Below are 144,179 nucleotides of genomic sequence, written 5' to 3'. Positions count from 1 at the left end.
AGAGACCTCAAAAGTGTGGTTCTGAACTCAATATCCTCCCTTGATAGTTTTGTCCTGTTTCTTTGTCTCCGCATATTTTACGCTTTCTTGGTACACCCCCTAGTGGTCTTTGTGCGCAGTCTTGTTGTAGTTAAGCCTTGATTGTTATAGTTAATACTAGAGGGATTTGACCTCCAGGCCGACTGGCTGTGCTAATCTAGCCTTTGCCTGAGGCTATCCGGCAAATGCCTCTGTGCAGGGCTTGGGCGGGGCGGGTCCCACGGGATCAATAGGGCGGAGGAGGGAGCAGTTATGGCTGCTCTCAGTCCGTCCCCAGGGGCTCTGCCTCTCTGTCCCAGCAACAGCTGCAAACCTCGGAGGGACCGTAGCCAGACAGTCCTGCTTCTCCCGTTTGAGTCTGGGTCCCTAGAGACTCGCCCGGATCTGGAGCTCTGAGTCTGAGGCTCCCTCCGGATTGAAAACGACAACCACGCCCTCAGCCACCAGCCCTCGCCGCGCGCACTCCGCACCTTAGTATTTTACTTCAGCACTGCGCCTCCTCTGATTCTCGGTTCCTCCTAGTTGTAAAACTTCCATTCAGCCAGCCTTCCTGTGGTTCTGGATGATGTCCGTTCCGTCTTTTAGTTGTATTTTTGAAGTGGTTGTTAGAGGCAGCAAACTCCGGCGTTAACCTATGCCGCCATCTTGGTTTCCTCCCGTTGCCCATTTTTGATTGGATTGTTTATCTTCCTTTTGTTAAGTTGTATGAGTTTCCTGTAAATGTTGGAGATTAAACCCTTATTGGAGATAACATTGGCAAATATGTTCTCCCACGCAGTGGGCTTTCTTATTGTTTTGTTGATGGTTTCTTTTGCTGCGCAGAAGCTTTTTATTTTGATGTTGTCCCATTTGTTTGTTTTCTAAAGAGAACAAGTTTCCATTGCCCTAGGAGCTGTATCGGTGAAGATATTGTTCGGCATATGTCTGAGATTTTGCTGCCTGTGGATTCCTCTAGTATTTTTATGGTTTCCCGTCTTATGTTTAAGTCCTTTATCCATTTTGAGTTTATTTTTGTGTATTGTGTATGTTGGTGGTCTAGTTTCATTTTTTTGCATGTATCTGTCCAATTTTCTCAATACCATTTATTGAAGAGACTGTCTTGCATAGCCTCCAGTTTTAGTGGTTCTGTCTCCTTGGGCTGCATCCCCACTTGGTGATGTGGAACCACAAGCCAAGGCTGGCGGATGTATCAGCCATCCAACACCTGGGCCACAGAAACTGGAATACACCACAGCAGGGCAGAAACTTCTACCTCCTCCCCAGCTGCCGAGGCCGCTGACCCAGTTGGGAGAAGGCCAGAACTGGCCTCCAGCTCTGTCTCCAGCCAAGTTTCTTCCCATGCACGTGTGGACTTTCTGTTGGCTGTCAGACTCAAGAGGCAAACTGAATGCCATGCAGATCCGGGCTTTCTCATTTGGCCACTCTTTCTTCTGAGACTTATTCTACTCAGAATCTAAGGATACAGCTGCAGGAAATGCTTCTCCTTGTGGTCCCCAGATGTCCCCATAATGCTCTGGGGCAGCACCCCATCTCCTCATTCCAGAAAAGCTCATAGCAGAAAAGCTCTCTCTGAAGATAGCTCTTTATAGATATTCTCATCAAAGCACCTCCCAACAGTTGGTTGGAGCGTTGTTCCATATACCAAAGGTTGCAGGTTTGATCCCCAGTCAGGCACTTATGGGAGGCAACTGATTTATGTTTTTTTCTCTCTCTCCCTTCTTCTCTTTCTAATTCTGATAATCGATTCCTTGAGGACTGAATGAGATGTTGTAAGTAAAAACCAAATATAAAGAGATTTCTATCAACAACAAAATTCTGTGCAAATGTCACTTATTAGCATCACCGTTCTCTGCTAATCTGATAACAGAGTCGTATGACAACCACTACCAGGAAATATTGAAAGAACCTTTCCAGATTAAAAAGATACTGTTGGGAAACAATGTTTAGATTCTAGGATTATTGGTGAATGATGATCTTTGACAGGGGAGCAGTTAACTCCAATCCTGTATCAGAGGCGGTGGACAAGTCGTGGGTAAACTGTGTGCTACAGTTGTGTAGTGAAAACCATCATTACTGAGGATACATCCCCAATTCAGGTTGTGCAGCACAAACAAAGGCAGGCCAAGGAAACAAGGCCCTTTCCAAAGCTAAAGAGAAATTCTGTCAGCACTTAATAAAAAAGGAATGAGAGGGATGGAGGGAAGTGGGCATTCCAGGCAGAGAGCCTGGTGAGCAAAAGGAAAGGAGAAGGGACTCCATGAGGTGTGTGTGTGTGTGTGTGCGCGCGCACATGTGGCTTTGCATGTGCATGCTGGAGCACATGTGTGCCTGTGTACCTCTAGATGGGGGAAAGGTGTCTTCAGAGCATTCATTGGACCCTGAGCTGGCTTGACAGAAGGTTGATGGAGGGAAGGTCTTAAGAGCCAATGTTGAGTTTAGATTTGATAAATAGTGAATGTTGAGTCATATTGGGTTCTTCTAAAACATGTTTTTTCATCACAAAAGTAGTACACGCGTGTAGCAAAAACCAAAAACATTATAAAACATGCATATAACCAGGGTGCTGTGTTTCCATTGCTGTCTGGCACGGTGAGTTCACACTGTTCCATTTTGATCCAGAGCAAGGCTTTCTCTCCACCTGTAACCACTCGCCAGCGCTCACATCTCACCTGATTTGGGGCAAGACTGCAGCTCATGAACATCTAGTGTTGTTGGTCTAGATACTGGGGGTTTTCCACTGGCAGTGGTACAGGGGCAGGCGTGGGCTATGCTGAGTGGACATCCTGGGTGACACACCACCCTGGGCCCTGGCTGGTCCTCACTGTGGAGCAAAGAGAAGAGAACTCAGCTGCTCGTAGCTTCTGGCAGCTCCCTGGAGTTGGCCAGACCTTCTCTCCTGTGGGGCTTACGGCGTCTCCTGTCCCCTCTCCTGTTCCTGGCAGTGTCCCCTCCATGTCCCCTCTCATCTCCATGGGGTCTTTTCGCCCAGCCTTGCTCAGTCTTAGACCCTCACTTCCTTTGTTTGTTGCAGAATCTTCCTGCCCTAGATTTGAGGTGGAAAACAGAAACATTTTATTTTATTTTTTTCTTAAAAGTCAAGTATTGACTTGTTCCTTTTCCTTGTTCTGTTGTGTTAGACTCATGTCAGGGTACCAGTAAAGGATTTTGGTGAGTCCAGTTAGGGGGAGAGTCATACTGATTAATATTCCCATATGTACAGTGTAAGAATGAAAGCTCTCCACGGCACCATCCCATAGGGAAAAATCATTGCTTACGCCTGCTGCATGTCTTTCCATATTATTCTAGGCATTTAATGACATGGAAATATGACATATCATTATGGCTGTGTCTCTCACAGAAGTGGGATCTTACTCTTCTGCACCTTGCCTTTTCCACTTAACACATTTAGGACATCCTTCCGAATTGTTAGTGTAGATCAACCTCAGAGTCTCTAGGGGGAGGAGGAAAATGGTGTTTTGGGAAAGCTGCTCAGGCAGTTCTGAGAGCTAACCCTCCTCCACCTCCCAGTGCTGCCCAGTGACCCCTCTACAATTAATTCCCTCACCCTCCGTGCAGAGCTCACGGGTGGGCGCTGTGCTCGATGCCATGTCAGCATGCTCCTTGCCACTTTGTTTTATTTTAAAAGTGCCCTCTAACATTTCTCCCTCCTCCTTCCTTTCTCTTTACCTTTTTAAAAGCAACCCCCCCCCCCACTACTGAATGTAAAGAATACCATTAATGAGGAAGAGAACCACAGAAAGGTTTTTCTGTACTTTTCCCTTCCTGTAGTTAGAACCATAACTGAACTTTGGTCACCCTGGTCGGGGGTTGGGGGGTGGGGAGAGCCCTTAAAAATGTCCATGAGTCCACAAGTGAGGCCCTACCCTGTGCTGGGGTAGAGCAGGGACCCTCAGGACTGAGCTGAGGCTCCTCTGATTCCTTGGAAGAGCGTATCCCTCTTCTGCCTCTGTGCTAAGTTCCTCATGAGATGTGGTTGTGCTTCTGCCTGAGAGCGCAGGGGAGAATTCGGCCGAGCCATAGCTTGGCTCTCCCGATACTTCACTAATCAGTAGGTAGGGAGAGGCACCGAGCCCTCACCCGGCTTTCCCGTCATCGCCCAACCCCCGGGTTCTTGATCCCTGGTGCTCTTGCCTTTAATAGTCAGGCATAGATTCCCAGGCTGGAGGGAGCTGGTGCCTCAGCACAGCCTCCATCCTCACACAACCTCTGTTATAATCTTCACGGTCAGAGGCACCATTAGAAGTTCAGCTCTTCCCCCAAACCAGGGAGATCGTTCAGTAAACATCTCTCCAACTTCAGTGTTCTGTCTGTCAATAAGGAAACATTTGGCAAGTTTGATATCCAGTTCTTAGGAGCCAAGTAACCTTTTTGAGCCGGGAGAGGAAGGACCTATGTGCCAGGACAGGAAGACCTCGCCCTTCACCCCAAGCTGTGCAAGGAGATTTCAGGGTAACGGATGCTGGGCTTCCTTTGCCTCTGTGACGGCTTCTTTCTACGAGGGCCTTTTTCTTGAGCTCAAATACCAAGGCTGGTAGCAAACACTATAAACCATGACACGATGAAGAAAAAAGAAGATTCCTGAGGAATAGACACCATCCTTTGATTTTCTTGGGGAGAAGGGGCACCTGTATTACGGTGCTTCAGAGGTTCTTCTGACCCGGGGGTGGGGTTTTCACTCAGGAGAAGGTGAACTCCCCTGCTCTACCTTCCCCTGCCTAGTGTTTTATTTATGACTCATTGTTTCCATCTTCCATCTTACAGACGAGGAACTTGAGGTACCAGGAGGCTTGGTAAGTCTCAAGGAAAAAGTGGAATTTGAAACCTCTGTTCAACTGCTTATTAAGATAGCGTCTCTGTTAATCTCCATTTTTATATTCTGCCTGGATTTGAGATCAGAAGATACTGCAGATGTCCTGGAGACTTTCAGCACAGAGGCAGGAAGCCCACTGAGATTTCCGAGTGCCAGCTCACGGGCGCAATCTGGCTTGGCCCTCCCCTCATCTGGTGGTCCCTGGTACAAAGAATTCAGATTTGATGGCCTAGGTCAGTGGTCGGCAAACTGCGGCTCGCGAGCCACATGCGGCTCTTTGGCCCCTTGAGTGTGGCTCTTCCACAAAATACCGACTTCTGCGCATGGTCCACGAAGTTTCAATCGTACTGTACGTGCGTGCCTGCACGTGGTATTTTGTGGAAGAGCCACACTCAAGGGGCCAAAGAGCCGCATGTGGCTCGCGAGCCGCGGTTTGCTGACCACTGGCCTAGGTGGACCATCCTGCTTCCTGCTCTCAAGGAGCTCGGGATGCAGGACAATGAACATCACCAGGTAGGCTCTTAACTGTGGGCTCCCAGTTAGTGGGATGTATACAGGCATTTTTTTCATCCCTGGAAGAAACAGAAGGGAGGTTCAGAGGAGGCAGTGAGCTTCTCAGAAGTCTATCCACCCTAGATGTTTGGAGGAAGAACCTCCTCTCTGGGGACAGACCTATACCAGCTCTGGCACAGGTACTGTTCATGGTCTGAGAAAGAAAAGCCAGGACTTAACAGCTAAGAAACGTAACTGAATCTTGTTAGAAATCAACACAGTGAGCGGAATTGAGCTGGGAGATGAAGCCCCAGCCAACTGGGCCTGGGATGTGGGAATTTTTGTCCATCAGCTCCCAGTCTAGTTTTGTTCAGTGATAATGCAACAGCAGTTCTGCATGCTGATTGGCTCAGGGAGGTTCTCTTCTCCGACAATGAGGAGATAATCAATCATGTTACCGGCTTTTGTCTTGGCGAAGGTATTTAGGTTTCAGCCAGCTGGTTAGCTGCCTCAAGGCCACCTGCTTGACTGAAAAATAAAGAATCAGTTTCTTTCGCTTTGCAAGAAGGGGGAAGTATTGACTTGTGTGATAATTTTAGGTGGATGATTAAATCTGGCCTCTGAGGCTCCAGCTGAAAATTCAATTCAGATGACTGGTTTTTCTTTTCATACACCGTTGAGCAATCCCACGTGCTGCCATGGCTAATGTCCCTGATGCTGATTGTTCCTTCACTTTAACAAAGCACAGAATCCCCAGCCCACTCTCTATTTCCTGTGCCTCCCAGCTATAGGGACATAATGAGGAAACACACTCTTTCTGTTTACGTTAAGAATACTACTCTATGCAGCCATGCTCAGAGGCTCTCCCAAGTAACCGAATTGCTCTGTAGGATGATTCCTCTGACGGTAGTTGATGAAATATGCCAGTTTCCCCTGGTGCATTTTGCATGTACAATGCAGTCAGTCATGCTTCTGGTGCCACTTGGCTGATACATCACAATCTTAGATGCCAAAGTAGTGAACAGGTTCAATGTGTATGATCCAGCCCAAAGTAGGAGAGTCATTTTTGACTTCCGCATTCTCCACATCCAACCCATCAGTTAATTCTGCCATTCTATCTCCAAAACATTTCTCCAAACTTCCCACTTCTCTCCATGTTTACTAATCACTCCAATGTCAACTTCTCAGAGAATCTTTCTTGAATATTCAAATTCAAGTAGTCTAGACCTTCTGGATTATGTTATCCTGTTTTGTTTTTGAAATAGCACTAACCACTACCATGCATTTTCTTTTATTTGTTTATTGCCTGTCTCCTTTATTAGAAGGTAAGATTGATTGCAATATGGACTGTTGTCTGTTGTGTTCAGAGTATGCCCAGTGCCTAGAATAGGGTCTTGTAAGTAGCAGGTGCCCAGTAAATGGTTATCTAGTAAATGAATAAGCAAAGCCTGGCAAGGACATCTTCCTAAGTGATACAGGAGCAGGATGCTTTAGGTGTGGCCCTATCAAAAGTGAGGGGATGAGAGCCTGGCTGGGTAGCTCAGTTGGTTAGAGCATCATCCAGATACACCAAGGTTTCAGCTTTGATTCCCGGTCAGGGCACATATAAAAATCAACCAATGAATGCAAAAAGAAATGGAACAACAAATTGATGTTCCTCTCTTTTCCTCTCTCTCTCTCTCTAAAAATCAATTTTTTAAAGGAGGATGAGGCTGAATGACTTATCACAGGTTTATTTTTGATTCAGATTCTGAGCTTCTACTGGTAAGTTATCAGATATTTTCTGAGGCCTAATGTGTGTGGTGCTATTAAGTGGACTCAAACAATGACAACCTCTTATCTTGAGGAGGTAGGAGACTGACCTCATTCTTAGCTGATCTGATCAACTGAAAAGCAAAATGTGCCATTAATTTTAGGATCCATTATAGGTGACATTTTGTCTTGTTAAAGGTTAGGGTCCAATAGGAGAATTGGAGAGCTCACTAAGCATTGTATCTTTATTCACATTTGGAAATTAGTTGGTACTGGGGACAGTCCGGGCACTCACCCTGATTTGGGGTCTAGGTCTTATTTTCCCAGGAAGGGCTGGCGCCTGTGCCATGTCTCCGTGTCTAAAATCTCTTATTCATGCATGCACAAAGGGCAGGCGTGATTCACACAGGATGAATCCCTGAGCCGCACAGACAGGAGAAGAATGTAGAGTCGTGATACTGAAACCATTTCTCAGCCTTAGTTGTCAGTGCCGGGACCCACTTCAGCACATTTCTGAAATGAACTCTGCTAAGGCGAGGTCGGTGACACCATAAAAAAGAATTTTGTAATTAAAAAGGCTTAAAGGGATCACTGGCAAGATGGCCTTTTTTTTTTTTTTCCCCAAGTCACTTAAAGAAGTAAACTTGATAGAAGTACTTCCTTACATCAGTTTTGCCCATCAGTCAAAGTGACGGGAGCCAGACTGAGCAGAGACACCCCTTAAGGAACTCTAAGGGGTGGGTTTAGAGCTTGTCTTCGCCTGGGAAGCCATTTATCACCTGATGAAGGCATCTATTTGGTGACTTCAGTGGTCCTTAAAGTTTAGTCAGTAGGATTAGAAATAAGATACAGATAAGACAGCTCATTGGGGAAGTCCTACCTTTTATGAACAGCTATGGGCCTCACTATTTTAATTTACCAGATGGATACTAGCGATTTAAAATATTATGATAAAAGGGACATATATAATACTTTCAACAACAAGAATGAAAATAAATATTATGATAAAAGAAAACAATCACCTCCACCAGATCACATAACATTTAATGTACATTTTACTGCAGTTGACCCATCTGGGCCTCAGAAGTTACATCTGACTGGCTGATTAATAAATTAGCCCAAATACCCCAAATCAGCCCTGGCCAGTGTTTCTCAGTGGTTAGAGCGTTGGCCCTTGAACTGAAGGGTGGCAGGCTTGATTCCCGGTCAAGGGCATGTACTTGGGTTGCAGGTTCGATCCCCAGCCCCAGTCAGAGCACAGCAGAGGCAACCAATCGATGTGTCTCTATCACATCACACATTGATGTTTCTTTCTCATTCTCCCTCTCTTCCTCCCTTCCACTCTCTCTAAAAAACAATCAATGGAAAAAGTATCCTTGGGTGAGGATTAACAACTACAACAAAAATACCCCAAATCAGAGACAACAAAATGAATGAAGAAGGAGCAAGAGTCAGAGCATCTTCCCTCTGGGTGTTCTGAGGGGAAGCACTGATTTTCATGGGCCATCTGTAACGTTAAGTGGCTGGAGGAGTTGACTTGAATTCAGCCTCTCTCTGGAGTGGAAGGCAGTTAGGGTCCCTAATGAGAGAGTATCCCATGGGAGGAGTTTTAAATCAGAAACTTGGCTGGTTTTTTCTGATAGTTGTTTGGAATGACCAGGACCACACATACACTCACAGAGCAAAAATGGCCACATAACTCAGGGGCAGAGGAGAAGGTTTAGAGAGCATATGAGCTAGAGGATCTCAGAGGGCTTCCCACCTGAACTCCTCCCTCCTTCTGCCAACAAAGAAAATGAAATCTGAAGGGATTCAATGACATACTAAGTGACACAGAGAGTTCAGGACTGAGTGAGGGCTAGGACCCCAGTGTGGTGACTCATAGTCTTTCTAGACAGAATGGAAAATTAGAAAAAAATATTTTAAATTATTTTTTTCCAGTTTCATTGAGAAATAATTGGCATATATGACTGTGTAAGTTTAAGGCATATAAGTATGATGGTTTAATTTACATATGTTGTGAAATAATTATCGCAGTAGGTTCAGCTAACGTTCATCTCGTAGAGACACAACATAAAGAAAAGAAAACAAGAAAAATAATTTTCTCCTGGCGATGAGAACTCTTAGGATTTACAAATGATGGTTCGATACCTTGAAGTAGGTGGCGCTGCCTTCATTGTGTAAATGTTGTTGGGCCCGAGAGCCTCTTCCATCCTTGTCCAGGGGTGTGCTAACCGTCTCTCCTTTTGTACAACACAAAATCATTACTTCTGATGCTTATTATATTGTCTCTTAAGTGCTGTCTTTCTAAAGTGAGGTGGCCTGTAATGAAAGAGCAGCAGTGTCTGAGTTTGAACACAGGATACCAGCCTGAGGATTTCCGCAGAAGAGGCACATGAACATATTTGATGACAGAGGAAATGAATTCAGAGAGAGGCTGAATTCAGTGGAAGCTAGGGTGAGGCTGCAGATGCAGTTGGTCTGTGAGATTGAGACCTTTCTTCTTTTAAGGCTGTGAGGGAAGACCAGAAGGCAGATAAAGAGATGAGGGAGGCAGGGACTCGAATCTGGAAAGTCCATGTTTTCTTTTCTATATATATTTATATTGACTTCAGAGAGGAAGGGAGAGGGAGAGAGAGATAGAAACATCGATGATGAGAGAGAATCATTGATTGGCTGCCTCCTGCACGCCCCATACTGGGGATCGAGCCCGCAACCTGGGCATGTGCCCTGACTGGGAATTGAACTGTGACCTCCTGGTTTATAGGTTGATGCTCAACCACTGAGCCACGCTGGCCAGGCTGGAGAGTCCATGTTAATGATAAATGAAAAACCTCTCTCTACAAGTGCTCTCTCACACACAAACACACACACATAGTGAATGATAGACAGAAATTTAATAATTCTTGCTTGGGCTGATTCTTTTCAAGAAGTTAATCTGAAAATGATTGCTATGACTGACTATTGTGGATTTAGGTAGGGAGAGAAAATTGTTTCCATTTTCTTGTTTAAGTTCCAGAGTTTTTAGGACGATTTTAATGCAATTCTTTGCCTACACAGTATAGATTGTGGGGGACTAGCTATATTTCATGGAGACATGAGATCACTATTCCCCCTCCCTTACTTTCTCTTACAAACCGATTTCTAAATGTTGAGTACATCCCAAGACTAGGATCTATAAAGTGGCCTTACAATTTCACCAGAGCTGCCTACTAACCATATATCTTTAAGTAGCACTATACAAATAATAAAAAATCTGCCAACTCTGTGTTCCAGTCATGTTTGGGGGCTCAGTGGACAATGTGTACATTTTGTAAATTTTCTTCCAATATTATTTTGGTTTAGCCTGTTAGGAAATGCCAGGGGAAGAATAATGGGTGCTTTACAATCACCATAAAAAATACCCAGAATCCTTTAGTTTCACATTGATTGGGTTGACAAGCCTTCATTCCTGCTCCGAATGCTATTCCCACCTGGAGTTCAGGACTGAGAGCTATAGCTAAAACGATGCTCTTCTCAGGTTTGTAATCTCAGGAAACACCAGAGATCCCAGAAACAGTCAGTTCAGGTTTATCTGAGGTTTGAACAGCCAGAGAGCCCCCATCAGCAGAGTGAATTTCGAAAATGCCGGCCTGTGATGAACAACTTTTATAATTGTCACCCACAGCTTGGAAGAGTCCTGGAGGCTGGGCTGGTTGTCAAAGAGCGATCGGCCTTTGAATTCAATTTCTTTCATTTGATTTTCTAATTTTCTAAAAACAGATCGAGTCCGGACTATTGAACCTTAGCCAGAATATTTGATGGGCAGAGACACTGAAGTTCTAGCCATGTATGGATGCGGACAAAGGGAACGTCCCGCCCTATTCTGTATCCTGCAGTGGCGACAGGGATGGTGAAAGTCCCTTCCTTAAAGTGAAGCTACTTGTTGTGAAAGGGGAAGCGAAGTGTCTTGCCTACCTGCCTAACCACCTGAGTTCAATCACACAAAAATAATACCTACCCAAGAGTTACCAAGGGTTAAATTCCAGCCCCTGAAGCAGCTGCAGTAACTGCTTCCCTGGTCTAATTACCTGTGGAGAGCCCTGGAAGCCCAGTCTGGGTGGGCAGGAGGCCCTGCCCTACTTGCCTGAAGGGCGAGGTGGGAACAGGGCTTATTTAAAATCCCAGACACAGCCCTCTCTTCTGCCAGTTGTTATTTCCCATCCTCACCTCTGGACACTTCAGCACATTCACTGGAAACATCATCACAGGAGAACGCGGCTTTGACAGCAACCTCGCTGAAATTATTTATTTTCCCTGTCTGGCTTGCACTTGAATACTTCTCCATCAACAGCACGTCTGATTGAGTTGGCATCACAAACCCTTTTGTATGCTATTCTTTTTTCCTTCAAGAAATATTAAAGTCTGAATCAAATTGGAATAGTGGCCTGGTAATGATCTCATTATATATAAATACAGAAGCGCGGGCAGGGGAGATAATGACTCCAAGACGCAGGTATGCAGCGCAGACCTATTATCTTCCCAGGAGCGGCCCCCACTCCACCCTCCTCCAGCTCCCCCACGACATCCCTTTAGTGTAGGGTTCAAGCTGCAGAAAACGGATGGCTGATTGAGGCTGGGAGGCGGGCTTTCTCTCCCCCTTCATGACATATGTTAGGAGATGAAAGGAACCTGGGCTATGTGTTTACTCTTCCTTCGGGAGTTTTACATGTTCGGATTCCTCAGAAAGACTGAAAGGCAGAAGGAGAGACATTTGGTGCTGGCTGAAAACCATAGCCATTCTCAGTGTGAAGGTTCCTCGTTTGGTGAGGATAATCGTGATGAGGCAGTTCTGGGGATAGATGCTACTAAAAGATTTTAAAAAATAACAGGCCAGCCACCCAGTTTGAGTTCTTATAGAGCAAAAGAACACACCCAGATGGGGGCAGTAGGGTGGGGCCTGGGGTGGGAAAGGCCCTCCGAACGTGGCCTTGTTATGAGCCCCAGGCATCTTCTCTGGCCGCCAAGGCACCTGCGACGAGTTTAGCAGCTCACAGAAGGCCACATATCGACTTAGATTTCCAATATGGGCAGAGCAACCCTGGCAAAATATTACTTCCTGTGATTAGCAGAAAAAAAGAAATTGGGTAAGAGAGAGGATAAACCATATTGCTCTCAATGTCCCTGTTAGATTCTAAAGGGGCATTTATTGAAGAGGGGTTGCCATCTGCCATCTTAGACCACAGGGAGGTGGCATGGAGGGAAAATACTGGGCTGTTTCTTTTGGCATGGGGTTATAAGGTTTATTTTCCCCTTCTGATGTCCATTGTAAACACTATCAAATACAGAATAACATTGTAGGCATCGTTATTGGACAAAAGGATGGAATGAGTAGCAACAATATTTTGCCCCTAGTTAAAAGTCTTTCAGGTGATGTATATGGTATGCTGTTGAGCAATGACAATAAATTCCTATTGACTGAGAGAGTATGGCCATAAAAATCTAAAGAAGCAAGGGGTAGTCAGACTAGACGGGGGTCCTGTGTGGCCTGAGGGGAGCCCCTGCTACCAGGTGGGACCATTCCAATTATGGGGACAAGCAGGACAACTGTCCTTGGCCATAATGGGATCCACACTATGCACATGCTGTTCGACACTGTTTTTCCTTAGTTTATTATGTGTTGACATTTGTAATGCTTTCGCCCCAGTGAAAGAATCTTCCTCCTCTCCCTCCAGTGCTGCAGGTACTGCTGGGATTTGGAAGGATGTTTCCCCCACTTCTGCTCTGATTTCTTTGGGCGATGGCAACTGAGTATGGATTTAATTGTTTGCAGAAATTGACCCTCACAAGTCAGGGAGGTGGGTAATATATCACAGGTCATGGCTTGATGTCCACTGGGAGAAGGATTGGTTTGTGGCTACAGGTATTTGGAGGCTGTGGAGGCAGGAGATTTACCTGGTAGACCAGAAGTCTCTGAAGGAATCCCTTATTTCCTCAGCCCTTTTGTATTTATTTAACTAGTTTTAATGGTGACTTCAGGATTTAGCCTGCCTTGTTTGGGAAACCACAGAATTATGAGTCACAATACAAACCACCTCTAATTTACTAGGTGGATAAGAATAGGACATAAAAACACCACCACATGGAACAAATTTGGGGTTGGCGTCGTGTCTACTATTAGCTAGCCTTTCTGGGCCCAAGATTCTTTTAAAAAAACAAACTAATTGGACTGGATCAGAAGTTTGCAAACATTTTTATAAAGGGCCAGATGTAAACATTTGAGGCTTTTTGAGCCAGAGGGTCTCTGTTGTGACTACTCAATGCTACTATTGTAGCATGAAAACAGCCGTAGACAACCTGTAACAAATGGGCATGGCTGTGTTCAAATCAACTTTTATTTACAAGAACACTTGTAACTAAAAATCAGGTGGGCCAGATTTAGGTTATTGCTGGACCCCTGGCCTAGCTGATGGCTATAGGCCCTTTCTGGCTAGGAAGTGTTATAGATTCTTTACATTCCACATTGATTTCAGCCTTGGAGTGTGGAGACATTTCTTTGGCTGTTCTCTTCTTGAGGAGGAGTATATAAAGAATGGCAATAGAAGTGTCCTGGAGAGGCACCAGGAGGGATTCCCTGCAATGTTCTGATTGAAATCGCAATGGGAGGAAGCCATTAAGTAAGGTGGGGAGAAAGGTTCCATTAATCAGAGATGGGTACTGCTGTTTTAGCTGGAGATCTGGCTATTAGCTCAGCAGGAAGACGAGGAAGATGAGATGGGGTAGGCTGCAAACACAGCTTTCCCAAAGGCAGAATGCTGAAAAATTCTCTTTAGAACAAAATTTTTATGTCATTCCTTAGAATCCAAGGCATAGTCAAGAATGACATTTTGCTTGTTTTGGGAAACACAATCTAACATAGCACTCTAACAATCTAACACAGTCTAAGAAGCATAACAGTCAAATACAATTTAAACATAGATTGACTTTTGTCAAAGAAATACATATATACGTACACACACACACACACACACACACACAGATCTTCATTTGAAAACTTTCCCATTTATCATTTTCATATCTTTGAATAACTGCATTTCCCCGACATTAAAACAAACATACAGTCGCAGGACTCTTCCTGTTGCAAGTGACAGAGATGCCTTGCTCAAATTGACTTAAAGGGACCATGTGGGCTTAGAACAGTGCCGTTCAGGGGAATGCTGGCTTCATCTGAGATAGGGTATCAAATGAGGTGATTAGTTTCTTGTCGCTTTCATTTATGCCGTCCTCTGTGTATCAGTTTCATCTCCTGGCTGACTCCTTCCTGGGTAGTAGGGTGTTATCCTAAGCCTCACCTTCAAATGCAGCAAAGGAGTGAGCTGCTCTTCCCCCACCCCCTCAAAAGCCATAGCATAGTCTCTGCATGTCTCCTTGGCCCTGATTGGGTTAGGTGCCCATTCCTAAGCCCATTTCTGCAGCCTTAGCCAGTTAAGTCCCACTACACAGCTAAGAATGGTGGACGGAGGTTCTCCAAAGGAGAGTTGGATTGCATTTAGCAGGAAGAGGTGGATGGTTGTTGGGTAACAAACAACAGATGCCCTGCGCAATGATACTTTATAAATTTAAAAACACTTTATGGAAATGATCCCATTTGATTTTACAACAATTTTATGGGAATATGTTTGTCAGCTCTTATTGTTTCCATTTTCAGATGAGAACACTAGAGCTCAAATCACATGACCGGTTCACATTTACCTAATTTGCAAAAGAGATTGAATTAACTTTTCTGTCCCAGTGATGTGCCGTCTGACCACTAAACAAAACTCTCACCTCTCCTGTTTTGGACTAGATGTCTATTGATTGAATTAGCATTTCGGCAGTCATGTCATACTGATTTTATGACAAAGTTAGAGCCTCACTGACTTGTTACACAATTGCTGGTAAAATGTAATGCACCTTAAAGGGCTTTTTGAACTTAAGTGCTGGGCTACATTTATTGCCATGATATCTTGTATTAGGTTTCTGCCATTTGTTCTGACCTGGCCAAAACTTTGATTCATGTGGAATGTAAAATATTAACCATTTCTCCTGGCTTTATGCCATCTTCACGTCTAAGAAACATACCCTACTTCATCTTTTAAAAAATTATTTATTTATTAAAAAATCTTTATTGTTGAAAGTGTTACATATATCTCCCCCCCCCCCCGCCATTGACCCCTTCAAGCCTACCCCCACTCCAGGCCCTATTTCATCTTTTTTTTTTAAAAATATATTTTATTGATTTTCTGCAGAGAGGAAGGGAGAGGGATAGAGAGTCAGAAACATTGATGAGAGAGAAACATCGATCAGCTGCCTCCTGCACACCCCCCACTGGGGATGTGCCCACAACCAAGGTACATGCCCTTGACCGGAATCGAACCCGGGACCCTTCAGTCCGCAGGCCGACGCTCCATCCACTGAGCCAAACCGGTCAGGGCCCTATTTCATCTTTTAAGTAATTGCTAAAAAACTTTGAACAGTGAGATATATGTAATATTGAATAATTCCTGATTTTAATCTGGAATGATATCTCTACCTTTGGCTTGGCTCAATATTTTTGTAACTGATATGGATGGAGGCTAAACTGATGTATTAGAGATGTGAGTCACTTCACAGATGGAATATGTCTTCTCATTTGACCTCTTGTCTCATAAGAGCCAAATGATTGTCCTGGCATCAACACGGTAACTATGATTTTATGACCCCTCCCCCACCCATATCATTTATTTTGGATAGAGTTGGGGAAATTGTGGCTATCCAGTTAAATGTTAAATTCCTGCAATGAAAATAATAAGATAATCACAATGGTGATCAAGCGTTGGAATCTCTCAACATTTGGTAATAAATACAGCAGACAGTACACATTCCCCCAGTGACTTTCATCTTCTTTTGAAGATTAGCAATGAAAATTCTACCACTCCAATGTAAGGGAAACAAGGATTTGGCCAGAAACATGTAGGACTTACGTGTCTTGGGCAGGAGGTGGTGGGCGGGACTCAGTTGTCTGCTGGTGGGATGGCAGTGAGGCTTTCCACACAAACATGCTCCCATCATCCAGCTTTGCTTTGGGTTTATTAAAAAAAACGTTACAGGAGGATGACTTTGTACTAGAATCAATTGTTAGACCTTAACAAGATGGAGAAACATTACTCCATTCAATTTCTCTAAAAAGACTCCTTGTGGGGTTGGTTTTAGTCCTGAGCAGGGAGGCGTGTCCTTTAGCCCCGTTTTGGGAAGGTGTGCGGAGGGGCCTGCAGAAGCCTCTCTGTCCCAGGTGATCATCTTGTCCCCAACAATGGCCAGAGCTCAGCTGTTTCTGGCTCTGCCTACTTCTCCAGTCTCCGCTCCCTCTCCCCTAACCCCACCTTAGATCCTGTAGAAATGCTGCCATTACTTAGTATTTCATACAATAAATTTTGCCTTCAAATTAATGAATGGGTTTCAAAGAAAACGAATGAAAGCTATTCTTTTCTTCCCTTTCCCATGAAGTGATTAGCTATTTCGATCTGGGACACACTGTTTCTATGTAAAAGGAGAAGTACACCAAGAGCAAACTCTGTCACCTTTCCCCAGTCACACTCAGACAGGAGAAAACAGCAGCTGTTCTCTGCTCCGTGCTCTGAGCTGCCCCTCCGCTCCCAGGGCTTCTCAGCCCCTTTCTCCTCCCCGCCCCCCTTCCTTCGCTACAGAACAGGTTATCCAGGTGATAATCATCGAGAAACCGTTCCAGCCTCGTTTTAAGCCTCAGCCACATTGCACTGCTTAAAAGAGGTTAAATGCTCGAGTGAAGCTGTGCTTTCCACCCCGGGGCCACACAGCCCTAAGCTAGGCGATCCCGCCTCCCTCGCCCCCTCTCCACAAGGGACTGGGATGATTGAGGGAGCCTCAGCTCCCCAGCAGCTGCTGCCTTGTGCTTGGGAATTCAGTCCTCTCAAGGTAATTCCTCAGCGTAGGAAAAACTTCTACAAGCTGAACAACAATAACAAAAAAATAAAAAAGCTTCTAGCAGTGAATCTGGGTTTGATGCCTCCCACGCCAAGCAGGGTGATGGCAGGCTCACTGCTCTCCACAGACTCCAGGCCTGGGGACGGCGGGGAGCATTGTATTGTGTGAAGTAATTTTGTGGGCTCATTAGAAGATTCCCGGCTACTTCTAGAACACCACTCTCAATCTTCTTCCTCTTCTGAGGTCTGTCTAGATCCGAAATGACTTGGGGGCTGTCTGGGCCACGCCTACGCTGCAAGCGGCCTGGCTTTGTATGTACATCAGAGAGCAAAACGGCTTCTGTCTTCTCTTGGCCGGAGCTGCTCTCATTGCTTAGAGAGGCACTTTGGTCCTAAGGTTGGAGAGCAAACTAGTAGTGAAAGATGTGGAGTTCCCATGGATGTGGTAGCTCTCTCACCTCCGACAGGCTGGTGGAGATGGCCATCATCGTGGGCCAGAGCAGATGCGGAGACATTTCTTTTGATGCAGGAAAGTTGCGCAGAGATTCTGCAATACCCTTTGCCTTAAGACCCTTAGATCATTGTTCTCAAGCTGTAAACATTTCCCCTTCCTTCCCTTGCTTGCCCCCAAAGCTGCTCCTGTCCCCAGGGGCAGGAAGTCCCCAGTGGTGGCTGCAGGTGCTGCTGGGACAGTCCTCTGCCTCCTCACCACCGGCTTTGTTGTGGGAGGATTTGAGTGTCCTTGTCTCTTAAAGCTTCAGCTCCGAGTTTCAGGATGTGTTTGGGTAAGTGCACAATCCAATAGTCACTGAACCCTTGATAATCTCTTATGCCCTGTAGAAGTATGTTTTTATTCATTCGTGTCTTCAGGAGGTAAGAAATAAAGCTATTCCGTTCTAGGCATACATTAGCATTTTTAACAATGCAGCGCAAAAAATGTAATTTAAATAAAACTGATTAGAATTTTGATAGGGCACCTAGGAACCTCTAAACAAATGCTGATCAGGTAATGAGTGGAACGAGTCATTTATTTTAGTGGTTCAGCTATCTGTTCGATGATTGGGTCACAGTTTCGCAAACATAAACGGTGACTGTTCATTAATTATTCACTTCTGGCTAGGTAATTGTCCAATTTAACTACAAACTGTGCGCTTATAGGCAAAGCCACAGAAGACAGCAGAGGGAAAAAGTAACAACCTAGATAAATATTTTCTTTTTGTAATAACATTCACTAATTCAAGGACTCAGAGAAGGGGAGCTATTGTTAGACTTTGGCCGTGGTCTTGTCTTTGTGCAATGGACTAAATTGCTCGCCATTTGTTAAGTAGGGATGTGGAAGCCCCAGAGTGCTGAGCTTTGCAAATTGGCGTTCAGCTGTGCAAGTTGGCATTCCGCCTGGCTCCGTAGGTGTCGCTTCACCTTTGGGTCAGTGCGCAACGTGTTGTAAGTGGGACAGATAAGCTTTGGAACGCTATCCATTGAATCGCTTGTTTTTCTTCAGGTGCATCATCCTGGAAAATGTTCTGAATCCATCTGAAAGGCTTATTTGCAGGATCTTTCTCCTTTGATATTTTGGAGTCTTTTTATTTTATTTTATTAAGAAGATGAAAATGTTTTCCTCTTATTTCATGAGGTCGTCCAACTCACACCCAGGAAATTCTTGATGTGGCCGCTCCCCCAGTATATCATTAAATTCAGTGTTCTGGTTTGCTTATGGATGAACTTCCTTGGTAGTGGAAATTAGTTTATCAGTCCTGTTGTCTTGATGTCATCTTGATAGTAGGATGTCACTTTCTAGAATGCAGATTAGAAATTAAATTCCAAGAAAGGCAATAAGTTAAAACTTTTCCCCACCCCCCTTAGGATAAAGCATTGTTTTAAAGGGAGAATCATGGGTTTATTACAGTTTTAACCTTGCCCTCCTTGCTGTGTGTGTGTTTTGTCTGGGCTGAATTTCCAGGGATGTGGCTCTACAAATGGTAATGCTGCTTTGAATGAGCACCTAATAACTGAGCAGGTGAGAGGCAAGGGCCACCACGCACCCGTGGCCTGATGGGCTAAGCTTGGCTTAGCAGTTTGTGTGAATGGCACTCGTCTTTATTTATGCCGCTGCCAGGAAAGAGAACATCATCCACCTTTGGGTAATGGCCAGGTGCAAAGCAAGCATCCGAGGCGGTACCCAGTGGAGGCATGTGCCTGGCTCATTACTGAATTAATAAAGCTGGGGACTAGGGAGGGCCCACGTGCAGGCAGTGGAGTGGGAAGCGTGTGCAGAGAATTACCCTCGTGCTGGAAAACAAGAGCGACTATCTCCGGGGAGAGTCTTTGTTGGCCAAACTCACTGTAGCGATGGGGAGGAAAAGGTGGGAGTTTGGCATTGCCGGAGGAATTTATAGCGGCCTGGCTCTATGTTTGCAAAATCCAACCATCATTGGAAATCCTATTCCTTCTAACAGGCCTCAGGCCATTTTACAGCTGAATAAACGGAGGCAAAGAGAGGTGAAAAGAATCACTATACTCTCAAAATAATTCCAAGGCCCAGGAGAAATAAGAACCAGTTGCCCACCTTAAAGCAATTTTGAACCGCGTAGGCCTATGCATATCCCTACACCTCATTTTTTTTTTTTTGCTAGAGTAAGGTGACATTGGTTAGTAAAATTATTTAGGTTTCAAGTGTACAATCCTATACTACTTCATCTGTATATTGCATTGTGTGTTCATCACCCGAAGTCAAGCCTCCTCCTGTCTCCATATACTGTATATAGTATATACCCTTTACTACTCCCTCCTCCACCCCTCTCTCCCTCTGGTAAACACCATACTCTTGTCCACCTACACCTCTTTTTAAAAAGAAAGTAAAAAGGAATTTAGATAACACTATTAGAGATGGCTTATATTCTAGAAATGATTTTGGTTCTAATGAATTTAGAAATATGCTAAGAGAATTCACTACCTTGAAGCAAACAAATGGCAAATGGATAAAGTACGGTGTTTGGGGTAATTTATTTTCTCTGGCTATGTTAACTCTTGAGCAATTAACTCGGTTATTTCCCTAATGTGAACACTGACTCTATTCTTACTAAAACAATTAATTGGACAATTGTTCTAGGGTGAGCATTTACTTCATTTTTCCCTTCTCCTCCCCTTCCGCACGTGCCTGGCTCTCTCCGTGAGAGCAATTTCAATGGCAGGAGGTCTATGTAGAGATCGTAAGCTCTCAGCAATCATAGCGAGGAGCTCTGGCTGTGCATTCATTCTCAGCAGATCTCCACCCATCTTTGGATTTTTATGCTGTGCTTGCTTCACTGAGAGCCACCTTGTAATGTCACCATTATTTTGGTGGGCACATTAGAGCCGATTGTTTCCCGAAGCAGCCTTCAGCGCCCCGGTAACCTCCACAGCTACCTTATCATAATATTGGAAAGCAATTTCTCCTGACTGCTGTGAGCCAACACCAGAAATCCAAAACGCTGCCACGGTCATTAAGTGATTTCCAATTAGTTAATTGGTTTCACAGGCTGCTTCTCTCTAAGCTGCACCTTCAGTGAAAGGCAGAGCCATCCATTTTTGAAAGGAAACATCCTGGGGCCTTTGGGTTTTAAGATCCTAGAGCAGAGCACCCTTTGGAAGAAACTTCCCTCACCTCACTGGTCCCACAGAGCAGAAGATGTTGTTATTGTTACAGAAAAGGATGGCATTTTGCTCCTGGCATTCCCCAATGGTCTAGGGTTTATTTGCCCACTTGAACTTGGAGTCAAAGGGAGCGAGGCAGATGACCACAGAGCAGCAGGAACACGGAGACTTTCTCGGGAAGATTCCTGGGCCCCTGTGTTCTGCGCCCCATACCTGTGGGGCTGCTCAGGAATGCTGTGTCAAACCCCACTGAGCAGGAGGGCAAAGTCCTTAGCCTGGTTCTGTGAGAAGCCGCTTTTTGGAAAGGGAATTGTATGCGGCCGTGAGTTTGACATGCTTGGCCTAGAGCAGTGATGGCGAACCTCTTGAGCTCGGCGTGTCAGCATTTTGAGAAACCTTAACTCTGGTGCCGTGTCACATATAGAAATTTTTTGATATTTGCAACCATAGTAAAACAAAGATGTATATTTTTGATATTTATTTTATATATTTAAATGCCATTTAACAAAGAAAAATCAACCAAAAAAATGAGTTCGCGTGTCACCTCTGACAGGTGTGTCCTAGGTTTGCCATCACTGGGCTAGATCTTGGTTGAGTTAAACCTAGGTGAGCTGTTTTTAATTTGCAAGTCTCTAAATGGTTCAGGCTCAGCTTACTGGAATTTCTCTTAGTTCATGTCATAGGTTCACCATCACTGGCCTAGAGCGTCACTAGTCAACATGTGTGTTGTTAATGAGGGAATGGGGAACATAATTTTTGAGCAATAATAGGATAAATAGTTACACATTAGGATAACTATTTACCCAATAGGGTAAATAGGGTAATAGTTACCTAATAGCATAACTCAGTCATCTATTTCCCCAGTAGGGAATACTTGGCTTTAATAGAAAGCATACATAAAAAATGAATGTAAATGTTCTTCTCTATTAGACAAAGATGCAATCAATCAAATATGAAGCATCAGAGTACAGTGTTTGAAAGCATGGAGTTTGGAGAGAAGCTACCCGGGTGGAAATCCTGACCGTCACCTTTCAGTTGCGTGACTTTGGATAAGTACTTGACCTCTCTGTGCCTTGGTCTCCTGGGAAACGGAGAGAGCAATAATACCATCCTCATGGGGTTATTTTAAAGAGTAAACAGGTGGTTACATTTCCCAAGTCCTTTAGAACCAGGTCTGATACATAGTTTGTTAAATAAGCCAAATTTTATACTGTGCCGTGCTTCGAAAGATTCACCTTTTCTTCTCTCTGTTGAGAAAAACCGTCTCACCTTAGGGTTAGTTACCTATGAGAATCAATACTTAGTAGATGAGATCCTGGCAGCCCACCCAGTCCGTCAGTCCATCTGTCAGTCCACGAAGTTCCCTGCCATCAGCTCTGTAGGACCATTTCTTTTCCCCAGACTCACTCAGCCTGATCTTTTTTGTTAAAGGCCAGTGTTTATGTTCGAGAAGGAGAGAAGTAGATTCGTTTGGAAGGGTAGAGGAGGCAGTGATTGGAATACTGGGTCAGAAAGAGACAAAGAACTTCAGTGTGTGTGTGTGTGTGTGTGTGTGTGTGTGTGTGTGTGTGTGTGTGCAAGTGAGAGAGAGACAGAGAGAAACAGGGAGTGACAGAGACAGAGAGGGGACAGTCAGGTAGCAACAGAAAATCATTGGTGTGAGTGGGAGAACATGCAGGGGAACGTCGGCATGTTGCTGAGAAGAAAATCAGAGAAAAGAGGAATAAGGGAGGCAAAAAAGGGATCTGAGGATCAGAGCCGACTGGCTCTGGTGCCTTCCTGTCTGCTTTAGAAGCAGTTGGTTCATCATTTCAGCAGCCTGGAGTCTTTTAGTAATGACTTTATGGATTAATATTTAAAACCAAACTAGATGTGTTTACAAAACAGCATCCACACTGAATTGATAACAAGCTGCCAAAGTGGGCCTCACAGTTGTCCCACTCTGTGCTGTGCTGTGTGTAGATGGAGCTCTGGGCTGTGCTGTGTGTAGATGGAGCTCTGGGCTGTGCTGCTGTAGATGGAGCTCTGGGCTGTGCTGTTGTAGATGGAGTTCTGTGCTGTGCTGCTGTAGATGGAGCTCTGGGCTGTGCTGTGTGTAGATGGAGCTCTGGGCTGTGCTGTGTGTAGATGGAGCTCTGGGCTGTGCTGTGTGTAGATGGAGCTCTGGGCTGTGCTGTGTGTAGATGGAGCTCTGGGCTGTGCTGTGTGTAGATGGAGCTCTGGGCTGTTGTAAATGGAGTTCTGTGCTGTGCTGTGCTGTGTATACATGGAGCTCTGGGCTGCGCTGTGTGTAGATGGAGCTCTGGGCTGTGCTGTTGTAGATGGAGCTCTGGGCTGTGCTGTGTGTAGATGGAGCTCTGGGCTGTGCTGGGTGTAGATGGGCCTGGTGTTTGTTGATGTGGGTAAAGCTGCAGCTGCCCCTTCTTTGGTGTTTTTCCCTAAGGGTCATACCTTTAGGTACTATGCTGGTGGGCACAAGGAATGCATTCACAAGCACACATATACTGGCCTTGATAGGAATTCTGTCAGGAATTTGTCTACTTTTGGGGTGTGTTTAAAAAATTTTATTTAAAAATTTCCTTGTGTAGCATTCCAGTTGAAACCATAGTAAATTATGAAATCCCATAATTACATAGGATTTGGGACTGTGTGCTTTGAATGTGAATCGGTTTCAGGGATGATGAGTTCTTCTGCCTCCTCCCCCAGCACCCCCTCCACAGCCTGGTTGTTCAGAGAGGGAGACACTTTTATCCCCGTTTTATGGAGTAGAACGCAGTATTTTCTACGCGCATATATATATTTTTTATAACAGGAGCTGCTCTTTTGAGTTGTTAATTAGTATAAAGGACAGAGGCATCAAAGGGAATGCCGCCTGGTTCTATCTAAAGAGAGCCGTGCGTCTTTCCTGTAATGAAGTTTATTGATAGACTTATTTCTATGGTCCATGAAGATAGTTAGGACTCGATAAATATTAAATCAATCAGCCAGATAACCTCCCTCTGCCCTCGAGGAACATAGGATCTACTGAAACAAGATGGATATCACATACTTTTATTTTCTTAAGATTCTTTTGCCTTCTATTTATGGGAAACTAAACCTCAAGCATTCCCACCCAGGGAGCCTGGAGAGGTTTGGGATATTAGACACTTACATTCATTTACACTTACATTAATTTACAAGCCAACGAGAAGATTTGGTTGGAGCTATTATTTCAGCAATAAAAATGTGCTTGTGAAATGGCTCCTTTATAAAAAAGAGTTAAGTGCTAAAATGACACGGAGCTGAAGACAGCCTGGCTGCTGGTGGTGGGCCAGGAGTGTGCACTGTGTCTCCTGAGGGGCAGGAGCAGGGAGTGAGGACACGGGGACAGGACTTTGCCATCTGTTAACCACAGGATTTAAAGCCACAATTCAATTACATGGGATTCCATGCTAATATTCCCCTTGTTAAGTGGCTTTTCCATTGCAGAAGGTGGCAGGATTCCGCCGTAGCGTAAACGTGTGTCGCTACGTGTGTTGGGGCGTATGTGGGATATTTTGATCTCTGGGTATTATTTATATTGAGAGAGGAGAACCTTGGGGGACTGGATATGCATTAACCACACACACCAAACGGGTGATCTTTTACCTCCAGAGAGGCTGCATATGGCTGTTTGGGCTCCCGTGGCCCTGGTCGAGCTCTTGGCTTTCTCCTGACCTGCAGTAAACCTGCTGTCCAGCTCAGGACGTGTTAGAAATAGACAAAATGCACTTGTTTGAATCGATTCTGACATAGGCAGCCCCTGGGCTTTATGTCAGGTCTCTGATAGGAGTGGTCATCCTCACTTGCTGGGATTTGGGCAACAGGAAATGTACAACTAAGTGGGCTGGAAGTGTAACCCCTGGATGCACTTAGTCTGTGAATGCTGCCTGGCTTTTGAGCACCTAGGAAGCTCCTAGCCAGTAGGGGGTAGGCGATGCCCTCTGTTAGGGTTTTATCCCTTCTCATTGAGCTGTCTCTTCCACCTGCAATGCCATTCTTTCTATCTCTAGAAGCCCAAACCCAACACATTCTGCAAGAGCCAGCTACAACGCCAGGTTGGTTTTCCACGGTGCGTTCCTTCAGTCATTTTACCTCCCCCACCCAATGAAACACCGAGGAAGCATAGTATCCTAGAGAAAGTGTGGATTTTGGACTAGATAAGTTTGAGTTACGTTCCTGCTGTTACAGTTGGTGGGTGTGTTTACCTGGTAAGGCTTCTCCTTTAACCTTCGTTTTCCTTAATGTAAAATGAAATAATGCCCCTTACTTTAGGGTTTTTAGGAGGATTAAATGATGTCACCGAGTACAGGGCCTGCCAGAGAATACGCCATAGATGTAAGTTCCTTCATCCTTCATAGTTCCTTCAGCTAACTGTAACTCTCCACCTCGTGGGGGTCATGGATCTGTTTGAGAATCTGCTGAAAGCTAAGGTCTGTCCTCTCAGGGGAAAAATACATGTAAACATTTCCATACACTGTCAGGAACTTCACTGCTCCCTAAACTCCCAGCAAGAACTTCCTTAGGGGTAGTTGATACCTAGGTTAGACATCCCCCACCCCACACATTTTGCAAGCTACATGCAAAGCCCCTGAAAAGGGAACGGGAAGGACCTGGCACTCAGGAGGGGGCTGGCTAACTACTGATTAGTCTCCCCTCTTCCTCAGTTACAGTCAGAACATAGCCCAGCTCTGGAGGAAATCTAGCTAAAACTCTTCCTTATGTTTAGTTTTGAGAAGCTGTCATGTACAAGTGACAGAAATACCTCTGAGCAGAGAGTCTAGACCTTGACTGACATGTCTTCCAGGTGGCCTTCCATACCTGCTTTGAACAAATTTGGCCTTTTCAAACTCTCCCCTTTCTTGTCGGACTCTATCCTGTGTGTGCTGCTACCCAACCAGGCAGTGTGTTTTGCTGACATCTCTGTCTTCGCTCTCTGGATGGAATTTATAGCAATTATCCCTTGGTTGGTCCCCGTGTCTGTATTCTGGCAGGCTGCCCTGCCCTCCATGTGATAACTGCTTTGCAGATAGTGCAGCCAGAGCCCCGCCAGAGCCTAATGTCACCCTTCGTCAGATGCCGGCTGGGTCCAGGGGTTACTGACACCCGCCTCTCCCCTTCTCAGGTCTGCTGGGGCACGTTCCCCTTGCACTGTCTTTAAAAGCACAAAAGGATGTGAAGTCTGGCTGGGATCCAGTTCATCTGAACGGCGAGAACAGTGAACCTGGTAATTCAGGCACCTCTGTTTTTTATAGCCTGTGCTACCTGGATTGGTTTGCCTGGCTGTGAAAAGCAAGGAAATGAGCTGGATTATTGCCATATTTCGATTGCACTCTGTGCTGTGGAGCCTGGCCCTCTGGACACAAAAGTTTTCTTTACAACAAAGTCACCTCTCAGGAACAGTTGTGCCCTTTGGGGGTGAATATCTTTGCCCCTATGTGCCAAAGTATGACTAATCAATTTGGCTAGATAGTACCTTTTTCTCATTTGACTTTCACTTGGTATTTTCCCTCAAGAGGGACAAAGACAAAAACCTCTAAAAACAAACAGACCAAAACCAAACCAAAATCTCTTCTCCCTCCCCAAATCGCCTCCCATTGATGTGCCCATTGTGACGGTGCGGCTGCATTTTGAACATCTGCATCTGGCAGCTTAAGGATGCTGTGCATCACCATCTCTCAAACATATTGGGCATTCAGATCACCTGAACATCTTGTTAAATGCAGTTTCTGAAGGGGTGGGCCTGTCTACCCAGCTCCTGGCTGGCCCCCAGGCTGCTGGTCCACAGGTGCATGGTGGAGAAGTGAGACTGCAGCCTTCTCCTCTAAGGTCCTCCCAACACATGCCAACCTACGTGGCCCATCGGCCCTCTACGTGGCCTGCTCTTCATCACAACCAGATTCTATTGTCTCAAAGCAAATGCAAGTTGAAAGACTCAGTCTTGACAGAGAGCAAACAATCCCTCATGAAATCAAGACAGAATCCTAAATATATCACCCGTAAGAAACCTCCCTGCCTGCAAGTCCTCATGGGCTTCTCACTAGTTATTTAAAGTTCTAAGTAGAAAATTGTTCATCACTCAAAATTCAGAACAGCCAAGAAAAGTGCAATGAATGTAAATTTTCAGAGTCTTGAGTACTTGAGGCAGCTAAGAACAAATTTTTTGAGCTTGACTTCAAGACAAGGAAAATTCTTTTCAGATCCACTTATTCTTCCTTCGCTCCTATTACATCCCATTCTTTGTTGTTGTTTTATGACTCTGACAAAACCACCTGAACTCTTTTCTGGAATGAATTGGGTACATGTTAATAAATTAATTATGTAAACATTTGTTCTTTGAACACTGTCTCCCATGTATAAAAACATTTTGGAAGCGACTTTGCTCCCTAGTTAATAAAGCCAGCCATTAACCTGTGAATTTCCATTTTCATATCTGAATAACACGGGGCTGGACCGGATGCTCCCGTGTTCTCTGGTGTTGTGTCATTCTAAGCATCAGGAGATGCTGAAGCAGTAAACATTCTGCCTATTTGTGGCTCTTACTGTCGAACACAAAGGATTTTCTTAGCTTTTTTTCTTTCATGGCAGGGTGGGAAAAGCATGCATTGTTCTGTGTGTATTTCATGTCATAGGGCGATCAGTGAGGAAAGGATGTTTCCAGTAGTCATGTTGCTTTTTTCCCTTCTTTCAAATGGAAGTGTATTCCTATTACAGAAAAACCCTACATAGAATTCCTACATGGGACAGCAGGAAGTGTGAGGGGGTCTGAAGGACATTCCTGGGCTTTCCCTTTGCCCCCGAGGAGGTACAGAGATGCCCTGGGTCTCTGTGGAAGATGGTGGAAAACCACTGCTCCAAAGGAAGTTCTCCACATCCAAATTCCAAATCCCTCTTCCCTGTTTTCATGTATATAAAGCTGCTGGTGCGAAATCTAATTTAGGAAACATGTTTAAGGTGTGCAAAGGTCTGGGTAAAGAGATATGAGGATATGGAGTGGCTTTTCCTTCTGAGAATGGTGAGGGAGACAGGTAGGGCCTGGGAGAGGATGGTGAGGAAGACAGGTAGGGCTTGGGAGAGGATGGTGAGGGAGACAGGTAGGGTCTGGGAGAGGATGGTGAGGGAGACAGGTAGGGCCTGGGAGAGGATGGTGAGGGAGACAGGTAGGGCCTGCCAATATTGCAAAAGCTTACCAGATGAGGTGGTGACACCTCATGGTTCTTTCTGTTTCAGGGATGGTTGTGAGTTTTGTAATGGAGAGAATCATACTGAAACAAGATTGAACAATATTGAGGGGTGGGGAGAGAGAGAGAGAAGAGAGAGCAGAGAGATAGATAGAGAGAGATAGATAGATAGAGAGAGATAGAGAGAGAGAGAGAGAGGCAGCCAGCCTTACTCTCTGGGTCTGGTGGGCAGGAAATGAAGCCAAGCCAAGCTGCTGGGAGCCTATGATGGATGGTGTGGAGGGGCCTTTCCTGTCCTTGTAGTTCATCCATTCACACTGAGTTGGTTTAGAAGTCCCAATCTGCAAACCACAGGGGCTGAGTTTAGACTCTAAATCAAGTATTTCGACTTCACTGCCTTTGGTGTCTGTGAAATGCTTGAGCACTGAGCGAAAAGAGGAATCCTCGTCTTTACTTAGGTCAGTGAAGCATAAGCTCTGCTATGGCCTTTGGGCAAATGGCTTTTTACTTCATATATATAAAGTTTGCAAAAAGCATATATATTTTTTCTTCTCTTGTAGGATGACTAAAAGTGAAGTGTTCCTTCCTGTTGTTGTGAAGGCTGCTGTCTAGTTGAGTTGCTTCTCCAGGAACAGTCAGTGTCATTAATTTTTCTCTGTACCGTGTGGGCTGTGGAACATGAAACTGACTTGATTGATCACATTGCCACTTCGAAGGGAGCCTGGGAGGCAGGTGGGCGCGTGGGTGGGTGAACGTTTTGGAGAGTTAATGCATTTGTGTAGGTATCAGCAGCATCACCCTTCAGCAGATGGATGACATTTTGGATCAGTATGAGGGGCTGGGGTAAAAATCAGGCTGGAAAGAGAGATAAGGTGAAACTAAAGGGAGAAAATGACTCTGCCTCAGCCACAGTGCAGCCTTGATTATGAGATGGGTTGTGGGTGCTCACTTTAGAGGGGGTGGGGCAGATGGCTGTGTGCCTGGGGGAGAAAGTGGGATGGAAAAGGGACTGAAAATCATGTAACATAAGGAAGAGATCCAAGACCAAGCGTACTTAATGGTCAAGGAGAAATTCTACTTTTGTGTGTGTACTGTTTATTGTCTTCGATTCTTGAGCTGCTGTTGAAGGGAGAGGTGTAGGGTTATTCTGTGTGACTTCCAAGGAGCTCATCGGGCTCCACTGGAGGGTGAAATGTTTAAACAAAATGGGTAGCTTCTTGTAGGAAGTGAATTTCTCCTCATGTCACCACTCAAGCGAATGCTTTGAGGGAAATTTATGGTCTGGGGCAGACATGACCTCCAGAGACCCTTAAAAGGCTGTCAGACAAAGATTCCATGTTTCATAAATTTCCTTCCTATCTCCAGTAACAACTCACAAACAATTTTTGGCCTTGCTGAAACTAGGTATCATGCCTTGCACAGACTCATGCCTGTGGAAGTAGAGTCATATAGAGTTGGTTTTTTACCCCTTTGAGAAATAAGAAGATTAAAAAATGTAGTTTCTGTGTAGTTGTGGTACAGGGGAAAGAGCACAGAACAGAACTAGAGGGGGAATCCTAGCTTAAACATCTTCTTGCTGTGACATTAGGCAAAGCCTCAGCTCTTTAATGAATAAAATGGAGCTACCTCTGCAGGGTTGTTACAAGCATTAAATGCTTATAACACACACAGTGTCTGAGACAGGGCCTGGTACACAGTAGTCACTCAATAAATGGAAAGTATTTCCTTGAGTCTCCCAGATAGTTTTAAAAAATTGACTATAAAAAGAGACAATTACAGGTCAATATCCTTGATGGGTATAGGTACAAAAATTCTCAACAAAATACTAGCAAACTGAACGCAACAGTAACATTAAAAGGCTCATATACAATGATCAAATGGGTTTTGCCCCTGGGATGCAAGGATGGTTTAACGTATGAAAATCAATAAATATGATTCATCACATCAATGAAATAAATGAAAAATAAAAATCATATAATCATCTTTCTAAGATAACAGGCTGTAAGGCTGACCTTCACTAAGGGTGAATGCAGGTCATAGGCCCAGGACCCGCGAGAGGGATGGATGAATGGGTGGGGTGGAGGGATGAAGTGGCAGAATACTGATGCAAGGGTGTGGGTAGTTCAGACTAGAATAGGGGTCTTCTCTGGTGGTCCTGTTTGCCTCAGAGCAGTGTGTTTGTGTCTGTGTTTTCCTTCTGCTTCTCCTAGGCTCAAGCTGTCTGGTGCACCATTTTCTCTAGTTCAGTGTTTCTCAAACCCCAGGATGTGTATGAGTCTCTTGGGGATCTTGCCAACATGCAGATACTGATTCAACAAGCCCATGGAGGGGCCTGAAATTCTGTATTCCTAACAAGCTCCCAGGTGGCGCGGAAGCTGCTTGTCTATCCTTTAGTAGCCAGGTTTGAGTCCACACAAATGCTACCTGTAGAAAACCTCAGCCATTTTTAATTTGTCAGTGACTTTGGACTTCTGCCTGCCTCTCTGTTTCTGCCAGGATTCAGGGAGACTGTTTTCTTATCCTCTTTGATGAAGACCCATTATTTGCAAGTACCAGGTATCTCTTTTTCTCCAAAGGTGAGGTCTACCTACACCCTATAAAGCCCATATTTGGGCTTCTTATGGCAATGCATCCCTTTCCTGGAGTGGTGCTAACAGTGCTGGTGGTGAAGCCCAAAGGACAAAGCTGTTTCAGGAATGAAATTCCTGTTAGAGGGAACCGAGCTACTTACAAGGCAGATAACGTTCTGCAACTTGCTGAATTGATGGAGAGAAGCACGAGGATTCAGACTCCCCTATTTTTCATCCTTTGAATGAAGTCTGTCTTCTGAATTACATGAGCCGTGTGAAGCAGGGGAAAGGAGCAATGGTTCTGGAAACAAAAACAGAGTTCTCATCTTTTCATACAGGAGAGAATGCCTCAGGATATTATTATTTGTGATTTATGGGGTGCCTGGCAGTATGACCAGTGTCTCACCATCGCACACAGAGAGTGCTGGCTCTCTGCCTTTGATGAACTCTAGGAGCTTCCCAGGGGCAAGTTTCCACTATAGAATAGCTGCTGCATCACAGGATTCTGGCTTTAAAAATCACATGGAATGAGCTGCTAGGAAACTTGGTTTTTATTTCCAGTTTTACCCCTGACTTATTCTGACATTGTCCAAATTCCTTAAATCTTCTGACCTATTAGTAAGTCAGGTTAATCACACTTGCTATCCATATTTGCTTGTGAAATATCTTGAGATGTTTAATAGCTAAATTAGCTTCAAATATTTGTGAACACACTTTTCCTACTGAAGACAGATCAACTTTCACTGACAGGATCAAACGATATAAGTGAATAAAACCAAATAAACAAAACAGGAAAGACGGCCAGAGCATACTTTGTAAGAAAGGAATAGAGTAGAAGGCAGGTTTCCTTTCTACCTTCCTTTCCTTCCTTTTCTCCTGAATTTAAAAAACATTATTTGGAAATAATTTCAGATTTATAGAAAAGTTGCAAGAACAGTATAAATAATTCCTGTATAAATTTCACACAGATTGCCCAAATGTTAACATTTTACTACATTTGCTTCCCCCGCTTTCTTTCTCCATCTGCTGTTTTCTGACCCAATCGTGAGTGAGTAGAGGACGTTAGATGCCCCTCTGTGCTTAAATACTTCATTGAGTATTTTAAGGACATTTTCTTATATGTCTACAGTACAGTTATCAAAAATCAAGAAATTAAATTGGTAATAATGGTTAAACCTGTGGACTTTATTCAAATTTTGTCTGTTGTCTTAACATATCCTCCATGGCAAGATAAAAAAATGTTTTTGGTCCAGATCCAGAGCAGACTCATGTATTGTATATAGTTGTCCTGTTTCTTGTCTCCTTTCCATAGAACATCAACTTAGTCTTTCTCTTTCATAGAGAAGGTAAATTCTTGACCTTCAGATTTCACAGGAGTTGGATGGACAAATATTACTTTACTTTACAAGCAACCATAGAAGGTAACAAGGAGGTCCCAAGTCTGAATTCTGAGATTAAAGTTGTTTCTTAAAGTTATAATAATAAGACACAATTATTATAAGGATTAAAACAATACAAAAATCAATCAAATAAAAATAAGAGTCAGCCCTCCAATCTTACTTTCACTCAAAAGTAAACACCATTTAAATTTGTGTATATTGTTTCAGGTCTTTTTCTATGCTCATAAAATATATATATTTATGACTTGTGTGTGTGTTTTAACAAAAATGACATTGTAGTACATGTATTGTTTTGTAACTTAAAAAGTTAATATGGCCCTAACCGGTTTGGCTCAGTGGATAGAGTGTCGGCCTGCAGACTCAAGGGTCCCAGGTTCGATTCCGGTCAAGGGCATGTACCTTGGTTGTGGGCACATACCCAGTAGGGAGTGTGCAGGAGGCAGCTGATTGATGTTTCTCTCATATCGATGTTTCTAACTCTCTATCCCTCTCCCTTCCTCTCTGTAAAAAATCAATAAAATATATTTAAAAAAAGTTAATATGTCTTTGGCACCTTTCCCTATCTGTCATTCAGATCTGTGAGGGTGGACTTTTTAAAAAAATATTTTTTTTAATTGATTTCAGAAAGGAAAGGAGAGGGAGAGAGAGAGAGAGAGAAACATCAACAATGAGAGAGATTCATTGACTGGCTGCCTCTTGCAAGCCTCCCACTGGGGATGGAGCCTGCATGTGCCTTGACCTGAAATTGAACCGTGACCTCCTGGTTCATAAATTGACGCTCAACCACTGAGAAACACTGGTTGGGCATGAAGGCGGACTTTTGACATCCCTGCTGGGAAACCGAACCTGAGCTCGGAGGCTTCCATCTCGATTTTGGTGTGGCTTTGACTTACTGCTATGCTCAGAGGTGGCCTTGTGCACTGGGAGAGAACGTTTCTTGTTTACTCAAGTACACAAAGGCAGTTTGGGGAGCACACTCCTTTTTGGGTTCGTGACCTTTCTGCCTTTCTCTTTCTTGGTGCTCTCAGATACTTCTCATAACTTATGAGCCCTTTGTGGAGAACCTCATTAGGGGGCTGCAGCATGGGAAGGCTTGATTACAACTTTAATAACCTAGCTTTATATTATATATTATGCATATTATGTTGACATTTCAAAGGTCAAAATGTAATATGAAAAAAATGTTTAAAATTACACTTTCAAGCCATTAAAATCTGTCTCCTTTGCACTGCAACTAGGACATGCCACGGTAGGTTTATATATCTCCATACCCATGCATACATGCACACGTTTTGTAAAAGATTTTGTGATCACATATCTGGGCACCATCCCCATGGGTGTCAATTTCTAACTGCTTAGATACTCTTTTATCTGGATCTCAGATTAGCAGCGCAGCTGTTCTCTGGTCTTACACACTTGCCTCCTTTTGGAGTGACATTATGGGGCTTCTTGCAACTGTTTTGCTGAGATCTTTAAGAAAATCGGTCTTGGAGATTGGTTTAGGCTGGTTTCCCTTTGGTTCTTGAGTGGTTTTTCTCTGGACCTTTCCGACCTTTAACTTCATTCATTCTTTGCTCATCCTGACCTTGTGGTGCCTTGAAGCCCAAGAGGGCAACTAGATAGTGATGATCTGAAGTTATTTATGAGCTTGATGGCTGTATTAGTGGGTTTCCCATTTTGCCTCTCTCCCTGCAGCCTTTAGCCTGAAAGCAGTGTGGAGCAGGGTCTCTTTTCCTGTAGCTGCCTTCTTTCACTTGTTGGGCAGAATCAGAGCAGTGATTGAGTCCTCAGCACCCTTATGGCACTGCGGAGTAATAACATTTATCACACTTCTTGTTTAAGCCCTTTAGAGAATGACATTTCACAGTGTAATTTTGCTTCACAGATTTTCCCCTTGTGAGTTTTAACTTTCAGGGTAGAATTCTCTCTGATGGCTTCACCTTTTCCCTACTTTGTGTATCTGTGAGAAGTTGCACAAATAAGGCTCCTCTGCGCATAGCAAATGGATCGGGTCATGCCCCTGCGCGCCCTTCACCTCCAGGTTCCTGATTGTTTCTTCCTTATGTGCCGTGAGCAGCCCAAATTGCCTCACCTCTCGCTGCCCTTTCCACTTTATGAAACAAGCAACTAATAGCACACAGCTCTTGAAATTCCCGGACGACCTGCATTTTGATCTTTTTTATGATCCCTTAAGAAATGTCTCAGTAATTGAAATCTAGAGTCACAGAGTTTTGCGATCTTGTCATTTAGCATTTTACTTCTGTTTGGTTTATTTGGGCTCCCCTTTAGCCCCCAGAGTGGTCAAAGTCTGCCTAAGGGACCCGAAGGACTGAAACCAAGAATATCGTCATTCAGTCAAAGGTGAGAAGTTAAACAGAGGGCCCACCGTTGTTTGGGAGTCAGAAGGGGGAGAAAGATGTGGGAACATTTTACTAGGTAGCAGCCGGGAGAGGCGAGGCATCTCTGCTAAGATTTATACTGCCAGCTACACTTTATTTATTTATGGGGACATGGCTAGCTGCCTTTGTTCCCTCTACAGTGATTTGTCAGTGAGTTCATCCTGATTCAGCAATGCACCGAGGACATCCACTGCTAATTCCTCTTCATTTCATAGATTTCTTTTACCCCAACTCATGAAGCTTGAGTGTTGCTACTTCCCTTATTACCCAACTGTATTTCAGTGCAGCTCCCACTCCTTTTGATCTATAGCGCAAGCCCTTCTTTCCTCACCTCTCTTCACAGATTGCATTCCTCAGTATTGACATTGCAGCCATTTGATTTATCCCAACAGGTTCCCTGATGCCAACCAGATCATAATTCCCTCTCTCCTAGCATCACTTCAAAACCTTCCTGGTTATTTCCCTTGGCTCCTGGCATTTGTGGAGCAGCACCTAAGAGAGTTACTGATGGTTGGTCTCCTCTTGTAGGTTTCTGTTCGCTTAGATCCAAACCACAGGTGGTAACTTAGGAGGCCCAGGAGATCTGGAATTGTGTGGAGTGTGAGCTTTGTTCTGCTGGGTAGGGAGTGCTGGGATAGTCCATCACAAGCATCATCACAGAAGGGTCATTCCAGGAATTGCTTTAAACAGGAGGACCTGCTCATAAGAATTCTGCTGGCTTTTGTACATCAAATACCATCCACCTAATTTTCTAGAGAGCTTCTAGATGGGGAGAATTGGGTTATCAGTGTTCAAAGTGGATTATCTTCTAAGAAGAGGAACACACCTATAAGACTCATACTAATTTTGGTTGGAAGGGAGTAGAATATTCCTTTACTTGGGCCATTTATTTTTCATCAGTACTATATTTGCATGGTCTTAGCCACACACATATACATGGACATATGAATAACAGAGAGATATGGGGGAGAGAAAGAAAACATTTTCCCTTTTGTGAATTCTCACAATGTTGGCATTAAAATACGGAACACTGCCTTCTCCCAAGACCTTCAGTTGTCCTAATTTGCATTAGTGACATCTATTTCTCATGTCAGACAAGAGAAAGCTGCCCAGAATTTTTCTTTTTTTAGCTTTCTTTAGACAGTTTCTGTGATTCCATGTGGAGGGAGGTTTTTGGCTTGTGTGTGATATATTAGAAATTAGGAAAAATAGCCTTGTCCTTAAGTTGAGTATAATCTAGGAATTTACTCATTATTTAAAATTCTATTGCCATGAAGCACACTCATAATCCCCCACTGTGTTGCTTTACTCTATAAGGCATGTGGGGCTGTGGTCTTTCAGAGCTGATCTAGTTAGTCTATGAAGTGGAACCAGACTTATCTCATGGTGGTGGATAAAAGACTTTCTGACTGTGGGTCAGGAATGCCTATCAGAAATCCACCCTCCCCACACCCCTGTGCATGGCTGAGGATGCACTGACCATAGGCACTGTGGGGTCTGCTTTCCCACTGTCCCCTCATCTGTAAATAAAGGAAGTCAGTGAGTCTCCCAGTTAGTCCTAGCATCGAATTGAAAATGGGCTTCTGTTGGATCTGGAGGGACTTGAATAGCTCTGAGGAAGAATTTCCTGACTCTGAGGATGTCAAATTACTTCAATGGTTGTATAATCACATTCTCAACAGACCTTAAAAATATTTTCATGTCTTTCAATGCCTGAAGGCAGAGGGAGAACACTTTGGCTTCAGGTCCATGGCTTAGTTCAATTGTAGGGAAGACCGCAATAGAGAATGCCAGTTTGTTAATTTCTGATCATTATACATGAATTTTAGCTTTACATCAATGTTCTATTGGTTTAAAAATATTCCTGGAACCCTAAGAAGTGAGTCCAAGCTTCTAGATAAGATGACTTAGTAAATAATCATGAAGCAGTGATAAAAAATGCCAAGAGGAAAAAAAAATGAGGAAAAGAAATCCTAACAAAGAATAGATGTTTAAGATAAGAGGAATTTAATATTAAAAAATCAAATTAATTTACTTAAAAAATTCATTTTTGAAAAGGAGCAAAATTACAAAAAAGAGAATAAGCAGAATTAAATCCTCATCTTTGGTATTTTTAAAATTGATTTAGTTATATTTTATTTTTTTAGAGAGAGGGAAGGAGAGAGAGAAATATTGATTTGTTGTCCCACTTATTTAGGCATTCATTGGTTGATTCTTATATGTGCCCTGATCAGGGATCAAACCCTCAACCTTGGTGTATCGGGATGATCCTTAACCAACTGAGCTACCTGGGTAGGCTCAAAACCTTATTTTTGAACAAGAGACACCATGGGGTCAGATTTGAGGGCACAAAGGGAAAAAATAGTATTAATGCTATTTTTTCTAAGACATCAGAGGATGAAGTCACTAGGGAAAGTGATTTGAATGGCACCAGGGTTAAAAATAAGACATATGTGCCTGTTGGAATGGCCAGCAAGTAGAGAGCAGTAGAAGAAACCACATTTCTCACAATTTCCAACATTTAGAGTTATTTTTGTAGATCCCACCAACACTTACCAATTGGATTTCTGGAGTATTGTAAAGAAGTTAATTACCCTATCATAATAGTCTGTACCCTCTGAAATTATTACTGTGCTGCAGGCGACGACTGTGAATGCATATAGGCTGATGGCTTTTATCAAGAATGAAGACAAGATTTAAAAACATAAGAGACTCCTAAGTGTTGAGCGATGGATTCTCCTCAAAATGGATTCTGACAGATATATTTTTTAAAGCCGAGAGAGAAGTTGACTGAGTCACCATTTGTATAAGGAGCATAATTCATCTGCACTGATTAAAATGATCAAGTACGTGGTGACAGCTCTTTACATTCCAGGTAAATGCTTCCTTTGTGCTTTTCAGCTGAGAATTTCTGGCACCATGTGGGAAAAGCTGAAGAAGTCAGTCTTTGGGACGTGTTTTTATCAAGGAGGCAGCTTGAGATGGATTAATGGCAAATCACAATAAATTATTTATGGGATAATAAGTGTGATAATTGTTCTTATTTATCATCAGTATAACTTGCCTTGTTCTCCTGTCATGCTTTCAATCAATCCCTCCCCAAAGATTTTCTGGTTAAAATATATAGCCAAAAGGTCATTCCAACAATTTTTACTCATAATGGCATGCTGATTATCTCCTAATTGAAAAATGTAAACTAGGGGCTCTGTAAGTAATGAGTGACCCTTGCATTTCTAACACAATGGGGAGAGTCACTGTACCTCATTCATTCTACCGTGGGGAACAGTGCAATTTTCAGTAATTCTGTTGGTCTCCTGAATTAATTGAAAATAACTTTTTTCCCATAGAGAAGGAAAAAAACCCCCCATGCCCAAATTCGCTGAAAAGGTAGCGATGTAAAATACTGCTCACTATCTACTGTCCCGCTGGCAGCTAATCCATTGAAGCTTAATTGTAATTATCTACCAGATCTGAGGCCAGAGAGGAATACTGATTACCGCTACGTGCCTTTCTGTGGGCAAGACTGTGTACTGAGCCTGTTGCAAAGTGTCAAGTGAATTTATTTCTACCGGCGGCTATAATGGATCATTGGTCATGGACTATTTCTGGAGTTGGTGCAATGGGAGAAAATAATTCAACTTATTTGTGCCGAATTCCTTACAAGGTTGCCAGTGTTCGCAAGGAGACTGATAACACACTCAAGCACCCCACTCCTGTGTCAGAGGCACCTATGGTCCACATGGCCCTGGGTGGTTTTCCTGAGGTTCTTTACCCCGACACCCACACTCAGCTAGACAGCCTGGCAAGTTTTCCCAAACTTCCTTATCAGGAACTGTGGCGACCATGACAAAGAAGTCCACATATTTCTCTATGTCTTTCCCCTCCCTTCCTCTCTCCCCTCTCTATCTTTCTTGCTCCTTTCACTTGTTTTTGGGTATGACCCCCAAGGTCATAGCTCAGATAGACCCTGTCCTAATGCTCTATTTCCCACTGACATGCACCCTGTCACAGCTCACAGCCTCTTTTGAGCATGCTGCTCCTGTGTAGCTCTGTGAACCTTGCCCAGCCTGTGTATCCATTCCTTCCAGTTCAGTCTTCTTCTCCTGTCCAATCTGGGAAGTTTTCACACATCTGAGTTGGGTCAACCTCTTTCCAAAGTTTCTCAGCATCCTTCACAGCTCCCTTCTACAGGGCTCCTACTGACACTCTAGGGCAGTGATGGCGAACCTATGACACGCATGTCAGAGGTGACAGGCGAACTCATTTTTTTGGTTGATTTTTCTTTGTTAAATGGCATTTAAATATATAAAATAAATATAAAAAATATAAGTCTTTGTTTTACTATGGTTGCAAATATCAAAAAATTTCTATATGTGACACGGCACCAGAGTTAAGTTAGGGTTTTTCAAAATGCTGACATGCCAAGCTCAAAAGATTCGCCATCACTGATCTAGGGCATGACCTTTGGGTCCCATACTGCTCAGTTCTTGTCACCTTAGTTCCAGGCCCCTTTGCCCAGGTTTTCACATCTTCACACAGCTCAGTACTGTGTCTCTTGTTAACAATCTGGCCCTCATCCTTGGACACTATTTAATTCCTTCTTTTCTAATGTTGCACAGCGGAGAGCTGGATTCCTCTCCACCCTCTCAACTCAGTTAGTGTAAGAGACTGATGGTTCTGCTTTACCCCATAGTGGAGTTGAAACAACATCATTGTCAACCTCCATGGTAGAGGCCATTTTCTGACTTTCAGTTAACCTGGTCAGTGGGCCTGATTTCCAAAAGGGACTTGATTGTCATGTGTGATTTTATCAGTTTATTGTGAAGTTAGCCTCCCCCATCTAGGAAATAGGTGTTTTCAATGGACTGGTTAGTGTCATATTCTCATAGAGCACCATACACATGGATGAACAGCAGGACAGAATATTTGAAATTTTGAAAAATCTAGAATGTTGTATTAGTTATCTATTGCTATGTAACAAATTACCCCCAAACTTAGGTTGATTAAAACAACAAACATCTATTATCTCACATAGTGGGTCAGGAATTTGGGAGCAGTTTAGCTGGGTGGTACTGGTTCAGGGTTACTCATGAGGTTGTACTCAAGGTATTGGCTGAGATTTGGGTTATCTGAAGGCCTGACATGCTGTTTCTAAGAGGACTCACTGACATGGCTACAGAGAAGGACTCCATTCTTCATCTCATAGGTTCCAAAGGGCTGGATGAGTGTTCTTACAATATGGCAGCTGGCTTTCCCCAGAATAGGAGATCCAAAACAGTGTCTTTTATGATCTAGCCTTGGAGGTAACACTCTCTTATTTCCACAAGATCCTATTGGTTACACAAGTCAGCCCTGCTTACTGTGGGAGGACACTGCCCAAGGGCAGGAATACCAGGAGGCAGGGATCATTTGGAAATCACCTTGGAGGCTGTCTACCACATATGGGTAGATTCATCCTGCCCTCATTATCCTTCCAACCATGCTGGAAAGGTGGTGAGGAGGATTGTGCCTTGCTTGGCTCAGCTGGAAGAGACATTGGGGCACATTATGCTTTTTGAGCACTGGAATCAGAAAACAAAGGACTCTGATCACCACAAGGTTAAAACATACGGAAAGTTTAATTCCTTCTCCCCTTTGTTCTGTCTTCCAGCAACCTTGGAGTTTTCCAATGTGTATTTCCTGGAGTACTAGAGCTTTGAAGTGCTCTGTGTAGCTCTGTGAACCTTGCCCAGCCTATGTATCTATTCCTTCCAGTTCAGTTTTCACACATCTGGGAAGTTTACCAAACATTATTTTGCAATCAAATTCAGAATTTTCATGGCTTGGCTGATGACTGAGGATTCTTGCAATAGAGATACTTATTTGTCTTTGTTTAACAGCATTTCTCAAGTTTATTTGTGTACAGATTTTAAAAAAATTCTGTCAGACCTAAAAACAACCTCCAAGTCTTGTACTCTTTAAAATATACATATTGAAATACTGGTCTACATAGTTAGATGTCCATAACCAATAGTATTCCAGAACATTAAAAATAGTTATAGTATAAAAGTAGGACATTGAACCTACCTGGAATATGGTAGTTAAGTATGCCCACTAGACCAAAGCCCTTGAAGGGCAATCTTATATCTGTAATACCTAACTCAGTATCTAAAACTGTTTGTTTGCTGGGGAACACTCCATTGAACATCCCCTCTACTATGCTCAAGAGCGTGCACCTTGATGTTTCTTTGCCCCTGTATGAAATCTCTATTGAAAAGTGGCCCTCAAAGCCTTTCAAGGAGCATTAACCTTCTTCCCCCAGGAGGAGGGAATTTTCTCCACCTCCATATAAACCCCAAGAAGCATTGCACTGCTGAGATTAAGCATCTCTTAGCTGGTGTATTTTATGGCTGAATTGTTTGTCTTGGTATGTAAGCCTCTGGGGCATAACCATTTCTTCTTATGAGTCTGGTACAGCACTCAGCACACTGTCAGCACTCAACCCAAAATAAATCATCATAATAATAGTCATAAACATAAATCAAGGGAGCACAATTCAACTTATTTATAGCCTCACAGGAGAAGCACAATAGAAAAAGTGCAGTTATTTTCCATCATATTATCCTATATCATTTCCAAGCAAAATGTCATATTGTTCACTAGTGTGTAACCAGGTAATGAAGGATTCTGGTGTAACCTGCAAATTCCATGGGGCCAGAGTTAAATGATGTGAGGCTAGAAGCTCACGTTTCCTAAGTTTCTATAATTAAAACCTGAATTTCTAGGGCTTATTAAGGTAATATTTAACATATAATTATCTTGACATTTTAAAGAGGAAAAGTGTTTAGGACAAATTATGTAGTAATATTTAATCACAAAATTCTACTCATTTCTTCAAAGGTCTGCTCTCTGATTTCCAAGGTGAAAGCTTAAAGCTTAATAAAAAATTTAATCTAATGTTTAATCTAATGAATAATACTGAATTAGTTAACGGGTTATCCGTCCCATGTAATATACAGGGTGCCTTGACCTCATTGAAATCTGGCCACTCTTACAAGCCGGTTGGGCTTGTCATTCATATGACTGAATATTAAAGTATAGTGGTCACATTTCTTTTTTTAAAAATATATTTTTATTGATTTCAGAGAGTAAAGTAGAGGGAGAGTGAGATAGAAACATCAATGATGATGAGTGAACCATTGGTCGGCTGCTCCCTGCACGTCCCTCCCTGGGGATCGAGCCCACAACCTGGGCATGTGTCCTGACTGACCAGGAATCAAACCATGAAGTCCTGGTTCATAGGCCAATGCTCAAACACTGAGTCACGCTGGCCAGGCCTACAGTGACCACATTTCCACTACTTTTTTTTTAACTTGAGGAATTTGGAAAACACACCTTCAAATGTGCCCACAACCGCTCATACTCACTGCCCCCCATGTTTATGAAAATATCAATCCCTAATATATCCACCATCAAGCAAGTCACCTGAACATTTGATAGATTTCTTTTTAGGCTTTTCTCTAAGCATATACTTAAAAAAATACACAAGCAACATATGATCATATTTTCTTTTCTTCTTTTTTACTAAAACATTTCAGATAGAGCTGAGGTTCTTTTCAACTACTGTCTAAATCTTGCCCTCTTTCTTGTTATTGACACTCCCTTTTGTGACTTTGTTTTATATTTGTCCAGATGTCTGTTCTTTTGCACTAAATCCATATTACGTATGTGTAGATATATGCAATGTATAGCATTGTTTTGTAACATGAAAAGCATTATATTATATTTTATACAAATTACTTTGAAACAAAAGTATCTATAGTTAGTGGGTTATCCTTCCCATGTAATATACAGATTGCCTTGATCTCATACTCATACTCCACAGTTTATTCATTTTAACTACTAAATAATACTCTACCTCTTGAATTTACAACTTTTAAAAAGAAAGCCCAGGGTTTTTATTGCAATGAACATCTTTGCATAAACTAGAGTGTTATTATTATTTTTAATGATGAGTTATCTAGACATATAAAAGCTGTTTCATGGATATAAACATTTTTTATTTTAACAGGCGATGCAAAGTGAATGTTCTAATTTACACAGCCGCTGTGGGTGAATAGATCTGTCTCTCTAGAAAACCTTGCCAACGCATGGTATTTTCAAATGTTCACTGTTAACATTCTTCCTCTCTGATTGGTCAAAATATAGCTAGTGATTTAATTTGCATTTCCCTGGTTATTCTTGAGGGTGAACTTATTGTATATGTTTCTCAGCCATTTGTAGCTCCTCTTTAATGAATTGCCTATTCTTTGTTTACTTTCTGATGGGACTGCCTTTTTCTTATTAATTTTAGAAGTTATTCCTATATTCTGGACACATTTTGTCTTCCATATTTGTTTCAGATATTTTCTGCAATCTGTTTTTTTGTCTTTGAATGTTGTATAGGTGTCTTTTGTTTATAAGTAGTTTAAAATTTTCAGGTAATCAAATTTATTTGTTTTCTTTTAGTGTTTTTACTTGCTCTAATTTTAGAGAGACAGTTTTACTTCCCTTTTTTTTCTCTAGTCACAGTGAGTTCACAGTGATTCTGGATCTTAGCTTGATCAGATGTGAAATCAATGCAAAGCTGACACTCAGTTAGTCTATAACTTGTCCTAATGGACTTCATGACCGGAGAGTGGAAGAAAATACCTAATACCTGTACCTCATTTTAACAAAGCGAAATGCCATTTCCTGTTTTCCTCAATGACTTTATGCCTGAGCTTATTATATTTAGCACTCGGATTTCCCTCCTTTGATTTTCAACATCATCTAATTAGACATTTGGCAATCTTCATTGACTGGCTTCTCATCTGTCACTAAAATTTTAACAGAAGTTGTTAAGTAAAACAAGAGAAAGCTGTGCTTACCAAGATTCATCTAAATACAAAGTGGGTTTCAGAACTGGAATCAAAATGTCATGTAGAAAACTCTCCTCCGACTTTCCTGCCTTACGCACCCCTGGCCCCCCTGTGTTTGAGGTAGATTTCCTAGGCCCAGAACACCTTCCAGCACATTCATCCTTGTCTGCTTTATTGGCATGTGTTTGGAGTAAGATACCAAGTAGTGAGACACTTTGAAGTTTGACAAGGCCGAAAGTGACTGCTGCCTGTTTTCAGCGATGGCATATAGAGTCTTCATGAGACAGACCGACTCCTGGCTCTCCACTCTGCCCGCCTCCAGATTTGCTACACATGCTAATTTAAACACATGTGGTGGATAGTGACTATTTTTGATAGTTTTAAGTTTATTTTAGATATAATTAGATTGACAGAGTGGCATCAAAAACATCTTTATCAAAGAAAATTTAAAGGTTATTTAAATGGCTAATATATAGGATGTTCTGAATGAATGAAGCGCTTTCCTATGTCTTATATTGTCTAAACTTCACAACAAACCTGATAGATACTATTTTTTTTATAAAAAATATATTTTATTGATTTCTTAAAGAGAGGAAGGGAGAGGGATAGAGAGTTAGAAACATCGATGAGAGAGAAACATCCATTAGCTGCCTCTGGCACACCCCCTACTGGGGATGTGCCCGCAACCAAGGTACATGCCCTTGACCAGAATTGAACCTGGGACCTTTCAGTCCACAGGCCGACACTCTATCCACCGAGCCAAAGTGGTCAGGGCTGATAGATACTATTTTTAATAACTGCTTTATTGAGATATAATTCAAATATCATCCAGCTCACCTGTTTGAAGTGTTCAGTTCAATGGTATTTAGTATATTCTTGGAATTGTGAAATAGTCACCACAATCAATTTTAGAATATTTTCTTTATCCTTCCAAAATCCCATATCCATTAGCAGTCACTCAGTCACTTTGCCATCCCTCCACCCACCAGCCTCAGGCAGTCATTAATCTATTTTCTGCCTCTATAGAGTTGCCTTTTCTGGACACTTCATATAAATGGAACTATTCAATATCTGGTCTTTTGTGACTGGCTTCTTTCACTTATTATGTTGTTTTCAAGATTCATTCGTATTGTAGCATGGATTAGTAATTTATAATTTATTAATGCTAAATAATCTTCCCTTGTATGGATACACCACACTTTATTTATCCATTCATCAGTTGATGGGAATTTGGATCATCTCTAATAGGTATTATTGCCTTCATTTGATAAGTGAGGGAACAGTCTCAAGGAGCTGAAGAGATCTATTCACAGCCAAACTACAGATGTTAAATCCAGAATACATTTCATGTTTTTTTTCTTTTTAATCTTCATTGGAGGATATTTTTCCCATTGATTTTTTTTTTTTAGAGAGAGTAGAGGGGAGGGTGGAGGGAGAGAGAGAGAGAGAGAGAGAGAGAGGGAGAGAGAGAGAAACATCAATGTGAGAGAGACACATTGATTGGTTGCCTCCTGCATGTGCACCATCTGAGGCTGGAGATCGAGCCTGAAACTGAGGTATGTGCCCTTGACTGAGAATTAAACCCGCAACGCTTCGGTCTGAGGCCCAACACTATAACACTGAGCCAAACCGACCAGGGCACATTTCATATATTTTAGAAAGAATTTTTATAAAAATTTATTTGAGCCAAATTGATGACAATGCTGGGAAGCAAGATCTTAAATGTTCGTTCATTTCATATTTTAAGAATGTCTATTTTTATATTCTTTTGCTTTCTACTTGCTTCCTCTTGAAATTAAAGACACCCCAATATTTGTGCTTAGAAATATTGCTATTAACTTGATTCCTTTGGTGCTCAATCATTTTCTTTAATGCTCCTGGGTGGAGACTAAGTTCTTGGGCACCGTAAGTGTAATGAGATTTATCACATCCAAAGCCCCAACACAGACATTCTTCAAGTACAGATACTTTGGTATCCCACTTGTTATCAAGTTAACCTTTTAACTTTCAATAGTTTGGTAGCTGATGATAGTGAACAAATTCCTGGCTGACAAGTTAGTTGTGATTTGAAAGCACGAAGGATTAAAAGGTTTTGAATTTTTCTAGTTCCAAATTTAACAGACTTAGAGAGTTCTGTTTCTTTGCTTAATGTGTTAAATGTGAAAGAATGACTCAAGTGTAAAAACAAATTTGATGCTAATGATGAACAATGAATCTTGTAATTCCACATCTTATTTTAAGATTACATCATATCTGGTATTGAGCATAGTTATAATGGAATTACTGAAATTGAATCTGGACAGTGCAATAAAAATCTCTCATATATGGAAGAAAACATCAATTAATTTAAATGGCTCTCCTTGGGACTTACTGATCATTGTGCTGTGCCAAATACATTATTAATGTTCAAATGAAATGGCCAAACATTCCATCTCCAGCAATATTATTTGAAACTAATGGTTTCTGCTACCTGGTTGTAGAGTGAATAGGAAAATCTGGATACACAGTTTTACATTTGGGAGGGACCTTACATATTGGCTAACTTTCAAGCCTCTTATTTGTAATTGGGGAAACTGAGGCCTAAGGAGGTTAAGATCTTATTTAAAGTCACAAAGTAAAGGTCAGTCTTATGCTTCATCTGCCTAGCAACTATCCTTAAGACGCAGCAGATGCCTCTTGGAGGATACATCCCTGACATTTGTCCTCAGTGCTCCTTGATTTCTCAAAATTTCCAAGGATATTGTAATCATTTTCTTGGTTAAATGTGAACTTGAGTATGTTCTGTTTGTCTATGTATTTCCAGTGCTCAGCACAAACCTGGCACGCAGTGGGTGCTCTATAAATATTCAGTGAACGAGTGAAGCTTGTGTTTCCATGACACTCAATCCATTGTTCTTTCATGCTTTTCTGTCTTACAGTCTAGGCTAGAGCCTTTCTAACAATGTTTTTAGCAATGGGATAGTTTTCTCTCGGTAACAACTTACAGAAAACCCCAATGCGTAAGATAGATAATAGAAGAGCTGGCGTGGTTAAGGAAGGAGTCAGGGAGCCAGAGCCTGATTTTTGGTCTTCCCTCTCATGGTTCTGTGGCAGGGGTTGGGGCGGTGGGAGAAGAACAAGCCAATCTCACAGCAGTGCCAAAGCTCCAGGGATCACAGTTGAAAACTCCCTATTCCAGACTCTTAAGGAGAACTAGAGTTAGATCCTAGTAACTAGGAATAGCTATTGCATATTCATCAGTCCATCTTCTGTTTAAGAAAAGTATCTGTTAGCTTAAATAAGACCCTAAATTTTGTGGTAAGCTGTATTCTCATTCAATTATCTCACCAATCATATAATGAGTACCTACTGTGTACTAGACTCTCTTTTAATAACTAAGGATACAAAACAGCAGAACAGAACAAAATATATTTTCCCTCATGGAGCTTACATTCTGATAGGGAAAGATAGATGATTTTTTAAAAAAGAAGTATCTTATATAGTATGTTTTATGGTGATTATTATAGAGAAAAAGTGTGAAAGGGGTACAGGGTGTATGTGTGTGTGTGGTGGGTTGTTGCAGTTTAAATGCAGTAGTAATGGAAGGTTCAGTGAGAAAGGGTCATTTGCATATAGACCTGAAGGAGGTGAAGGAATGAATAAGCATAAGCTCCCTGGGAACAGTAAGTAAAAAGCCTGAAGCAAAAGCATGCCTGGCATGTGAACAGAGGGTCTCTCTCTTCAATCTCCTTTATGTGAGATTCATCCGATTACAGAAAGCCATAGAGAAATTTGATCAAGGAAATGATTTGGTTGGATTTCCTTAGTTCAGATCCTATAAATAGTGAACAGATAGAAAAGTACATTCATTATAAATGATCTACCTGGTACCACGGAATTCAATTTTGTTTGGCCAATTATGTTGATTCACATATATGCTGATTTGAATTGCCTTCCCATTTCTCTCGGTATTTCTGTACAGAAGGGAAGAGTTAAGAACCTCCTTTCTTAAGAGGTCTTTAAAATAGACTAGAGTCTCATCTGGGGTAGTTTAGGAAAGGCTTTTCCTGAAGGCAGATCAATCTCTCAGGTCTCATTACTGCCTGAAGAGTCTTTGCAATAGACGGAGCCTCTTTAGGTGATCTCGAATTCTCCCTGTTAACCAGGAGAACATTATTTGACATTGTCATCCTTCCCGTTTCCCTGCATCAGATGCAGAGAAAATACTGGGGCATCTCAGGCCTCAGGGTGTGTGGGAGAAGTGTCCTTCATCATTTGGACCATAAGCAGCGTCATTAGGGCAATGCTGAAGGAAACGAGTCCTGAGAGGTTGCTGTGTGATTCCTCTGACCACATTTGCTGCAGACTCTATTTTCGAAATGCCTCACTAGGTTCTTTCAGGGGAGGTTGTTATCTGCTACTCTAACAACTTGCTTTCTAGCCAAGTCCCTGTGGAGAGGACAAGTTATGGGGCTTCTGAACCAGGCTGGTGATGAGAGTGACAGAACGGCAACCAAGGGCCTTTAAGAGCTGTTTGCACATTAGGTTTTGTTTGGAGCCCAATCCTGGCCCCATGGAGTATAGTGTTTATGTTGTATTTAATAAGTGCCTCACACTGATGGATGGGTGCTGTATCGCTTTCCAATGGGAGGTTGGGGAAGGTGAGTCAGGACAGTAGTGCAGAGGGAAGGTTGGAGTAGAGGAGAGCTAGCCTGTCTATCATTATCAAGTTCATACTCATCAGTTGTTGTCACCTGATTTAATGCTCTGTTCTGTGGTTCCCCTGAGGTCAGCCCTAGGTGAATGCTTGTTACTATTGAAGGCCATGGATAGTGGTGTCCGTAGGGGACAGGATGAGTAGACAAGGCAGGAAAGTTGTGATGCAACATAAAAATGTGACCCTGTGCCTATGCAAACACACCATACTTTATGTAAGAGATGAATTCTTCTCATTTTTTAAGATATTCCAGGTGAGCTCCTTATTAAAGGAACTCAATGGCAAATTATTTTTAAAATAGAGCTTCTTTCTAGTTATTGTCATGCTAACCTGTCAACTTTATTTTGTAAAATTGGATTTTCATAGTCTAGATTGCATGACATAGAAAACAACAGCAAGACACCTTGTTAGATGTCACTTGAGCTCAGCTTAGGGATGTGAAGAGTTCCTGGCTTCAGATACCAGAGAAAACAGGTCAGAATCTCATATCCACCATCTGCAAGCTCTGTGACTGTCGGTGAATCATGGCGCTTCTGAGTCATGGATTGGTGCCTGTGCAGAACTGGTGTTAATGGTTCCTCTCACACTGGGTCATTGTGATGTGAAGTCTCCAGCACAATACAGAAGCTCCACAAATGTTACTTCATCCTGTTCCTTTGATGTGCTAATGCTGAACTGAAGGCATCACCTGGCTTATCAGAAAAATTGGCCAGTTTTGGTAGAGATACAAACCTTCTTCAAATTATTATTACTATTATTTTTAAGGGAGATTAGAAGAAGGATCCAAAGCTCTTTAAAAAAATATTTTTATTACTTTTCAGCAAGAGAGGAAAGAAGAGGGAAATAGAAAGAAAAACATTGATGTAAGAATATTGATTGGTTATGCTCCCCACTGGGGATCCCCACTAGGGATCGAGCCCGCAACCCAGGCATGTGCCCAGACCCGGAATTGAACCAGTAACCTTTTGGTGTATGGGATGATGCCCAACCAACCGAGCCACACTGGCCAGGGCTCAAATTATTTTTGAATGCTTTCCTTGGACTTTGATGACTCATCCTCAAGTCTAAAGTCACCTGTGCCAATTTTCTGACTCTGGCCCTTGTAGTGCCTCAAGGGCTTCCCTTACTGAATGGACCTTGAGAGTACTGTGCTAAGACAAATACCATATGATTTCACTTATATGTGGAATCTAGAAAGCAAAAGAAACAAACTAACAAAACAAAATGATACTTGTAGATAACAGAACAGAGGGGGAGTGGATTAGGGGTGGGTAAAGTGGGTGAAAGGGGTCAGTTGTATGGTGACAGATGGTTATTAGACTTATTGTGATTACTTGGTAGTGTATAGAAATATCGAATTATATTGCACATGTGAAACTAATATGTTATATGCCAATTTTACCTAAAAGGAGAGTTTTAAGCAATCAGAAAAAAGTCAGCCTCGTTACTTTATGGCGACAGCACAGAAGGTTAGGAAAGAATAATTATAATAACACCCTAAGCACAGCTTTAGTGGACGGGTTGTTGTTAGAAAGGACAATCCTGAGTTTCAGCTTTTCCTTGGTCATTAGCAGTGTGTCCTTTTCTAGTCATTATGTCGCCATTGGCACTTGTTTCTTTTCCTCCTTGATTTTTAAAAAAAGATCATTTTCTCTGAAGGATCTTTCTTCCATGATCTCTGAACTTGTAGTTTCACGTGTTTAAGGGAAGCTTTTGTAACACCAGTTCTAGGCATATTTTTTGATGGTTTGAACCCCTCTATTTTTTGTTCTTTCCTTTTTAGCTTAAGACCATCTTTACTTCTCACACCTGAAGCCCTATTTATCCAGCCATGATTCACTGCTGACTACTTGGTCTCCCTGTAGTGTATTTAAAATCCAAACTCATAGTAAGAACAGATGTGCATAATGGTGAAGCTTTTTTACATGTTATATTGGGGTGTGTTTGTGTGTGTGTGTGTGTGTGTGTGTGTGTGTGTGTTCTCTTGACGGGGTTCTTGTCTTTTTACTATATGCCCCACCAGTCAAGTTTCTAGTACTTTCCAAGGCCAAATAAAAGCCTTTTCTTCAGAAGGAGACTATTTTTGTAGAGCAGCATTGAGGCGTTTGGTAGCACGCAGAATTTGCAAGAAAAAGGAAACTCAAAGTCAGGAAGACTGATAAGTGACCCAGTCAGCCCTGAGTCCCTGGGCACCAGGCTTACTTTCTGCTTCAATAAAGCCTCCTTCAAAGCAATCTCCATCCTTCATCAAAGAGGTTTCCAGAGCACTCCCAATGGGTTAACATAAATCCTACTGTTCTTACTCTTTTTTATTTCCAAGTTGTCTTTCAAAAAGAAAAAAAAATCAGTCCTTGTGTCTCCATTTCTTCAAATCTTTATCCTCGGGCTGTGTGGATTACAGATCAGCAGTTAAGAATATTCCACAAAGTCCTGGCTCCTTCACCCTGCAGTGCGCACAGTCACGGATGACCATGAAAGGAATTTGAAAGGCACAGCCAGGCCATCCCGAACGGGCTCAGCACATTCCCTCTCTGCGGCTTATCACACTGTGGATGTTCTTTAGACCAGCCGTCAATCATGTTTGAAAGTTCCCAGTGATTCCTGAGGTAGGAGCCCCTTTGATAGGCATTAACAATACATCCCATGCAGCACAGGCTAAGGAACATACTTTTGACTTCGAGTGAAAGAAATGCTTTTTTCCAGATCAGATTTGTACACTTTCTTCAGGGCTCCTTTCTCTTGGGCAGCAGCAGGCTCTGTGGCTCCCTGCCAGGCAAACCACGTTTGATTACCCAGGATGCTTAAGTGGCTGCCATAACCCGAGAAGAAAGATGCCTGGAGGGAGATGGAGAGGGATAAAGAGGACAAAGAAAGAGATGGAGCAGTGAGAAGAGAAAGGATGAGAAAGCAAGAATATCAAGTCAATGACAGATGTGATTGGGAAGGAGCTGAGTCCCAGGGGAGAGAGAGCTGGTGTGTTCCAGAGATGGGCAGAAGGAGGACATCCTGAGTGCCAGGCCAGCTGTGTGCTTTAAATGAACAAATGGTAAAGGAGCCACTTTGGGCAATGTTTGGGGAGCTGAAGTTTGCTCCTTGCTGCATCCCACCACGTGTGAATTCTTTGCTGTTTTTAATATATATACACACACACATAAAAAATTGCAGATCACTTCCATATAAATGTATATGTATATATATATATTGGTTTTAGAGAGGAAGGGAGAGGGAGAGAGAGATAGAAACATCAATGATGAGAGATGATAATTTATTGGCTCCCTCCTGCATGCCCCACAATGGGGTTCAAGCCTACAACCCAGGCATATGCCCTGAACAGGAATTGAACCATGACCTTCTGGTTCATAGGTCAACGCTCAACCACTGAGCCATAAATTCTTCAGCCAGGCAATTCTTCGCTGTTTTTAAAAGTTAGGCTCTGTTTGAAAAAATTTGAATTCTTTTGCCTAGTTCAGGGTAATAGGCCAGATAACTCTGCTTTGCTGAGGGAGTTTAGCTCTGAGCTCCCGGTGCTAATATTTAAATATTGAAGAACCTCAGGGAGGCATCCCAGCAATCAGACAGACTTCATTTTCTGTTATTTCCAACTGAAAGAGAAGGAGTCATCGGCAAAATTATGAGACCCAGGACCCCCCTATCCTAATGCATTATTTTGAGTGGACAGGGGCATTGATTGCTCCAAGCTATGGGAAATCTTCCATCAATAGAACAACATAACAAACAAGTGCTACCTACATCCCTGTGCTGAGGGGTGGAGATTGGAATTAAATGTCCTCCTTTCTTTTATCTTCAGCTGCAGTGTGGAGGTACTGCCCTGGAGGGTTGATTTGCCCCTTTTCCCCTGGGTTGGAATACTCCCATTAAAAGCCCTTTCCTTAATCAAGTAAAACGCTCTACCAAGTGACTGGCATTTGGCGAACTCGCTCTCTTTTCTTGATTATTCTGGTCTATTGATCTGTGCCTCTGGAGAAATTCTGGAAACTTCCAAGAAGTCTTTCAGAGTTTAAAATATTACCTTCCTTGTGATTAACTTGAATCAAAGGCTAATAAGATGAATTCCTTCCTTGCCTTGCCGATCCCAGTTCTTCCTTCACTCCCATCAATCCTCCAGCGCTCAGAGAACTTACAGACGAAGGAGTATATTTGTCACCAGTGGGTAGCAAGGCAATGGAACAATTCAGATTGGCCAGACAGAAATAAATGCCTTTGCAGGAGAGGTGGAAGGCACACAGTTGGTTGTAGGAAATTGGAAAGAGAGAATTTAACATGAAAACGGTGGAAGGGTAAACCGCAGAATTCCATTCATCCTGTCTCTGGTAAATTCCATGATGTCTGGATCCAAATAATCTGGGAACAAGATTATATCATTTCTTAATATAATCTTACAGAGAGAAACTGTGAAAAAAAATGCAGATCTCTTCCTTTGTACTTTATTTAGGAAACATCATGATTGGCTTTTGAATTCCTGGAGCACATGAGGAAAGAATGCAGCAAGCTTTTTCTGAGAATCTACTTTCTCCTGGAGAGAAGGTGGCTGAAAAATGAATGATGGGCTGCCTCTAATTCATAATGATGGTTTCATCTCTCCCAGATATTACTTTAGTTCTTGGATGATCGGTTCTCCCCACCTGAATTCTGATTGCTTTTTAAAGATGAAAAAGATCACAGAGGCTATATAGTCCATTTCTAGCCATTACATGTTTGCAACTTACACACTGCTTTAGATACTAGTGTAAAACTCTTTGAATAATGACAATTCAAGTTTGTTTTAAATATATATATTTTTAAAAAATATATTTTATTGATTTTTTTACAGAGAGAAAGGGAGAAGGATAGAGAGCTAGAAACATCGATGAGAAACATCAATCAGCTGCCTCCTGCATACCTCCTACTGGGGATGTGCCCGCAACCAAGGTACATGCCCTTGACCAGAATCGAACCTGGGACCCTTCAGTCTGCAGGCCAATGCTCTATCCACTGAGCCAAACCAGTTAGGGTATATATATATTTGTTCCATGGCTTAACAAGCACTCATAAACAAAGCTGGCTAGTTCATTTCTGTTTTAAAATTTTGTTTGTGCTTGAAGCCCAGACTTCAGAATGCCTCAGCTATTTTAAATATAGTTAGTGACTTTATTTCATCAGGACAAAACCTAATAGCCAACACAGGAAATGCTGCTAATGTGTATTTGTCTTACATAACAAGAAACAGGTAAGATGTCTTGTAATATTGAAGCAAATTGTTCTTTTGTGCTTGTTCTCAGATTTGGCTCTTGTTTTTTGTGTTTTAACTTATACTGTAGTTTTAAGGTGTTCTAAAGTCTGACCACTTTCATTCATACTTATATAAAAAAATGCTCTCAAAATCAATGGTAAGGTCTTTATGCTACTTTTAAAAGAAAGATTTGCTCTTTAGCAAAAAGCAAGGATAAAAATCCATGCATAATCATATCATCGTTTTTTGTCTCAAATTTAAGATCATTGCCTTTCTGCTTCAGCATCTTTATTAACTCACTAGAGGCCCAATGCACGAAATTCATGCAAGGGCCTTGGCCCCAGCCCCTGCCCACCAATGCTGCGGCCGGGGGCCTCTGCCGCCTCTGCCTCAGCCTTCACTGGCTGCGGCTTTGTCTGGAAGGAAGGACGTCTGGGTTTGGAAGGACATCCGGTTTAATTAGCATATTATGCTTTTATTATATAGATGTTTCGTTTTCTTTTTAAGGACAAGATATATGCATTCTTTGGGGGAAGTATTCAGATAGTTTTAAACATTTATTTTACCCTCAGACTGTCTCACCCTGCCAGATACTTAGAACATAACCTGACAGTCATTTGATTTTGTTGATTGGAATAAGTAAGAAGGAGCTTGTGGGCAAGTCTAGACCAATAGTTCCCAAAGTGTGGTTCTGTGTAACACTGTTCTAGATATATATTCCATAAAAATATCTTAAGTAGGGGAAAATAGATTGAGAAATACTATCCTATATAATAAAAGGCTAATATGCCTGAGACCATTTGGCCCAGGCCCACACTCTAATCACTGAGCAAAACCGGCCAGGGCTTGCCTTCCTTTTTTTTTTTTTTTTAAGACTTCCTTCCTCTTAATGTCCCACAGAACCAGCGCTCTGATTAATACCCTGGATTAAGCTGGAAAATTGTGTCTTCCCTGGGCAGTAAATTTGAGAGGTATTTATTGATTGGGCACAGTGTCTTCAGGTATCACAGGAAGTCCCATTAATATGAAAAGGCGACTATGAAGCAGAAGCTTTTATTTCCCATGAGGTCAGACAAAAACTAGTTGAAACAAAAATCTTGGTGAAATATTGCTTAGGGAGGAACTAGATACCACTTAAAGATATAAATGTCCATTATGGGAAGCAATGGTCAGGTCTGCCTAAAATGTTTGCTATTGCAGAGTTACAGGCTTAATATAATCTTACAGAGAGAAACTGTGTACTCTTCTGGAATGAATAATAATTTAGCATAGGCAAGCAGTATAGACTGATGACTTTGTGTGTCTTTGATTTTTTTCTAGAGCAAGAGTGGACTGAAAAAAAAAATCAGGTCCTGGAAATATTTTTTCTTGTGTTTGTAAGTCTCAAGAAGAGCTTCACCACGAGGAGGCCCGTGTACAGCTTCCTCGTGACTCCTTCCGAGTATCATTAGAGCTCTTGTTTGAGACAAATGGGCGCCATCATTTCTTCACCGCTCAGACCTGTAGGAGGAGGAAGACGGCACTGACGTGAGTGAAGCTTCCTACCCGGCAGTCACCTTCCTTTATTTCTGCTCCCCCTCCTTTTTGGTAATGAATTGGGGTGTCGTTAGCTGCCTGCCTTGTGTTCATCACTGTCAGCACTGGCAGGGTAACAGATAACAGCAGAGATTCAAGGCCACCCAGGGAATGAAGCCTGACAGGACCTCATTTATCACTCCCCTTTTAGGGGGTCTCGGTGGTGGAGCTAGCATCAAAGCTGTAATCGAAGCTCACCAGGTCGCACAGGGGCCGGGCAGGATCGCTCCGCCAAAAAACCACGTGAGCTGTCAGATCTGCTTTGTAAATGAAGTGCTTTTCTAGAGACAGTGTGTTTATAATTGTCATCCTGTACGCAGTCCTCCATATCCAAGAGCTGCTCTCTACGCACTCCCTCGCATTTCTTTTAGACAGATGAAACTTACATTAGGCAGAGAAAAGCTGGGCCAGAAGACGGATTTCTTTGACCTTGGGCATACCTGAGCATCCTCTACTTCTGAGGTTTATTTTTTTGTTCTTAAAGGATTTGAGCGCTGCCTGCTTGAGCGGCTCAATTATTTGGGCGAGGTAGGGATGGCCTGACTTGAGAGCTGCTTCTTCTCCTGTTCTCCTCCCTCCTGGGGGTCTGTTCTCTTGGTTAACCTGCATCCATGCAGGCCAGCGATGCCCAGGGTTACATCAGCAGCCTCCTCAGTCTGCCACTATCCATTCCAGAATGATATGTCTACATCTCGACTTGGATGTTCTACAGGCTTCTCAAATTCATTATGTCCCAGACAAGAGATGACATCTTTACTCTAAACCTGCTTCCCAACTGTATTGTCAGTCTCAAGAAATGCATCACCTTCCAGCAAGAGCGGGAGGGGCATCCTTGTTTCTTTTCTCATCTTTACCCTCCTCTGAAATCCAATCAAAACCAAATTCTGTTGGAAGCAACTCCTAAATATCTTCAATAATTATTTCATCTTCTCTTTTCATCTTTTTAAAAAAATATATGTTTTTATATGTTTTTATTGGTTCCTGAGAGGGAGAGAGAGATAGAAACATCAATGATGAGAAAGAATCATTGATCAGCTGCCTTATGCACGCCCCACCCTGGGGATGGAGCTCTCGCAACCCAGGAATGTGCCCTGACCAGGAATTGAACCATGACCTCCATGTTCATAGGTCGATGCTCAACCACTGAGCCATGCTGGCTGGGGTATTTCATCTTCTCCATCTCTTTGTTTCACCTGGACTTGTTCAGTCGCCTCCTGAATGCTCTTCCTGCCCCTCCCCCTTTATGCTACACAGAGCTGATCATGTCACTTTACTACTCAACAGTTAACAGTGACTCCCATTGCCTATTGGATAGGATCTACCTCTTCCTGTGACATTCCAGAGGCTTCAGAATTTGGCTCTTGACTATCTGACCACTTGCATCTCCTGGACTCTGCCTTGGACTTACGCTCTAGCAATACAGAATTACGGCATGTCCTAGAAGGTGCCAGTCTCTTTAATGTTCCTGTACCTTTTCACATGCTCTTTCCTCTTCCAGGAATGTTCTCTCAATACATGCTCACTCAGCCAGTCCTACTCGTTATTTAAATTTCAGTGCAGGGACTTTGTCACCTGTGAAAACATCTCTCTCCTTCAGTTATTTGCTTCTTATTATCAAATTATTTTTCATGCCTGCTTTCCCACTATAAAACAAATATCATTTATTGAATGCCTGCAATTGCCAGGCATTATATTACCTTTTTTAAAATCATATTTATATTTCATTCTAAAATCAGCCTATCAGGTAAATACTATTAGACCAGTTATGTGGATGATGAAACTGAGGCTTAGACTGAGTAAATAGTATCCCTATGTTCATGCACCTAGTGAATGGTGGGGATGAGCTTCAACTCCAAGTTTATGTGACCCTCAGCTGCTGTTCTTCCCACTGGTTTAAACTGCATCTCTTCATGTCTTGAGAATAAGCACTGTGTGATCTTGTTTTTACTTCCTTAGTGCTGAACACAGTGTTTGGTACACTGTAGACATTCAACATATAGTCACTGAAAAAATGAAACTCATAAAGGATTCCGTCTGTTTGTCCTCACAAGGTACATTATACACATCATCTCCCTTTTCACAACAACCCTAAATTATGGGCATTGACCTTCCCATTTTTGCAGTTGTGGAAACTGAAGTTCAAGCAATTAAATGACTTTGCTAAGATCACGTATGAGGCAGAATCAGAGCTTTCTCACTCTATAGCCCGGGTTCTTCTCAACATGTCATGCTGGCTGCCGATGAATGACTTGTCTGATGACAGTGAAAGAATCAACATCAAGGAAGCCATAGAGAGAGATTAAGAGCATACGGTTCAAGTCCAAATTTGTTACTGTGCCCTTCAAGGCTTTCTGGGGTTCCATTATATTCTTTCCATCTGTTTTTTTTTTTTAACACAGCTCTGCGACCTCCATTCCCCTTCTCTGCAGTCAGGCTGGCCTCTTCACATTTCCTCTTACACATCATGCCTGCTGTTCCTCTCTCTGATTTTACTCACACTCTTTCCACTGCCTGAAGTGTCCTCCGCTGCTGCACCCAGCCGAATCCATGCATCTCTCAAGGACAAGCTGAAGTTTCATATCCTCTGTGAACTATTCCCCATAGCTCCATCCTGCCTGCCCTGACCAAACTTAATGTTGTCTGCACCTTATATTTTGGTCTTGGTTACATAATTTTATTGCTTTGCTCTATACTAGCTTGCCTCCTGTAATTACTTCAGCATTCAAGTTTTATTCCCAGGAATATTGCAAACTTTCTGACAGGAGGGACCGTGCTATATATTTCTTTTTTATTCCATGTGGTGCATAGCACAATTCCAGGCAGGCACTCAATAAATATTTATTGAATTAAATAGAATATGGCACAGACTACATTTAAACTTTCACAAAGTTCCTTTTCATAAATTATATGGAATGATGGGAGGGAACCACTTGTATGTATTCAGTCTGGGCAGGTACACAGGAGATTGCAGGACTTCCGTGCAGGTTCTTGGACAAAGAGAAGTGGGAAAACTGGGATTTGGAGCCAACGGTGGAAAAGGAAGACTGCAGATCAGGGAGGAGTGGGAGCAGTGGCTGCAGGAAGAGCTCAGAAACAAGAGATATGCCTCATAGCAAAGAGCCAGCCAAGAGCCTCTGTTTTCTGACGCTATTAACAAGTTAAATAATTTCACAGTGTGTTCTTACGTAGTCATATTTGCTAACCAGATATCTTTCTGGGTCAGCCAATTACCACTACTCTCAATAATTTCTGCAGTGTTTTTTAGTTTTACTTTAAAAAAGCACTTCTATTTCTTTGTATTACTCCCTTCTCCCAATTCTCTCCCTTGACCACCTGTTCTCTCTCTCTCTCTCTCTCTCTCTCTCTCTCTCTCTCTCTCTCACTCTCACACACAATCTTACACTCACACATCTACATTTTTCCTTTCAATTACATAGTCTTCCCTGAATATTGGCAGGATAATATTCTCTCTTAAGTGACTAGATTCTTGAAAGCTTTTGTGATTAAAAAAACACTTCCATCTTATATTTACCTGTTCTTTGGAGGAAACCCATGTTTAGAATTTGACTGATTACAGGTAATATTGACCCTAAGCTTATCGTTGGAACACAAAATGACATTATATTAAGCCACTCACAATGCTGATGTTCCCCTAATAAATTTCATATCTTTATTTTTAAATATCTGGCATTTTTTAAATTCTTGGCCTCATTCCTATAATTGGATACTCTAGGTTATTGCCAGGGATACTTTCCTAGGTAGTTCTAAGGAGATAGAAACCCAATATTCCAGAAGCACAGATTTGGATTAAGTGGCATCTTGGGAGACTTTCTTGTCCCTTTCCTTGTTTTCTAGTAGAAGAGAAGTTATAAAACATTTTCATCCACTTGATTGCAATTGAAAATCTGTAAATGTCTCCAGGGAAGAACATGCCACTACCTCACCAGGAAATAGTCTCTGATAAATGCTATAAAATATCAAGATACTTGCTTTCCAGGAGGAAATGCTTCCCCCCTCCTTCTCTCTTTTCTCTCCCTTCTTTTCCACATTCTTGATGCTTGATTGTGAACCAATGACATTTCTCCATTAAAAACTTCCTGCCCTGGCCTGGTAGCTGAGTTGATTGGAGCATTGTCCCATGCACCAAAAGGTTGTGGATTTGGTTTCCAGTTGGGGCATATACCTAGGTTGTGGGTTTGATCCCAGTCGGAGCATTTCCCTGCTAAGTGTGACCACATGACAATGTTCTCGCCAATGAGCAAATATAGGATACTGTTTATGTACTTCCAGATCTGTAAGGTAATAAGTCTGCCTTTATCCAATGTCTTTCTCCCCCAAATCCCACCAGTTTAAGGTGCTGTGTATTGCAGACTTTACTGAAGATACGAGGGTTGCTGGTGGTTGACCTAGAGGGTCAGAGGGTCTGTATTGATTGTTTTTGTTAAAAACATGTTAGACATTCCTAGTCTACTCTTCAGATAGACCTGCCTTAAAAATTACTGGTTATTTCTTCATGTCCATTTTGGGACAGAATATTGTTAGATATTCTTTGTCTTATCTTAGAAGATTCAAGCTGAGCCTTATGAACTTTAAGATTATAATCGAAGATTCAAGCTGAGCCTTATGAACTTTAAGATTATAATCAAACATGTCTATTTAGATATGTTCCTAAACAAAAATGATTTTTTTCCTTGAGAAAAATTCTGTAATACACTATTTTTTTCATCTTTGACTCTGAATTGAAAACATAAATCAGAATTAATTGTGGAAACTGTAAAATATTACCACTCCATATCTTTGGGTATTAGGATTATAATGATTATTGCTTTCCTTTTTTTTAGGACTTTATATTTTTCAAAAATTTCTATAATGAACATGTATTTGCTACTAGAAAAAATTAATAAAGCACTTTAATCTAAAATAAATATAAATACAAATAAAATTATTGCATTGATTATTATGTAGGTACTTATATATATATATTTCAAAATATTTATATCTTTCAGTTTTAGAATCTAAGCTTCTAAAAGAGGTGATTTTTTAAGTAACTTCCTTAGAAGGAACTAATGTACTGTGAGTCTCTGATAACTGAAATGATATCTACCTCATTCACTCCCCTAGCTGACAAACTGCCACTGCTTCAAGACATTAAACCATTTTATGGGGAAACTTGATGGGTACAAGTTATTGTCCCATTACCAGTGTAAGACACAGAATAAAATACCCTTGAATTGGACCCATGGGAATAAGGACTGTAAAGCAAGAATAACTTTGAAGAGAAGAAGCTAAAGTGATCAAAATGGACACCCAAAGTTTTGAAGGCACACAGATATTAGAGAAGGATGCGACGAGACACAGCAAGATAATGACTAGGGAACATGGGCCTTTTTGGCCAATTTTTATTTTTTTATTTAATTCCTGCTGCTAGCAGTGCTAAATCAACAATTCCTTTGGGGCAGCTGCTCTAGTGATGAAGCTTTAAGTAAGGATATTGAAATAATGGAGACAAATGCTGGAGTCACCCTTTACCATAATATATTTTCATAATGCCTAACAGCCCCCCATTCAATCAAGAAATTGGAAGGACAGGAACAAGTTGGTAATTTACAGTTGAGATGTAATAAAAATGTTATAATTCATGGATGAGACACCAGACTCCATTATGTATTATGAATTTAACTTGACTTGCAACTCTTTCTGGAATTTAAACTGTCGTATCTGACCATATGCATTGACTTTTATAGTGATTTAATGAATTGTTTGGTGAAAATTAATGTTGACAAAGTTATAGAATTTTCTAATTCCATTCTGTGGGGTTTTTGTTTGTTTTTTTGTTTAAGATTGTTGCTCTCCCTTTGGATCCTAGAGCTGTCTGTCTTACAATAACTCAGATGGGTTTTGCTCATTTTGTATGCTTGATCTTGGTGGATGGATCCCTGTGAAAGAGCCTCACAGAACATAGTGATGAATACCTGGTGGCTGCAAGACAGTAGTGTAGGTTTGGAAATACGGGACCCACAGCCCTTGTATCTGAGTGTCAGCTGATTCCCCAAGGAAGTGCCTCATCTTCAGGGTGTGGTTTGGCTTCCGCTTAGTTTTGCTGAGGGGCCATGTTGCAACAGTCAGACTGCTGGTCCTGCTGCTGGACTTGAAGGGTGAATGATTACCTTGCGAGGACAAGCTCAATTCCTATGGAATCTCAAAGGAGAATTTCTGCTACTAGATGGATGCCGTTGATACCGAAAGAAATGAAATGATGCCAGAGTGTAGTGGAAGCATAGTGAAGAATCTCATCAAGTGAGCTGTAATTTGAGCAGGCACATCTTATGCACTCATTAGAAAAAGTAGGGAACAAGTAATTGGCTTATTATGTACTCCTTAATTGGTTCAACTAACTCAGGGCGTAAGGGAATAAATGGTGAATCCTGTTTGGGGGTTTGGCTAGGCCAGAGAGACCTCATAAAATTTCCCTACATGATAAAAATGATTAGACACTCCACCATTTAGCAAACACAATAAGGAAATAACCCATAATCTATTGAGAGCTGCCTAAACATCCTGACCGTGTGGTCAATGAGCCGGCATGAACGTAAAACTCCGTGGGAATAGTCATCTGATGTGTGGGAGGCAGTGACCTCCTTTAGGGCACCTAGTACCCTGAAGAGCGACTTACTATCTCATCCTACAGGAAGCCATTTACCTCACAGGGGCAGCACTTTTCTTACCCATGAGTTTCATCCAGCTGCCACTGTTATCTGCATATGTAAAGGGAAGTGGAAATTTCAGGTAATTACTTAGATCACATGGACCCCTAAAACATTTTTCTTCAATTGCCTAGATTTTTTAGTCAAATTTTTTTGCCTAAGTGATGATAGCCTTAATTTTGCATTTTACGTTGGATATGTGGACTAGGCTATGTCACACGAGGGAAAAATATTAAGTTGTGGAAGGAAAAGCTTCCCAAGGTGCTTGAGATAACTCATAATGCTATGTTAAAAGAAAATTTGCTCGTGATAATTGATGCATTTTTATCCTTCAACATTTATTATTTAAGCCCAGGTTTTAATATTTAGATAAATAAATATGAGATTATCTGAATGTTAAAAAAAAAAAGGTGTTAGAGCCTGGCTGGAGTGGCTCAGTTGGTTGAATGGTTGTCCCATGAACTGAAAGGTTACTGGTTCCATTCCTGGTTAGGGCACATGCCTGGGTTATGGGTTTGATCCCACCAGGGGGTGTGCAGGAGGCAGCTGATCGGTGTTTCTCACATCAATGTTTTTCTATCCCTTCTTTTCTCTCCCTGTAAAATCAATAAAAATACACACACATATATATGTACATACATATATATATTTAAAAAGTTGTTAGATATTTTTAGCGTCAGAACCTGCCTACCTCTCACCACCTTCACTGCTAATACTTGTCCAAGATACCATCACCTCACACCTGGATGACTGCAAGTCTCAACTGCTCTCCCACTGTCACCCTAGATCTGGCTGCTGTGTTTCTATTTATTATGCAGTAGCCAGAGTTATCCTATTAAAATGCAAGTCAATTTTTGCCATTTTCCTACTAAAAACCACTCATGGCTTCTCATTTCACTCAGAGTAAAGTCCATGGTCATCACCATGGCCAAAGGCCCTGTGAGATTGGTCCCCAGCAACCTCTCTGCCCTCTTTTTGAGTCTTTGCCACTGCTCCAAGCACACTGGTTCTCTTGTCATTCCCAGAGAGAAGTACTCCCTCTCCTTGTGATCTTTGTACTTGTTTCTTCCACTGGGATGTTCTGGCTCCACTATCTGCATGGCTCCATTGCTCTGTTGCTCCAGAATCTCTACTTAAATGGCCCCTCATCAGAGAAGCCTTTGTGATCATTCTGCAAAAAAGAGATAATACCCTCAATACCCCTTCCTTTCCCTTATTCTTCTTCATAGACGTTATCATCACCTGATATTTCCTATATTTGTATCTTGGTCTGTTTGTTTCCAGGCTCCCCTGCCCCTCAAATGTGCATGAAAGCAGAGACTTTGTATTTTTGTTCACTTCTCATGGCAGATTGAATTTTCCAAGATGTCCCCTTGAATGTGACATTGACACTTCCATGTTGAGAGATGGGGGCGGAGGGCCTGTGCTTCCTCCCTTTGAATCTTGGCAGGTCTGGGGCCGTTGGCAGAGTGATGCAGTGTGATTTCCAAGGATAACTCATAAAGTCTATATAGCTTCCTCTTGGTCCTCTTGGGATCCCCAGTCTTGTAACCAGCTGTTATACTATCAGGGACCCCAGGCTACAAGAAGAGGCTGCGTTGAATTGTTATAGTGACGGCCCAGCTGAACTTCAGCACTGATTGCAGCCATGTGATTAAGCAAGGCTTTGTGATGACTCTAGGCCCCAGTCACCATCTGATGTCAACTGTATCAGAGACCCCAAGAAACAACTGCCTAGATTACCCTAGTCAACCTTCAGAACTATGTGACATAATAATAAAATAGTTGTTATTTTTTAAGCCACTAAATTTTGGGATACTTCATTTAACTCAGTAGACATCAAGAACACTGCTATGTCCCCGAGAGCCTAGCACAGTGCCTGAAACATACTTCCTCAATAAATATCTTCTGATTAGACAAATGATGCAGAACTCAAGCAGTTTCTTGCTAGAAATTTCTTTTTGTCTTCTGTAACCTAATGGCAACTCTTGATTAATTAATTTATGTATTATACATCTCCTTGTATATTTAGAAATTTTAGGTTGGTAATGCCCTTTTAATTTTTAAATACATTTATAAAAGAGTAGACAGCTCACCACAGGATCTGAATAAAGGAAGGTAAACCAAAGATGAGGCTTAAACAAATGGTCTTCTTATCATTTTTTTTCTTTTTGTCATTTCATTATATATAATCATCTTTGACAGAAAGAATGTTAGTAAGTCTATGAAAAGGTCTTGATATTACCTGTCTCCTTGCTGTCTTCTTCCCAGTTATAACTGCTAATCATGACTTACACAGGGAATAGAGAAGTTCTGGCCTCGTTTCCATCCTCTACAGTTACTATAGCAGAACTTCAGACAAAAGCAAAAAGCAAAGCAGTGTGAAAAGAAAATAACCCTAGTTTTTGAAGTCATCATAATTCACAGGAAGTAAAATTGTTTTGAAATGAGCTCTTTTCTCAGTAAGAAAGCACCATTCCCCCTGGAGCGCTACTGTTTTCCTCTTCACTACCCAGCGTCAAAGCCATGGGGTGCTCTCACACACAGCCCTTAAAAATGGCACCTGTGTCCAATCCTAAAAGTTGTCCAACCTGATTCAGTCACTTGACTTTAGACACGAAGGAGCCAAGCTTCTGTCTTGGGACAGTACCACGGATTTAGATTTAGATTGAACCCGAGTCCCTTTGGCAGGCCTCTGTACCATCCCGACAGACACTCCACTGTCCCCCATCTGGCTGTTCAAGCATGTGACTTAGGTCTTGCAGAGACGAGTAGACCAGGGTGACTGTGGGTCTTCTTTTTCTTTGAAGACACGCAGGAGAAATCCAGGAAATGGCTGCCTCGTTTACAGTATCATCTGAAGTGTGTAAATTTCCCATCTCTGCTGACTCCAGAAGGAAACCCGAACACCTCAGGGTCGGGAACCATCTCATAACTAATGCTTTTCCAGTCTCCTGCGGCGTCTAGGCGTCAGCTCCGGGCAGAGTGGAGCCCTTCAGGCGGGCTCCAGATGTGTTCCGTGGCCCTTGGCCTCTCTTTAATCTTGATGATTTTCTCTCTTATTTCGGGGGCTGACAGCAAGTTTGCAAAACAGCATGAAGGAATAAAGTTACATTAGAATTTTAATGTGGGCTTGAGGCAGAGCACAAGGAGTGGGAATTTAAGACCTGGCACTCAGAGACTGCATAGCTGTGACACAAGGTCTGGGATGAGCGTTACTTACACCCCAGCGAGCTATCCCAGCTGCCTCTGCATGGGCCAGAGACAAACCTTCCCTACCAAGCCCTGCATTGTTTTAAGTCCCAGTTCCTTTTGTTTTAAGCTACTAAGCTTTGGGGTAATTTGTAACGCAGCAATAAGTATCAGAACACCATTCCCAGTCCTGACTCCCAGGGGAAACCACATTTGACATTTCTATTTTGGATATCTAAAGACATTTTTTATTTTATTAATTTTACACATAGTCTGTTGTTTCTTCTTAAGACGAAGAGAATAATAAGGCTATGGTAGTGCACTCTGTGGCCCCATTCATCCCCACCCTCAATTTCTACTCCCCAGTGTCAACCCCTTTCAATTCTTTTAGCTCTTATCCTGGTATTAACCTTTGAATTTCTCAACACACATATACTCCAGTTTTTGATCTTTACATTTTACACATTGGTTCCTATTGTAGAAGCGAAGTTTCAGCTTTCTTAAAGTGCACTTCCTGCCACACCCTCTCACTGCTACACACCCTTTGATTTCTTCAAACTCTCAGAATTATTATAATTTTGGGGTAAAATCAGTGCCCAATGTCTACATTATTATGGTTTTATAAATACCTGTAATGTTTATACTTGGGCTACATATGTGCTTTAGTTACATTTTCTTTCTTGAACAATTTTTTTCTACAGTTAATAATTATCCCATCCTTAATTCTGCATAGCTTTCTGTGTACCTGTTAACACAGAAATGGAAATGGAAGTGTTTGTGAATGCAGCCACAAGTATATTCTCATTGAAGTAGGTGAATGGAACTTTTTTCTACCATAAAATATGTAAAATAACCCACCAGTCCCACTGCTTTGGGGAGACGACCTTCCTAGGGCCCTCTGTCTTCCTGCTCACATCTGGACTGCATGCTCTCTAAGATTGCCTCATGCCTGCTGCCCTGGGGCTTCCTAATCTGGGGAATGTCTTTCACTTCTCTCGTATTTGGATCTCTTCTGTATTAGTTGCCCATTGCTGTGTAACAACAAATCAACCCAAATTTAGCAGCTTAAAACGATACATATTTATTTTCCCACATTCCCCCCAGTTTTTGTGAGTCATGAATCCAGGAACAGCTTAATCGATGGGTGGTTCTGGTTCAGAGTTTCTCTCAAGACTGCAATCTTCTGAGGCCTGACTGGGGCTGGTGGGTCTGCTACTAAGCTTACCATAGCCACGAGCCTCTTGGCCAGAGGATCTAGTCCCTCACCAAATGGACCTCTTTATAGGGCTGCTCACTTCATGGCAGCTGGCTTTCCCCGAAGTGAGTGACTCAAGAAAGTGCACAAGACAGTGACCAAGATGGAAGGCTCAGTGTCTCTTATCACCTGATCTCAGGAGTGACGGATTGTTACTTCTGCCATCCTCTATTGGTCAAACAGACCAGTCCTTGTCCAGCATTGGAAGGAGCTGTACGGGGTGTGAATTCCAGGGGGAGGGGCTCATTTGGGTGCATCTTGAAGACTGGCTAGTGTATCTTCTCATTCCATGTTTATTTTTCTCCTTGGCCGACTACTTCTTTTTGGTGGATTACATTTTCTTGCAGCATCCTGAAATAAGTTGACTTTGCATTTGTGAACATGTCTTTAATCTGTCCTTATCCCTGAATGATGGTTTGGCCTTTGAATTCTATGTGGATCTTATTATTCTTCAGCACATTGCTCTATTCTCAGGTAGTTTTCAAAGTTCTCATTGTCAAGTCTGATGCCATCCTGAATCTCCATTACCATGTGTTCCCTGTTCTTGTGAAAAAGTTCTTGAAACCTTTAGGCTCTTTTCTTTATCCATTTCATTCTGGGGTTTCATATCATGGTGTGTGTTTTCTTCTTCTTCATATACTCATGTATTTCCCTGGGTATGTGTTGGGTTCTTTTGATCTGGAAACTCAGAATCTTGCATTCTGTGACTTTTTATTTTTATTTATTTGATAATTTTCTTAGTTATCTCTTTCTGGGGTTATATATGTTATGTAGTTAACCTGTATTGATTCTCTGGTTTTCTTAGTGTTATGTTTTCTATTTTCTATCAATTTTTCTTTGATCTAGTTTCTGAAAGATTTCCTCAACTTTATCTTCCAAACTTCTATCGATTTTAATTTTCTGCTCTTACATTTTTAACTTCCAAGAAGTCCTTTGTTGTTTGATGATAATTCTCTTTTTAAAAAACATTTGTCCTATCATTCTACTTTTATCATTTTGTCTCATTTCCCCCACTGGCTGCTTTCTGAGGAGTCTGGCTTAGTAATCTTGGACTGCCTGTTCACACTGAAGAGTGATGCATCAAAAGTTGATTGGAACTGTGTGTGCAGAGGCAGGACGTGGGCTTTAATTTAGGGTAATTGGTTGGTGCTGTTTCACTGATGGATATACCAACTCTCAGTATTTATAGGTCTTTTTCTTGTGTTGTTCAGTTTCCTCACAGAAAAATTACCCAATCTCTTGCTTAGGGTGTATGTGTTGGGGGAAGGATAATAAACTAGGCTGCCAGGATCCTAAGAGCGGAGTGGGGCAGGGGGATGGGGGAATTTCACCTCACCTTATGCATGATTTCACTGTTTCCTTGTTTTAGAAGGGCATTCCTCAGCCCTGGCCCGTGTTCCTGAGTCTGGAGCGTGTCTGGGTTTACCTCAGTAAATTGCTGGCATGGACAGAGATGGTCACCTGATTGTACAAGCTAAGAAGGGGGCTTAGGGGAATGGGTTAGACTGCTTCATAGACAGACTTTCAACTACTCCTGCTCTGGTTGAGATGCAGCCTTCCTCCAGCCTTCACAGGTGCCAGTGTCTCCTGTTTGGGGGACGCTTACCTTGTTGTTACTGCAGGTGGAGGGGCACTGATTAGAACAGTGGTTCTCCGAGCAGCTCTCTGAAAGGTCAAATGAATTTTTATGATACTACTAAGATATTATTTGCCCTTTTCACTCACATTGTCCTAGGAGCTTACAGAGGAATTTTCCAGAGACAACATGATGTGATATTACAATAGATTAAATGAAGCAGCAGATCTGAGAATCTAGCTGTCTTTGTTAAGCCAGACATGACAAAGCTTTGTAAAAATGTACAACAGAGCTACTCTTCTCACTATATGTTTTTGTTTTGGAATATATAATTATCTTCCATAAACTATGTTACATATTCATGTTAACATGTACTGAGTTTATTAATACTATTTAAATAAATTACTAAATGTAAAATGTACCAGCTTGTGGTAAATATTGATATACAAGGTAAGCAAAAGTAGGTTTACAGTTATGAGTACATGAAACAGGGTTTATTTTTTGTATTATTATTATTACTTATTGTATTATATTCCATACGAACAACTGTAAACCTACTTTTCCCACCCTTGTGTATAACCAACATGAGCAATAGCTCCTTTGGGTTCTCAATAATTTTTAATAGTATGAAAGGATCTTGACCAAAAAGGTCTGGGTTGTTGGCATTATAATAATACTCCTGGGTTCTTTCTTCTCCTTCCTTCACTTCTCCTTCCGTGACAAGGAGTGACTTAATTGGACAGTAAGGAAGGGCAGGCATAGCTCAGCCCTTTCTTTTCACCTTTCTTTAAGGCAGCGGTTCTCAACCTGTGGGTCTCGAACCCTTTGGGGGTCGAACAACCCTTTCACAGGGGTCGCCTAAGACCATTGGAAAACACGTATATAATTACATATTGTTTTTGTGATTAATCACTATGCTTTAATTATGTTCAATTTTAACAATGAAATTGGGGGTCACCACAACATGAGGAACTGTATTAAAGGGTCGTGGCATTAGGAAGGTTGAGAACCACTGCTTTAAGGTGATCCTAAGGCCTTAAACTTGAGATTTACCTGTCTATAGAGATCATGTGTTCTCATTGGGTTTTGGCCATGGGTCCACTTGTCTCTCCTGGGTCTGCCCTGGTGAGACCTGAGTGGCCCTTCAGTGCTTGTGTAAATCTGTCTCATTCAGGAGTAGAGTGGACAAATGTATCTAATTTAGGCAGAATAAGCTATGTTTTCTAGTAAGAACTTCATCTGTATTAAAGGAGACATTTAACTTTAAAAAAATGTTTACAGTTTGAAATGGTTTTAGACTTATGGATAAGTTATAAAACTATCACAGATAGTTCCTCTATGCCCTTCCCCCAGCTTCCCCTAACGCCAATGTCTCAGTAACCGCACTACAGAGATTAAGCAGGAGATTCACAATCTATAATAATCTATAATAATAAAAGTGTAATATGCTAATTAGACTGGACGTCCTTCCGGACGACCTTCAGAACGAAGCCAGGGCTGTGAGGGAAGCCCGGGTCCCAGGTGCCAGAGGGAAGCCAGTGCCGGCAGCCCGGGGAAGGAAGGCCTACTCTTGCACAGGCCTCTAGTATATTCTAATAAACCATTCCATGGACCTTCATTGAATTTCATCAGTTCTTTCACAGATTTTCTTCTGGTCCAGGATCCCATCCAGGATTCCACATTCCAGGTGACATTTTGATCTCCTGCTGTCTGGCTCCTGCAGTTACATCTTAATTGGTCATGTACTCAGTTGAGAGAAAAGGGGATATCATTTATCAGTCAGCCGTGTCTCTCAGCACTTCCAAATATTGAATCTTTCTAGAATTCGATGGTGTGAAAGGTTAGTTCTTGTCTTTATCTCCACAACCTTCACTAGAGTACTTTGCAGCCTTCTCTGATTAACTGTTACCACTAGTTCACCTCTTTTCTAGCTTCCAGAACTTTGTTGATGCCTCTCTTCTGCTCTTGTCTGTCCTCTTGTGGTCCCTGGTTTGCTTTTTGGGAGACTTGCACTCTCTTCCCACCCATGCTCTGAGAACTTGGGAGTTAATATATTTTCATTCTTTAATGTTAATATTGGTTGAGTTTTAGGAAGGAGCAGAGATAAATAATAGGTTTAATATCCTTGTTTAATTAGAAATCTAACCCTCATATATACCCAATTTGTACATTATTTTTGTTTTTCAATTGAAAATCTTATTTAAATTTCTTTTAATGAAACTTTTATAGTTACTCTTAAAGCAGAGTTGGTAGATTATGGAAAGATTATGGAAAGACTGGGTAGCTTTTAAATCAATTTTATAGGCTTACTATTTATTGTAAGCAAACATATGTAGGCCCTAATTAGAGTGCTTTTTTTCTCCTACCTTGAATTTCTTAGCTTGGAACCAAAAGCTACTTCCAAAGATTTGCTTGGTAATTTAGACTTGGCTGGTGTCATGGCACCTCCAGCTACCCACTGCTCAGAGTTGCCTGTGAGTCTCTCCTAACCTCCTCTTCTTTCAGTTTCTGAAAAGCAAGAATTGTTGGAAGGAAGAAACACAATCTTATCTCTGGTTCCCAGTTCCCGACTTTCTTCTATTATTTTCTCGAATTCAACTGAAAAGGAAGAGTGACATTGTGGCTATGAAATACTTTTCTACAAAGTATTTCACCGTCCTTGATTACTTTTCCTTGAATTCAAAAGGAATCCAGCTCTTTACAGTTGACAGTATTTATAAGAAGAGTAAAGCATTCCCCTCCCATCTCTTATTTTAAAACCCTACCTCCATATGTTATCTATACCTTATCTTTTTTTTTTGCTTTGTATTTGTGTATCCATAAATAATGTGTTACATTATTTGTTGTGTATTTACAAATTGCATCCATGATTTCCTCTTGTGGGGTAGGGAGGGGAGGGTGAGGTATGGGAAAGGTAGTGGAGAAGAGAATGTAGGAGACAGTATACTTGACTGTGGTGCTTTATTTCTTAAACACAAAGATCTGAAGCACTTATGACACAATATTAATGTTCATTTTGAGTGGTGGAAATAAGTGTTTATGATGTCACTTAAAAATATATATATTTTTAAATTTAAAAATAACCATTTTAATGCTAGCTGTAGCTTGATTTTAATAGGAATAATAGTGATTAGTTGGCTTTCTGTCATCGGAGAATGAAGTATTTTCCATAAGAGAAATGACTCTATCCAACTAAAACTTAACTTTAGGTGTGTGAACCACATTTCTGGGCCATAGTTACATTGGTATGGGACAGTATACACAACAGTCACAAAATATTATTTCTGTATACCTGTTCTCATTTGGTCTGCAGAGAGTTCAGCCCCCTCAAATTTGGTAAAATAGTATAAAAATCTCTAAGAAATATCTGTGTTATGTAAATTTTAGAAACATCTTCTCCTGGCTTGCTATAATAATGACTGCAGTTACTGAAGACAGCCAGCTCAGCTATGTCACCAGTGTCCACCCAAGGTGGACAATGTTCAAGTCACCTGATACAATGAGGGCACTGACCCGTGTGCTTGATACCATGTAGGGCATTCCAGCAGTCAGCACCCTGAGTGACAATGTGCATGAAGCTGTTGATGCCACCACCTAGCTACCACTGGCACCGATGTTGCTGATGTTGTATAGTCTGAAGGTCCCATGCAGGCTTCAGAGAAAGAAGTATTTTGGTCCCTATCGGCACACTGCCATGGGTGTGGGCTGGAGGAAGTCTGAGTGAAGGCTCTTTCACTATGCGCTCATTGAATTCTCCCTTCCTAGCTGGGGCCATTGGCTCTGATTAGGATGAATTCTTTTCTAGAAAGAATCTTGATCATCATTAAAATAGATCCCTTGTGAACCTGTTCCACCAGTGCTTTTGCAATGTCCAGATATGCTAATTTTTAAAAAATATATTTTTATTGATTTCAGAGAGGAAAGGAGAGGGAGAGAGAGAGATAGAAACGTCAATGATGAGAGTGAATCATTGGCTGGCCGCTTCCTGCACCCCTCCTACTGGAGATTGAGCCTGTGCTCTGACCAGGAATCAAACTGTGACCTCCTGATTCATGGGTCAATGCTCAAACACTGAGCCACACCGGCCAGGCTACGCTAAATTTTTAAGAGAACATAGCTTAGATTCATGCTGGGACCCTGTTACAAGTTCCGAAGTGCTTATATTTTTAAAAGCATGATTTAAAAAGGAACTTTTCCTAACATGGATTACTTACTTTCCTGACTTTAGAAATTATTTTTGTAATTCAAATGTAGACACCAGTGAAAAGAAGGACCTCCTGCATCTCTGGGAATTATCTATAAAATCAAAGCATAAAAATGACTGTAGTTAAATGCAAAACATGACAAATATAAATATTGCTTAGGTCCAGAAGCAAAAAGTAAAATACAAAACTGGTTACATTAGCATATAATAAAGCTACTATGAGTTAAGTAAATGAGTCATAAGAAAAAACACATCAATCAGAAAAGGAAGTAGGTGGGCAGTGATGGAAGTTAGCAAAGTCGCAAGGCAGGCCTGCCATTATGTCGCAGTTCTGACCAGGAGAGTTCTGGTCAGCAAACTTCATCTGTCTTGGGACATGAACAGCTTTTGTGACATGAACAGCCATACAACTACCAAGCCCACATATAGAACAATCAATTCCATTAAATAGTGGACTTTCAAAGCCAAATACTATTGATCCGATTCAATGATCACTAAGTCAACAGGTTAAAATTGAAGTCCCTTGGATGTTAAATTTCTTGTTTTAAAGATACAACTTGTATTTGGGTTTATATATTAGTCTTTTGTAGGCAAGAAGTGAGTGCATCTATAGAAAAATGATCTACTCTCAGGTTGTGAGGTCCCTGGAGTCCTCATACTAAAAGGAGACAGAATGTCAATTAGAAGCATTCTGTCTAATAATGATTGCTTCTAATTTTTCATTGATATATAAAAGAAACGGAAGTAATTCCACCTCTAGGTACATTCTCAAAAGAATTGAAAATGGGGATTTGAACAGATATTTCTACACCAGCATTCATGGTAGCATTATTCACAACAGCCTAAAGATGGAAACAACCAAAATGCCCACTGATGAAGAAATGAATAAACAAAATGTGATATAGGAACACAGCACAGTGTTATTGAACCTTAAAAAGGAATGAAATTCTGATACATGCGACAATATAGATGAACCTTGAAACATTATAAGTGAAGTAAGCCAGATAGGAAAGGATGAATATTGTATGATTCCACTTATATGAAGTACCTAGAATAGTCAAATTTATGGGGACAGAAAATAGAGTAGTGGTTGCCAGGGTTTGGGGAGGGAGGAATGGGGAGTTATTGTTTAATGGGTATGGAGTTTATGTTGAGAATAATGAAAAAGTTCTAGAGATGGATGATGGGTGGTGGTGATGGCTGCATAACAATGTGAATATAGTTAATGCCACTGAACAGTAACTTAAAAATGGTTAAAATGGTACATTGAATATATGTATATTTTGCCTAGTTTTTTTTTTTTTAAAAGATAAGCACGGATGACATTCTAATGTACATAGGAAATGCATATGTGTTCATGTGGATTTCCCAGAATTTGGCTTACTTCCTTATTCTAGAGCCTACAAGAGGTTTTACTGGATCAAAGTTTATGGGATTTAATAAACATCACCGGGTTATTTTATGAAAACAATCGTGCAAATGTACATTTCTCCCAAGTACATATAGAAGTACTGTTCCCATTGTTCGTACCTGACCCCTGCCCCCAACTAAAGGAAAGAAAATTATTTTAATAATTCACAGTACTACCTAAGGACTAAGCGCTGAGCTTTATAAGTAAAAAATGGTGCCTTGTTTTAATATGCACCTTGTTTATTAGTGAGGTTTATACTCTCTGTTCACTGTTCAGATTGCATCCCTGGGGTCTTTTATGCTCAGCCCCACCTGCAGAAGGCAGATGCTCTAGCTGCCCACCCTCGGGAGCACCCCTGGCAGCCAGGATGCTTTGACAGATTCACCACCAAGAGTTCTCGAGCTCATACCTCAGGGCCACCCGCCCAACTTCCAGTCCCATCAGGTCTCAGGCCCCATTTCACCTTATCTTGAGAGTGTTTATCTGAATTCTCCGTCAGTTTAGAGATAAAAACTGGAAAAGACATTGGATTGGGTTTCTATCATGGTTCCTATTAACACTTAATTGTGTTGATTTAGGTCTGTTTCCTCTACTTATAACAGCATTTTGATGGAAAGAATTATATGTTATTGTATAATATGTGGTGGAGGTTGTGTCTGTCTGTCTTAGATTTGTGTTCTAGGTTCTTGACATGACCTCTCCCTTTTGTGGATTCGGGATCTATTGGTGTGAAGTTTAACCTCTGTGGTTGAGGCGTTGTCATGTCTTGTCCAGCTTTCTATCAGTCTGATGAACACTTATTCGGGAGTTCCTTTGTTCGTGGGTGTTTGCTGTGTGCTAGACATTGCATTGGCCTAGGTGTCAGAAGACCTTAATTCATGCTTCAGCCCTTTGGATGGTTCATTTCAGTTTTCTGAGTTTCTGTTTTCTGACTTGTAAGAGTCTGGCAATAGTATCTCTCAGAAGTGTCTGGGGATTTAGTGCAGTGATTCTGGTCAGGCTTGTTGCTTGCCCTTAGGAGGCTTTGTGAGAATTAGAAAAAGGTGTCTTTACCTCCAGGAAGACACAGCCCTGCGCCAGGACCTGCTCTTCATGGGTGGAGTGTGGGCTATATTCTCCCACCCATCCTCTCAGCTGGAGGGATGCCCTGGCACAGGCCACAAGTTGCACAGCTGGACATAGAGACTCTGTGACTTTTGATGTTTAGATAGTAATGACAAATGTTATGCATATACTGGGGATTATTATTAATAATAAATGCTGTCTATCTCTGTCTTTACCTCTATCTATCTATCTATCTATCTATCTATCATCTATCTATCTATCTATCTATCTATCTATCTATCTATCTATCATCTCCATTCAATTCATCATTCCACCCTTTTCTCCAAAGGATTTGAGATGGCGTTGATTAAATGATAGAATCACACCTAATATTTGCATGGTGCTCTCTCTTTTATTTAATTCTCATAATGACCCTCTGAGGGGACTGTCCTGTCTCATTTTACAGGGGAGGGAGCGGACTATGTCTCAGACACATGTAATAAATGATGGGGCCAGGATGGAAACTCAGATTTTATGACTTAAACCCATGTTTCTTTTTGTTTTTTGTTTTGTTTGTTTTTTTTTTCCAATCTCACGCCATCCAATCAGCTTGTCACTATGATAAAATACAGTATGATACAACTATTTATATTTTCTGCATTATATCTCAAAAATTGGAACTGCTCTGCAGTTACTGAAATGGAACAAAAATCAACATTTATTATTATAAGCACAATGGAGACATGCAGAGTTGGTATTCTCTTGGTTTGTGTACTGTCTTTAGCTTTTGGGGAATATAACTTAATTTATATGCGAGAGAAGCAGCACATTCAAAGGATGTAGATTACATAGAAATGAGCTATGTTCAAAAGGGACTCAAATAGCCAGAGGAAAGGGAGATGGGGACAACATCAATGCCCACAGCTTAAGTAATCGCTCACATCATTTGTTGTGGCTACTGTGCATTGCTGTGTGAACATATCACACATAATCTTATACAGGGGATTTCTCTAAGCAGTATTGTTGCTAAACACAATTGGATTTTAGATAAATCTCATACATCCATTTCATATTGCCCTTTGTTACAGGATTTCAAAATGCTTGTGAAACACTAAGGAAATGAAACAGTATCTAGCTCTTATCAAAAGGGTGAGGGTATTTCGTTGATGATTAAGGAAAATATGATTGAAGAGATATTTTGAAATTGCATGTATGCCCCTCAGAACCACAACCCTGGGCTTCAGAAATCCCCCGTTGTTAAATATTTTCCTAGAAAAGATGCATTTCTGTGATTCCTTTTATGGTAATTACTCATGCATTTCCAATCTCATCTTTATTATTGAGAGTAAGCATTGTATTGTTTTATTTCAGTGGTACAAGATTTGGGAAAATGTCACAAAGTAAATTGGATATAATTTTATAATTCCAGGCCTTGGGGCATTTTTCCAGAGGTAGAAGGTAATGGATGCCGCCTCCTCCCTGGGGAAGAGCTAAAGTCAGGTGGCTTTCAGAACAAAGAGAGCCGGTGCTTCTTGGGGTTGATGTTGAAGTATAAGAAAAGGGAGGTTGACCCTTTCTCGTAGTTCTTTCCTGGGAGCAGGACAAACACCCACATTCTAGCCTAAATTTGTCAGCTGTGTCTCAGGAGACAATTTGATTTGTGGCAACACTGAATCTAGATTATAGAGAACAAGAGAGCCCACGTGGTGCTTGGCATTTTGGTAAGAAATGTGAGTTAGACAGGAACTTACTGATGTTAATCGCATGGAATTATTTTAGGGATAGAAGGGAGCTTCAGGATGATTTAGTCTAATATTTTTGTCTTTTCTGACAAAACTAGCTTTAGACTTACCCAGTGATGATGCCAAGGCCTTTCAGGTGCCAGGCACACCATTCATCCACGTCCTTTTGTCTTTAAGATGAGGGCAAATATATATATATATTTAAAAAAGTATAGATAAGATTTATTTAGAACTTTATTTCGTGCGGGGGGGGGGGGCGGGGGGGTGTCCCTCAGCCTGGCCTGTACCCTCTCCAATCTGGGACCCCTCGGGGGATGTCCCTGTGGGATTGGACCTAAACCGGCAGTCGGACATCCCTCTCACAATCCAGGACCGCTGGCTTCTAACTGCTTGCCTGCCTGATTGGCCCTGACCGCTTCTGCCTGCCAGCCTAATAGCCCCCTAACTGCTCCCCTGCCAGCCTGATTGATGCCTAACTGCTCCCCCACCAGCCAAATCACCCCCAACTGCCCTCCCCTTCTGGCATGATCACCCAGAACTGCCCTCTCCTGCCAGCCTGATTGCCCACAACTGCCCTCTCCTGCTGGTCCAATGGCCCCAACTGCCCTCCCCTGCTGGCACAATTGCCCACAACTGCCTTCCCCTGCTGTGACTCACCTCCTCCACCGGGACCCGCCTCCTCCGTGCCATGCGGAACCGTGGGACCCCCAGGCCTCACTGCGCAGAGCGGCTGCAGAAACCTGCCTCTGCTGTGTGTGCAGCCATCTTGTAGTGGCCATCTTATGGTGGCTATCTTGTGGCGATGTCACGAGCGAGGACCACCTAGGCTTTTATTAGTATAGATGCCATAGTTACCCGATCTAACAGATAAAGAAACCGCCATCCAAATCACATCTGGGAGAGCCAGGATCCTAACCCACTCTTATCTCAGAGACCATCGCCTGCAACTAATCCCCTCGGCCACAGTCTCTGCGTCACCTTGTGAAGGAGTTTCTGCTTGACATCAGCCCGTGATGGTGCCCTGGGGGAGTGACAGCACTCCACTTTCCACCTGGTCACTGTCTCCTTTCTCGTTTTTTTGTTTTTTTTGTTTTTTGTTTTTGTTTTTTGTTCTCTTCTGTGTTTGAAGCCAGAAGCAGCCCACATACCGATGGAAGCAACCCACCTCTGATCCTGGTTTCCAGCTCAGGGCTCCATTTGCAGGTTTCCTTCTTGGTTTATTTATACGTTTGATTGTAAAGGTCCTCAGAGCAGAGGCTGCTGTGTGTTTGGGACAATGGTATTTATTGTATAGGGCTGAGTATACTTTGGGCACACACATAAATATTAAAGTAACACTATTACTCATTTTGATTGAAGGAGATTTATATGTAGTTATTCTCTACAAAGAGCAGGTAGTTTGCTCAATTGCCATTGTGAGAGAGGTTATAAGTGGGTCCCTCAGCCTTTCTCAAACTAATGCACATTCTGTGTATTGAGGGCAAAGGAAGTGTATTACCTTCTGCCTTTATTGGAGTTTGGTGGCATAGAGACTATTTGCTGCATCCAGAGCATTTCCCTATTTAGTTGAATGGTTTGCTGCCTTTGGCCTTGTAGTTAAGAAAATACACCATTGGTGGGTGAGGAACATAACAATGAAGTACTTTGTACCTGGAAGCGTTTCTACCAAGTGCTAGAGCTTGATTTATGGCGTGAATGTTGTTTGGGGGATGATAAATATGCAGTGTGGATTCATTTTTGACCTTAGTAATTCAAACTGTACAATTTCTTTGCATCCAGGGTCACTCCGTAAGTGGTATGTGTGCCCGTCGCTGGGATGCTGGTTTGTGTCTATGCATGGCTCAGGCAGGTCCAACATAGGTAATGAACCAGGAGCTGGACAAATGGAAGTTTTCTATTTATTTTCTCTGGTGCTGTATAGGTTCCCAGGAAAGAACACAAGCGGTGCCCCTGCTGGTGTGCACATGTGTCTGTGCATCTCTGCTCACCTGGTGGGGATGCCCACCCAAGTCAATGTGCAGCGGTACCGAGGAGACTTTGGGAGAGCACCCAACTTGGGCGGGGGGGTGGGGGGAAGCATGAAGAGATGAACTCAGGGCAGGCGGAGATGTTTTGAGTACTGAGTACTGCATGTGTCTTGCATTTGTCTCCTTAGCACAGCCCCTCTGCCTTGTGGCTGTAAGTGAAAGCCTGGTGTGTTTACTCAACACTACCTAAAGGCAGGATACCGATCATGCTGCTTAGGGACCGCTAAGGGACTGTCCACGAGGGCGGGGAGGTGTCCATCCTCCCTCCCTTATCACTGTAGACCACTGTCCAGCATGGTTCTCTCAGGCCCCTTACTGGTTTCATTCTAGATCAGTGGTCGGCAAACTCATTAGTCAACAGAGCCAAATATCAACAGTACGATTGAAATTTCTTTTGAGAGCCAAATGTTTTAAACTTAAACTATATAGGTAGGTACATTGTTATTAACTTAATTAGGGTACTCCTAAGGCTTAGGAAGAGCCACACTCAAGGGGCCAAAGAGCCGCATGTGGCTCGCGAGCCGCAGTTTGCCAACCACAGTTCTAGAGCATTCAGTTTGTTGACCATCACATAGGTCTGCAGAAAGCTCTGTGAGAGCAGGGACGACCATCTGGTCCCCACACTATCACCAGCACCTTGTGCTTGCCTCATAGAGGAGCTCGATCGACTTGTGGGATGAATGAAGTTTGGGTGAAGAATAGTGAAGTGAGGCTCAGGCTGCCCTGGGTGCCTGGCATTGCTGGGGTGAGCTGCGTGGAAGCGAGAAGTTCAGGGGCATAGAGCTGCTCTGGGCGGTTGGCCAACCCTTCCAAGTCAGGAGAAGGTGAACTGATCCTTGCGTGTTTTTTATATATATTTCACACTGGGATTCTGTCTTAGTTTCTGTCATGTGACTTTAGATTTATGGCACCCTCTGAGTTTACAGGAGCAGAGCCTTCGGTTGACTTCATGAAGTGAAGCCAGTGCTGAGTCACAAGCCCCGGTGCCTTAAGCGTTTGCCATTTGCTTCTCCTCCGTGTCACAGGTTTCAGGAATGCCCCTGGTTGTCAGGGCTGCTCATCTTCTGGCTCCAGGATCAGAGGACTTTAACACCTTTTCGCCAGCTGTGCTATGTACCAGGTGTCATTTGTGTGCCACCTGCTGAGCCCTGTCATCTCTTGTTTATTTTCTTCTGTCTCCACTCCTTTTATCCATGGAGTGCGTGTCTCAGTGCTCCTTAAAGAGTCATAGGCAAGCGTGCAATAAGAGCCGGCCACAGGTACAGAGTATTCCTGTGACATGTGCTGATGAAACTGGACATGGGCAAGATAGCGTGTATTCATAATGAGGCATTACGTCTCATTTCTATCAGAAACTTGAAAACCTCAGAGGGATCCAAAGTTCTATGTGATCTTTCTGAGAGAAGAGAATTGTTCTGGCATTAAGGAAAATGTTCTGGAGATCCCCAGACAATGGAAAACCTAGTGTGTGCCTGCACAGGAACACATAGCGATGACATTCATGGGTGTTGCTAGGACCATGAGATTGGGATAGATTTAAAGAAGTACCCAGTGTCTTATTATTTTCCCAGAATCTTTTGCTGTACCATGATTTTGGGTATTTGTACATCCATGTCTCATTTTCCATCTGGAAAATTCCCACCCATTAAAAAAAGATTTTTTATTGGTTTTTGGAGAGGGGAAGAGAGAGGGAGGGAGGGAGAGGGGGTAGGGGGAGGAGGGTAGAGAGGGAGAAGGAGAGGGAGAGGGAGAGGGAGAGAGACCAGAGTGCTACATCAATCGGCTGCCTCCTGCAACCTGGATGTGTGCCCTGACTGGGAATCCAGCCAACAACTTTTTGGTGCATAGGATAACGCTCAACCAACTGAGCCATACCAGCCAGGACTCCCACTCAACTTTTAAAGGCTCAGCTCCTTAAGGAAACAGTGATAGGTGCCCCCTATTCCCAACCACTGCTTCTATAACATCCTTCAGTGCTCGTATATATTGTAATATTGCTCAAGATAGGGCAAGGGATGGCAAGTTTTTCTCTAAAGAGGAAGAGAGTAAACAACTTTAGTTTTGCCAGACATATGCTCTCTGCTGCAACTATTGAATTTGGCTGTGATAGGGTATAAGCAGTTATAGACAATATCTAAATAAGTGAGTGGCTGTGGGCCAATAACATTTAATTATGGACACCAAGATTTGGGATCATACACTCTTCATATGTCATGAAATATTCTTTTTCATTTGATTCCCCCCCTCCCCCAACATTTAAAAATCTAAAAACCATTCTTAGCCCTGGATTATACAAACACAGGCAGGGATTGGGCCCGTGGGCTTGGTTTGTTCACCCCAACTTAGAGCATTTATTTGACCACATGTCTGTTTCTTCCATGTGACTGTCAGCAAATTGAACTCCGAGTGAGATCCCCAGGACATATGCTTGTGTGGGAGTATGAAGTAGTAATGCTTCCCAATATTTGTTGATTACTTATTATGGTGTCAGGCATCGTGCTGAGCATTTTATATGCATTTTCTCATTTAATCCTCATTTAATTTTGCTATCTAGAGACATTAAAAGCAACAATTATCATTAGACATTATGCTAAACACTGTCTATGTAGACTCATTTAATCCTCTCAACAGCCCTATGGTGAGTAGAACTGATAATATCTACTTTACAGCTGAGGGAAATTAAGTTTAGAGAGATTATTTGTCCAAGGTTACCCAACCAGGCAGTAGACTGGGTTAGGAAGGAGCCTGGGTCACCAGACTTGAGGGTCCTAACTCCTAACCCTCATGCTCTAGAGTCCTGGGGCTTGGCTGCCCTCTTCATGAACTTGAGTGTGAGGCAGGTTCGGGACCAGGCATGGTGATGTTGAGACAGGGATGGGGGCCTTTCTCTTGTCCTTCCAGCCATTTGGTTATGTTTAAGAACTACCTCAGCTCTGTTCCTAACTAACTGTGTAATGTTGGGTATGTTGCTTAACATCTCCGGGTCAAAGTCTCCGGCCAGTATGGCCAAGAGTTTGATTTGTCCACGGTCAAAGGTCTGCTCTTACGAGGTTTCTGTAATTTCATTCTCTACCATTTTCTGCTTATGTATTGCTATTGCCTGTCTGTTCTTTTCCCAACCTTGACTATAGGAATCTCAGGTCCCACCGGGTTGCTTGCACCTGGAGGGGAGGAAGGGAGAAGGAAAATGTCCATCTAGTTACAAATACATTTTTAAGCTCATGAAATGTCTGCTTTAGGTATATTTGCTTTTTAGCTTTTTTTTTAAGTGGAAAGGTTGTTTTTCCAAGAAAAACAAGTAACATTATCACTAACAAATGACCATAGTGATAGCACCCTGTATTTCCTTCGCACCGTTTAAAAGTACCGTTTGAAGGCATTATCTAATTCATCCTTCCCATATTCCTTTGAGACAGGTAAGAAGCTTTTTTAGTAGAAGATCCTTTTATGTAGCTGCAGAACGAGGCTTTCTTTGTTGTAAACGAAAGGCGCTGAATGTCCCAGAGAGATTTCAATAGCAGGCCACCAGGTGATGGGTCATTTCCCAGACTAATGGTCACAACTCTTAAAAAAAAAGTCAGACTTCTGCCAGAGTTTTTAGATATTAAAAAATATATTTTCCTCTTAATATAAATGTGGCCTTTGCTATTTATAGATTTGACATCCTTGTATCCTTCTTTGGCTGGTGAATATGAGTCAGTTGAATTGGGTGGGGTGGAGAGATCTAACTCATTCCAAATAAATATTTGTTAAAGGAGTGAAGGGATGGTGGAGACAATCTTCAAAATAGTAGGAATGTTATTTATGGGGAATTTCCTTGTAACATGGACTTGTGTCGGCAAGACCTTTGGTTTCTATTAGATTTGACTGTGCCTAAGCAACATCTCTCTGTTTCTCTACAGACATTAAAATGTCCTCAGAGGGATAGATCTATAAAAGTCAAATAAAACACAATTTTTTCCAGGTGTCTCTATAAATAAACACATCCAATGACCTTTTGAGTACAACTTTTTGATTTGTGTAAAAGGTAACACCTCCAAGATGACTTTGCAGGGGAGGCTTTGGCTTTTAGCTCTGCGAGGCAGTGATTACCACAAATATATCCTGACAGCCAGGGAAAGCCTCTGGTCACATGACGAAAGAGATAGGATTTGTTTGGGGAGGGCTTCCTTCTTCCTGTTTGGCCCCCAGGCCCCGGATCCCTCACACTGCCCCCCGCCTCTCAAAACCCCCACGAGGGTGCTCCTCCTGTACCAACCCTTCCTCAAGGTTCTAAGGCTTCCGGATATTTCTTCTCTTTGTCCTTTTCTCTATCCCCTTCATTCTTTCTTTCTTAGCGCATCCACTCCCTCTAAGCAGGAAATCGAGTGAATTCACATTATGGTATAAATCAATGCTAGGCTTTTATGAATAAGGGAAATTTAGAAAAGTTTGAATTACCATTATTTCTATTCAACTTCTATCACCATAGTTTTATAAAATAAAGGACAGCTTAATGCCTTCAAATTAGGATAGATATAATCTTACAATAAAAGGTAGTTCAACCTAAAAGAGATGGTTGACAACTTCATATTGACACACCAATATCCTTTGTTTTAAAAAAAGGATATACTTTTAGAAGAATTCAACAAAATTACAACATTCATTTTTTTTATTTTAATTTTACATGAAAAACTGTCAACAGAGCAATCTACATCAAGAGATCAAGATTGTCTGTAATCTGGAACTTTTTTTTTTAGTATAATCATGTCAAATATCAAATTCACATGTAGGAATCTGACAAAACTGTAGCTAGATTTTGTAGCTTGTTCACTCATCTTGAAATGTTCTTGGTGAACTAAGAGAGCTCGGGAATCATAGCCCTCAAGTTGCCTGTGGCTTTTCCACAGACACTGTTCCAAAGGCTCATTCTGCAGGGCTGATGAGAAACCTGGGAAATTAAGTCAGAGCAGGGTTAGGGTTAGAACATTTTCTGAAAAAAGACTACAGAGCAAGCGCCAAGTAGCATCTGCTGACACACAGGTCTGTGCGCCCTGGGGCCCCATTGACACCCCTGGAGTCATCTGAAATGTACCTCAGAGGGAGGCTTTAAGCTGGTAAAGTTTTCTGCATGCAGGGGTCAAATGCCACCAGCCTCTAGGAACTGTTTGTGTGAAAGGCATCGCTAACCTTCCAAGGGTAATTTGCATTTGAATAGCTTTATACCCAGGGCTGTAGTGTGCGCAAAGATCCTTTGGGGAATCTGATCAGAGCCCTAGGCACTTTCCAGAGGCATTTTCCAGCCCGTACAAAAATTGCACATTTCTGTGTACAATTTCAGGCGATTTATTAAGCCCTGCTCTCATAAATGGATTTTGAGGAGCATCAGGATGAAGTTAAGGCTTAATGGGAGAACTATTAAGGACATGGAACCTTCCCTGTGATTTAAAATAATATCCAGGGCAGGTACAAGTAGCCCTGTTTTTAATGTCTCAGAGTCTTAGGTCTTTTTAATTATGCACCTTCTTTCTCATGCAACTAGGCATACATAGGATGAGTATAATTATAGTCTGATCCAAACAGAAAGATACCTATTTTTGTTCTTCTAGCAAATTAAAGGATTGCTGAATGATAGTAGAATAGTCCCAGTTTATGCTTTGCACAGAAAAATATAGAAGCCATGATTGCCTTTTGATCTTGGAAACCCTCTTGGTGTTCAACCCCATAAACCAAGGCATCCTACCCAGACGGTCATAAAGAATTCATGTTCCAATGTAATGCAGTGACACTGCAGGCATTAGAGTCGTCCTTATGCTGAACTCCTCTGTCTTGTAACTGTGATGCTGAGAAGGTACAAGCATAGTTAATACTTTCTTGTACCCTTGGACGCAAATTCCTCTGTGTGTAACAAAATATGTGCTTATTAAGCCCTCGAGTTTTGTCTCTGATATTTCTATTGGTGAAAGTGATACTAACAATTAGAGAGATTGCATTGCCCAATATGCTGCATACATTTTTCATGACACAGAAGCACGATTCGCTTTCCATTCCCTTCCCCTCGCTGTGCTAATGCAGACCATCCATAAGGTAGAGTGGTTATCTCTAGGCCCTTCTTTTATACTAATCTGTTCAGTATCATCAGACAGGGTTCCTCCTGTGGGGACACACACACACACACACACACACACACCACAGATTTTGCTTTGACTATTTCTTTCGTAAGCATATAAAGAGAAAATAGCATGATACTTTCACACTTCCTCTCCACCACTCACATGAGAATTCTAAATTTAAAAAAATCTTTTATTTTTATTGTTGACATTATTACAGATGACCCTCATTCCCACCTCCCCCTTTGCCCACCTCCACCCATACCCTGCCTCCTCTCCCTCTGGCCCTCACCACACTGTCGTCTGTGTCCATGGGCTATGCATGTATGTTCTTGGGCTAATCTCTTCACCTTCTTTCATCCTGGCCTCAAAATCACCTGGACCGAAATGACAACCCATCAGCTAAGAGACCAGTATAAGCTTGGATGGGGCTTCTAATTCTTCTTTATCTCACTGCCTTTCACACTCACACCCCTATCTCCCCGTTACTCTCCACTCCACCCTGCTCCTTGGTCTCCTGGAGTCTCTGGTACAAATAAGAGAAAGTTTGGACCCGGAATGCAAATAATGGTTACTTTTTTTTTTATAAATAGAGATTGAATTCTATTTTGACTTTACTAAATATTTTTAGCCAATGTACGCATAAAAGATTTGCTTCAAAGCTAGGCTCTTAATGGAACTCCATCATCTCATCTGGCCTGTGTGAAGAAATGTTGAATGGGACTGACTTCAATCTCCTAAAATGGCAACATCTCTGATTTTATCTAAAAACAGTGATGCTGTTTAGGACTAATTGACTAGCTGAATGTAGTGCATTGGGAACTTGATGCAACTTAAGCTACCAGCTTGATCCTTAAGAAAACAAGGACTTGGAAATCATTGTCAAAATACTGATTTGAGAGCTGGTATACATGAATTTTAGTTACTGTCAGGAACTTGGTAGTGTGATCTTTATTTAAAGAAGGCCTAGTTCTTCCTCCACATGGACAATAACTGGAGTGACAGCACTTTCCTGCCAGAGATTGGCTAGATACTCACCAGTCGGCTTCCTCTCCTGGGGCACACAGAAAGGCCACCTTTTCCAGTCTTGCTTACCTTCGGGTTGGGCCTATTGCAGTGGTCCCTGGTCTATGGGCTATGAGGAGAAGTGATGGATGGCATTTTCAGTTCTGCTCATAAAATTCCCTTTACAATGACCCACCTGGCTTCTTCTCCTGGGTTGTGTTGGAGATGACAGTCTCACACCGTGTGCATGAGAGTTGTTTAGGAAAGCTGCCCTGCACTATGATGAGAGTGAGAAATAGGCCTTTACCATATGATGCCATTGAGTTGTTGGGCTTGTTAGTTACAGTAGCTAGCATTACTTATTAAAATTACACATTCACAGTACCTTTGAGATACTATTGTTAGCTTATGAGGGGGCTGTGTCAATCAGTTTTATAAAATCCTCCCTCAAGTTGACATTTTTATTTTAAAAAATGTCAACACCTATAGAAAAGTTGAAAGATTTAAGCAATGACCATCCAGGTATTCTTCATCCAGATTAACCAGTTGTTCATATTTTGCTGCATTTTCAGTATCTTTTCCATTTAGTTACCTATTTTCCTTCTTCTGAACTTTGGTAAATAAGTCACAGACACCAAAATCTGTAAAGTTTTGCCCCAAAATTTTATGGTTGAGATGATTTTGGTAGAACAGGCAAGACTCTCCCCCCTCCCAAATTAATTATTTGCATGCCAGTACTTATTTTGAAAATGTTTTTCTGAACATAGGCTTGGTATAATTTTTATTATTATATAACCTTAAAGTTTATGGAGTAGATGATACAACTGAAACTATTTGAAGAAAATGTCACATTTCTTTTCCACTTTTATAAATAGATCCTTATTGAATGTTCACTGTGTGAGGCGTTTATGGGAGGCAGCTTCTGACACAGCTTTCAGTGCTCCCAACTGCTGGTATTCATGTTCTTGTGTAACAACACCGTCCCCTCGAGTGTGGGCTGGACTCAGTGACTCACTTTGAACAAACAGGATGTCACTACCATGACAAAAGACTGCAATCTGTCCCGACAGCACTCTCTCTTGGTGGCCTTCTCTTGCCTTCTCACTTGCTTGCTCTGACGGAACCTGATGCCTCTCCATGATAGAGAGGCCCCGGTGGCCAGGAATGAGGAAGGTCTCCAGCCCACAGCTGACATGGCACCGAGCCCTGCCAACACCAGTGGAGTGAGCTTGGAAAGCAGGTCCATTCCTAGGTGAGACCTCAGATGAGACCATGGCCCCTGCCAGCACCTTGATTACAGCCAATGACAGATCCAGAGCTGGAAAGCCCAGCTAAGCCTTGCCCAGATTCCTGCTCACAGTAACTGTGAAATAATAAATGATGCCTTAAGCCACTAAGTTTTGAGGCAATCTGTTTTTTCAGCAATAGGTAACTAATACAGCACTGTATTAGACGATCAGGATATGATGTTGGCTAAAGAATGATTTCTATCTTTGAGGAGCAATGGTTCTGTGGTGATCACTGGAGGGGCTACATGGACAAGGTCCTCAGGGATGGGGTGACAAGTGCTCTTCATGCTGCCAGGTGTTGTCAGAGGAAATTGTGTTGAGTAGCTGGTACCATGTCTAGTTAGGACTGGACTATACCAAGGAGTGGGAAGAGGGCATTTCTCACGGGGAGAGCAGCGCAGGGAGGTGTGAAAGAGGCTGGCGTGTTTGGGAAGTGTCAGGTGGTCTAGTGAGGCCAGATCGCAGGTGAATGAGGAGGGACCTGGAAGGGGGCATGTGAGGTGTGAGGCTGCAGGGCCTTGGTTAGGGAATAGGAATTGTTCCTTAGCAGTGACAAAGTGGTGAGCCCTGGGTTGAAAATTTGCCTGTTGAAATTGGTATCAACCAAGATGTGAAGAGCACAGAGCTCAAATTTGGGGCCCCCCCAAAAATTTGATACTTCATTATCCACATAGTTTATGCCTAGATAATACCAAGCTAAGAAAAAGGTCATCACATTATTTGGTTTGCTATTAAAAATGGCTTTTGCCTGATTTTTCATTGAGTTCTTTCTGTCAGAATCATTATAGTTATCTTTTTCAAGGTGATGGATGTATTAATGCCCTTTATTATGATTATCATTTCACAACACATACATGTATTGAATCATTACATTCTAAACCTTAAGCTTACACAATGTTAGATGTCAATTACATCCTAATAAAGCTGGAAGGAAAATAATCTGCATAAACACAAAAACAAACAGAGACCTGTTTAATGGCACTTATCCCTATATTATGGGCTTCGGGGGCCTTTCGACAGAAAACTGTACTCGTCCCCTAGGACTAATGATGGGGAAGTCCCCTTTCTCACTGAGCCTACAAGTTCCCCGGGCCTGCTATTACTATATTCTTGAACCTGGAGGGGGTGGCACATATCGGGCGGTGTATGTATATTTAAACTCCCCTGTGGAAAGAGTCCAGGTGGCAGAAAGTCATTACAGCATTGTTTTAAAGGAGAATAACGGAATCGGGTATTTCACAAATCGATACCTACATAACATCAACAAGCCCCACATCTCTCAACTACAGACGTTATTAAAGAGAGGACAGTGTGTGCCTGAAGCAAACCCTGTTGATAAAAAAAGATATTTTCTAATTTGTGTTAAATGGAAAAGTTAGGATTCTGTGATGATGCCCATTTTGTTGGGGGGAAAAAGTACCTTGGAATCGCAAATCCACCACTTTTCAAATTTCGCTCATCTTGCATTCATCTCTTTCCCAGTTAAATGATCAAATAGTTTAGCATGCCTGACCCATTCTGCTCCTATTTCTTTCCACGTGGTACATTTTTCCTTCCTTGGATTTATTTACTTTATTCTTGGCTCTTTCCCCTACTTGTAGCCAATGCTAACTGCCTTCTTGGATAACTGATATTTGCTTTATTAGCCGCACAGTGGGTATTAACATTGGGATGCCCATTCCCTTGAGCATCTGCAGGGCTTTGGGGGGGAGGGGGAGGGGTTTCCCATTTTTTGCTGCATGAAGTGGGACTGATGAAGTCCTGGGCTGCCTTGGCCAGCCTGGCTCGGTTCAGTGAATGGAGCTCAGGGATGTTGATTCTGGTGATGAGCCTGGCTTGTTAGATCATTTTTTGCACTTCTTTCTCAATTGGGGACATTTGTACCAGAATCACTGTTATGGCGGGCCGAGTGAGTGGGGTCACCTTGGTGTATATGGAACAGCAGTGCACATCTATCAATCACAGATCTGGGCACGTTTAAGCCGCTGCTTGAGAAGGGACAGCCTCATTCCCTAGGTTGAGATTTATCTGTTGCTCGATATCAATTGCACTAAAATCTCACTTCCCCATCTGCAGTTCTTGCGGATACCTCAGTCCTCGTTTGCACACTTCAAGTATGGCGGTTGCAGTCCCAGAAGGAAGAAAGGTTGAGTGGAGGTCAGGTCTATAAAAATATCAGAGGAAAGCTTGGGGAGGTCCAAAATCACTAAATTTTTACCAGCTCCTCTACCAGTATGTCCTACAGTTTTTCAGAAATCACATTTCTCAAGACTAGTTCAAACTCCAAATAAAAAAACAAACGCATCTTTTCTATTCTGAGTCACATTCTACATCATATCCTAACTAAGTGTGGGTACCAGTTATATACATTGATAAGAATCATTACAGAATTACTCCTTTTTTTGAAGTTATGTTTTCTCCAGTGTTGTCATTTATAACAAAAGAACTGCCAAGATCAGGCCATAAGAATAATAAAAGGGGAGAAAATCCCAAACAAACCCTGTTCTTCATGTTCACTGGGCTTCTCTGTTTGTAGCCCTGAACTCCACAAGCTGTCTAATGCTTTCACTCAAGAAAGTCAGGTTGTTTTGAAGGTTTGGCCATTGTTTTCACTTCCCAGTATCCCAGAGCCAAATGCCTTATGTCCCAGTTCAATATTTCTCACGTTCACTTTGCTGGGAACATTCCTCTGTTGGCCACAGTAGAGCAGTGACTTGGTGTGTTTCCCCTTGCAGCACTTCAGTATTTTATTGTTAAGAATGGCTCATAGGTGTATTAGTCAGGACATGCTGTGTAACGGTCAACCGCAAACACGTTAGTGTCTTAAAAATGTGAGGTCTGTGTGTTGTGCATGCTAGGTGCCCATTGTAGGGTGACTGTGGGGCTGGGCTCAGTCATCTTCACTCTACCTTAGAGCGACATATTCATTTGTACATTTGCCCTCTGTGTTTTGACAGGTGAACATTTTACTAAATATTGTATCACTGTGCAATAAGGATTGTCATCCTTGTAGCTTCTGATTGCAGTTTCTTCTCTGTCCAGTCCCTGACCTGACATTTTAGTTTTCTTCTAGGAGAGCCGAATCCCACTTGTTGGTACTCATTTCTGAATCAGTCAGGGTTGGCTAGGTTCTGCTGTAGTAACCCCCAAATTGCAGTGGCTTCAATGACAAAGGATTATCTTTTATTACTATTACATATTGATGGACTCTGCTCTACCATCCTCCCCAGAGATCCAAGCTGAAGGAAGCTCCCCATCTGCTTCTACAGGGGCTCAGTGTGATGTCTTAGTTATGTAAGACATATCTCTAACGATTAGTTATGTATTTCTGTGTAACAAACGACTCTAAAACTAAGTGGCTTTAAACAACAACTCTTTACTTGCTCACTATTTTGCAACTTGGGTGGGCTTAGCCGGGCAGGTCTGTTCTTGCCTGGGGTGGCTGACGCAGCCACAATTAGCTGGTGGGTTGGCTGGGGACTGGTTGCTGCTGGCTGCCTCACTCGCATGTCTGGGGCTCAGCTGAGATGGCTGAATCTCTCTATAACCACCTGGTCTCTCACCTTCAAGGAGTTTAACTTGGTCTTTCTTGTTCTAAGAAAGAACAAGAGGCAAACTTTCAAGGCTTCTTGAGGATAGTGCTCATGTTGCCACTTTCTCCACGTTCTATTAGTCAAAACAAATCATAGGGTCGGCTCAGATTCAAAAGTAGAGGAAAGACCCCACCTCCTGATGGAAGAAGCCATGGAGAATTAGCACCTCTTTTAATCCACCAGAGCAGGAAAATGGGATTGTGGCAAATGATGTACTTGTTCTTTTTAAAAAAATAAAACTTTATTGTTGAAAGTATTACATATGTCCCCCTTTTTTCTCCATTGATCCCTTCCAGCCCGCCCCCACCCTCACCCCAGGCCTTCACCACTCTATTGTCTGTGTCCATGGGTTATGCATGTATGCATACACGGTCTTTGGTTGATTACCTTCCATCTATTCACCCTTCCCTGCCTTCTCTCTGAGATTCTGCACTCGGTTCCATGTTTCCTTGTCTCTGGATGTACTTGTTCTTAAATCTTTTGCCCAGACATGGACATGACAATTGTCACTTCTACTCACATTTCATAAACTGAAGCAAATCACATGGTCATGCCTAACTCTAAAGAGGGTGGGGACATGGACTCCTACCCTTTGTTAAAAAGATAGAAGGCTGAAAGTACTCAGTAAAAGGAAATAATGATGTTAAACTTTTTCCAAATGTTGAACATAAAGGCTCCTATTGTTAGGGGTTGATAGGTTTTTTTGAATTGATTTTCAATAGTGAGCTGCTCAGTAGCAGAATTTACCAATCAGATTCAAGGATCTTAAATTATATTTCAGCTGTTTGTAAGATTCTGTGATGCTGTTTTGTATATGGCTCAAGCCTTCTCTAACGATTAATCATTTTGTAGCCCTGCATTTACTATAATAATCTTCGCTGTGTCTGCCATGGATTTGTTCTCTTGGGTATAGCATCAACACATCAGATCATGATATTTATCACTTTTTGGTAAGATGGGTCATCAATGTGTCTTTTTATTTCCTTAGTTCAAGGACAAGAATTCAATGAATATATGCATGAAAATGATTAATGATTAATTGGAATACCATGTATCACAAATTTAAATTTAGTAGTAGCAATATTTTGATATGACTTTGAAGAGGTAGCAGTAATTTGAAATTCCCTTGTAGGTTGTACTGTTTCAATCAGAGATGGTTCCTGTTTAAGGAATTGAAGGCTGGTGAGAGATTGAGGTAGGTCAATAAAAGTCATATAGTGTTCTTAACTATTTTCATATATATATATATATATATATATATATATATATATATGACTTAAAACATTTCCCCAGCATGATTTTAGATTGAGTTAGCCTTATAATCTGTAGGGAAGTCAGCTGGCAGTGTGAGACAGGGGATCTAAGAGGCTAGTGCAGGTATGAATGGTGGGTGGGTAAGAGCAAGGGCTCTGGAGCCCAGTGGATCTGATTCAGGACCTGGACCTGCTATTTCCCGGCAGCTTGTCCCAGGGAGTGAGGACGAGCACATGGGTCAGCCACATTTCCAAGCCTCCCTTGCAGTTTAGGTCATGTGGCTGAGTCCTGGCTACTGGAATGAGAGGGTGCCACTTTCAGGCATGGGCTAGAAATATGCCCTTCCATCTTTCCCCTCAGCTGTCGGCATTGAGAAGATTTGTGGGGACAGGGGACCTGGAAGAGGATCAAGAAGTTGGAAGTTGCCTTGGTCTTTGAATGATTGGTTATAGTGCAGCCTACTTAGCCATCCACACCTATATCCACTGCTGCATTAGGCTGAGACATGAGCAAGATAGTTGCACTTTGTCAAGCCTCTGAGATCGGGGATTTGTTATGGCAGCTAGTGTTACTCTATTACATGTGTGCTGTTAGGTGAGATCCACAGTCCTTATCAGCTTCCCTTTCCTTATCTATAAACTGGGGCAACTAATTCCCACTTCAAGGGATTTTTTTTTTTTTGGGTACAGATTAAAAAAGTGCTGAGGTTTATAAAGTGCTTGTATAACACCTAGCATTTAGTAAATAATCAATAAATGGTAGGTACTATTAATAATAATAAATTGGAATGTTAGGGTGTTTCCTTTGTAAAGTTGGAACAAACTACTGTTTTTCATTTAGTCTAATGGACTATAGATTAATTATGGAAAATAGCTTTGGAAAGACTGAGGCAGCAGAATTAACAGTTTATTAAACACTTAGTTGGATACCTTAGGATAAGTAAAAAATAGAAGAATGCTATACTTTGTACATCAAATACAGTAGACTACATAAGGCATATGAACCTGGAAGTTCCTTATTCACCATATTATCGGATGCCAGCATGGATTTGGTAAGACATTAGAGTTGAGGTACTTTGCATGTGTTAACTCCTTAATCTTCACAGGATCCATATAAAGTGGGCTCTACTATCACCCCCATTTTACAGATGAGGAGATTAAGACCCGAATGGTTACATATTAACTTGTCCAAGGCCACTCCAGCCCACAAATGGCAGAGCCAGAAATTCAACTGGGCATCCTGGCCCCTGGGTCCACGCTTTTGACCACTACATTACACACTCTCATACACAGCTGCAGAGAAGGTGCTCCATAAATATGTTTTCAATAAATGAATGAAGCCACTTGACATATTTCCAGAGGCCTCTATTACCCATGCGAGAATTACAACCTCCTAAATAGCAATCGTATCCCTGATCCTTTAAAATATAAACATATGGTGAAAGGCGGTGGGAGGAAGTGTCAGAGAGCCATGTTAGATCTGCCAGATGCTAAAATGAACCCAGATTTCCAGCTGAATTTGTGAGAGCAGCGCAGCCTCTGCTGGCATGGTGTTGGGATCATACAGTTTTGGTCTCCACTCAGGCAAGCCTAAGATTTGAATTGGCAAATAAGCATAAATGCCCACCTCCTGCCCTTTGAGAAGCTTCTGAATTGGGCTACCTGTGCTCTTCACAGAGTGTCAACCAACGGCAGGCCTTCCCCAGCGCTGTTCTGCAGTTTTGAGGAAAAAGAAATGTCACTTGAAAACGGAAGCGCAATTTACACTTAATAGTCCCCAAATCACTCTTCGAAGCTTAACTGCTTTCCCAGCAATTTTGTGATAGATAGCATTGCTTATTTTGTGTTACAAGCTACCCACAATTGGTGATATTTTTTACAAGAGGTCAGAAGGCGAGTAACAGTGTAGCTGGCACGCTCCGTCTCAAAAGTATTCGCACACATATATCTCTGTATAGATCTATACCAGCAGAGGAAATAAACCCAGTTGACCTATGATTGCTTTCTTCTTAAAATTTCCCTGTGTCTGTGTCATAGCTCTGATCTTAAATCTTAGTGGGCAAGTCACAGAATGTGCTAGTTTATCCAAGAGATTTAAAAAATGGCCTATTTTGTGCCGTCTGAATTTCAATGAAAGGAGAATTATTTGTCTTCACTATTGATCTGTTGCCTTGAGTAGTTCTTGCGATGATTAGCACTTTTCTATATTTATAGAGAATCAGCACTTCATAAATGTCAAAAGGCACTTTGCTTTACACAAGTGTCAGTGTTCTAACATTCCACAAAGTTAGCAATTATCACGAGAACCACATGTGGAAACTGGGAAGTAAGTAATTACAAAGGCAAGTAATTTTTTTTTTTCTTGATAGAATTGGAAGATGAGGAAAAGTCCTTCATTGTCTGTGTTATTTTGATGGCCTGCCCTTGGCCGTGGAGCCAGCTTTTTCATCTCCCTTTTCACTTGGTTCTTTGTATTACAGTCCCCTCTCAGGGCTTGTATATCCATCAGGTGGGCAATAAATGCCTGTGATGTGGGATGCTTGTTCTGGGACAGAGAACATTGCATTTGGTTGTAGGAATCGGAAAGGGCAACGTTTTGGGATTCTGTGTAATGATTATATTAAGGTTCATAAAGAAACTTCTATATACATTCATGACAATGTAAATGAAGATTTCAGACAGTTTTTAAAATTGGAGGGCGGGGGGCTTCTACATAATGTTTAAGCGCTGTCTGACCATTTACCCTGCACTGTGCTGACCAGCTTCTTCCTGTCAGTTAGACATAATCCTTGCTTGGAGGTATTTTTTTTGTTTTGTGTGTGTGCCTTTTTTTTGTTTGTTTTTTTGGTCTCCAATAAGGCTACTTTGAAAAGTTGTCATAGCAACACTGGCCACTGGTCACAGATAATATAACAGGGCAAGGAGGTAGCCTCCCCTGGACTCCAGCTCTGTTAGTTCATGCTCTGTGTGCTGGAGTGGCTTTTTTGGAGCTAACATTTTATTGCAGCAAAACGATATGCCAGAGACCCCTGGAAAAGCCATATCTTGTTCTCAAAGTGGATAGGTCACTTAAACCTCCCCCACTGAGCTCTGTACCCCACCACCTTCACTATTTAATGGAGTTCATGTCCCATCTCTTGACTCGGGAATTGCCATTCTCTCCTGAATCTTTCCCAATCACCTGCTTATGGAATGATGCTCAGCCAGGGCTTGGAGTCTCTTCTCAACAGCTTCAGATGGAACAGGCGGCTTTTCAGAACTGGGTGGGAGCCCTGTACACCTTTTCTGGTTCAGTCTTCCAGCAAAGTTTGAGCTGTCCTGGGTGTTTTTCAGCAGACTGATGCTGCTTATGTATAGTTAGACATGTTCCAGCTCTTGCGTTTAATGACCACGTTAAGTGATATTGCTCTCATAGTTCACAGGGACAGCTGGCAAAACCCTGTGTATTTCAGGAAACTGTAAAGGAATGATGAATTCCATCTGTCTTCCTGGCACAGATTTTTTTGCTTCAAGTTTTCTGTGTTAAAGGTCCTGGGCTGTCACGTTTACATTGACTAACTTGTCATGTCTTTTCAATGGATGAAGACATTTCTGCTTTCATATTGTTGCTGCTGTTTGATTTCCATGGTCTAATTTCTGGTACTTTGAAAAATCTTGCAGCGGTTCTCAACCTGCGGGTCGCGACCCCTGAAAATACATCCTGCATATCAGATATTTACATTATGATTCATAACAGTAGCAAAATTACAGTTATGAAGTAGCAACGAAAATAATTTTATGATTGGGGGTCACCACAACATGAAGTATTAAAGGGTCGTGGCATTAGGAAGGTTGAGAACCACTGCTGGGTGTCTTTCAGAGTTGCATTTTTCCTTGTCCATTTGCCTCTGTCTCTTCCATTCTTATTTTTCTGGCTTCTCACTTTGGCCCTATAAGAACATGATAGGCACCAAATAGATGTTGAGTGTGTTGAATTTTAGGATGGACAGAGAGAAAGCACAAGTTGGATGAATGCTACTTGAGTATCGCATCTTTATGCTGAAGTCTTTCAAGGGGCTATGGCCTTATGTCAGGAAGTAGATTAGACTTGCACGTCTCCTGCTGAGAACTGGCCATTCCTTGTTTGAAATCAAGTGCAGATGCGTTGGACTGTGGGCGGAGTGTGGGGACTGGCACCATTTTACAGGCTGATCTGATAATGGAGAATATTCATATGTTGGAAAGATGTCTGTAACTGCCGCCGGAAGCTAGTAAAGAAAAGAAGACAGTAATTCCTTCTCTGGAATAAGCCATTTCTATGTTTGGGTATTTCCATCAGATTTATTGCCACGATTATTTTAAATACTCTTATGTAGATGGAACAAAGAGTGTATTTTGCCTTTCATCCCACCGACGCCGGTGATATGTGGTCCCTGATTTTGATCAGCTGCGGTAGTGCCATGCGAGAGAGCAAGGCGATAATAAATGAGAAGGCAGCAGAGATAAACTGCCCCGTCCTGCCCACTCACCTCCATCCTTTAAACACAGATTGACTCCGGGACATGAAAGGACTGCCAAGCAGTTAACCTGCGCAAACAGCAGCAGAGCTGTGGCAGATGAACTGTCCTTTGATGAAAGCATCTCAGTGCCTCCTTAATTACATCCCCAAGGATTCGCATATCTTAACAACCAGAGCGGCCACTTCGCAATGGCCACCTGGAGAAGAAGGGAGAAGGATCAGAAACCAGCCGATTAAATTACTCCGGGACTGTGGTTTGCAGAACTCTAACAAAAGGTGGAAAGGAAATCTGAGCATCATAGGGAATAAATCACACAGCATCTTGATATTGTTTCAGATTCTTCACTTTCCTCCAAGCCTGCCGCGCCCCACGCAGCTCAAGAAATGAATTTTGGTAATTGAAAAGATTCTAGGATAAAATGTTCACATTTCCAGTTCCCAATGGTGGAAAGAGTCTCATAGAAAACCCCCTAGGGGTTTGTCTACAGTACTCTTGTAGCTCTAAATGGTAAAACTTTAAGAAAGCAAATGCCATTATATCTCCAGTTATAGGGGTCCATAATGACATTGCAAACAGTGAGGTCTCATTTACTATTTGAGATGTAGAAAAACTAAATGCCAAGGATGTTACTATGAAATACAATGTCATCTGGCACACAGTTGGTGTGTTCAATCATTATTTGAATCAAAGATCTGTGCTGCTGCCTTATCCTATAATTCAGGACAATCCCCTTCCGTTCAGTATACTTCAGTTCAATTCATCAACCATTTACTATCAGTTTGCAAGGCACCGTGTCAGGGACTGCAGAGAAAAATAAGATACAATCTGATGTTGTTAGTGGACGTGATTGCCACCATCAATACCAACAAATATAACATGTATACAACAGGAAATACTTGCTTCATGAGAGAGCTACCAAAAAAGCAAATAGCATGACGCAGGTGTGTGCACATGACTTCCAGAGTGCAGGTTACGGGAGAGAAGCCAGGTGGTGGTCACTGGCAGCCCCCTTCAGTTAGGCACAGTGAAGGTCACAACGATTGAATTTGTGGCCCAGAATGAGTATGTGGTGGTTTTATTGAAACTTCCTCTTTTTTTAAAAAAATTTTTTATTGTTGAAAGTATTACATATGTCCCCGTTTTCAAAACTTCCTCTTGCAGAGGATGCTGCATGGTCAGTCTAGTGGGGTGAGCAAAGACTTTTATTTTTTGCCCAACTGACCTGTGCTCAGATCCTCTCCCACTAATGGTTAGCACTGTGGAAACTGGCAAACCTCTCTGGTTCCCAATTCTTTAATCTCTAAAATAGCAATAGGATTCCTATTAATTCTGATTTGCAGGGTTGTCGTAAGGATTAAAAGGGATAGTACATGTAATGTGCTTAATACAGCAGCTGGCCTATGGTAGGCCCTCAGCAAAGATCCTCCTCTATCTTTCTCCCTTCCAGCTCAGAGGAAGCGTACATAAGCCAATGCATTTTTCGGAGGCTTTTACCATTACTATTCCATGGAAAAGAGTAGTGATGCTTCTCTGGGCTGTTCCTTTTTAGTAGCACTAAGAAAACTTAAGAAAATGAAGGATCTGTAAGTAATTTGAGGGACATTTGTCAGGATGAAGGGGACCAATCTACTGCAGAGGGTATTGTCTGCGTTTACAGAAACCTAGTATCAGAGAATTCTTTTAAGCCTCTTTCACACACATGCTCTAAAAATTCACCTCGTTTACTGTTGAATTATGTTAGAAAAGTAGCCAGTGTATCTATGATCGAAAGTGGTGGTGGGTTACATTTATGAGCAAATCCCTGGAGTTTGAGGGTCTTTCAGTGTTAAATGCATTATGTTGTGTAGTTTCCTCTCATATTTTATCCTGGAAGCTTCTAGTTTCTCCTTTTCTGAAGGTCTTCTTGAAATACAGATTCCCCTTTTTTTCTTTTCTCTTTTTCTTCCTAAGAGTCTTACTAAAAAAACCCAGATTGGCCCGGCCTGTGTGGCTCAGAGGTTGAGCATTGACCTAGAACCAGGAGGTCACAGTTCGGTTCCAGGTCAGGGCACTTGCCTGGGTTGTGGGCTTGATCCCCGATAGGAGACAGCTGATTGATGCCTGGTCTCCTATTGATGTTTCTCTCTCCCTCTTTCTTTCTCTCTCTCTAAAAATCAATAAAAAAATTTCTCTTATTCAGATAAGCTTTTCTTATGTGATAGAAAAACTGACCTTGCTGACTGCCAGGTACTGAACCCCACCAGGAGAGGTGCATTAAGAACCACACCAGACTCTGCAGAGTCCCCTTGTTGAGAAGTTGGTGGTAATAGTTTTGTTACAGGCATTCTTAATAAATGGTAAAAATAACCTTTTAGATACTTAAATCATTTTGCTGCCAAGGGCATTTAATCAGGCCTGTTGCCAAATGCTAATTAATGATACAAGTGGAGGATTTTATTTAAATTTGTTCTACTAATATGTTGAAATATAAAAACTGCCAATTGAGAAAATCTTGTCCAAGGGTGGAATGTATAAGGTGAAAGAACAGACACGAAACTTTAAAATAATAGACCTGCTGTGTTAGAGAAGGTCATTGAAATAGAAACCTTGCAAAGAAGATAATTTATTTGTAAAGTGCTTCTTGTGATTTCAAATACTCAAACTGCTGAAAGATATAAAATAATGAGGATTATTATAGGCTAACACTTATTAAAACAGGATGAATTCAACTCAGTTGTGAGAGTGGTTAAGGCTGGGCGTGTGCTACAACGGCTGTCTCTTCCTATGAACATAGTTGCTCACCCTGACCTTTATGTTTCCAGTTGGTGTTAGTCCTGAGTTTATTTCCCAGCATCTGGTGCTGTGGAGGTTAGGGTTTAAGTCTTTCTGATCTGCAAAGAAAGTTCCTGGTAGGAACATGGTATGGCTAATGTCTAACAAGATGTCTTACATGCTCAGTGATACGTAAGTATGATAAACCAAACATGGCTGCAATATTTATCAACACGTTTTACACGGGGAATTCCCATGGTTCAGCTTTTTGCCACTACACTCCTGACATGTCCTGATGGCTTTACTGTGAATGAACACTATTGTATTAGCTGAAGGTAGAAGATCTACCTAAAGTTAAGAGGTTAGTGGGGTCTACACACTTCTATCCTTACTAGTTGTGAACAAAAATGGGAAGGTCTATCTTTTCTTCTTGTGTTAGTGAAAAGATTGGATCTATAGACATCTAAACTATAGTTTGTTATTAATGAAATGAGTAACTCTGATTAAAGAAACATGCAGCGATCCAGGGGGGCTGGTGATGGCCACAGGTGCATTTGGGGGTGATGAGTAACTGCTATTAAAATTAAAAAAAAATTAATTTCCAGGGGCTGAGTAATATTTTTTCTGGAAAGGGGGCGGTAGGCCAAATAAGTTTGGGAACCACTGGTCTAAACTATAGTTTGTTATTAATGAAATGAGTGATTCTGGTTAAAGAAACAAGCCATTTGCTTCAAGGAGCTGTTTATAATGGTAGGCTTGATGGGATCCACTTTGTGAGGTATAGAAGTAGTGAGTAGGAAGCTATAGGTGGTTGCCACATTGAGGGGTAGTGCAAGATATAACCTCTTCTGTTCTGGTTGCTTTGATTTTCCCAATTTAGTGCCTTTGTTGATGCCTATTTCCCTGCCTAGAGTGAGCCTCCTCTAGTTTGCTCCTCCCTTTACATTCATCCATTACATTCCAGCTCAAATTCCACACTCACTGGTGAAACCTGGAAGTACTCTGTCTAGAATTAATGTTTCAATCAGCTGAAGAAAGATATTGAACAAATTAAAAATCCAGTGGCACTTATTGCCTGGAATATGTGACACTTGTGATATACTATCTTGTTTTATTATTCAGTATTAATTATTATTTATTATGCTTGGATACCCATCTCCTGCAAATTAGATTTCACATTCAGGGAATGCAGGGGTGGTATCTCTGCATTTTCCACTTCTTTGCACAGTGTCTCACTTAGGAAAGTTAAGTGAGTCAATATTTGTTGATGAACCAAAGAATGAACATAGAGCGTTGAACTCAAATGGCCGGTGTGGACACTAAGCTGCTGACGACAGGGTGTCATTCTCTCTCTGAGACAAGCTGTCCTGTTCTTTCCCTCTTCACTGTGGCCTTAATGCCAGAAGGGGGCCTGGATGCATCTCATTAAGTGAAACATTAACTTTTTAACCACAAACCCAAGTGCTACAAACATCTGGGGATGCTGACAATAGACACATTCTAATCTGCACCGCCCAACGACTACAAATGCCTGACAAGGCTTCTCGGGGTTTCTTTTTGCTTACAGAAGAGCTCAGTCAACATTTGGATTCTGGTGAGTGCGGGGTGATGCAACTCCCTTGGCCTCACGAGGAGATTGTATTTCTAGTCGCTCTTCTCACAACTTAACATCGTCTACCTGGAACTCTGGGGACAAACAGACCTCACAGACCTCTTCTCTTTACAGAGGAGGAAAGGGAGGCTTACCGAGTTTAAAGGACTTGCTCAAGGTCACTCAGCTCGTTATTGGCAGAGCAAACCCACAGAGAGTGTCTGTGCTCTTCCTGCCACCTGTCTGAATACGATAGAATTCACAGACGGCTGCATTATTAGTCCATCAGATGTAGACTAAATCCTGAATTTTCTGACTCTATTATATGCTCTCTCTCTCTTTATCACCTTGAGCTATTTTCATCTTCATCTATCAAGCCTTGGGAGCCTCTGTCCAGTACAGCTCTCTCCTCATGGATGAGAAGACTGTATCATAGAGAAGTTAAAATCATTTATTTGAGGCCAGTGACAACTAAGCCCACGTGGAGTGGTAGTTACCAACACCGGGGCTTTTATTTTGGCATTTACTTCTGGTGAAGAGAGGATAGTTATTTCCCTGTGCTGTTCCTTGGCCGGTCCTTCCTGGAACCACGAACAGGCATTTCTAATGAAGACCGTTACTGTGACCGATCACCCTCCTATGGGCGCAGAGCAGTGTGCTGTGCTGCCGGGAGGGAGCCCAGAGTTCCTGCCCCGGGGCCTCAGCTCTCTGTGGGGCATGGAGCTCCCCTGCAAAGATCTCTCCAGGTGTGTGTGGGGTTCCCCCGTGAAGTCTGGTGTGTGCTGACTCCTGAATTTCCAGCTTTAGAAATGAAGCAGCGCTGGACAGCTTTTCTTGCTTTCCGTGGTGACCTCCACATCCCCGCCCCTCAAAGCTGTCCGAGGGGGCCTTTCTGTTGCTGTTTCTGATGGTGGCGGCCGAGAGGGCCCTGGCACTTACGCCAAGTGCTGCTTCTCATCTCCTCATGATGCCCACGTCAGGTTCAGAGTGGCGCGGGTCCCACCCGGAAGTGGGGAATGGATCTCTCCCCATTTCTTTGCCTCCCTTTATCACTTGGGCCTAAAACCTCATGACTTGGGTTTACAGTCACAAGAAGTCTCATCAGAAAACAGCTTTCTCAGACCATAGCCCTGGTTCCATTAACACCTCCTTTCTCCCTAACCCTGCCCAGACTCTCCTAAAACAAAAAGTAACACCCTAGCTCTTCTTCAGCAAGCTCTTCTTCAGCAAGACGCCATGCGTGCAAACAATTTGGGAAGGTCCCAGGCTTCTTCCTCAGACCGGGGTGGGGGTGGGGGTAGGGAGGGTGGGGGACGGCGGCAGAGGACAAACCAGAAACCCTTGCTCCCACTGTTCTCATATTCCTACTCTGTGCCTATACAGTGACATACATTATCATAGTTAATTCTCACAACTACTTGAAAGGTAACACTGTTATTTCAGATTGAGTGCCGAGAGAACTAAAGCTCAGAGAGACTAAGTCGAGGTTAAGGAACTTGCTCACGTCAGGCAGTTGTAAGTAAAACATCTTGGATTCCTGGGGTGGTGGGCTCCTCGGCTGACGCTCTCCCCCTGGGCTTGCCTGTTTGGTGTTATGTAGCAGCCATCAAACTTCAGGGTGCACAAGGCTCACCTAGGGTGCTTGTTAGAAAAGCAAGGCCCGGGACTCCATCCCGGGTATCAGGGACTATCACCATCCCCAGGTGATTCAAACCCCAGGAGACTGTGGGAAACTCTGGTTGAAGGACGTCTGCAGGGCCGGGGGCAGGGCAGAGTCTGCTAATGCCAATGGAATGAAGACTTTATACCATGTTAGCCCCACGGCACCGTTCCTGCTTGAGCTCTCTCATCTGGGGTAAAGGTGATGCACTCGTGCTGAGGAGTGCCCTTGGGTATGGCGTGTCCTGAGGTGCTTGGACCATCTGCCTCAGAATAAGGCATTTATTTAAAGAGAGCATATACCCTGCTACTTTCATAGGTCCACCGATCTGTGGGTTCTGAAGCCCAGGAACCTGCATTTTTACCATGCCCATAGCTGAGTGTTGTGCAAATCAACACTAAATATAAAAACAAGCAAGCAAGCGAACAAACAAACAAGAAAGACTCCCCCAACCAGGAACAGACCTGGAAATAGCTCTATGCTGCTTCCAAAATTAGTCTGTGTTTGAATTACCAATAAGTGAAAAAAAAACATGACAAAGGTGTCTCTAGGCATTGTTTCAATTAAATTTGTCATTTGGGCTGTGACTACCTTTTCCAATCAATCCCACAGAGGGGATGGCGATGAGAACGCTATGAGAAATAGAATCAGAGCATATTAGATTGATCCTTTTCTTCCCCTGGGTCAGTGAGATGTACATTTCCTGTTGTTTTTCCCCATAGGCTTCCAGAAGAGATCCTGGGACCCAAGTCCCGTGAGAATGCAATTGATTGAAACTGCAAGAATATTGGAACATAAGGGGTAGAATTAATTAGCATCCTTAAAACAGCAGCAGTAGGCCCTTGCATTTTGGAACATATGAATGGTAACTGTTGATTTCTCAGCCCAAGCAGAACATCTGTTCTTTTGCAGAGAGTCTAGCAGGGATTGCTGTGCAGAGTCAGGTGGGGGTGGCATTGGGAGGAAAGGCAACTTATATCTGAGCTGTCCATTTGGATTTATTATTAGACAGCACTCAGTATAATTGCTTTCTCAAGAATTTTTAGATGTCTGACACATACAGCGTACATCTTGTGGGGGTTCATTGGAACGTAGTCCTCTGTGAAGCTATTCCAATCAGAAATGCACATGAGAAGCACCCATCAAATGTAACAATCTGTATTCAGAATTAATTTTACATTAAACACGATTCATTAATTCCCATCAAGTCAGTCTCTCTGTCAACTTGCCTGCCCGGATCTTTGGGAGACCTCAGCAAGTCAGTGGAGAAAGGAAAAGGTGATGCTGAAACCAGGAAAGTAAGGGATGCAGATTAAGCTGTTTCTCAAGAAGTGAAGGTTGTGAGAGCTAGAGAACAATAAGGTGACAGCAAAGAAAAGTTAAAACAAAAAGAAACAGAATTCTTTTTAAAAAAAATATTTTGTATTGATTTCAGAGAAGAAGGAAGAGGAAGAAAGAGATAGAAATGCCCTGCACGCCCCACACTAGGGATGAAGCCTGCAACCCAGGCATATGCCCTGACCGGGAATCAAACTGTGATCTCCTGGTTCATAGGTTGACGCTCAACTACTGAGCCACACCGGCTGGGCTGGAACAGAATTCTTAACAGGATCAAGTATAGACCCTCTTCTAATGGATACAGTTCCAGCATTGCCACACACTTGTTCTGTGAGCTTTTGTGAAGTTACTGAAATTTTCTTCATAAGGAGAGTTTATATAAAACTAGTGGCCTGGTGCACAAAATTCGTGCACATTAAAAGGGAATTAGAGAAAATATTTTAATATTGCTATTTGCCCTTTCTCTATAATAGAAGTGTCAGAGATGAAAGAAAATTAGTAAAATGTATATGAAAATCTCTGTCCTGTCAGAGTCTGGGGCACGCCACGGGACCCAGAGTCAAGTCCCTGCCCACCCATGTGTGCCTCGAAATCACGCCAGACTGAAACCTGGTCAGCCCCACCCCTGTCAAGCCCTACCAGGTGGGGAGCGCAGCCTCAGGTCCCCCATCAAGCCCCGCCTGGTGGGGGGGTGCAGCCTCAGATCCCCTGTCAAGCCCTGCAGGGGTGGGGGCATGGCCTCAGGACCCCCGGCCCGGTGCCCGGGTGGCCTGGCGCCACGCAGCCTCAGGTCCTTGCTGATCGGTTGTTACAACATCACAGCGTGACAACCATTTGCATATTAGCCTTTTATTATTATGATAATGCATTTTTCTCAGGGTTTTTGTAAGGATGAAAATGAATGTGTGCAAGGGCCTAGCAAAGTGCCCAACATAAAAGGTATTTAAAATGCCAGTGACTTCTCTATCTCCTCTTATTTCTACTAAGTGCTATGCAGCTGATATTTTTATGTTCAGACTTGATAGAATTGGATTATTTAGTTGCTGCTTCACTAAATTAATTGGAAAGTGAATGGCTGACTACATTAATTTTCTGTCTGTTGCTCTGCAAATAAATACGGTTTCTTGTTATGAGCTGAAGAGGGTGGGGACAGGTTCAGTTGGGAGTGAGGAGAAAGGGGATGCTTGAATAGCAGATTCCTTTTCGTTTTTATCAAATAGGTTAGTTATGAGTTTTTTTTTATTCCATTGCAATCCAAATGAAAAATCAAAATACTGTGGCATTCGTCTTTGTTGCATTTTCTGCCATCTGTGTGGACCCTTCAAGGCCGCATGGGAGGACAGGGTGCAGACGGGGGTGTGAGCTGGGGGAGTGTTATCCAGTCTCAGGACTCTCCTCCTTTTGCCTCCAGATGCCTCTGTTTTCCTTTTGAGGGCTATGTTGGTAGGCTTTAAAAACATGAAAAATGTTTCCCACTGGTATTTTCAAATGTTATAAACTATAGAGTTTACTAGGAGACGGAGAGGGTCTATTGAGTGGGAAGTGAAAGGTGGGGATCCACACTTAGATTTAGATCATTAGGGTTATAGGAATGTGGCTCTTTCCAATGTATATGTTAATGTTCGATTCTTAGAGTTACATTTAGTTGGCTTGATGGTGAGTGATGAGCGCTGTTGTGGGTATAGCCAGAATCTCTGACTTCTTCAGTGGGCTTCGAAATTATACCGTGTGTTAAGTTAATTCAACCTGATGATTTTATATCTATGGCCTCCTTTAGTGGAGAGTACCATCTCTGTGACAGGGATCTGGGTTTTTGTGCAGTGGTATCTATCTATCTATCTATCTATCTATCTATCTATCTATCTATCTATCTATCATCTATCTATCTATCTATCTATCTATCGCTAAGATTTGGGATATAGGCCCATATAGTGCTAATATTGGACTTAGATGATGATATTGAAAAAACACACACCTAAATTAAAAAAAAATAGAGGGTGGCTGTACTGGCCCAGATAACCTGACAATAAAAGCAAATCCATTCTCTTGATACCTGTTCCTGTGCTTCCTTGCACAGGTGTATCTTTCTCTCTTGGCAGGATTTTTTTTTTTTTTGTCAGTGCCAGAAGGAAGACACTCAGGTGTCACAAGTGTATATTTTCTGGAGCCTCAAAAGGAAATTTCAAGCAGATTTCGTTAGGAAACAGTATTCATTGCTGAACTGCAAATTAGATTGCAAGTGCTTTGGGCATTCTTAGTAAATTATATAGCGAAAACCTGGAGCTATACTAAACCCTTTGAATTTAATTTGACTGCTGGCAGCCATCAATAGTTAAAAGATTTTAGAAAACCTGAACGCTAATGCTCGAAGGTGCTGGTAGGGGATGTTGTAGAAAAGACAGGTGGCTCAGGAAGCCAAATAAAACACTGGCCTTTTACAGACTGTGCAAAAACTAATACAATAGAAATGAATATACTGAATAATACTGTAAGTAGCGCTAATGCAATCAAGGCACACACACAGCCTCCCGAGGTACAAGTGCATTTTCCAACTTCGGAGTTATTACTAGTACAGTGTACCTCTCTGCTCTGCAGTCCTCGTTCTGGGAAGGCCTGCCGTTCCCTGGATTGCTGGCCTGTGTCCTTTTGCATGCTAATGCAATATTCTCTTCTAACCTGACAATAACAGATTAGCGAGTTTCTTGCCTAATGCAATTCATGCCGAGCAGGGGAGCAGGGAACCTGACGTTTGCCTTAAACAGTCCTAAGCATTTTTCATATGAAATTCAATTAAACTATTTCCTAGTCTAAGTGTCTGTTCAGATTTTTACCTTTCAGCAGAATGAAGTTTCCTTCCTGTGAAAATACTTAAAAGCAAGCCATTGAAGGAAGGGGGGTAGAGAGAGGGAGAGGGAGAGGGAGAGGGAGAGGGAGAGGGAGAGGATGAGAGCTGAAGGGGGAGAGGCATGCTGTTTGGCACAGTCAGCTAATTGTCCCAGCCTTTGTTTTTTTTGTTCCCCTGGAAGATGCGCAGTATTTTAATTACCGCATGAAAGATTTGTCTTGATTAGATGGTGAGGAGGTGTCAGTGCTTCTGAAAGAGATGAAAATGCACAGGGAAGGGGAAGGAGGCAGGGAAGGTGGATTCATCTTGGAGAATTTCTAGGCTGTCCTCCCTGTGCCCTTGCCACTTTCGCTTCTGTTCCGGCTCCATTTCAGGAACAGAAGGAGCCTGGAGGTGTTTGTTGACACCGTGGTAGGGATGAGGAATGAATGGGTGAGAACTTTGCTGGAGTGATGAGAAGTGATGCATCAAATAGAATAGACCAAATAAAGCATATGAACCCGGGGTAGAACTCCCATGCAGCTTGGCCAGGGCTTTCGGCTGTACTTCCTGAGGTTGAAAAGTAGCATACTTTGCCAGCCAGATCTAGACACAGGGCAGGTGATGTGGGTATACATATAAAGATAAATAAGGCTGAAACCCCTGCGCTGGCATTGCTCATAGTCAGTGGGGGAGACAAACCAATGGGTGCCTTGCTGCATGGAGATCCTCTGAGAACATGCACAGCTGCTCCCGGATGGGATGCCCAAGGTCGCCACTGGGGCTTGGGCTGGGTAAGGCTTCATGGAGAAGGTCGCACTGGTGCGCTCTTGAGGAATGAATGATGGGGACAGGGTCAGCCTATGTGACAAAGATATGGACTGAAATGTACTAAAAAAAAGTAGTCATTAGGTGGCCACTGGTGACATCAGTGAGAGCAGTTAGAGGGAACAGAGGGGACAGCAGCAGGTTGTCCAGCCCGTAGGATAGAAAGGGCAGCAAAGGAGATCTTTCAGAGTTTTCTTTTAAGAAGTTGACTTTTGGGGAAAAGAGCAAGATAGATGTCTCATTAGAGCAGTGATGGCGAACCTTTTGAGCTCGGCGTGTCAGCATTTTGAAAAACCCTAACTTAACTCTGGTGCCGTGTCACATATAGAAATTTTTTGATATTTGCAACCATAGTAAAACAAAGATGTATATTTTTGATATTTATTTTATATATTTAAATGCCATTTAACAAAGAAAAATCAACCAAAAAAAATGAGTTCGCATGTCATAGGTTCGCCATCACTGCATTAGAGTGTTTTCAGTCTAGGCTTTCATGTAAAGCAAAGCAAAAAGGTTGATATCTAGGTATCTCAGGCCCCAAAGTATTCTTATGAAAGAAAAACCAGACTCCATTTAGTGTGCGTTTTTCAAATTGCTAACACGATTAATGAAATCAGAAGACCATTGCTCAATTCCCAATTTCTCTTTGTCTCTTTGACACAGCCTTTCAAGGGGAATATTCTTCACAGGGAATCTATACAATTATCTCCTCTTTACTCTGGACATTTTTTGAATTTTAAAAGAAATAGCAGAGATAAAGGACCTAGTTTAGTTTAATGCGTTGCTTTAAAATAACTATGTGATATGAATGAGTTTAGCTTCATATAATAGCCAGAGAAGCAGTAGACATTTAACCTAAGGTAACATTTACTTGTATAAAGAACTTTTTTGAACACAGAATATACATTTTATTCATTCATTTTAAAAATCCTATGTGGTTTTTTGTTTGTTTTGTTTTGTTTTGTTTGTTTGTTTTTTAGATATAGAGAGAAGCATGGCTTGGTTGCCTCCCATACATGCCCAGACCGGGGATCGAACCTGCAACTGTTGGTGTACGGGATGACATTCAAGCCAACTGAGCCACCTGGCCAGGCTCATTCATTTTTTTAAAATTATAATTTTTAAGTTCTTTACAAAAGTCAGTATGAGATCCACAAATACCATATTTTCAGTTCTTTTTATTATTAAATTGCATAACATTTTCATTGCTCTCAATGAAAGGCTTTGAAACCCTGGTTGTATTAGGGGCATAAACACAGCTCTCCTCTGCCACCCCCCATAATTGAGAAAAAACAATCAGAAGTTCATTTGTAGAATAAGATACAGGAGGAATGAAGGACCAGTTGGGGATTTGGGTGTCTGTGTGTGTGAGAGAGAACCAGCCTTTGGCCCGGCACTGAGTTCAGGTTGGTTCTGGGGTAGGTATATGTTCCATTTGGAGTTTGAGCTTTCGGTGTCCAGGACTGCTGCACCAAGTTGAAATGGGGTAAAAGAGTAAGGAAAGTGTTTAAAAAATAAAAAAAGAACATTGCCTATTCTGGAAAAATTTGCGTCATCAAATAGCATCATATTTTTATCATAGAAAACATAATTTTCCCTTTCAATTACCACTAGAATTTGTTTTACTTAAAGTAAGCAATTATCGAATGCCGGATGCATATGTGGTCTATATATGGCACCTTCATTCATATTTAGGTGGATGCTATATATTTTTTTCTACTTCTACTTTTTGAAAGTTTTATTTTTGGAAAATAATGGACATTTTGAGGTCCTGAAAGGTCAATAAATGTCGAAGCTGGATTTTATAAGATGTGAATATACTGTAATAAGTCCGATTGAATTATTTCTAGTCCGAAAGTATGCATTTATTTTTGTAAAAATTTAATAAAATTTGGGAGAATTCATCAGGAGGTGAATGTCAGAAATCAGAGTGCAGTGTTTTAGTGTATTGGTTGGTCTTTGTTGTGCCTCCTGTGGGAGACACTGAGGAAGTGACCACGAGGCTTGATTTGAAGTAGTCACTTACGCAGAAGAAAGCCACCAGACCTCCAGACTCCAGGGGGAGAGGCCCACTTACTTAAAGAACAAAAATCTGAGTCAGAAAGCAAATATATGGACTAAAGAAGATTCATTTACATTCGTCATTTTTTTTCCTGAAATTTTTATGAGGTTGATAAGTTTCTTGAACTTAAAGAGGGGGTCACTGAGGATGATTGCTCAGGTTTGCCCTTATTGTTGCCTATTTTTTTTTACTTATGTATTTCATAATAGTTCATAGTCATGCAATATTATATTATGCCTCTCACTGTCATTATTTCATTGTGTTTATATATCTCAATATTGCATATTCATGAAATACATATGAATATTCATACCTATTCATGTATTTATTTCATTGGTAACAAAGATTCACAATATTCACAATAAAGGGAGTAGAAAATCAGTAAGTCATAAATCAGTGTCTCTTCAAAATGCCTACTATTTTCTTAGGTTGTGGTGAAAATGGAACATTTTCCTGGGGGCAACACATTATGTATAAACTTGGTAAAGAAAGTCTTATCACTTTGCAAAAAGAAAGACAAAAAAATTCTTATTAGTAAGTCCAGAGGAAGCAATTAGAATCTCCTAGGAAAGGGACGGATTTCAACCCGTACTCCAGTGCAATAGAAGACATTTAAAGCAACGCCACACATGGAATATTGGAATCTGCTCTCTGAGCCGGCCTTATTACTGGCTTTTATTGGATAAAGCATCAAAGAGTTTTAGTTCAATTTATCTTACTCATATTTGTCGTGGGGGGAAAAAACCATATGAACCACTAATCTAAATTTATAGTTATTTCGCAAAAAGATAGAGGCTTGAAAGAATCTTAAAAAGTTAATGCAGTTAACATCCCTGTCAATCAATTTATGATACTCCCTCAAAACAAAGCAGTTTTAGAGAAATGATTTTTCTCATAAGGTCTGAGAAGGCCTGTCTTAGCTTTCTTAATTTCAAATTTCAAATGAGATATGTGGACAGATGGAGTGTCAGAGGCATCCGTTAAATCACATCATGGCCAGTGCTGGGGTTTATGTGTGTGTGTAAATATGTGGGAGTGTAGCATTTCTGTAGATAATACCGACTAAAATTATACACATTTTTCTTCCTTAGAATCCTAATACTTTTAGGCTATTGTATTGGAGGTTAATTGCATATTGCCTACATAGATTGATCTGGTGTGTGGAATTGTAATTACTATAAATAACACATATTTAGACTTTAATTTGATTGTCTAGTAGGAATGTGTGACAAAGAAATGAGTTCAGAGTTTATTCTGCATATGGAGGTTCCCGGTAGGGCAGAGATGTGGTATCATATGAACTGAGTCTGATAAGCGAAATGAACTCCAGTAAACATGTTGTCAGGCAAAATGAAATTTTTTAGAGGATGAATATTTAAAGGATACTTAGGATCCTTATTGGGAGACAGTTGTATGTCTGTGCTCCAATTCAGCCAAATCTTGATGGATCAGAAACCAGTTCTGGTGCCTGGGAATGATCCAGGGCGGCCTCCGCTGCTGGTCATTTCATTTCTTATTAGCATAATCCTCAAGCACACGGAAGGGAGTCGGGAGATAAAACTGAAATCAGCTTTGTTCCTTGCTAACAACCCTGGCAAACTGTTGACACCTCTGGCTAAAATGAAGTTTGGGTATTCTCTGTGGATTTCTATTATTTGGACTGTCCTTGTCTCCACAGATAATCAACAGTTCACTGCATAATATCTAGCAGATGCAAACCTGGCTCATTCTTTTGAGGTAATGCAAATCAACACCTTCACCTGGGGAAAAAGTAACTTTAGAATTCACCCAGTTCAGTAAATGGAAGCATTTTTTAAAATATGATTTTATTGATTTTCACAGGGTTTCAATAATAAAGGATTTGGAGAAAAAGCCAGGGGCTTTTAAAATTAATATACATTCTAATTATCTTCGATATCTACCAAAAGGGGACAATTCAAGTGGGGATGACTCTACATTTAAGTGAAATTGAGTAAGAAAGCACATGTAAAAACAACATATATTCATCCTCTCCTCCCTTCTTTTCCAACAGCTGTGCTGATCATTAATATTTAATCGTTTGAAATGTAAAAGCAGGAATTAAAAACTTTGTTCCATTTTTTATTTTATTTTTATTTTGTAAAAATTTAATAAAATTTGGGAGAATTAAATAAATAGACCCTACTCATTGTACACACAATGTCGCAAAATATTAAGTCAATGAGGAGTTTGATTTTGGTAATTTTGCTTACTTATGCTTTTTATGATGCCTTCCCCAATGGAAGCATATTGTTCATATTATTTTATAATTTTTTTTTGTTCAGTTAACATGTTATGTCCTTAAATAGTCTTCTACAATGCTACTCCTAAATGGTACATAGCATATTATATCAATATACTAGAATTTATTTAGTCCCCTAATACTGGTCATTTGGTTGTTTTCATTACTGTAAACAAATACAGATTGAATATGCTTATAGCTAAATCTTTGCATAAATCCATGATTTTTCTTTTTCAGAAAAAATGCCTAAATGGGAGGCTTTTGCCACATTGTCTTCCAGAAAGGTTACACCTATTGATGTTTTTGTTTGTGATAATTTAAATATGGACCAAAGTCACAGGGCAGGGTTTCTGGAATATCCTATGTGGGTTGTCATATGAACTCAACCAGTAAAACAAACCTGTGTGTAGACACAACTCTGATGGCTGTGGTTCTGAGTGACACTAGCTTCTTTTAGATCTTGCCTCGTATTTTGACACCTTGAGAATAGGCCTGGTTTTCTTTTTCTTTTTTTAAATATATTTTTATTGATTTCAGAGAGGAAGGGAGAGGGAGAGAGAGATAGAAACATCAATGATGAGAGAGAATCATTGATCGGCTGCCTCCTGCACACCCCCCACTGGGGATCGAGCCCCCAACCCGGACATGTGCCCTTGGCTGGAATCGAACCTGGAACCATTTAGTCCGCAGGCCAACACTCTATCCACTGAGCCAAACCGGCTAGGCAGGCCCGGTTTTCTTCTGGGGCTCAGGGGAATCTGTCTGATCATTAGGAGGTGTGGGAGTTCTCCTTTGGAAATGGGCTATGCTGAGTCTGAAATCTGTTCTCTTACCTCCTCACTCTCCCAAGGTGGGAGTGTCTTTTCATTTTCTTGAAATCATAAGATCATTGTGTGTGGTAGCAAGACCATGCTCCAACACTAACCATGGAGTTCCAGAGGTCTCTTAGGGCTGTGGAGGTGGGAGCCCTGGTCCCTGGCTGACCTTCCTCTAGGGCAGCGGTTCTCAACCTGTGGGTCGCGACCCCTTTAGGGGTCGAACGACCCTTTCACAGGGGTCGCCTAAGACCATCGGAAAACACATATATAATTACATATTGTTTTTGTGATTAATCACTATGCTTTAATTATGTTCAATTTGTAACAATGAAATTGGGGGTCACCACAACATGAAGAACTGTATTAAAGGGTCACTGCATTATGAAGGTTGAGAACCACTGCTCTAGGGAAGCTTGTCACCACAGAGAGGCCACCTGGAGAGAGACATGTGCTAGAAGTCAAGCAGGTATGGTTTTGACTGCCACGAAAACCCTCTTCTAGGGGTTCAGGAATCCCCCCTTTGGCGCCCAGCAGTGGAAGCCTTTCCTACAGCATGGTTACCCTTTGAACAGAGAAAAATTCTTCTACACATGTGGGACCCAGAAGGTACAGAGAGTTTTTATTTAAAAGAGAAATTTTAAACATAAGCCACATTCCGGATATAAATAAGCATTGAGGTTTAATCAATAGCATTAATAGATACCAGAAGCTTCAGAAAAGTCCTGTTTAAAGATCTGTTTATAATGGCTCCGAGGCACGCGATCTAAGGGTGAAGCCGACCACTATCAAGGCCACGAGACCATAAAACTGCTAATTTAGGGTGTTTTGTTCTTAGGGTCTCTCTACACTTATCCACCATATTCCTCCCTGTCACAAGGCAGGAAAACATACATTCTCTATCCTCTTCCCACAGCTCCCAACAGGGGTTGTATCCAATTTTAGTCTGTAGTTTAAAAGGATATTAGAGAGCTATGTTATGGACCAAAACATTTCTCCTCTAGACTGCATGCCATATTTACAAAAACAGACAGTTGTGATTTGCGAATGTAATTAGTAAGATAAATATTCTGATGCCCGCCTCCGTCCCTTTATTCCTTCCGAATTTAAACACTGAGGATTTAAAAAATATCCTATCATCCAAGGTTTAAAAAAGAATCTGTTTTCTATATGACTGTAGCTATAGTGACCAATGTCTTGAATTTTTCCATTTTAATTTCAAAAATATTTTTCTCTTGGCCTCCATTGTATTGAATATAAAAATGCTTTTGATCATAAATCACATCCCCCTCTCCACCCCCCCAAAATGTAATCATTGTATTTATGGTGAAAATACTGCACCTGTGCCTTTTCCACAGTGCTTCTGTCTTCACCTTGAGAGTGTCCTCACTACTCCCCACCCCTCTGGAACTGATAGGCCTGGGCAAGCACCCAAAACAACAATACTTGGATTCAGAGGGACGAGCACTTTAATACCGACCTTATTCTCAGGTTTCAAGTGTTGTTGTTCCGTGGTCAATTATAAATGCTGGTGAACAATGAGAAGAGAAGACAACATATTTTTGTGTCCTAAATGGAGATGCCAGCAGCCACGATGGGGCACGTGGGTTTTCTACTTGTTCCCTCGGCCTCTGGACTCGGTGGGAAGTCTTGTGTGAAGGATGCTCTCCAGCCCCTTCACTGCCCATGGGAATCGCCATAAAGCCGTCTGCCAGCAGGCATGTGTGAGCAAATGACAAACGGTACCTGACTCCAGGGGAAAATAGACTCTGCGAAGCTTTTAATGCCAAGCTTTATAATGTTTGGGATGAAATACTGCACCAGATTTCTCATGAGGATGGGAACGACCTCAGATCAGTTTAACAAAGCATTTTCTAGCAGAAGAGAACATGCTTGAATAGAAAAAGAAAATAACCGAGTACTTAAAGCTTAGAGAGGGCCTCCTTTTCTACCTATTGCTGACTTTCCCCACTCTTTCATCCTGACTCCATTCTATAACTCCCAGCCATGCTCACTTCTTAAAAACTCCCCTCTATGGATTTTCAGAGTTGGTCCTGAGAGCAAATATTCTGCCCCATTGAACTCAAAAGTATCTTCATGATTGTCAGGTCATGTGCACCATTAAAAAAAATTTTTTTTCCGGAAAACATGAGTCCTTTATTTATATCTAATCAGTCATTAGTGCCTTCCTGTACTTTCTCTTAAAGTTTATCTCACCTCTCCCCCATCCTCTTTGTCACCATCTTAGCCTAGATCTTCATTTTCTGCTTGAATTAATGCCATTCTTTTCTTACTATTTTCATCTAGTTTGATGAGACTGGAAAGGGCAGGATGGATGCAAGAGAGATTTTCAAAGTAAAATTTGTATGACCTGGAATTTGGGATGGGGATAAAGGTATCAATGATCATTCTTAAACAATTCCAACCTCATCTAGGTGACCATGTGTCAGGGATATAGAAAAAAATCCTGCTTTTGATGGCTAATGGTACTGCCTCCCACTTTAATTGCTTAGTTTAATTTCTTAATTTAATCTAAGACCAATTCTAAGGATCTCCCCACCATTGTGCCTGCTTAGTCTACAGTGGCTTCCTATGGCATTTTTCATTTTAAGAAGTAGGACTACTATTTAATTTACATTCCAGCCAAGCTGGTGTGGCTCAGTGGTTGAATGCCAACCTATGAACCAGGAGGTCATGGTTCAATTTCCAGTTAGGGCACATGCTTGGGTTGCAGGCTGGATCCTCAAAGGGGGTGCAAAGGAGGCAGCTGATCAGTAATTCTCTTTCATTATTAATGTTTTTTTTCTCTCTCTCTCTCTCTCTCTCTGAAATCAATAAAAACATATTTTAAAAAATAAAATACATTCCAGTTCCTAAATTCTATGTATTTCTGTCTCATATTGTTAGAAAATAAATGATTGTCTATCATCTATCTGTCTATATTTTCTCTACTTCCTAATTATATCACTATCTATTTCAGAATGGACATCTTTTCATGCCTTTTGCTTTTTTTCTTATGTATCATGAATCTGATATGATAAAGGGAACAAAGTAATAAATATTATTGATCAGGCTTTAATAATGAGGAAGGGATACTGAGTATTCATGGCTTTATTTATTTATATATGTATTTTTTAGTTATCTTGGCGAATGAGTTGACTTGATGTTACCTTCCCCTGTGGGATTTTCTCTTGATGTGTGGAGAAGATTCTGTTGGGTGTATTCACTGAAAATATGTGGGTAGGTAAGGGACAAAAATCAGGTCTTAAGGCTTCTTTAAGGGTATTCCAGACCCTTCTTGCTCTGGCTGTTGATGTGGTTGAGGTTGATGACCCCCAAATTAGAGCAGGTTAGTTCTCTTTGGCTGCAATCAACTTTCATATGATGAGAATGTTTTCAAAATAGTTCAATCTGGAGAAACCATGACTGAGAAGCCAGTTTATTTTCATGTTTAAATTAGATTGAGCTGCACTTTGAGAAAAGTTAATCATTTTTATGGAGTTTACTTTTTCCATTATAGAAGTAATACATGCTCATTACAAAAAAATTCAGAAGCCAAATAGACGGAGTGAAAAATGTCACCTGTATTTCAGCTTCCTAAAGGTAAACAGGGTCAGCCCTCCAGTTAGTTTCCATCCAGCCAGCCCCCGTGAGGAAATATATATAGTTGTAATCATGCTTTCAGTATTTTTGTGCCTGTTTTTTCTTAGGCAACTTTTTAATTGTTTCATAATACTATATTTATGAAACAATTAAGGTCACCTCTGCAATGTACTTACCTGTTGGGCATTTAGGTGATGTGCAGTTTATCATTATCCTAGATAATGCTTATAATGAGCATCTTTGAGCTTTTCCAGTAATTAGGATTAATTTCTTAGGATAGATTATGCAAAGTGAATGTTTGTGAAGTTCTTTATAAATTTTGCCAAATTAGTTTTAAAAAGTTCTATCAGTATGTGAGTGTCTTTTTCATCTTGCCTGATCAGCGAAGATTCTTCTTAGTTAAAAAGATACTAATTTTACAGGCAAAAAATGGGTTTAATTGAGTTTTCCTCGATTTCTGGTGATGCTTAAAATTTCCAGTGCTTATTATTATTTGCTTGTTGAGGGTCCTCTTTTGTGAATTATTTGCATGTGTCTTTTGGCTGGTTATCTATCACAATTTCAGTGATTTTCATTTTTTACAGAATTGATTTAGTCGATTCTTCATGTGTTGAACATTCATTTTTGTTACATGTATTTTGGATGTTAGCTTGTTTCCCTTTTGTTTTGGGTTATTTTTTTTAGCATGCAATATATTAAACTTTTATAGGGTAAAATCATCATCCAACTTTCTTGATAATTAAGAAAAATTCTAGGTTCAGCTTAAATATTTACCTTCTCCTCAAATGCTGCTCTCTACCAATCAATGGAAGATTTAAAAGAGTGTAATTAACTTTTTTTTAAATATAGGAAACAAAAATCTTGGGAAATTTTTTAAAAAAATGTTTACGCATTTTTGTTATCTAATTACAGTAAAATGATAGTGAAAAAAAGATTTGTGATTTAACTTTTTATTTCCTCCACTGAGGCCACATTTCATGTTTTACATAGGAATTGTGCCTTAGAGCAGTGGTTCCTAACCTGGGGCAGTTTTGTCCTCAAGGGACATTTGGCAATGTCTGGAGATATTTTTGACTATTACAACTTGGGGGGTCATGCTATTGGCATGGAGTAGGTAGAGCCAAGGATGTCGCTGAAAATCCCAGAGTGCGCACAACCAGTCATTATGCAGCTCACAGTGTCCGTGAGGCTGTTGTGGAGAAATCCTGCCCAAGAGTTAGTGGGAGAGAAATTTAATTTAAAATTCACTGCTTCTTTTTCTCTTTGCCTCCTTTTTTTCTGAGTGGGGAGTCCACTTTTTTCCACTCAGTTTTCCTCCAGCATGTTAATGCCTTCCTTTGGCTCCCCTTTAGGGAATCGCCGGCCTGGGGAAGTGATGGGTGTGGGGATTGTGGTTGGTCCTCCTTCTGGTGTTAATTTTCCTGCACTGGGGACCCTCTCATGGACCCTCCAGGGCGTGAGTGATCTCTCCTTTCCCATTTCTCATCCCTTGTTTGGAGTGGATAACTGGAAAGTCATGATATTAGAAATTATGGCTAGGATATGTTTGCGTGAAACTTAGAAACGTGGCATTGCATTTGGGCAGGGCTAGTTCTTCGGGCTGCCTCCCAGTCAGGCTGAATGAAGGGGAAGGGGTAAGAAAGGGTTTTCTCAGCTAAATTCCTTGAGGGAGAACCTACAATCAAGTTTGGGAGAGTCAATGCCAATATAAAAATTCAGAGGTAGTAATGAAATAGTAAATAATAGATAGTAACTAGAAATAGAAATGAGGAGTTAAGTGGAAGCAGAATTGCAATACAGGAGTTGCCATGAATTTCATTGGAAGAGCTAGGCTATTTCTTTACTCAGAAAACAGGGAAGCAGCTTTTATTTAAGTCTGTTCCTATTGTACAGGATGCTCATTCATATTCTGTAAAAACCATCTAGCCACCAAACAAGCAAATAAAACAAGTTCTTTTTGCAGTTTAAGTAAATTTAAGCAGATTTAAATGAGATTAAATTGGATTCTTTGTTGTAGGACTTCCAGAGGCTTCGATATGACAGTTGGCACTGGGAATCCAGGAGAGGGACATGTGGATGACTGCCCTGTACATTTGTCCCAGCTGAGAACCCTTGCTTCACAGAGCGGGTCTGGCAGAGCGGGTGTTGCACCGTGGTTTCCATCATGGCTGCAGATCTGAATGAAAATGCCTGTGTGGGTGGGACTTAAAACCCCCAGCCTGGACACCCACCAGCTTCTGACTGGATTGGTCTGGGCAGGGGCATTGGTTGAGGGAGACGCTCACAAGAGACTCCACTGTGCAGCTGGGGATGAGCATCCCTACATTAATGCAGCACACTTTGGAAAGAGCCAACTGAGAGATAATGTAGAACAGTGTTTCCAAACTTGTCAGTTCATAAGGATTATCGGAGGGCTCATTAAAACTGTGTTCTCAGGCATCACTCTCAGAGATTCGGATTCAGTAAGTGGGGTGGGTTCCAGGAAAACGGGTGTTCAGCAAGTCCTGTGGTGATGCTTCCACTCAGGCAAGTCTGTAGAACAGTCTACTCTTCTGGGTCTTCAATGGTGACGCTTTAAAGACAAAGGGAGTGTGGCTGGTGTCCAGCACTGGAGCATCGTAGACTCTCACCTGTAGTACCTCAAAGTGTTATCGTGATTAGCTAGTTTATTAATATGAATAATAAGAGAGCAAAGGGCAGGCCAGACATTATAGGCATGGTCATCTCAGTACTTCACCAAGGAACTACAGCTTCACACTCCCCAGGAAATAACTGGCCCCTTCCCTGCAGATCACTGGGGAAAGGTGTCCAACAGTGAAGTAGGGGCAACGCTGAAAAGGTGCTTGCTTGTCAATCTAGCCTGGGATAAAGGATCATTGGCTGGAAGCTACTGCGAGCATGTGAAATCTTGGAAGGGTAAAATCCCCAGACAAAGAGTTCTCTCTCCCTTTCCTTCTGGTTCCCCCTTACTCTCTCTTGCTCCATGACCCACACTCGCCTGCAGTGTAGCCTTAAGCAGGCGCATGGCACATGGCTATGCGGACCCCAAATGCAATGGACTACAGGTGGAAACACAAGCTAAGCTAGGCAGATGCTGGACTGGACTGGACTTTAATATGGAGCAGAAACTCTACCAGTGGTCGGCAAAACTGCCACTCAGCGTAAACCTTCCGCTCTTTGGCCCCTTGAGTGTGGCTCTTCTACAAAATACCGACTTCTGCTCATGGGCCACGAAGTTTCAATTGCACTATACATGCGCGCCCGACGTGGTATTTTGTGGAAGAGCCACACTCAAGGGGCCAAAGAGCCGCATGTGGCTCGCGAGCCGCAGTTTGCCTACCACTGCTCTAGGCTGTGGCCTTAATTCTAGCTCTGCTGAAGACAACATTGGACGGACAGAGATAAGACCTTGGAGGGGAACTCCCTTAGTTTTACATCATCGATAAAACCTTCCATGAAACCCCATCCTCCTGTGGGGGCCTCAGGAAATTCTTTTCCCCTCGGCACCCCAAGAACTCCACTTCCACTGAGAATAAAAGGTCTATTTTTGGTCACTTGTAGGCCCACAGACCTCTAAGCATGATTTTTTTTTTTTTATGCTAAGCAAAGTAAGCCAGTCAGAGAAAGATAAATACCATATGGTCTCTCTTACACGTGGAATCTAATGAACAAAATAAACTGACGAACAAAATAAACGGATGAACAAAATAGAACCAGAGACATGGATACATGGTACAGACTGACAGATGTCAGAGGAGAGAGGTGTGTAGGGGACTGGGTGAAAAAAGGTGAAGCGAATAGTCAAAAAACATATATGCATGTCCTGGCTGGTGTGGCTCAGGTTGAGGGTCGTTCTGTTCACCAAAGTGTTGCCAGTTTAATTCCTGGTCAGGGCACATGCCCAGGTTGCAAGTTCGATCCCTGGTTGGGGTACATACAGGAAGCAACGGATCTTTTTTCTTTCTTTCTTTCTTTCTTTCTTTCTTTCTTTCTTTCTTTCTTTCTTTCTTTCTTTCTTTCTTTCTTTCCTCAAATCAATAAAAACATATTAAAAACAACAACAAAAAGAACATATATGCATAGCCCATGGACACAGAGAACAAGGTGATGAGGGCCAGAGGGAGGAGTGGAGGGGGCAAAGGGGAGAAAATAGGGGACACCTGTAATAATGTCAACAATAAAAATAAAATGATTTTAAAAAGTAAATAAAATAACATAATATTTATTTAATTAAAAACAGATGAATGAATGTATTCATCCATAAAGGCTTCTTGAGTGCTCAGCATCAGAAAGTCCTCCCTTCCTTCCTTTCAGTCCCTCAGGATGTCCCTGGTTTGTAAGAAATGTTGGAAATAAAACAGATGGCTGGTCTTGAGTATTAAAAGGCAAATGGGTGAATGGGTGGGGAGGGAGGGAGGGAGGGAGGGAGGGAGGGAGGGAGAGAGAGAGAGAGAGAGAGAGAGAGAGAGACTGACTGAGATAGAGAGATAGATATCTCAAAGTGTAATAAGGAGGGAAAACCTTGATTGTACAAAAAAGACCTGACTTCAGATAGAGCCTTTCATGTCTCCCCAAAGTCAGAAGCCACACCCAGTCTGGTGGCTTTTAAATCGGCAGAGTGTAGAGGTGAACTTCAAATTGGGTCGATCTTGAGGCAATTATTATTATACCAGTGCTAAAATATTGCATTAATCCTGTTTATACTCCTTTATCTGATTTCCTTCTAGAGTTCTAAAGCCCAAGGCAATTATTTTAAGAAGAGGTCAAACAAGCAGGCTGAAGTTACAAAAGATTATTGCCGTTTTGGTTAAAGCTACTAGGAGCTGTTATCAGCTAAGTGGTAGATTTGACTCTAAGTGAAGTTAAGAGTCAGAAAACATTTATTATCTGGAAAACTCCTTTAAGGAACAAAAACTATCTTCTTGTTATGTGGGAATCGAGAACTTGCTTACTCTGCCTGGTCTGACTACAAAAAGGGTCTCCAAATGGGTCTTCTAGCTGCAGAGTTCTGATAAATTAGGCAATTACTCAGCAAGCTCCCCTGTGCCCGACTCTCTGCAGGGCGATGAGTATGTAATAGTGAAAGTTTGGTTAGCTCCTAGGAGACAGTGTAAGAGGGGTGTCCTATATATTATCTAAGACTGTACCCCCAGGTGAGTGCGGCTGTGTTCTGTACCACGACACTCTACCTTCTTGTGTAAAGCTGATCAGATGGCAATCAAGGGCACTCAGCCACCAAGATCCACCAAGGACCACAAGACCAGAGAACCTTCAGGAACTTGGAATTGGGAAGTAAGAGATGACCCCTGCCAGCACCAGAGGCAGAAGGTGAAGGGTGAGGTTGAGCTCAGGCTGGGGTAGGCTTGCATGCTGAGTTGAAGGGGAAGAAGCTGACTGGGAGAGAGGAATGTGGTGGAGAGACAAGCCATGATATGACCTTCCAGTCTCTGAGGGGGAGATGGAAAAGAAAGGCTCCGGTGTCTGATGTCTTTTATGTTCCGGTTCCTGTGAAGCTCATGTTCTCAGGTGTCTGTGAGGCCCTCTGCATCCTTACGATACATCCCATTCAGCTGGCTTTGGCTGGAGGGCATCTCTGCTCTTTGCAGAGAGGGTGGAATAGAGAGCAGAACACAGGCAGTTACCAAGTTGTGTTAGGAGTCATGATGGGGAGGAACTGGTGCTGCAGGAGGGCCTGGGGGTTGGCAGGAAAGGGTTCCTGCAGGTGACATGTTTGGACAAAAGGGGGCCACATACTACACCTGACAAGCTCACGTGAGGTCTGCATGGCGGCCTTAGGATGGTCTGGAATTAAAACTTTCTAACTAAAAGCAGTTCATGATGGGTAGTTATGTCTTAGGGCATATGTCTCTCTAACAAAGGTCAGTCTTCACCTTAACTGAACCTGTCTGTTTTCTTTTTGCATCTAAGGTAACATACCTTTGGAATATCAAAGTAATTTCTTCCCCCTCCCCCTCGCCCCCAGACCCCTCAAAGCACACCAGAGCAGAGACCACACAACCCCTCACAATTATTGTTACAGTGTTCATTGTTAACTATCCTATACCTGCCTATGTAAAAGATGTGTCTATTCCTTTTACTTTTTATCCAATCCCAGAGATTTCCCTGCGACGGCTCTCTCCCACCTCCCTAATCTATCACCAATGGATTTCATGCAATCCTTTATATCTTCCCCTTTGATCCCGATGTACGAAATAAGTGGTAAAGTTTTCATTTTCCAGAGCAAAATCTTTTGCTTCCCAGAAACTGTTGTCAGTTTGGCTAAAATAAACTCATAAAAATTCTTACAGGTTTAGACATTTCTTACGTTGACACATGTAAGGTGAGAACTGAATGACAAGGAAAACCTAGCAGGGCAAAGGGGCTTGGAAGAGATTGGGAAACAGCATAGGTAATGGCTGAGCGATGAGAGGAAGCATGACACTCTCAAGGAACCTTGAGAAATTTAGAATGACGGCAAAGATAATGAGAGCTGAAATTGATGAAATTGGAGAGAGACAATGAAAGTCCTACTAAATCATGTTAAGGAGTTGGGAATTTATCCTGAGGCAAAGGGGGAAATATACAAGGAGGTTAAGTAGAGGACTTCAGTAATATGACTTGCCTTTAAGAAGGGTTACTCTGGCTACAGTAGGAGGAGACTAGGTTGGAACCAGGAGGACCAGTTGGGAGGGAGTCACAGCTGGGGAGGAGCGCAGTAGCAGAAGGGGCGAAGGGAAGTGGGACGGGTTCAAGGCTACGGGGAAATAGAGCTGCTAGAGCCTGGTCATTACTTAGAGTTGGGATAAGAGTGACAACAGGGTTAGAATGAGCTCCAGGTTTCCAACTTGGGGTATTTTCACTGAGATAAGTCTATCATGTGCCTGGGACTTAGCAAGGTGATATTAAAGAGAGGAGTTTTACTGGAGTGATGGGCCCAAGAAGCCAAAATATAGAGGGGAGAGCTATGAAGGGAGGTGAGGAAATGACCCAAGTTTTGGCTATGAATTAAACTCATCGATGTTTCTGACTCTCTATCTCTCTCCCTTCCTCTCTGTAAAAAATCAATAAAATATATTAAAAAAAAAAAGATGTAAGTTCCATGGAAGTATGTAGGGAGAGTTAGGGGAACTCAGCTTCCTGGAGGAGGTGACATTGAGTTGGGGCTAAGAATTAGGCAGACTTTGCTGGATGGGAAAGTGGTAGAAAAGGGGAAGAGGTATCATAGAGACACAAAATGGAATATGGAAAAATTTTGAAGAGGGAATAGTGTGGGCCTTAGAATGGGGACTTCTAAGTGGGATTACAAGAAACCCAGGGCACACAAGTGGTTCAGAACATCTCTATTCCCCATGTCCATCTGCAAGTATTTGGCAAGTGTAAAAACAGCAGACCTACTGTGTGACAATAGGGGACTTGCAATGATGCAGGCTTTTATGAATACGAGAGTGGTGTTCCTTAATATTTGATCTATATGGGTTGTGAGAAAGTTTTGTGTGTGTCCAACGGATTGTTTTCTTCTTTCACTCACCTCTACCCCCTTCCCCATGCTTGCAGCCTGTGTTTGGGAACTCTGTGCCCAAGCTGCTCTATATCTTCTCAGGCTTGATGCTACACTGATGTATTATTTAGGTTTGGTACCTAATGCTTTGCAGAGAACCTTGCCCTCTCACCGTTGTCATTGAGTGGATTTTTTTGGAAGACTGCAGCCAATTTACAGTAATTAATGTGCTAAGGACAGCAGCTGTAGCAGTCATTAATTCCTTAATCTTGGAGTAGAGAGGAATGGATTAGTGAGAGATAAATATAGCTTATGGCATTTTCTCCTGAGAACAGACCCTTTAAAAACTGCATTTCTGCTGCAGTGTGGGGGTGGGGTAGGAGGATGAGAGCCCTTTCCCCTTTCCTTGGGGAATTATTCTTGTAAGAAGGAAGGAGCAGGCATGAGGTGAAATGGGTTCATTTAAAATGAGACAAAAAGGCTGACCTTGGATACCATAGAAGCTTTTGTCTTCACTCCCAGGACCCCGAGACCTCTGGGTGAAGATTCTCCATTTGAACTGATACAAGTGTTTCGTGCACACATCAAATCTCTGTTTAGAGAGCCAAGCTGCGGCGGAGAGAGAGAGAAAGAAGAAAATCTGGGATGTTTATAAAGAAGAGATGAGAGGTTAGATAAAACTTAGATGAGATGAGAAAGTGCTCAAAGATGTTAATGGAAATCTTTGCAAACAAAAGCTTAAAGTTTGTTCAATCCAAAGAGTCACTCAGCCATAAATATGTGTGGGTTATTTAGATGCTTCCAAAGGTTACTTGAAAATTGTCTATTTTTCTGCAAAGAAGTGAGCTGTTTATTGCTTCAAAAATGTGCCTCAGAGTGAATGCATTTTTCGTGTGAGAAGGAAAAAATACTGAAATACATGTATTGCTGGGAAAAGGTTGATTGGAGAGCAGAGAGGTGTCTAGGGCTAGATGTTTAGGATGGCTGCAGGAAGCGTGCTTTACCCAAACTTTCAAATTGAGGAAAAAGCAGGCCACATTGTCCTCATTGGCAAGTGTCGGTCTTTTAGTGGGTCCGATGAAAGGCCACGGTCAGGCAGGCTGTGGGGCAGAGAAGGGGCCTGTAGAGGAGTTGACTTTCTGCAACAGTGACCCTTGGGGACTGAAAAATAATGCGTCTGCGTGTACTTCATGACAGCTACCTGAGAGCAAAAAAGAGCTTTGCCTGACTCTTGATGGGATCTCGTTAATCCATAGCTGGCCCTACTGCAGGGTCACAAAGTAATAGGGTCCACTTTTTATTCTTTGGGAGACTCTACAATAGAGAATATCTTCTGGCCACTTAGGTAGATTTATACTGGATCCCAATAAAGGATGTTTTGTAGTTCGGATTCATCACTTTGTGGACTGTGGGGATGGCCTTAACTGGATTGAATTTATGTCAAAATCAGGGTTGAGACCAGGCCCTAACAAGTGTGATTGTAATGTCAATACTCTGTAGTAAAGGGAGTGTGGAGGACCCCCTTTCCATAGACCCTTTTCAGGGAAAAGAAGGTTGAGAGATGACATTTGCTGAGGGTCTACTGTGTGCAGTGCTGTGCTAGGCATTTTTCATGTAGTATTTTAATTCATCCTTAAAAGAATCCTTGAAAGGTATTTCCTCATTTTCCCATATGAGTAAAGTAATATACCCAAGGTTGAAAGACACACACACACACACACACACTCAAAAGTGTTGAACTCCACACTGTTGGGGTTTACCTGCGAGTAAACGTGACTGAGAATCCTGGTTCCCTGACTTGTGGAAAATCAATGGGAGTCAACTGGCTAAGTGCCGTCTGTTGCTTTGGTGATGCATCTAAAGACTTACAACTGTGCACCTTGCCCTTCCTCCACCACTTCCGGGACTTCACAGCAGGCTGCGGAAGGCATGGTCCACCCTGTTGATCAACATGCTGGGGCTTTCCCTCTGCTCTCCCAAAGACCTGAGAACTGAGACCAAGCGGAATCCTATAGTCTTAGTATTTGTACACTGAAAAACTTATGACCCATTGTTAGAATATAGATGAATATGTTGGCTGCTGAGAACTGAAGATAAGAAATAAACCAAGTTATTGGCAACATTTCCCATGGGTTCCACTTGAACAAGAATGAATTATTCATTGGATGTTCATGGTCACAACCACCACCACCCTGGCTGCTTTTAGACACTGAAAAAACAAAACAAAACACCAAGTCAGTTGTTGGTTGTACTGCAGCAGCAGGAAAGAATAAAGCAAATTAATTTCAAACTCACAGTGCCCAAGTCCTCCTTTGGTATGGCTTAGACTGTTGAGTCTGTTTGAGGAGAGGCAGTGTTAACTTGAACCTCTTGGAGCTATTCCTGATTAGGCAGGCTGGTTTCAGGTCCCGGATTTTGCCCCCAAAGCATGACTCAGCTTGTATGGCTTTATGAAAAGTAGTTTGTTTACAACCCCATTTAATGAAGCTTGCTGTAAATTTGGCCCATTTTCACCTTGTCAACAGGCAGAACATAATAGTACAATACTAACAGTAGAAGGGTTTCATTGGTATTCAATTTTGATCGTTAAAATGGATAGAAGATAAACTGCTGAGCAGCTCCTCACAACCACATAAATTGGATGTACAACAGTGCAAAACTCCAAAATGCATCTTTTAAACCTGTGAAAAGAAGCATTAGAGGCAGAACTTAGAATTTGTTTCAACTGAGTTGACAGTAATCCCAGACACAAGGGAGTGTGCTGGATACTCCTCATTTCTTTGAAAATTGATATGTTATGGCTAAAACCAGCCAATAGCTCTGGAAGAAAAGCTAACACATTCCTGAATTATCCTTGAGTTTTTGTGCTTTAATTTAAAATTGTTCAAGTCATGGTTGACTCCACCATGAGAGTCTTGACTGACTGGCTACCTGGTAAAAATTCAAAGTTAAATGTAAGTTACAAATAGTTTTACACATCAATTAATGATATTGATGTATGTGGTTAAAGAAAGAAACAATTGGTTTTTTCCTTAGTGTATAAATATATTTTATAAATTTGTTATTGATGCTTCTTCGTTAGAGGTATACTTTTCCTTTGTGGTAAGAGAAAACTTCCAAGCTAATTCCTGCTTGAAAATCCACAGTAGCTAAATGTATTCAAACTATAGGAAAATATCCAAATTCCTGAGCTGGCATCAAGGACCTACCTTGCCAACTTTATCAGTAGAAACTGGGACAATACTACCTGTTACTTGTGTGGGCCCAAATTCTCCCAGTCTAGAATGTTATTGCCTTCCATCCTTAGTTTTATACCCATCCTTCACATTTCAAAGCTTAATTTTATCTCTTCCACAATTTTATTTTTTCTACCTAATCAAGATAGAGTGAAAAGATAGTGATTCAGTTCAATACGAGAGGAAGATGCAAAGGGGAGCTGGAGTGGATGGCAGGATAGAGTGGGTAGGTGAAATTAACAGTGAGCCTGGTTGTATTGATGTTGAACTTGGAACATTGATAGAAGAGTCAAGCCCTGGAACTTGGGGACACATGGGATGGTAATAGATGAAGAGATAATAATTAGGTTAATAGAATGAATAATAGATGAGGAGTGGAGGTTGAAGATGTGCCTCCGGGAGATGAAGATTGAGATGGGAGCTGAAGCAATGCACACAAAAAAGATTTCTCTGAGATAGTCTAAAGATAGCAGGAAAGAGGGAAGGTGCATTAGCATCCACTGAGCACCTACTTTGACCAGGCGTCAGAATACATTTTATTTTTTAAATATATGTTAACTAATTTAATTCTTATAACAACCCACTCCAATTTTGTCCCTCTGTTAAGACATAGTGTTGGAACCATTTCTATAGTTGTTAAATACAGAATCAGAAGTAATTTGCCCATAATCAAATAGCACCATGTGCACAGCTAGGGAAAGGATAGCTGCTCCTGAAGGCAAAGAAAGAGCAGACAGGAAGGAAGAGTTTGCCTGGTGTGGTGTCACTGAAGCCAAGAAGCAGGAGGGATCTGCAGTGTCAAAAATTACTCGTTAAAGGTTAGCCAATTAGAATTCAGAATCCTGAATACCACTTCGGTAGAACCCACCCTCTGGATCATTGGATACTAGGTGTTATTCTCTTGAGGAATGTTTTATTGTCTGTTGTATTTTTAGTTATATAATGGCTTCTGTGATGATAATGCATGTGAGAGAGACAGAGAGAGACACAGTAGGAGAAATCATAGATCACTATTCTCATATGCACAATTAATCTTCCCAACTAGAAAGTCAGATTATAGAAGATATTTTTGATTTTTTAAGATGCCAGTCCTTCCCAGAAGTATTGGTTATAATTTTAGTGACAACCATTGTGGGAAGTATTTGACTTTTGGCTCGGAAGTTTTATGTTCCAGGTGAATCAATAATATATGACACATCTTTTAACCTCCCCCCCCAACCCCATCCCCCAATCACGTCGATAAAAGGCACTCTTTAAAATGGCCCACCCACATTCAGGCAGAATCAGATGGTCTATTAATTCAGATCTGAATGAAAGACTCTCACCTCTCTGGCTTTAGCTGTTCAGGATGCAGTCTGCGTCCAGTTATGAAAATGAACACTTACAGTGACCACAGCCCTCAATCTCACACCCCATATGGCACCAGAGTGGAGACCTCGGCTCGTGCACTTGTGTCTTTGTTCATTTCAGACTGAAAATACAATTAGACTTGGCTGTCAGACAGATGAGATCTGTCATATTTCCCCTATAGGACCTGCACTCAGTCCAGATCAATAAATACAAAACCACTTGCACATAAATTGCACACTAAGCTTGTGCCTTCAATACGTGTGGGCTTAAATTCACTCGTATCTGGCGTACCCTGCTTCCTGGCCAAGCAGTCTGTTTCTGTGATTAGTGCAATTTCATAGCTGGACCAGAAAAACAAGGCTGAAAACCACCGCCATAAAGCAGCAGATGGCTTCGCCACACCTTCCTGTAAGGGCAGTTCCCCCAGAAAATGGGGTTTTTAGCTGCTTGCTGTATAGAATGGAACTTTAAAATTGGGATGAGTTCAAGTCATTTCCTGAGTATAGTTCCATAAAGCTGTTGTTATTTTTTCCTATTCCTTCTTGAGATTTCAAACTGAATTTGTAATAAGCTTTGCCTGGACACGACTTGTCACGCGGAAGAGATGTGATTTATATAGAGATACAAGATTCTCTGTTTGTGCTTCATGGAGCCAGCTTTCACTTGATGAGATATACATGTTGGATTGGCTTCAGGAAGAATAAGACGAACTTGCTTTTTCCTTTAGAGACCGTTAACGAAGATAACATTTATTTGGGAGGAAGGTAGACTCTAACACTTATTCCCCCCTCTCCCCACAACCCCACTCCCCACACAGAGTTTAGCTTAGAGGCCCAATTTCGCACAAAGGGAATATTTTTTTCCTAGTGTCACACTGAATTAGGCTGTAAAATTTGCTGCTGTGGGATATTAAGTGAGGCAATTAACCTAGACTGTTTAGAGGCAAGAATTAGACATTTGCTGTATCTGAATAAGAACATCTCTATTTTCAGGAGCTCCTGTGGAATAGAAACCTCCTGACTTCCAAATATGGTGCCTGCGAAGCAAAGTGATTATGAAATCAGGTCAAGAAAAAAAAAGGAAACACAATATAATAAAAAGACATGTCAAGCGAGGTGGCGTCACTTCCTCGAAGGCCACTGCCGTTGGAGGTGGACTGCATCCTGAGGATGGCTAACGCCGCCTGGCTGAGTGCCCGTGCCTTCTCCTTCTGGCAGTTTTCCTCTTGGGAATTCATGGAGGTCCAGTGGCATTGTCTGATGCTGCCTGTTTTGAGGTACTGACATTACAGCAGAAGCTTCTCGTGAGTAGTAAATAGGAACCTGCCCTTTGAGGGCTATTTAAAATCAATAATTGAAAGTAGGTGGAGCAACAATACAAAAAATACCAGGACAGGTATTTTGGGAGGAATCATATGATGTGTGTAAATTATTCCTGGAGTTGTGATAGACTTTAGATGTGTTTTTAATTATGGTGAGTAAAATCTTACTTGCTTACCAGGTTTGGATTGGTATGGGCCAAGGATCGCCATCTTTCAGAAGTTGGAGGAGGGTGGAGGCATGGGGCTGGTCCATGAATAGGCCAGAGAGTAAACCTTAAAAAAACAACACAACCTTAGGTGTCATTTTATCAACTACAGATTAATTCACATGAATAAGCTGATTTTAAAACATTCCCCATGCCTGGGTCCCCCAATGCCATCTATCTATCTATCTATCTATCTATCTATCTATCTATCTATCATCTATCTATCTATTAGAGTTCTAACAGGAAGTAAACAAAACACTCAAATTAGGATAATTCAAGGAGAATCTGAGGACATTTATTTAGAAAGGGGTGAGTTCATGGAAACCAGAAGGGATAGTTCAGGAAACTGGATTTGCAACAATTGAGCTGTTACCACCCCCGGGACTGAAAGGTGTGAGGGAGGAGAGGTCACCCAATCAGAACCAGTTACTAAACCCATGAGACAGTAATTCTCAACCTTCCTAATGCCGTGACCCTTTAATACAGTTTCTCATGTTGGGGTGACCCCCAACCATAAAATTATTTTCGTTGCTACTTCATAACTGTAATTTTGCTACTGTTATGAATCATAATGTAAATATCTGATATGCAGGATGTATTTTCATTGTTACAAATTGAACATAATTAAAGCATAGTGATTAATCACGAAAACAATATGTAATTATATATGTGTTTTTCGGATGGTCTTAGGCGACCCCTGTGAAAGGGTTGTTCGACCCCCAAAGGCATCGGGACCCACAGGTTGAGAACCCCTTTCATGAGAGGAGAGCGTTTACTAGAGTGTGCCCTCAAGAGAGAGGAGCGGTGACCTTCAATTAAGGTCTCAGTCATCTCCAGGAAACCTCCAGACGCAGCCTGGGAGGTCCATACTCTGGCCGTGTCCCCATTTCTTCATTCCTCCCATTCTCTGTTGGGGTTCCCCTTTGGATGGAGGACACAGGAGTCTAGCGATGTGCTGCGTAAAGGAAAGAGCAGAGGGTGGCGAGTGCATCTCCACCAAAGGGAAGATGTACTGCACACTAACCTAGCTTACTGAGTGAGAAGACAGTCCAACAAGTAGACTTGCTCTCTTTCTAACACCCAGCCCAGAGCAGCTGCATCACAAGAATGGTAGTTTGGAGCAGGTGGGCATTTCTGAAAGGACAGGTTTATGTGTGAGAGTTAGACTCGGCCAGAGGACAGAATCAGGAGTCCAGAGAGACTGGGTCGCCAGGGAAAAATCTTTGCGTGGACGGGTACAGGCTAAGGCTGGAGGTGGGAGAGCAGAAAGGAGGCTGGCTGGATATGACGTTTTGCAGGTGGAAAAAGCCCCACAGAGTTCACTCCCCTAGGTTTACTATGTTAGGGACTGAGTCAGAGAGGCTAAGCGTTAGCTTCGGGTCACGTGCGAGTCACTGCAGAGCCAGTCAAATCTTGGTCTCTAAACTTACCGTCCACTCAACTTTCCTCTGTTCTGCAGTCTCCTAAACAAAACAAATATTACCCACCTAACATTTTGCCACAGCGCCTAGTGACAGTGGCCACTTTAGGTATGAGCCACATTTTGAATGCCATTTTCTGTGCTTCAGTCAGAAAAATCTATAAATGTGTAATGGGAAACAATAATGCTCATTACATATACTATGTATGTATGTGTGTGTGTGTATGTATGTATGTATGTGTGTGGAACTGTGCTATGTGTTAGGTTAGTTAGAAGGGAAATAATAGTCATGGTGTCTGCCCTGAAGTGGTTTACTGAGTAAACCATCTGGTGCATGGCCTTGGTCAGCATCCTCCCTGTTTTCTGTGCTGTTTCCCTTGGATGAGGTGAGAGCTACACCTTACTCTTCCCCCGATTCTCACACATGCCTTCCTCATGGCACCCAGTCCTCCTTGATTCCTCCTTTGGCTTCTGTGACACCATTTGCTGTTTCTCCTGTTTTGCTTTTATTCTTGCTCTTTGCTCCTTCTCATTCTCTTCAAAGGTTTGAATGTTGGTGTTTCCTGAGTTCTGTTCTCAGACCTTTTCTCTACGGGCTCATTGCCTGAGACGAGGTGATTTTCCAGAAAGAAATAGGGCATGAAACCTCCAGGTTGCTGAACTTACCACCAACCAATCTGGAAGAATCACGAATGTGGAAGAGTGAGACATCTATAAGCGATGTGCGTGTCTCTGAGATAAAAACAGAAACCACAATGACATCAGGACAAAAGGCTATGTTGGCACTTCCTCTAACTACCTGATAATTACTGCTGGAATACACTTCTCCCGTTGGAGCTGAAATGTCCTCTAACAAAATCATTATGGCCATAAAACCTTGGAACTCATGAAAATTTATGAACAGAAAGTAGAGATGTTGAAGAAATGACCCGAGGTAGAGAAAACAGAGCCTTAGACAAAACTATAAATGATGCATTAAACTAAGTTAAATGTGAAATTGAAGTCCCACCACCTTCTACACTGAGTTGTGGGCGTGTCTCAGTGAGCCCTGTCATAAATGAGGCTGTGTTCCTGGCACATGGTTGCTGGCATGGAGGTGCATAGGCACTCCTTGTAAGTTAGTTACCGAATCAGACAGAAATTAGGTCATGGTTAGTTGATTTGTTCTACCATTTAGCTTTTTATTTCCATTGACAATGTTTATCTGTTTTCTCCTTTTTGATATTTCAGAGGACACACAGTGATTTGACTTCCAACATATCTGTTACTAGAAAGTTTGTGGTGAGATTTACACAAAGAATCGAGCTTTGTGAACCGGAAGCCTCACAATAAACCCATATCCTCATTGTAACGTAACCAGATCTTTCATACGTGTTCCCCATGACACATGGAATTGTATGTACAGGATGGGACAGCACAGCAGACAATACCCCTGGAGCCGGCTCCTTTTGCTTGTCTAGCTGGACCCTCACTCTTGTACCAGCCTCTTCTAGACCACAATTTCCCTGGATTTTACTCCTAAGAAAGGAGGCTGTCTTTGCCAAGCCATGAGACATTAAAGAAGATTACTCAGCTTAGCTGCATTTAGGATTCAGACATTCACTCCATGCTCTATTACCTAGAGAGAGGGGGAAGATGAGGCAGACTTTCCATGACAATAAAGTACAGCAGGCGTGAAAGCTGATGGGCAGAGGAGAGATTTGGGCTGTGGACTCATCTCGTGTGGGACAGACGCCACACCTTTCGGTTGTGCCTTTGCTAGCGGAGGAGGCATCGACTAGCTAACTGCTCCCTTGGGAGGGCAGGATTACCACCCACTGGCCTCATCTGGGGGTCACGATATGTAAGTGGGTGCTTAGAAGAGTCAGCAGGTCTGATTAATATCCTCCAGGCAGTACTTATGAGCCATTTTGGGCCCATCAAATGGCTAATAATAAAATACAGTGGTGCAATTTGTATTTTTACTGCCGGCCAATTAAGAAGGGGGAGAGAGAGAGAGTGGTAAGTAAAATGACATGTCCTTGCAAAGCAGAAACAACTGTCAAAGCAGCAGGAGGGGGGGAAAAGACACAGGGAAGGGAAGCAGCCAGCCACTCAAGGCAGCTAAAAGGGTCAGGCATCTCATGTCCTGATGCCCACCCCCTGCCAGAAAAGTCCCGTTTCCTGCTGGTTTGCAGGGCAGTGGATATTTTCAAAGGGAAATAATTATGTGGTAACATATGTTCATCCTGACAGGAATTGGTGAGTTTCAAATCAAATAGTATTTAAAAAAAAAGTCATTTGAAGAGGAAATGGTATATCTTAGCATTCTTATGAGTTCCGTAAGGCTTGTGTTCTTGGGTTTGTGATTTAGCCTGCCTTCCTCTGTCTATTTTAAAGGTGCAGTGGGCAGGGGGAAGCTTTTAAAAAACTTTTATCATTTGATTATTATTCTGTACCCCCCAACACCCCCTTGTTCATTGAGGGTGAGTATTTGAGTGCGGGTCTGTGAAAACTTGCCCTCTTTGTAAGGTAGTAATCACTCCAGGAAGTTCTCTGGGCATCTCCTCACCAGGCTGCTGCTTAATGTGCTGGTATTTGCTTTGGGCGCCTGGTGTTGTTGGAGACCAGGAGAAAGAGAGAAATGGAGGAAGGGAGGAGGAAGTAAGAGGGAGGGAAGGATAAAAGGGGGAGGAGGGACATAATTCGGGGTTACTTTATGAAGTGAACGGGAAAGAGGGAGGCAGGAGGAAAGGAGAAGCAGGATTCAATGGAAAATGTTCTTGCTGGTAAAGATAAATGAGTGGAAATAAATACTGCCTACTGCCTGTGGGAGAACTGGGTGGGGTAAATTTGTCAAGATTCACGCATATCCAAATGTATTTCGTCACTTAGAACATGATGATTGATACTGAGAGAGTGAAAAAAAAAAGAAAGAAAGAAAATTTCTAGCTAATGTAGACACTAAATATTACTACTGAAACTCGATGGGAGGTAGGAATAGGGTGAAGTATCAATTCCAAGTTGGCTGTTTTAAGTTGAAGGAAATCTGGATATTTTCTCACCCTTTTCTTTTTCTTTGCACACTCTATTTTGACTTCACTTTTTAAAAGATGATTTTGAGCTTTATCTTTTTTTTCCTGGTTATAAAAACAAAACCCAAGTATGAGCCCTTCATTTCTCCACCTCAAGGATCCCACCCTGTAGTCTTTAGAAAAGGTGGTGTTTGTCTTCCATCCTTTCTGAGTTGTCCCCTGGCCGCTGTTTGCCCGAGTCACGCACAATGCTTGGTTCTTCTGGGTGAGGAAGAGTAGCCACGTGGACAGGGAGAGGGGTGAGTGCTAGCTTCTCCCCATGGCCTTCCTCTCAGGTTATCTAGAACAGTGAAACTCTGAGCTAATTCTATTGCATGTGCAGACATTCAGCAAATAAACAATCCCGAGCAAGCAGGCACCCAACAACACAGCATGTCTAACCTGGTCTATAAATTCACTGAAGTCCTCTCATTTCTCCTTTCAGGGGCTCCGACCATAACCCGAGTGAAAGGTTCACTTGAGGCAAACGCTACTGAATTCTTGAGACGACATTCTCTTACTTCGGTGTCTGCACTAGGCAAGTGGAAGTCTCTAAACTGGGGTGGGACACAGGACTGTTTAGGGATCAAGACTCAGAGAACATCCCTGAAAACACAGGCCCAGGCTTATCTAGGTAAATTTTTACTCTGTTCATGCAAGGAAAGGATGGGTTGCTAAAACATTTTAGCCAATTTACATCTCTCGAATTCCACAAATTTCACCAGTGATTGCCCATTTCTAATATCCGTTATGCTCATTTACAACCCATTAATTTGCCCTATGAAACCCATTTCTGAAATTCAGTATGCTAATTAGCAAAATGTTTCTTGTTGATTAGAGATGTGGATTACAGAAGGCTTTTAGTAATCACCTCTGGAGTTAGGCCTTTCTGCTAAAATGCTAGTTGGCCACCCAGGGTGTGGACTGCTGATTACAATTGTCTCCTTCTAGGGTGTAGCCTAAGCTATAAAGAAAACCAAACCCTAAGTGAATCTATGTTATACTACTTAGTAAATTACTGGTACCATAGCACATGTGAATACAAATCATTGTGCTGTAAGTTTAAATGGCCATCTATATATATAAAAGCCAAGTGACCCGAATGCCGGAATGATTGGAATGACTGGAATGACTGGAATGACGGGTTGCTTTGACACGCACTGTGGCCCCCAATCGGCCCCTCCCATCCTGATCGGGGGTGGGGCAGGCTGACCTCCCATGCCCCACCCCCCAGGCAGGCCCAGCCCTGATCGGCTGGATGTAACCCACCCATGCACGAATTCATGCACCAGGCCTCTAGTATATAATTATATTAATTGTGTGTGTGCCATAATCACTAACTCGCCTTTGTTGGACATTTAGATTGTTTCTAGCTTTTGCTACAGTAATTATTGACATGAACATTTTTATTTTTATTTACTTGTTCTCTTCCTTCTTTAAAATGAATTCCTAGAAATGGAATTTCTGGGTCAAAGGTTTGCATGTTTAAATGTTGATACATGTTTCCAATGTTCTGCTTTCCAGAGAGCTTATGCTGGTGTAGATGGAGGGCATGAGAGAATGTGCATTTTTCTTATGCACCTGTCAGTATTTGGTATTGCCAGTCTTCTCCGTCTTTGACGGTATCTTGGTAATCCCACTCAGTCTCCTGACCTTACATTCCACTATGTGGATGAGTCCCAAATGCACATCTCCAGTTTAGAGGTGGAGGAGAGCTTTGGAACTCACCTTGTGGATTCAGCTATTTGACATAGATTCCTGGGTCTGCCCCCCAGCCCCCACATCTGCTTCATGTTCAGTTTCCCCTCACAGTTAATGGCTAATGGCTACTCCACCCTTCCAGTTGCTCAGGACAAAAACCTCAATGCCATCTTTGACTCATCGTTCAGATGTCCTCTGCTACCCCATGGCCCAAGTCACCTTCATCTCTCACCTGGATTACTGGGAGAGTCCCCTAACAGGTTGTCCTACTTCTAGGAGAGTCTAGTCTCAACATGGAAGCCAGAGTGAGTCTGTGATAATTTGTGAGGTAGTATCACTCCCTAGACAGTACCCTCCAATGCCATCCCCTCTCATTCATAGCAAATGCCTGGATCTTGCCATGACTCACAAGACCCAGGTGATATTGTCCCCCTCCCATAACTGATTTCTTCTCTTACCTTTGTTTTCTCCTGCTCTGGCCACATTAGCCCTCTTGCTGTTCCTGTAGCACATCAAACAGCTCCTGTTTTAGGGCTTCACGCTGGCTCTAAGCTCTGCCTGGGACACCAGCATGGCTCACTGGAGGGACTCTCCCTCACGATCCTATTTAAAATATCTCCTGTCCCCCCTTCAGCATCTCCTACCCCTCTTTCCAGCTTTGTTTTATTTCATAGCACTTATTCTCTAGTATATTATACTGTTTACTTATTTATCTTGTTTATTGCTTATCTGGACCCAATAGAATAACTATCACAAGGATTGAAATTTTTTCTTTTTCTTTTAAATAATTAACTTTATCATTTGTAGCCACTAAGTTTGGGGGCTGATTTATTATTCAACAGTAGTTAACTGACAAAAAACAATGCTTAATTTTAAAAGATATATGTATTTGTATTGATTTCAGAGAGGAAGGGAGAGGGAGAGAGAGAGAAACATCAATGATGAGAGAGAATCATTGATTGGCTGTCTCCTGCACACCCCCTACTGGGAATTGAGCCCACAACCCAGGCATGAACCCTGACCTGGAATGGAACGGTGACCTCCTGGTTCATAGGTAGAGGCTCAACCACTAGCCACCGTGACCGGGCAACAACACATAATTTTAAAAGAAAAAACCCCCCTTAGCTTAGAATAGGGAGCAGGGAAATGCAGCTTAGATAAAGATTATAAATATTTTACATAGAATAACAGATACATGAATCAGTACAAACCAGTATCTAAATGAGGTTAAATATCTTATTACAATTAAGGATATAACTCTTTCCTTCTGTTTTCTTTATTCCTAAATCCCTGGGTCTTTAGTATAATGCTGGTCACATAGTGGACACTTGACAAATGTTTGTTGAGTAAATGAATTAATTAATCTGATAGGTAAAAAAAATTAAACCTCATTTTTATTTGCATTTTTTAAATGCTACTGGGTGAAATTTTAATCATTTTGGTGTACAGAAGGCCTCCCTGAGCTTAATAAGAAATTCACAAAGCATGAAGAAAAAAATTGATAGATTTGACTGATTACAAATTAAAAACTCCAGCATAGAAGAAAACCACTATGACAAACGAGATTGACAAATAGGAAATTTACTTGCAATACCTATTTCAGAAAAACAAGGTTAATGGCCCTAATACACAAAGAGTGCTTACAAATCAATAAAAAAGATGAACACTGTAATAGGAAAATGAATAAAGAAGAAAAGCTGGCCATTCACAGAACAAGAAATACATAGATGGATCTGACAAATGTTTGCCATCACTTTACTTTTTCTCAAATGTGCCTTCTTTAAGTCAGAGGGATGTTTTATTTCCCCTTGCTTTCAATTTCATCTTCTCTGAATTTAATTTCCAAGAAACATTCTTATTTTCTCTAACAACCACCGTGTATTTCCAGCTGCTTTTTCCTTAGCAAATAGAGCCCCATATCCTGTCTCTCAGATTTACAAATGCTTCCCCCCCTTCCTCCCTCCTTACCCTCCAAAATGTGCTATTATCAAGGGCAAAACTCCCCAGAGCTATGCTGCTGGGTGTGATGCTCTCCTCCACCAAGAGAAAGAATCACAGTGTGAGGACCAACGCCATGCTTATCCACTTAGCAGCAGTTCTATTACAAATATGTCGAAGCACAGAAAATGTGCAGATTTGCTGTTTCAACAATGATACAGACCTTTTTGACTTGTGTAGCGTTTCATGAGCAAATGTGCCAGGAATGCTGATTGACAATATTTAGCTGTAGAGTATTCTAAGCTTATTTTGCACAAAATTTGTAAACCACACTCTGGAATTATTATTATTATTATTATTATTATTATTATTATTGTTATTGCATGCCAGATGCAGTGCCCTTGTCTCACTTTGGAATGAGCATTTTGTCTCATTCAGAACTATGTGTCTCAAAAGACAAGGAGAGAATCATTAACCAGGAAACGTGAGTGGAAATAAGCAGCGAGTAGAAAGAGCATAGACTACTAAGGCCAAATATTTTTGTGAGACTTCGATAATGAGAGCATTCCTGGCAGACACCTACTCTCCATTTTAATTGGACCACACCGATATTCCCAGAAGGAGAGTATGGTAAACAGAATCCTCCCCCGGTGCCCTTGTCTGTGTAGAAGCCCCAGAACTGGTGAATATGTTATCTTACATGGCAAAGGGGCCTTTGAAGATAGGATTAAATGAAGGATCTTTGGAGATTATCCTGGACAACCCTGGTGGACCCAATGTAATTACAAGTGAAAGAGGGCGTCAGTAATCAGAATCAGAAAAGCAGACATTGAGGTGAGGCCATTGCCGGCTAGGTGCCAAGGCCAAGGCCTCAGAGCTGGAAAAGGCAAGGAAACAGATTTCCCCTTGAGCTTCTAGGAGGAACACAACTCTGCCAACACCTGGGCTTTAGCCCCTTAAGACCCATTTGGACTTCTGACCTGAACCGCAGGCATACCTCGTTGTGGACTCAGTATCTGGAAGGTGCAGTAGGAAGCAGGGCCTTACCCAGGTGTGCCTTCCATGCGCGATCGCCGAGACTCGCAGGGCTCGAGTCTGGCCGCACAGCAGATGCACCTGTGCAACTTGGTAAAACTACGGAAGCCCAGCTCTGTCCACACCTATTGGATTTTGTTCTCCAGCTTTGGGGGCCTGGTCTTGCTGCTTTATTCTCAGGTCCCAGAGGTGACAGGGAGGTCAGGAAACAGGGTGTCTGAGCTTTTGTTGTAGAGGCAGCTGTAGGTGCCCATACAGACTTCAAAAGGAGCACCCTCCAGTTGGCCAGGAGGTCCCCTGTCCTGGCCCCGTCACTCCTGCAGAACAGCCAGGTGAGCCAACTGAAGCACCTGACCGTGTCCCCACGGCCCACTCAGGGGAAGTGCCTGGTGAGAGCTGCTGGTCACTGTTGCCCCAGGAGGACTCATGGAGGAACATTTTGAGCTCGGTGTGTCAGCATTTTGAAAAACCCTAACTTAACTCTGGTGCCGTGTCACATCTAGAAATTTTTTGATATTTGCAACCATAGTAAAACAAAGATTTATATTTTTGATATTTATTTTATATATTTAAATGCCATTTAACAAAGAAAAATCAACCAAAAAAATGAGTTCGAGTGTCACCTCTGACACGCGTCTCATAAGGTACAACATCACGCCCCAGGAGGACTCATGGAGGAAACATCACATGCCAGAGTCATTACATGATAGTGCTTCTCTTTTATTCCTCCCTACCTCCCTCCATCCCTCCCTCCTTTCCTTCCTCCCTTCCTTCCTTCCTTCCTTCCTTCCTTCCTTCCTTCCTTCCTTCCTTCCTTCCTTCCTTTTCTTTCTAAATTGTTTTCAGAGAGGAAGGAAGAGGGAAAGAGAGAAACATCAATGATGAGACTCATTGATTGGCTGCCTCCTGCACGCCCCCTACTGGGTATCAAGCCTGCAACTTGGGCATGTGCCCTTGAGCTGAATCGAATCAGGATCCTTCAGTCCGCAGGCTGAAGTTCCATCCACTGAGCCAAACCAGCTAGGGCTGTTGTTCTTTTAATTAGAAAGAATAGAAGAAAAGAGACAGTGTAAGTATTCTAAAAAGTTACTTTGCAGGGGAAATCGGACAGTACTGTTATTCTGAAAGGAGTGGAGCTCAGGCCAGGACCCAATACATGGAAAGGATGGTCACAGATGCGGCCTCCTACTCTCGTATGGAGTCGTTGCACTAAAAAAATTAGCGGTAGGGAAGAAAAATAGAGTTGAGCAGATCATGCAATTCAGTCCTAATTGATCCCTCACTGTTTCAAAAACGCTGAGGTCAGATCTGTGAGCGGGCACTCCTTGTCCCCTCTGTGAGTGCCCGGGGCTGGGGACCCACAGCGGGGGGTGTTGCTGCTCTGGGGCTCCCATGGCCCTGGAGAGATGAGGAGCCTCATTTCTAGGAACCCAGGCAGGTGAGTGGAGGCGGCACTCAGTGCCCGCTAGGGGGAGCCAAGTGCATACTTCATTCAACCTGCTTTGTGTTGTAATTAGCTCTGCTCTGCCTTTCTTGTGGGGGTGATGTGATGGAAATTCGGATGGCGATAAGATGTGCAAAAGTTTAATTAAGAGAACGCCAGGATGCATAAGGGTCCTGGGGTTATTCAGTGTCTGGCCAGGGGCCAACAGGGCTTATTAGGTTTCCAAAATGGACCTATCAGTAGATATGTTTACGGATGGCTGAGAAACAAGACCCTGGGAAATTTAAGGTGAGAAAAAAATAATCTTAGGATTTCCTAGACTTTTATTTTTCCTAGATTCAAAGCTCTCATTCTTGGACGAGTTTTTGAAGAGGGGTGAAATGGGGGGGGGGAAAGTATGGACTTGTCCTGGCCAGTGTGGCTCAGTTGGTTGTCCCATGCACCGAAAGGTCAACAGATTGATCCAGTTCCATTCCCAGTCACGCATGTGCCCAGGTTGAGGACTTGATTCCCAGGAGGGAGGGTGCAGAAGGCAGCCAATTGATATTTCTCTCTCTCTCCCTTCCTCTCTCTCTAAAATCAACACACACACACACACACACACACACACACACATATTTTAAAAGTATGGATTTTATTGGATGCTCCCAAGATATGTTATTTATTAAAGTGGATAAGTGTGCGGTTATTTTCTTCCTTGAGGAAAACATTATTTATTCAAAAAAAGGACACATTTGTTGGTTGGTACCTCTGTTACCATGGAAACATACACTTAAAAAAATAAGAAAAATTGTTTAATACATTAATGTTTAGCCCTCCTGCACAACCTACCCTTTTCCTTTGGGGTGTGGCACAGCAGAATGGTTCTGACCCAGGTCAAGGTTTGAGTGCTGTCCCAGGAGGCAAGCCCAGCATCCTCTTCTCTCTTCTGCCTCACAGATTGGCCAATATGCATTTTAAATGCACGCTTTCAGTGGGACTAGTTTGCCTTAGGCTCCACATAAGCTCTGTGAAGCAAAGCACTCTGCCTATAGGATGTGGCTGACTAGCCCTGGGAGGAGAAGTCATTTGGGATGGAGTTGGTGGCAGACCACAGCCAGGATTTCCACGTGGATGCTTCCCTCGGTTCTCTAGATGCTCTAATTAGCTCTGCTCTGCCTTTCCTGTGGGTGTGATACGGTGGAAATTGGGATGATGGTAAGATATTAAAAAGTTTAATTAATAATCCCGGTCCTGTTTGTGTGCTCATCCTTAAACCTCCCACGTAATTCACTTCTTTGGAGAGAGCGGACCATGGAGAAGAGGGAGCTTGCTGTGGTGCTCGAGGTGAGCATAGGCTTTGGAGACAGGCACCCCTTGCTGTACCTCTGACACGTTTGGTAACCTGGGGCAGGTGACAATCTCCTCAAGCCTTGATTTCATCATCTGAGAAATAGGGACCATAGTTCCCGCATCACAGTGCTTTACTGGACATTTAAGGAGACAATACTGTCTACAGAACATGCTTAGCATCTTGCTGGGCTGTCAGTGTGGCGATGATTATAAACATCCCTGACAGATACCAGATGTGTCCGTCACTTCCCAACACTCCCAGGGGAAGAAAGGGCACTTCTGTTGCAGCAGCAGGGTCACAGGGCTCCCACATTCCTCCAAGAAGACCCCCGAGATGCCTACTCTTTTGTTTGCAGCTCTATTGGACGCTAAACACCACCAATTTCACTCTAATGCCAGTGTAAACTTGAAAATATGATTTCATTGAACTCTACTAAACACATACACTTATCTCTTTTTTATTTATTCAAGAAATATATTTTTGGGTACCTATTCTATGCCAGGCCCTGTGCTAGGTGCTGTGGAAGAGACGATGAATAAGCTAGGAATGGCTTCTGCCGTCATGAGTGTTACAGTGTTGGTGGGGACAAAAAAGATAAATGACTAGGCAGCTATAAGGCAATGTGTTTAGTGCTGTGGCAGGAATATGGTGCCACCAGAGCCTTTTTCTGGGGCACCTTACCCTGGTTTGGGAGGGGCGTCTCTGGAAGTGAGGTGATTTTTAGAGCCATCTCAGAACTGGAGACCTATTCGGGGGCCCTTCTCACTCTGCCAGAGCTGCCCTGAATTGCTAGAATCCACTCATTTTTGCATTCACTCACTCATTCATTCACTCACTCGCTCACTCACTCATGTTTACTGAGTGCCTATTAGTTTCCAGGCTCTGTGCCAAGCTCTGTGATAACTACGGTGGGAAATACAGACATGGCCCCTTCCCTTATAGAGCTTACAGTTAGTGGGAAGTGGGGTGGTATAAAACTAGATATATGGAGGTAATAGAAGAATTTCTCCGATGGCAGAGGGAAAGGCGCTGTGAGATCATCCAGCTGGGGAGGGGTTTGCATTCTGAGCTGAGACCTGAGGGAGAACAGGAACCAGGTGAGGGAAGAGGTCAGCAGGGCCTTCCAGCTAGAAGGAGCAGCTCAGTGTGGGAAGGTCCTGAGGGGAGGGAGAGCCTGGCCCTGAAGGGTAGAGAGAAGGTCAGAGTGGCTGGAGGGCATGTGGGGGAGCAGTGGGGATTGGCTAGAAGCATCTGGGCAGCCCTGGCAGGAGGGAGGCATTCCTATTCCGGAGGTCTTGGAATCTGATTAGCTCTTCCCGCCCCTATCCCCTCTTCAGTTCTTCTCTGGTGTTCAGTATGATAGGGGCTAAGGGAGGCATTCTCTGGGAGTTTAGGATTATCCTCTGTGGGGGATGCTATAGTGTGTTGCCCAAGTCCCCTTTAAGGAATAAAGAACTTATTTCCTCAACTGCCCTGAGTGCAGCTGACTGAGAGCTCTCAGCTCTCAGCTCTCCTGGGTCACCTCAGCTGAAGGGAGCTGCCTTGCTTACTGCCTAGGGTGGTCCACAGCCAGTGACCGACTGACAGTTATAGGAGTGCAAAGGCCCGACCACCTCGCCCCAATTTGGGACACCTCTGAAGGGTCACCCCAGCTCCAGAGTTCCCTGAGGGGTTGGCTGAGGTCTCCCTCTGTCCCTCCCTGGGCAGGTGGTGATCCCAGGAACACCTCTGAATGTACGTCCTGTCTCCGTGTTGACTTTCTGAGAGCCCTAACCTGGAACAGCCTTAAAATTCAACCCCTATTGGAACAGAGTGGATATATGAACATCCCTCCACAAAGATGGACTGGTTTCTGGAAAATCAAGGATCTGATTATATCTGGACAGGATTTGCCAGTGAGGAAGTTTGTTTAGTTGTAGATAGAGAGAATAAAAAGGTGCAGAGAATGAACCCCCCTTACCCCTCCCCCCGCTCCCTCCCCCCCCCCAAAAAAAGACTTGTCTAAGGAAGCGGAAGCCCAGCCACTTGAATTCAGGGTCTATGATGGGATTAGTGTTTTGTTTGTTTTTTTCTGGATGAAGAATTGTTTTTATTAACTCAGTCACAAACCTTCTCATCACATTGTTTGTGAGCCTTTTTCATTTGAAAAGCAAATCTTAGTCGAGGGAAACTGGCTGGAGCTGTTGCTTTGATTTCCTTCTCCATTGTTTGGTTCTTGTTTCTGCAATGCCTGTCCTTGGTTGTTGGCCTGTAATGTTCTTATCTTGTCACTCGGATCTTCCAATCCTTTCTTTCTGTTCTGTTGTCCAGAGAAGTTTCTAGTGAAATCTCTCAGACCCTCTGTTGAGATGTTTGTATCTGTGAAGTGTAGTTTTAATTTCCAAGAACGTTTCATTCCCTGAACGTTCGTTTTTACAGCCACTTCCTGTTGTTCTTACAGTTGCAATGTCTTTCCTTATTTCTCTGAGAAGAGCAGTAACTTGTTTTTTAAGTTTTCTTCTCCCAGCGTGGTTTCTGTTTCCTCCAAGTCATCTGCTTACGTGTAAGATGGGGGACGACCACCAATCTGGCAGCTCTGAGCAGGTGGGTGAGGGGCTGGGAAGGATAGGGGGGATCACTCCCCAAGGAAACCACATCTTGGGGGACGTGAGTGGGAGGGGGTGCCAGTGGCTGCTAGTGAAGGATCTGTAGGGCACTCTGGCTGGCCGTTGGGGTCCCCTTGCTGTGAGCCTCTTCAGGTCTTTTCTGAGTCCTCTAAGAAGGCACTGCCAGCCTCTTGGATCTGGGAGAGAGGCTGTAGATTTGTTGATATGCCATCATCATGACATTCCATTAAACCTGCAAACAAAGACATCTCTTCTGATTTTGGGTTCACCAGCCCCGCTCCTGATTGTGGGCAGACTTGCCCTATAAGTCTGCCCGGCGGAAGGGTGAGGTGGAGAGTGTTCCGCTGTGGCTCACCTGGCAGGTCTAATTTGTGTTGGCCGTTAATGCTTTGGGATTCCGGTGTTATACATGATTGCTATTCCTTGTCTATCACTGAGGTCGATTAGGCCTCTGGCTGGACAGACCTGGACTGTTCGGAGACAGCCAGCTGGCTTTCCCTGGAGGCAATGTGCTAAATCCTTGTGCTCTAAACAGGCATTTTTCTTTTTAAAGTCCACATCCATATTTCTTGAATCTGTTTGGACCGATCCATCCTCTGCATCATAGGCTTGAAATTCACCTGGCTGGCTTTTATTAAACCCATAAACCAAAGGTATTTTAAGTATTGTCTATGTGCAGGGGATTTGGCTATCATCATCGAATGAATCTTTTCTAACACACACACACACACACACAAACACACACATATATGTATGTATTATATATATA

At 42.2% G+C, this 144,179-nt stretch overlaps 1 non-coding gene across 1 annotated transcript; it reads right to left on the bottom strand.

Moving 5' to 3' along the window:
- Positions 1–9,246: 9,246 nt before the first annotated feature.
- LOC111826561 lies at positions 9,247–9,371 on the bottom strand. Its single transcript, XR_002829914.1, has one exon. It is a non-coding gene; the product is annotated as a U6atac minor spliceosomal RNA (small nuclear RNA).
- Between the last annotated feature and the right edge of the window lie 134,808 nt (positions 9,372–144,179).

This window comes from Myotis lucifugus, unplaced genomic scaffold (genome assembly GCF_000147115.1).
Source record: "Myotis lucifugus unplaced genomic scaffold, Myoluc2.0 scaffold_1, whole genome shotgun sequence".
In the NCBI taxonomy this organism is placed as follows: domain Eukaryota; kingdom Metazoa; phylum Chordata; class Mammalia; order Chiroptera; family Vespertilionidae; genus Myotis; species Myotis lucifugus.
Note: the sequence above shows the minus strand (reverse complement) of the source record. Positions and strands in the feature narration are given on the sequence as shown.